The 139,569-nt window shown below is 52.9% G+C and overlaps 5 protein-coding genes across 6 annotated transcripts in view; all 5 read left to right on the top strand.

Annotated features, from left to right (window-relative positions):
• Positions 1 to 5,024, top strand: part of LOC100338830 (chymotrypsin-like elastase family member 3B) — a 6,426-nt gene extending 1,402 nt beyond the window's left edge. The window contains exons 3-8 of the mRNA XM_070077018.1: positions 1,420 to 1,517; positions 1,647 to 1,772; positions 3,134 to 3,270; positions 3,447 to 3,589; positions 4,147 to 4,299; positions 4,937 to 5,024. Coding sequence (XP_069933119.1) covers positions 1,420 to 1,517; positions 1,647 to 1,772; positions 3,134 to 3,270; positions 3,447 to 3,589; positions 4,147 to 4,299; positions 4,937 to 4,954 — 675 coding nt within the window. The 3' untranslated portion in view covers positions 4,955 to 5,024. The remainder of the gene's footprint in view (positions 1 to 1,419; positions 1,518 to 1,646; positions 1,773 to 3,133; positions 3,271 to 3,446; positions 3,590 to 4,146; positions 4,300 to 4,936) is intronic.
• Positions 5,025 to 44,073: 39,049 nt separating this feature from the next.
• LOC103350299 (chymotrypsin-like elastase family member 3B) lies at positions 44,074 to 69,760 on the top strand. Its single transcript, XM_070076804.1, has 9 exons — positions 44,074 to 44,113; positions 56,381 to 56,466; positions 57,048 to 57,145; positions 57,274 to 57,402; positions 58,798 to 58,934; positions 59,140 to 59,282; positions 59,836 to 59,988; positions 69,074 to 69,186; positions 69,562 to 69,760. Exons 1-9 carry the CDS (start codon positions 44,074 to 44,076, stop codon positions 69,758 to 69,760), a joined length of 1,098 nt encoding a protein of 365 aa, XP_069932905.1.
• On the top strand, positions 45,008 to 49,732 carry LOC108177618 (chymotrypsin-like elastase family member 3B). The gene is made up of 8 exons (XM_070079128.1): positions 45,008 to 45,154; positions 45,357 to 45,442; positions 46,025 to 46,122; positions 46,250 to 46,378; positions 47,738 to 47,874; positions 48,078 to 48,220; positions 48,818 to 48,936; positions 49,585 to 49,732. The coding sequence occupies exons 3-8, from the start codon at positions 46,028 to 46,030 to the stop codon at positions 49,715 to 49,717; spliced, it is 756 nt and encodes a 251-aa protein (XP_069935229.1). The 5' UTR covers positions 45,008 to 45,154; positions 45,357 to 45,442; positions 46,025 to 46,027; the 3' UTR covers positions 49,718 to 49,732.
• Positions 69,050 to 79,312, top strand: LOC100348662 (mitochondrial import inner membrane translocase subunit Tim8 A). 2 transcript variants are annotated; one of them, XM_051856716.2, is made up of 3 exons: positions 69,050 to 69,186; positions 77,575 to 77,638; positions 78,449 to 79,312. In XM_051856716.2, exon 3 carries the CDS (start codon positions 78,491 to 78,493, stop codon positions 78,863 to 78,865), a length of 375 nt encoding a protein of 124 aa, XP_051712676.2. In that variant the 5' UTR covers positions 69,050 to 69,186; positions 77,575 to 77,638; positions 78,449 to 78,490; the 3' UTR covers positions 78,866 to 79,312. The 2 variants fall into 2 exon arrangements, with proteins under 2 accessions (XP_051712676.2, XP_051712677.2); XM_051856717.2 differs by lacking the exon at positions 69,050 to 69,186 and adding an exon at positions 71,627 to 71,798.
• A 14,052-nt stretch (positions 79,313 to 93,364) lies between these two features.
• On the top strand, positions 93,365 to 108,357 carry LOC100348247 (proproteinase E). Its single transcript, XM_070079127.1, has 8 exons — positions 93,365 to 93,814; positions 103,986 to 104,068; positions 104,580 to 104,677; positions 104,804 to 104,938; positions 106,219 to 106,355; positions 106,589 to 106,731; positions 107,123 to 107,275; positions 108,270 to 108,357. Exons 1-8 carry the CDS (start codon positions 93,739 to 93,741, stop codon positions 108,285 to 108,287), a joined length of 843 nt encoding a protein of 280 aa, XP_069935228.1. The 5' UTR covers positions 93,365 to 93,738; the 3' UTR covers positions 108,288 to 108,357.
• Positions 108,358 to 139,569: the final 31,212 nt, after the last annotated feature.

Here is a 139,569-nt window from a genome sequence, read left to right as displayed (position 1 = left end):
GAGCGGCGCCAGCGGCTCTGATTCCCGCTGGATGCCGGGTTCTGACCCCGCGGCCCCCTTCCTGTCCCCACCGCAGCTGCCCAGGGCCAGGAGCCCTGGAACTGCCTGCTTCCCACGGAGGTTTTTTCTACTACCCTCACTGGGCTGCTTGCAAATTAAAAGCAGGATCTAGGGCTAGGGGAAGGCTTCACTGAGCTGCAGTGAGAGAGGAAGCCAGGCACTGCGTCAGGGAGGCATAGTCTGGGCAGTGATTTCCAGAGCCTTGGGTCACAGGACAGGGCCCTGAGGTCGGGAGCAGCAGGGAGTGAGGAGTCTCACCAGGGCCAAGGAGGCAGCACCAAGGGTGAGGGCGAAGGCGAGGGCGAGGGGGGCGGGGCCGGGGCCGGGGGCGGGGCCAGGGGGCCAGGGCGAGAGCCAGGGTGAAGCTAGCTGTGCTGGGCAGATAGAAATACAGAACGTTTCCAATTTTAAATTTTTTATTTATATGAAAATCCTAGGTAAACAGAGAGAGGAAGAGACACGGAGATCATCCTTCCTCTGTTCACTCCCCAAACGGCCGCAATGGCCAGGGCAGGGCCAGCAGATGCGAGGAGTCAGGAGTTTCTCCTGGATCTCCTATGTGGGTGCCGGGGCCCAAGCTCTTGGGATCAGAAGTGGAGCAGCCGGGACAGAAGCCAACGCCCATATGGGATGCTGGTGTGGCAGGGCAGCTGAACCCACAACAGCACAGCACAGACCCAGAGAGAGAACAGTTCCAGAACCTTCTGTGGGCAGGGTCAGCAGGCGTGTTCTGTGAGGGGGCAGAGAGCAGGTGCTGCAGTCTTGTGGGCCACGTGGTTTCTCCAGCAGGGACTCAGCCCCGCCATCGCAGCAGGAAAGCAGCCAGAGACCGCCCGTGTGTGTGCGAGCGGCCTGTGTGCGTGAATGCTTACGTCCAGCACAGACCATGGGCGCACTGGGCCGGGGGCCATAGCTGTCACCCTTGGTCTCCAGGGAGATCGGGAAACCCGGCATGTGCAGGAAAACCTGAATGTGAAGGGAGGAGAGGACTCGGGGGAGTGGAGCTTCAGGGGACCCGAGAGGCCTGCAGGGCTGGGGTGCAGAATGGGGGGTCTGAGAGGTCAGAGGGTCTTGGGGGCTCTCAGGGGACAGAAGGTTTGGGGAAGCCCTAGAGAGCAGAGAACGTTGGAGTCTCCAGGAGAACAAGGGCCTGGGGTGGGGGACTGCGCAGCCACAGTGACCCCAGTGGAGAAGTGACAGGGCCACCATGAGCAGTGGTGCAGGTCACACACTGCACATTTCAGAGCCAGCTCCTGTTTCCTGTGTGAATGGCACCCTCTTGATCGTGCAGGTCACAACCTACAGAGCTCACTCGCTGTGAGTCTGGCCCTCTCAGCGTGTTTCTTTCTGGGTCTGCAGGCCATGGTGCTGTTTGAGGAGGACGGGGCCCTGTACTTCATCTGTGGCGGGACCCTCATCGACCCTGACTGGGTTATGACTGCCGGCCACTGCTTCCCGTGAGTTCCCCTGCTGCCCCCTGCCCTGCCCTGGTCCCTGTCCCTGTGGGGGACCCAGGCAGCCTGGGCCACTTGCTGGCTATGGGAAGTGGGCGTCAGGCCCAGACTGACCTCCCCTCCCCCTGGCAGCTACACCGGGACCTACTGGGTGCTGCTGGGTGAGCACGACATTACTGTCTCCGAGGGACCTGAGCAGTTCATCCCCGGGGAGAAGATCATCGTGCACCCAGACTATGATGACGACGCGTCCAAGGGGTGAGTGAGCTCCCAGCTGGGGCCTGCTCGTCCCTCTGTGACCCCCCAGCTGCATCTGGGGTGCTCCTAGGGACAACTGGGTGGGGTGGGCAGCCTGGGCCCAGCCCCCACACACTGAGACCCTCAGCACCACCTCCCTCCCAGCAGAGGGGACACCAGGGCCAGGGAGAGGCAGGAAGCCCCCCACGGCTGCTGGGCTCCGTGGCTCTGCAGCCCAGGACCCCTCAGGCACCACCCCAAGTCCAAGGTTTTCTGTGGTCAGCAGAGGTCCATCCGACACAGCTGAGTTCCTGGCCCTGGGGATGAAGGAGGAGCACTGGGTGGAGAGTCAGGCCCCGGCAGTCACTCCCTGAGTGGCCTGGGCGTCACGGCCCTGTCTGGGCCTCAGTTTCCCCTTGGTCAGAGGGTGACCTGCAGCAGGGCTTCCTGGTGGTGGTGACGGGCGGGGAGGCCCCGCTCAGCCTCACCTGTGTGCTCACCTGTGTGTCCGCAAGGCTCAGCCTTTTCCGTGAGAGGAGCACAGGAGGGGGCGGAACCCTGGGAACCACAGTGCAGGAGGGAGGGGCCACTGTGATGGAGACCCCGGCCCGTCCTGGCGGGGCTCCTGGGGCCTAGGGAGACCAGGGAGACCCAGGCGAAATGTCCCGAGTGACAGCAGCAGAGCCGTGGTGCCCAAGGTGTGGTCTGAGGGGCAGCGGCACCAGCATTCCCTGGACCCTGTTAGAATGTCAGACCTCGGGCCTCAGAGAGAACATGGCCTCAGAAAGCCTGGAGTGCACTACAGAATTCTGTGTGATTTCAAGATTTTTATACTAATTTATTTTTATTTACTGAAAAGCAGGGAGGGGGAGAAGAGGGAGAGAGAGAGAATCTTGCATCTACTGGTACCTCCCCAGTGCCAGCAACAGTTAGGGCTGAGCCACGCAAACAGGAGGTGGGAACTCTGCCAGTCGCCCACGTGGCGGCTGAACTCCAAGCACCTGACCACTACCTGCTAACCCAGGGTGCGCGTGGGCAGGAGGCTGGAATGGAGCCGAGCCTGGATGGGAACCCAGGCACTGTGCGTGGGTGCAGCCGCTTAAGCCCTGTGCTGAGTGCCGCCCCACACTGTGCTCATGGCCCCCCAGGGCGTCCTGATGCAGCCAGTGTGAGGGGCACAGGTGGACACAGGACAACTATGAAGGCCAAGGGCTGGCGGGGCCAGGGGGCCGGGGCTGGGAAGTCTGCTCTGCCCTGAGAGTGGATTTTGGGGACAGTGGAGCCGTAGGGGAACCCCAGATGTGAACCCCAGGAGCAAAAGGCAAAGCAGGGACCTGGTGCAGTCAGAGCGCCAGGCTCTGCGTGACTCTTCCCTCCCACAGCAATGACATCGCCCTCATCAAGCTGTTACACAGCGCAGAGGTGACAGAGGAAGTCCAGCCCGCCTGCCTTGCCCCCCGTGACTACCTCCTGCCCCACGGGACGGAATGCTACATCACCGGCTGGGGCACCACCTCCAGTACGTGCTGACTGGGACAGGGGCAGAGAGGCAGGGCCTGGGGGCACAAAGGACCAAGGGTGGTGGAATGGAGGGAGGGATGTCCCCACCTGGCCAGGAGGGCTGTGTGTATCCGATGTCCCACCTCTCAGCGTAGCACTGCCCCAGCCCCCACTCATTGCTCTCTGTCCCCACAGCTGGAGGGTCAACCCCAAACATTCTACAGCAGGGGCTGCTGCCTGTGGTGGACTACGAACACTGCTCCAAGCCAGATTGGTGGGGCTCCACTGTGAAAGAGATCCATGTGTGTGCCGGTGGCGACGAAGTCGCTGGCTGTAATGTGAGTCAGCCCACACCTGTCCCAGCCCTGGGGCCCCTCTACCATCTCTGTGGAGGTGGGAGAAGGGTCTTTCCCGCTGCCTCCTGGTACCAACAGGACATGGGGGAATTCAGTGCCATGCAGACAGCCCTGACCCTGGACCCGGCCCCAGGCTCACCTGACCTGGGGCAGCCACCGTCCCTCCTGGTGCTAAGGCGGCCCCAGCAGCACAGCAGGGGGGCACTGGCCCAGGACCTCCCAAGTCACCCACGCTGTGTTCTGAAGGGACCCTGAGTCCCTGTTTTAGAGGCGCGCGTGAGCATCACATCCATGAGTGACTGCGCCACAGGCAGTGGGAGCCGGCGTCTCCCGGGGCTTCCTCTCTGCAGGTGTGGGGCTGAGGTCAGCTCTATCCCAGCTCATCCCCAGCAGCTCCTGTGGGACAGACCCTGCTCCCAGCACAGAGGAGCCCCTGAGGCTCAGAGGTCAACACTGAGGGTGTGATTGCAGTCCCTAAGTTCAGGATCCATTCCTGACCCTCAGACGCAGCTCAGCCCTGTCCCCTCTGACTGCTGCAGGGTGACTCCGGGGGACCCCTCAACTGCCCCACAGAAGATAGCTCCTGGCAGGTGCACGGCTTGGCCAGTTTCGTCTCCTCCCGAGGCTGTGACACCCTCCAGAAGCCCACGGTGTTCACCCGAGTGTCGGCCTTCATTCCCTGGATCGAGGAGGTGAGGACAGGGCAGCCTGAGGGCTGCAGGGCGGGGGCTGTCCTGAGAGGGGCTGGGGCACAGGGAGGAGGGGCACATCCTGGGAGGGGCTGCAGGGGTCCTGGGAGGGCAGGGGGGAGGGGCCTTGGGGAAATTGCAGAGGGCAGGGGGATGAGCTCTGCTCTGCGTGGCCCCAGGAATTCGCAGGCTCTGGGTGGAGTTTGCACCTCCTGACTCAGGAGGGCTTCTCAGGGGTGTGCTCTGGTCAGGTCCTTACTTGTCACAGAGCACAGAGGGCCACGGCGCCCCCTGCTGGGGGAGACGGGAAATGAGCCATAATGGTGAAGGCTGGGAGAGCCAGGGGAAGCTGAGCCCCTTGGTGTCATCTGGGGACAGCTGTTCAGAGAGGGTCGGTGTTGTCCATGGTGACCGCAGTGAGCACCGTATAGACTGGGTAGATGAGCACCAGGACTGGGCTGGGGCCTTGGTTATGGTTGAATCAGGACCCCACAGGCTGAGTGCTGGGATCACCACTCCCATTAGAGAGGGCAAGTCACTCCCCCAGGGCCACACGGAGCGTGAGTGGGGGCTGGGAACTGCCCCAGTTCCACGGACTCCACAACCTGTCATCCTCACTCCACTGTTCTGTCTTTTCCAGACCATTGCAAACAACTAGGACCAAGGCCTGGCTGCCCATGCTGACCCCACGTCCTGTGTAAAGAATAAAGAGCTCTCTCAAGTCCCGAGTGGATCTGTGTCTGTCAGTGACTTCCCCTTTCCGGGTCCTAAACCTGAGAGCTGATTTGTGGACGAGACCAGAGCCCCCTCTCCTGGGAGGACCAGGACCACACGAGGCCCTGGGAGAAGAAGGAGTCATGATATTGGGAGACTGACCCTCTTGGTGTGCCTGGGGCCAGGGGTTCTCAGACCCAGGACTTCCAGTGTGGAAACCGAGGCAGTCCCAGGACACAGGGCCGCGTGGGTCACCCCAGGAAAGAGCCCCACTAAGCAGTGGCTTCTCCACGCAGGAGAGAGACAGTCAGACCTGCGAGCACCTGAGCCTGTGCCCTCTCGGGAGGCTCGCGGTGGAGAGGAAACCAGGGGTTTCTGCCTCCGCTGTCTGGCAGGAGGAGGAGGGCTTGGTCATTCATTCATTTGGTATCATTCATTCCTGGTTTCCAAGCACGGCTGAAGCGGGGGGGGGGGGGGCAGGCGGATGCTCCTCTGAAGTGTGTGCTCATTAAAGAGAAGCGGGAGAGTCGGAGGCATCCACGAAGCTCTGGCTTGAGTCTGCTGTGCAGGAGGAGCAACTCCGACACAGCCCAGCGCCTGAGGCTTCGCTCCTCTGGACCTCCGCAGCCGGAGGCTTGGCCCAGCTGGTCCCGGAGGGGTCCCTGCACTGTGGGCGTGTTCCCTTGTTCCCTGTTTACAACAAGGTCCCAGAGGGATCCCTGCATGGTGGGTGTGTTCCCTTGTTCCCTGTTTACAACAAGGTCTGGTAGGGATCCCTGCATGGTGGGTGTGTTCCCTGTTCCGGTCCTCTAAAACGACACTCCCTGTTTCTTCTCTCTGCACAGCAGAGCTCATTCTGACCCCAGGACCACTTGCAAGCTCCGGCCTGTGGGCAGCCCTGCACGCGTCCCGGTACTGCGTGTGGTCTCCCCGCCCTCCAGCCAGGGCTGTCCTCAGGTGTCCCACTCCCCTGTGGACAACCAGCCCTGAGCCTACAGGTTTTACTGTGCTTTGTGCCTGCATGGAAAAGCCCCTGCTTTCCTGGGGCTCTGCCCTGGGTGACCTACTTGTCGCAGAAGCAGAATTGAGGAGTTGATTAGGGCAGTGTACCTGCGGCTTCCGCACCTGGAGGGGTAGGCGTTCCAGGCATAGCCGCAGCAAGGCCTTCTTCACAGAGCCTGGCCGAAGACGGAGGCTTTAAATCACCATCAAGTGCTGAGGAGCGGGGGGCTGGCGTCTGCTAACAGCCGCCCTGTGTTGTTCTCTGGGAAGAGCCCATGGGGCCACTTGCTGATCGGGCTGACCGTCAGCCAGGCTTGCTGACGCCTCAGCGTCATGGCCGTGTGGACCCTGTCTCTAACGGACCAGACAGAAAATGACCAGGTGTAGCCCCAAGTCTCTTAACTGCAGGTGTGTTCTGAGAGATGGCACCAGTGAGGCCCGTGGGTGGCTTTTATCAGTTACAACGTGAAAAGAAGGGGAGGGAACGTGAATGTACTGTGGGGGGAGTGCGCCGTGGGTTGAGTTGCTGCCTGCAGTGCCGACACCAAAAAGACTGACCCCTCCCCGGCTGTCCCTGGGCTTTTGCTGGTGTCTGGGCCGGGCACGGCTTCCAGTTCCCAGTGAGCGCCCGGGGGTGCCATTCCTCTCCTGGATTCTCCCGAGGCGCTGAGCACCGTGCCCCAGCCCTCCTCCCACCTCCTGTGTACCTGCCCGCCCACGTGCTCCAGCGCTGGCCCTGTGGCCGAGTGAGGACTGAACCAGATTTATTATTGACTTATTTGAAAGAGTGGCAAGCAAATAAGATAATGACAGGTTACAACCGTTCTGTCGAGGAAACACACAGGCGAACATCAGAGGGTGTGATGGGCGGGTGGGGAGCTGTTATTTTGGATCTTTTGGTGAGAGGAGCACTTTCTGAGGAGATGAGATCTGCAGGGTGAGAGACCAACAGCTCTAAGAGCAAGGGCAGGCAGGCCCGGTGCTGTGGCGCAGTAGGCTATGACTCTGCCTACAGTGCTGGAATCGCGTATGAGCACCAGTTCAAGTCCCGCTGCTCCACTTCCAATCCAGCTCTCTGCTATGATCTGAGAAAGCAGTAGAAGATGGCCCAAGTCCGTGGGCCCCTGCACCCATGTGGGAGACCTAGAAGAAGCTCCTGGCTCCTGGCTCCTGATCAGCACAGCTCTGGCCGTTGCAGCCATCTGGGGAGTGAACCAGTGGATGGAAGACCTCTCTCTTTCTCTGCCTTTGCCTCTGCCTCTCTGTAACTCTTCTTTGCAAATAAATAAACAAATCTTTAAAAAAGCAAGGGGGAAAGAGTGTGAGAGTACTTCCAAAAATTAATGGAAAGTAGAATTAATTTTAAGTTTATATTGGTACAAAAATTTTGAAATCCATGCATTGTTTTTATAACACATTCCTTTGGCCATTTTGAAGCCCCCTCATATATACAATTTGAATTTTTGCAGCAAAATAAAATTTTCCTTTAATTCCACGTTCCATGAACTTTTGACATTTCCAAGCGTTGTGGGCAGAGGACCTGAAGGCAAGGCAGAGTATGGCATGGCTGAGGTTATAGGGAGACGCGTAGCTGCAGCCTGGGAGTGACGGGGAGAAGACAGGAGAGAGGCGATGGGACAGCTAGCCGGCTCTTGCCGGGGACTGGTCTCAGTCCGTCCTGTGGAAACAAAACACCAGGACTGGTGCCTCATCACCAACAAAGCTACTCCTTACAGTTCTTCGGGCTCGGACGTCCGAGAGCAAGGCACTGGCAGGTTTCATGTGTCATCGGTGCCTTCCCACTGCGTCCTCAGTGCCGGGGGCGAGGAGGCTCTTAGGATCCGCACTGCTGGGGCCTGACCCAGGTCAGCCCTCGTGTCCTACCCACCTTCCCAAAGTCCTGCTTCTGGGCTGAGATTTCTATATATGTATTTAGGGGAACAGTGTTGCTCAGACATGGCAGGAGACCATATCGTTGGCTGGTGATTGGTAGTTAGAAGAGCAAGGGAAGTTGACTCAGAAGGCGAGATTGGGGTAGGAAATCAGAGCAGAAATAGGGTCGTGGGGAAGGCCGGGCCTCCAGGGTTCAGGGCGAGTGTGTGGATAAAGATCCAGATTTTGCGCAGATACAGGTGTTTATGTTCCTAGGGCCCTTCATAAGTAAATTCCTACAGGCCCCATCTCCTGAAAACATACGGCGCATTCTTAGGTCTTCAATCTCTGAGACACGAGACCGTGAAAGGAGCCAAGCAGCTCTCCCCACAGAAGCTGGGTGCCTGTGAATGCAGTCCCTACGATGTGCGCCTGTGGGAAAAACTTGGAGCAGCTCACCAAACAACGAAATGCTGTTACTTTTTTTTTACCACTAAATAAAGGATTTTCTTTCCTTTAAAAACCACACATGTTTAGAAGAAGCATCAAGCAATTTTGGATAATTTGCACACTGTGAGTGATTAGTAGGTGACTGGACAGGTAAAATACGATGCATGGACCCGGCTGAGCAACGTCAGTCCTATTTACCCCACAGTGTCCTAACCTCCGAGAGCTGTGGTAAACCGAGACTTGAGACTTGGGATAAGCCAGATGCTCTTTTTTTTTTTTTATTTGACAGATAGAGTTAGACAGTGAGAGAGAGAGAGACAGAGACAAAGGTCTTCCTTCCCTTGGTTCACCCCCAAAATGGCCACTATGGCTGGCACTGTGCCAATCCGAAGCCAGGAGCCAGGTGCTTCTTCCTGGTCTCCCAGGTGCGTGCAGGGCACCAAGCACTTGGGCCATCTTCTACTGCTTTCCCAGGCCATAGCAGAGAGCTGGACTGGAAGAGGAGTAACCAGGACTAGAACCTGACGGCCAGATGGGATGCTGGCACTGCAGGCGGAGGATTAACCAAATGAGTAACGGTGCCAGCCCCGATATCTTAAGAGAAAAGTCTTAGCCTACTACACCCTGCAAAGCTCTCATTTATGACAAAGGTGAAATAAAGACCTACCATAACAAAGGAAATTGAAAGAATTTGTCACCACCCTTCTGGCCCTGCAGAAGATGCTTAAGGATGTGCATCACACAGAAACACAGAAACATGGTCATCACTATGAAAGAAGGTACAGGAAGAAAATCTCCCAGTAAAAGTACAAAGGAAATCCAAAGTGAAAAATAGGAATATTTTTGGGAAAATGGCAGGGCAAAGTCATTACTTGTCAATAGTCACCTTGAATGTAAATGACCTCAACTCTCCAGTGAAAAGACAAAGACTGGCTGAGTGGATTAAAAGGCAAAATATGTCTATTTGCTGCCTAAAAGAAACACATCTCACCAACAAAGATGCATGCAGACCGAAAGTGAAAGGATGGAAAAAGATAGTCCATGCTACCAGAAACCAAAAGAGAGCTGGTGCAGTGAAGAGGCCAAGGCAACTTGGCTGTCTGACAAGGGCACAACAGGAGGTCTGTCTCTGCAGGGTGTGAGAACCACAAGCTGCGGTCCTCCTGGTGGGTTTAGATTTATTGATAGAAAAAAGTTGGAGTTTCCTGGGGATCTCACTGATGATCACTATATTCTTGGAAATCTCTGAGGAATGACCTCTGCACAAAATGACCTCATGGATGGCTGAGCTGTTGGATGGACTGGAGCCCCCTGGAGTAACCCAACCCCTTCTGAGGCTCCAGTTCCTGCAATAAAAGCCTAGAGGGGACTCCACACTGTGGGGTATGTGGTAAGCAGTGAGACCTGATTTAGGGATGGGAGGGTCCTTGGGGAAGGTCTCAGTCTCCCGCTATAATCCACCTGCGAGGATGTCTTATTACAGACTACTGACTTGTAAATGAGAGTTAACAATTTAAGTGGCTGAGAGAAATACAAACAGTGGTAAATACCTTAGTTTGTGTGGCCTGGTGGAAAGAACATAAAGTAATTACCAAAATCAGGGAGCAAGTCTTAGATGATCTACTAGAGCTAAATAGTAATGAAGGGTTATGGGAAGGACATTTGTAATGAATGGGTTTGTTTGTGCAGGGTGTTAATGGTTACTAGTATAGTTAATCTAAAAGGTAAATGTTCTAATCTTCATAATCAATTGTTATAAGTAGATATTCTGATTCTTTGCAAATAACCATTATTTTTGTCATCGAATATTGTATAATTTAGCATCACTTTGAGTCTCTATTCTATTCTATATCAAATATCAAGTAAATATTTAAAATCAATGAAAATTTTTTTTGACAGGCAGAGTGGACAGTGAGAGAGAGAGACAGAGAGAAAGGTCTTACTTTTGCCATTGGTTCACCCTCCAATGGCCACCGCGGCCGGCATGCTGCGGCTGGCACACCGCTCTGATCCAATGGCAGGAGCCAGGTGCTTCTCCTGGTCTCCCATGGGGTGCAGGGCCCAAGCACTTGGGCCATCCTCCACTGTACTTCCTGGCCACAGCAGAAAGCTGGCCTGTAAGAGCGGCAACCGGGACAGAATCTGGTGCCCTGACCAGGACTAGAACCCAGTGTGCTGGTGCCGCAAGGCGGAGGATTAGCCTAGTGAGCCGCAGCGCCAGCCTAAAATCAAAGAAATTGTTACACAGCTATGGAAATCAGGATTAGGGAGGTGTTACCCATCATATGAGGTCAATGGTTTAAAGTGGATGGGAAACAGACTTTGTTATCATAAGGAAGAATCATTCACTCTTGTAAGGATCACTAATGAGTGGACATTTGCAGAATTTATGAGAACAGCAAAGAATGTGTAAAATGAACAGCGGCTGTAACTTAGGGTATAAAAATGAAGTCTGGTGTCTCACATCAGAGCCAGCAGCCTTGCTGTGAGCGTGTCTCTCATTCCTCCCCACACTGACACCTCCCACACCTTCAGGAACCCCTGGACCTTCTCGTGCTGACTCCGGCAGTGCAGCCAACCTAATATCAGACAAAATAGATTTTAACACAAAAACTGTTAAAAGAGACAAAGAAGGGCACTATGTAATGAATAAGGGATCAATTCAACAGGAAGACGTAACTATTATAAATGTAAATGTACCTATTAAAGGGCACCTGGTCATTTAAAAGAAAAGTAAAGAGAGACATACGTGTAAAGGAAGACATAGACTCCCACGCAATAGTAATGGGGGACTTCAAATACCCCACTTTCAGCAATGGGCAGATCAACCAGACAGAAACTCAGCAAGGAAACAGCAGAGTTAATCGACACTACAGACCAAATGGACCTAACACATATCTACAGAACTTATACTCCTACAGGTACAGAGCACACATTCTTCTCTGCAGTGCATGGAACTTTTTTTAGGACTGACCACAAACTAGGCCATAAAGCAAGTCTCAGCAATCTCAAAAAAAATGAGATCGTACCACACATCTTCTCAGAACACAATGCAGTGAGGCTGGAATCAGCAACTCAGGAATCTCTGGAGCATACGCAAACACATGGAGCCTGAACTACATGCTCCGGAATGAACACTGGGTCACAGAAGAAATCAAAAGAGAAATCAAAAGATTTCTGGAAACAAATGAAGACCACAGCACAACATATCAAAACGTATGGGATACAGCAAAAGCAGTGTTAAGAGGAAAGTTTATAGAAATTGTACCTACATTCAGAAATTGGAAAGGCACCAAATAAATGAGATTTCAATGCATCTCAAGGATCTAGAAAAACAACAGCAAACAAAACCTAAAACTGGTAGGAGAAAAGAAATAATTAAAATTAGAGAAGAAATCAACAAAATTGATTCACGAAACATACAAAATATCAGCAAAATGAAGAGTTGGTTTTTTGAAAAAAAAAAAAAAAACTGACACACCATTGGCCCAACTAACCAGAAAAAGGAGAGAGAAGACCCAAATCAATAAAATTAGAGAAAATACAGGAAATGTAACAACAGATGTAACAGAAATAAAAAGAATCATCAGAAATTACTACAAGAGCTGTATGCTAACAAACTGGAAACCTAGCAGAAATAAATAGATTACTGACACACACAACCTACCTAAATTGAGCTATGAAGGCATAGAAAACCTAAACAGATCATAACCAAGACAAAATTGAATCAAGATTGAATTGGCAAACTCTAGCTATTGTGATGAGTTCAGCCTTCTGAGTTGAAGTTCCTTGGCAATGCCTGAGCTGCTGTTACCGGGGTAAGATCTACGATGGCATTATCTGCCTTCCTGACTCCTTCCTTCACGTAACTACTGCCATCAGCAAGCCACCCAACATCTGGGTTCTCTAGAGATCCGTCTCTCAGGTCAGGTGTACTGAATACACTTTTTCTATGGTTTCCACAGAGTGAGTTAGCTCTTCAGTGCCCTCTGGTGGCAAAAGAGTAACTGGGTTAGGACTTGGCACACCTTGAGTTATTTCAGTCTAAAAATAGTAGTTATTAACAATATATAATATTATTATATATTATAATAATATATTATTATATATTATGTTTATTATAATTATATGTTATTATATATTATTACATATTATAATATATAATATTAGCTATATTTTATATATTGTATATATAATATATCTATAAACAATAGTAGTTATTAACTCAATAACAATAGTTATGGAGTCTAACAATAGTGCCTGATATTTTGTGAGACAGCCTCCTGTTAGCTATTGATGTCCTTTAATTAATAAATAAATCTTTAAAAAGAAAGAAAGCAAAAAAGAGGGCATTGCTGAGGCCGAAACCACTTGAGCTCCGTTAAGTACATGGTGGTTTCTGAACCGTGTGTTGTCAAGGCAGAAACCACATAAACTCCACTACCTACACTGTGGTTTTTGAATGAATTTTTCTCCTGCTGGCTCCTCCAATATGTTGCGAGCTAGGCTGGGCCTAAATTTCTATCCATGCTCTTGCCTTTGATGCAGAGAGGGATTCTGAGAACAGGCACAAACACGACGTGTGATGGGACTGTTCATTTACAAAGTGGAGAGAATGCACAAGCACGTGTGGGCTCTGTTTAGCGAGAGTGGACGGGGAAGGGCCAAGAGGGATTTTACTCCCTGCTCGCTCTGGGTCCACGAGAGAGCGAGCTTCTGCTCTACCTGGCTTCTTAGGAGCTAGGAAATGGAAGTGTTGGTACCACCCCCAGGTTCCGGGTAAGGGGACGTACTTCCTGGGGAAGGGGTCATCCGATGGACAGGAAGCTGAATGTGGTGACATGGAGCAGGCAATGTGTGGCTTCCAGCTTGTGAGCTTAAGCTATCGATCTGACTTAGCCCGTATCAGTTTGGGCCCCAGAGCCTGTGATATGTTGAGAGGCTGGGGGCACCTCCCAGTCCTACAGGACTGTGTATGCACTTCGTCCACTTTTTTTCTGCCTTTTCCCCTCACCTAAAGCAGTATGTCTTCCTAGTATTCAGACATCTCTGAACCCCAAGGATTCTTTCTTCTGCATCTCAAACCCCAAATCTAGAACGGGGATACAGAGTCCCTCCCCAGCCTCTGTCTCTGCAAGGCCTCCAGGGTTCTTGGGGGTCTAGGAGGCTTTCAGAGCAATCAGGAGTCTCCCATTTCCCGATAAGGAAAGCAGGTTTGTCCAAAGATCCTGGGCTCTCAGGGCCCAGCAGGAATTAGGCTAGACCAGCTGGTTTTCGGCTCATGAGGGGGACTCGGGGAAGCTTTCTGACTCACCTCCAGCCAAGGCCTCGCCCCAGAAACCTCACATCTGGAAAGCACCACCGTGTGCAGAGACTCTGACGTCCTGGCTGCCAGGGCCTTGGCACCCACTGTCTCATTCAACCCTCACGGCACACCTAACAGGCAGTATTTCACCTGCCGCTGAGGCTCAGAGAGCGCAAGAGACTTGCCCCGCCAGCGGGCCAGAACTGAAACCTTGCCTTCTGACCCAGAGTCGATATAAGTAATAATTGAAGAAGCAGGTGCTGCTTCCCCACCCTCAGCTCCAGCGCAGCTGCCTCTCCCTCCCTAGCAGTGCTCCCCCACACCTGCAGCCTCCGAGCTCCCTGGCTCCTGGCCAACCCAGCTGCCAATCACATGATGTCTAGCATGCTTTGCCCCTCCCATTCTCATTGGTCACTTGAATGTCCCTCCCCCCCCACCAGGGGACATGGTCTTACCATTGTCCTCCAGCCCTGCTGGTCCATACCCCAGGCACAAAGAGTTCAAAATGATCTCATTTCTCTGGATTCCCACAGAGTGGAAAGAACAAATCCCTGCTGCTTAGACCTTAGGATGCTGGCCCATTAGCCATCGGCTGCTCATTAGCCCCTTCCTCGCCCCTACTCTTGCCCTGAAACAGTGGGAAGAAGGTCCTCTTTTCCCCTCAGCAACATGGCTCTTGAAACCTCAGTGGGCCCGGTTCTCCGGCGCACCGCCTATTGATGCCGCCACTCCTGCCCGCGCAGTTGCTCTGCACGGCTCCGACCTGTAGACTCCCGCCCATGGCCCCTGGTCAGCCCTCAGATTCTGGCATGGAATTTCCTGTTTACCCTTCTTACGCCTCTCTCCTTTAATAAAGTCCTCACGTTCCTGTGTGTTTCTCTCACTTTTTTTTTTTAAGAAAACATTTATTTAATAAATATAATTTTCGAGAGTACAAGTTTTGCATTATAGTGGTTTTTCCCCCCATAACCTCCCTCCCACCCACAAACTATCCCAAATCCTACTACCTCTCCCATCCCATTCTTCATTAAGATTCATTTTTAATTATCTTTATATACAGAAGATCAACTTAGTATATACTATGTAAAGATTTCAACAGATTGCACCCACACAGACATACAAAGTATAGGGTACTGTTTGAATACTAGTTTTACCATTAATTCGCATAGTACAAACATTAAGGACAGAGATCCTCCATGGGGAGAACATGCACAGTGACTCCTGTTGTTGATTTAACAATTGACACTCTTAATTATGACATCAGTAATCAGCCGAGGCTCTTGTCATGAGCTGCCAAGGCTATGGAAGCCTCTTGAGTTCACAAACTCTGACCTTATTTAGACAAGGCCATAATCAAAGTGGACGTTCTCTCCTCCCTTCAGAGAAAGGTACCTCCTCCTTTGATGGCCTGTTCTTTCCACTGGGATCTCACTCACAGAGATCTTTCATTTAGGTCATTTTTTGCCAGTGTCTTGGCTTTCCATGCCTGCCTGAGAACCTCTCATGGGCTTTTTAGCCAGATCTGAATGCCTTAAGGGCTGATTCTGAGGCCAGAGTGCTATTTAGGGCATTTGCCATTTATGAATCTGCTGTGTATCCCACTTCTCATGTTGGGTCATTCTCTCCTTTTTAATTCGATCAATTATTACTAGCGGACACTGGTCTTATTTATGTGATCCCTTTGACACTTAATCCTATCTTTATGATCAACTATGAACTTAAACTCATCACTTTAACTAGTAAGGTGGCTTTGGTACATGCCAACTTGATGGAATTTGCAGTCCCGTGACATTTTTTTATTTATTTGACAGATAGAATTATAGGCAGTGAGAGAGAGACAGAGAGTAAGGAATTCCTTCCATTGGTTCACTCCTCAAATGGCCGCCACGGCCGGTACTGTGCCAATCCAAGCCAGGAGCCAGGTGTTTCTTCCTGGTCTCCCATGAGGGTGCAGGGACCCAAGCACTTGGGCCATCCTCTACTGCCCTCCCAGGCCACAGCAGAGACCTGGACAGGAAGAGGAGCAACCGGGACTAGAACCTGGCGCCCACACGGGATGCTGGCACAGCAGGCAGATGATTAACCAAGTGAGCCACGGCGCCGGCCCCCCCATGGCGTTTTTAGCCCTACCATTAGGGATAAGTCCGAGGGAGCATGTGCCAAACTGGATGTCTCCTCTCTCTCTTATTTCCACTCTTATTTTTAACAGGGATCAATTTTCAGTTAAATTTAAACACCAAAGAATAATTGTGTGTTAATTAAAGAGTTCAACCAATGGTATTAAGTAGAAAAAGAAAATAACAAAAAGAATAAAATAGTAAGCTGTTCCTCAACAGTCAGGACAAGGGCCGATCAAGTCATTGTTTCTCATAGTGTCAGTTACATTTCTATAATTTTCCTTTTAGGTGCTCAGTTAGTTGTCACAGATCGGGGAGAACATATGATATTTATCCCTTTGGGACTGGCTTATTTCACTCAGCATTCTTCCATTTTGTTGCAAATGACCAGATTTCATTTTTTTTAACCACTGTGTAGTATTCTATAGAATACATATCCCATAATTTCTTTATCCAGTCTTCTGTTGATGGGCATTTAGGTTGATTCCACGTCTTAGCTATTGTGAATTGAGCTGCAATAAACATCGAGGTGCAGACAGCTCTTATATTTCCCAGTTTAATTTCCCTTGGGTAGATTCCGAGGAGCAGGACAGCTGGGTCATGTGATATTCATGTTTCTGAGGAACCTCCAAACTGTCTTCCATAGTGGCTTCACCAGTTTGCATTCCCACCAACAGTGGGTTAGTGTCCCTTTTTCCCCCACATCCTCGCCAGCATCTGGGTAGATTTCTGTATGTGAGCCATTCTAACCAGGGTGAGATGAAACCTCATTGTGGTTTTGATTTGCATTTCCCTGATGGCTAGTGAACCTGAACATTTTTTCATGTGTCTGTTGGCCAGTTGGATTTCCTCTTTTAAAAAATGTCTATTTAGGTCCTTGGTCCTTCTCTTATGTGGGTTGTTTTGCTATTGTGGAGTTTCTTGATCACTTTGTAGATTCTGGTTGTTAATCCTTTATTAGTTGCATAATTTGCAACTATTTTCTTCCATTCTGTCAGTTGCCTCTTCAATTTCCTGTTTCTTTTGCAGTACAGAAACTTCTCAACTTCATGTAATCCCAATTGTTAATTTTGGCTTTGCCTGCCTGTGCCTCTGGGATATTTTCCAAGAAGTCTTTGCCTGTGCCTATATCTTGCAGGGTTTCTCTGGTGTTCTCTGATAATTTGATGGTGTCAGGTCATAGATTTGGATCTTTAATCCATGTTGAGTTGATTTTTGTGTAAGGTAGGGGTCTTGCTTCATATTCTGCATGTGGAAATCCAATTTTCCCAGCACCATTTGTTGAATAGACTGTCCTTGCTCCAGGAATTGGCTTTAGCTCCTTCATCAAATAGAAGTTGGCTGTAGATGCTTGGACTGATTTCTGGTGTTTCTATTCTGTTCCATGGGTCTATTCATCTGTTTCTGTACCACTACCATGCTGTCTTGTTTATCACTGCACTGTAGTATGTCTTGATTCTGGCATTGTGATGCCTCCTGCTCTGTTTTTGTTGTACAAGATTGCTTTAGCTATTCAAGGTCTGCTATGCCTCTATATGAATTTCAGCATCATTTTTGCCAGATCTGAGAAGAATGTCTTTGGTATTTTGATTGGTATCACATTGAATCTATAAATTGCTTTTGGGAGAATGGGCATTTTGATGATATTGATTCTTCCAATCCATGAGCATGGAAGATTTTTCCATTTTTTGGTATCCTCTTCTATTTCTTTCTTTCAAGTTTTGTAATTCTTATCATGTCATCTTTGACATCTTTGGTTAAGTTTATTCCAAGGTATTTGTGTGTGTGTGTGTTTTTTTTTTGTAGCTATTGTGAAAGGGATGATCTTAGAACTTCTTTCTCAGCCATGGCAATGTTTGTGTATACAAAAACTGTTTATTTTTTGCATTGATTTTATATCCTGCTACTTTGCCAAACTCTTCTATGAGTTCCAATAGTCTCTTAGTGGAGTTCTTTGGATCCCCTAAATAAAGAATTATATCATCTGCAAAGAGGGATAGTCTGACTTCTTCCTTCCCAATCTGTATACCTTTACTTTCTTTTTCTTGCCCAATGGCTCTGGCTAAAACTTCCAGAACTATATTGAATTGCAGTGGTGAGAATGGGAATCCCTTTCTGACACTAGATCTCAGTAGAAATGCTTCCAACTTTGCCCCACTCAGTATGATGCTGGCCATGGGTTTTTCATAAATTGTCTTGATTTTGTTGAGGAATGTTCCTTCTATACCCAATATGCTTAGAGTTTTCATCATGAAAGGGTGTTGTATTTTATCAAATGCTTTCTCTGCATCTATTGAAATAATCATATGGTTTTTCTTCTGCAGTTTGTTTATGTGGTGTATCACATTGACTGATATGTGAACATTGAACCATCCCTGCACACCAGGGATAAATCCCACTTGGTCTGGTTGGATGATCTTTCTGATGTGTTGTTGAATTCTATTGGCCAGAATCTTATTGAGGATTTTTGCGTCTATGTTCATAAGAGAAATTGGTCTGTAATTCTCCTTCTCTGCTGCATCTTTTTCAGGTTTAGGAATTAATGTGATGCTGGCTTCGTGGAAAGAATTTGGGGGCCGGCGCCGCTGCTCACTAGGCTAGTCCTCTGCCTTGTGGCGCCGGCATACTGGGTTCTAGTCCCAGTCGGGGCGCCAGATTCTGTCCCAGTTGCCCCTCTTCCAGACCAGCTCTCTGCTGTGGCCAGGGAGTGCAGTGGAGGATGGCCCAAGGGCTTGGGCCCTGTACCCCATGGGAGACCAGGAGAAGCACCTGGCTCCTGCCTTTGGATCAGCGCGGTGTGCTGGCTGCAGCGCGCCGGCCACGGCGGCCATTGGAGGGTGAACCAACGGCAAAAGGAAGACCTTTCTCTCTGTCTCTCTTTCTCACCATCCACTCTGCCTGTCAAAAAATTAAAAAGAAAAAAAAAAAGAAAGAATTTGGGAGGATCCCCTCTCTTTCAATTGTTCTGAAAAGTTTGAGAAGAATTGGAGTTAGTTCTTTAAATTTCTGGTAGAAGTCTGCTCTGACTCATTGGACATCCTCTGAGAGCAATCTGGCATTTCTCTCTTGCACATTTTAGAATCTTGTAATTATGTTTGACTGTGGTGAGTTTGATTACAAGGTGTCATGGCGAGGATCTTTTCTGGTCATGTCTATTGGGAGTTCTGTGTGCTTCCTGTACTTGGAGGTCTCTTTCTTTCTCCAAACCCGGAAAGTTTTCTGCTAGTATCTCACTAAAAAGGCCTTCTAATCCTTTCTCTCTCTCCATGCCTTCAGGAACTGCTAGAACCCGAATGTTGGGTTTTTAAAAGGTATCCTGTAGATTCCCAACAATATTTTTTAGATTTCTAATTTCCTCTTCTTGTCTTTGGTTTGACTGTATACTTTCCTGTGCTCTGTCTTCTAAGTCCAATATTCTCTCTTCTGCCTCACTGCTTCTGTTTTTAAGGCTCTCCACTGTGTTTTTTATTTGTTCTATTAAATTCTTCATTTCATTTTGATTCTTCCTTAAGATTTCATTTTGGGCCAGTGCTGTGGCTCACTAAGCTAATCCTCCGCCTGCGGCGCTGGCACCCCAGGTTCTACTCCTGGTCGAGGCACTGGATTCTGTCCAGGTTGCTCCTCTTCCAGTCCAGCTCTCTGCTGTGGCCTGGGAAGGCAGTGGAGGATGGCCCAGGTGCTTGGGCCCTGCACCCACATGGGAGACCAGGAGGAAGCACCTGGCTCCTGGCTCTGGATGAGGATCTTTCTAACTGCCTGTCCAAAAAAAATTTCATTTTCATGAGAGAGATCTTCTTTCATGTCCTGCATGGATTTCAGTAGTTTGAACATTTGTTTTTGATTACTTCCAAGTATTCTTACCATCAATATTTTGAGTTCCATTTCTTGCATTTCTTCTATCTCATTGTCTTCATAATCTTTGCATTGAAGTGTCATGTTTTTTGGGAGCATCAAGTTGTCTTCCTTATTCTTGTTTCTTGGGTTGTTGTGTTTGTTGTTCGGCATTTGTGGAGAATCTCGTTGGTTTCTTTTTTTTTCTGCTGTGGTGGTTTTTTCATGGTACTATGACTCTGTAGATAAGTGGACCTTCAGCTTTCAGAGGATATTTAGAGACTTGTGGTGGGTGTGGCCAGCGAGCTCTGTTCAGTTCTTCAGTGTTAAGGCCAAGGCCGTGCCTAAAGTGACACCCAGGGTTGGTGTGGTAAATCTCTCTCTCTCTCTCTCTCTCTCTCTCTCTCTCTCTCTCTCTCTCTCTTAATCAGAAGGGAAGTAATTCCACTCAGCTGAGTTCTGCTCTATGGTGATCAGTGCCTGAGCACTAGCCCCAGTGGGTATAATATTCGTCTGCTCTGTCCCAAGGACCACACAAAGGATCTGTGCACTCCTCGGTGTAAGCTCAGATTCCCCTGAGTGTCTCTTACCGGGTAGCCAGGGCCGCCTGAGCTTGTGGTGCCTCCCCCAAGACTACTCAAAGTCTCAGCCACACACCCTCAGTTTTGTTTTGTTTTGTTTTTTTCTCACGGTCCTGGTTCAGAAGCTCCACACACTCACTAGGTCTTGGCCGCCTATTATTACTCCCCACCAGAGTCAGGTTTCTCTGCTCGGCTGATTGCCAGGTGCAGCCCCAAGATAGCACAGCTATTGTGTATGTCCAAAACGGTGCCCGCTCTATTGGCTCGTACACTTTTGTAAGGTGATTGGAGAGAGAGAATTGTGTCCCTACCATCCCTTTCATTTTTTTTCTCCTCTAGCTAGGTGGTGCACTTTCCCCCATGGGGCTTCAAGCCTCGTTCCCTCTAGGCTCCTCCTGCCACTTTTCCACCAGTGTCTCGGGCTACTGCAGTTTCGTCTCACCTCCCTTTCCAGCACTGGTGGGGAGACTCTCGGCAGCTGGGGTCCCGAGCCGCAGGCGCCCATGCCCTCCACGTAGATCCACCGTGTCCCTCTAATTACGGAAGAGTTTCCTCTAGTGTTTTACCCCTAACTCTTCCCTGAGACTACACTATCTCTACTTTTATCAAACTATCTTCTGGACTAGATCAGCAAGCTCCCTCTTTATGCTGCCATATTGGAACCATGCCTCGCACATTCTAAATCTTAAACAAGAAAGAATGAAGAGGCCAAGGCAAATTTGGCTGTCTGACAAGGGCACAACAGGAGGTCTTTCTCCGCAGGGCATGAGAACCACAAGCTGCGGTCCCCTTGGTGGGTTTAGATTTATTGATAGAAAAAAGTTGGAGTTTCCTGGGGATCTCACTGATGATCACTATATTCTTGGAAATCTCTGAGGAATGACCTCTGCACAAAATGACCTCATGGACGGCTGAGCTGTTGGATGGACTGGAGCCTCCTGGAGTAACCCAACCCCTTCTGAGGCTTCAGTTCCTGCAATAAAAGCCTAGAGGGGACTCCACACTGTGGGGTATGTGGTAAGCAGTGAGACCTGATTTAGGGATGGGAGGGTCCTTGGGGAAGGTCTTCAGTCTCCCGCTATAATCCACCTGCGAGGATGTCTTATTACAGACTACTGACTTGTAAATGAGAGTTAACAATTTAAGTGGCTGAGAGAAATACAAACAGTGGTAAATGCCTTAGCTTGTGTGGCCTGGTGGAAAGAACATAAAGTAATTACCAAAATCAGGGAGCAAGTCTTAGATGATCTACTAGAGCTAAATAGTAATGAAGGGTTATGGGAAGGACATTTGTAATGAATGGGTTTGTTTGTGCAGGGTGTTAATGGTTACTAGTAGAGTTAATCTAAAAGGTAAATGTTCTAATCTTCATAATCAATTGTTATAAATAGATATTCTGATTCTTTGCAAATAACCATTATTTTTGTCATCGAATATTGTATAATTTAGCATCACGTTGAGTCTCTATTCTATTCTATATCAAATATCAAGTAAATATTTAAAATCAATGAAAATTTTTTTTGACAGGCAGAGTGGACAGTGAGAGAGAGAGACAGAGAGAAAGGTCTTACTTTTGCCATTGGTTCACCCTCCAATGGCCACCGCGGCCGGCATGCTGCGGCTGGCACACCGCTCTGATCCAATGGCAGGAGCCAGGTGCTTCTCCTGGTCTCCCATGGGGTACAGGGCCCAAGCACTTGGGCCATCCTCCACTGTACTTCCTGGCCACAGCAGAGAGCTGGCCTGTAAGAGCGGCAACCGGGACAGAATCTGGTGCCCCGACCAGGACTAGAACCCAGTGTGCTGGTGCCGCAAGGCGGAGGATTAGCCTAGTGAGCCGCAGCGCCAGCCTAAAATCAAAGAAATTGTTACACAGCTATGGAAATCAGGATTAGGGAGGTGTTACCCATCATATGAGGTCAATGGTTTAAAGTGGATGGGAAACAGACTTTGTTATCATAAGGAAGAATCATTCACTCTTGTAAGGATCACTAATGAGTGGACATTTACAGAATTTATGAGAACAGCAAAGAATGTGTAAAATGAACAGAGGCTGTAACTTAGGGTATAAAAATGAAGTCTGGTGTCTCACATCAGAGCCAGCAGCCTTGCTGTGAGCGTGTCTCTCATTCCTCCCCACACTGACACCTCCCACACCTTCAGGAACCCCTGGACCTTCTTGTGCTGACTCCGGCGGTGCAGCCAACCTAATATCAGACAAAATAGATTTTAACACAAAAACTGTTAAAAGAGACAAAGAAGGGCACTATGTAATGAATAAGGGATCAATTCAACAGGAAGACATAACTATTATAAATGTAAATGTACCTATTAAAGGGCACCTGGTTATTTAAAAGAAAAGTAAAGAGAGACATACGTGTAAAGGAAGACATAGACTCCCACGCAATAGTAATGGGGGACTTCAAATACCCCACTTTCAGCAATGGGCAGATCAACCAGACAGAAACTCAGCAAGGAAACAGCAGAGTTAATCGACACTACAGACCAAATGGACCTAACACATATCTACAGAACTTATACTCCTACAGGTACAGAGCACACATTCTTCTCTGCAGTGCATGGAACTTTTTTTTAGGACTGACCACAAACTAGGCCATAAAGCAAGTCTCAGCAATCTCAAAAAAAATGAGATCGTACCACACATCTTCTCAGAACACAATGCAGTGAGGCTGGAATCAGCAACTCAGGAATCTCTGGAGCATACGCAAACACATGGAGCCTGAACTACATGCTCCGGAATGAACACTGGGTCACAGAAGAAATCAAAAGAGAAATCAAAAAATTTCTGGAAACAAATGAAGACCACAGCACAACATATCAAAACGTATGGGATACAGCAAAAGCAGTGTTAAGAGGAAAGTTTATAGAAATTGTACCTACATTCAGAAATTGGAAAGGCACCAAATAAATGAGATTTCATTGCACCTCAAGGATCTAGAAAAATAACAGCAAACGAAACCTAAAACTGGTAGGAGAAAAGAAATAATTAAAATTAGAGAAGAAGTCAACAAAATTGATTCACAAAAAATACAAAATATCAGCAAAATGAAGAGTTGGTTTTTAAAACAAACAAACAAACAAACAAAACTGACACACCATTGGCCCAACTAACCAGAAAAAGGAGAGAGAAGACCCAAATCAATAAAATTAGAGAAAATACAGGAAATGTAACAACAGATGCCACAGAAATAAAAAGAATCATAAGAAATTACTACAAGAGCTGTATGCCAACAAACTGGGAAGCCTAGCAGAAATGAATAGATTACTGACACACACAACCTACCTAAATTGAGCTATGAAGGCATAGAAAACCTAAACAGATCATAACCAAGACAAAATTGAATCAAGATTGAATTGGCAAACTCTAGCTATTGTGATGAGTTCAGCCTTCTGAGTTGAAGTTCCTTGGCAATGCCTGAGCTGCTGTTACCGGGGTAAGATCTACGATGGCATTATCTGCCTTCCTGACTCCTTCCTTCACGTAACTACTGCCATCAGCAAGCCACCCAATATCTGGGTTCTCTAGAGATCCGTCTCTCAGGTCAGGTGTACTGAATACACTTTTTCTATGGTTTCCACAGAGTGAGTTAGCTCTTCAGTGCCCTCTGGTGGCAAAAGAGTAACTGGGTTAGGACTTGGCACACTTTGAGTTATTTCAGTCTAACAATAGTAGTTATTAACAATATATAATATTATTATATATTATAATAATATATTATTATGTATTAGGTTTATTATAATTATATATTATTATATATTATAATGTATAATATTAGCTATATTTTATATATTGTATATATAATATATCTATCAACAATAATAGTTATTAACTCAATAACAATAGTTATTGAGTCTAACAATAGTGCCTGATATTTTGTGAGACAGCCTCCTGTTAGCTATTGATGTCCTTTAATTTTTTTTTTCATTTGACAGATAGAGTTAGACAGTGAGAGAGAGAGACAGAGACAAAGGTCGTCCTTCCCTTGGTTCACCCCCCAAATGGCCACTATGGCTTGCACTGTGCCAATCCGAAGCCAGGAGCCAGGTGCTTCTTCCTGGTCTCCCAGGTACGTGCAGGGCACCAAGCACTTGGGCAATCTTCTACTGCTTTCCCAGGCCATAGCAGAGAGCTGGACTGGAAGAGGAGTAACCAGGACTAGAACCTGGTGGCCATATGGGATGCTGGCACTGCATGCGGAGGATTAACCAAATGAGCCACGGTGCCAGCCCCGATATCCTTTATTTTTAAAGACAATTTGCACCTGGGATAGGTAGGAACTTCAAGTGGCTGGCCTAAATTCAATTTGGTGGCTTCTTCTACCAACTGCCCTTCACCATGCAGGCTGTCCTGTAGCCACGGAATCTAGCTGTTTAAAAAATAGGCCACTGGTCAGGGAAGTGGACCAGATTTCTGAGTCGGTGAACCTAGAGCAACCCCCTGCTTTTTGGCTACAAGCAAGCTGAACGGGTTACTCAGGTAGGGTTTCCTAATGCTGGCACATCGATTAAAATTTCTTTAGTTTGTTGGAATGCCTTTTGTAGTTCCCCTGTCCAGCAAAGTGGCTCTGTGTCAGGGACTTTTAAAACTTCATACAAAAGTTTGGTTATTAACCCAAATCCTGGAATCCATATTCTACAGAATCCTGCCACTTGCAGAAATGTCCTTAGCTGCTTTTTTGTCTGAGGTGGCCCTATACGTAGAACAGCTTCCTTTCTCTTGACTAAAAGAGTATACTTTCCTGGGGTCAGACTACACCCCTATACCTCTTTTTTGAAACCTGAGCTTTTGTTGGGTAAACTCTGTATCCTCCTTATGCTAGGTTCCTGGTTTGATGGGATACAGAATAAAGCATCCTTTAGGTAAAGATTTAGCAGAATTGGATGCATTGAAACAACTGTCTCATTAACAGCCCTGAGGTCTTGAACCATTTTATACTCTCCATTTGACTTTAAATCAGTCAAGATAGGGAGACTGACATGGAACCAAGAATCCATGTTTGAGAAACTTGATTACAAGGAAGTACCTAAGATGGTAACAAATCTCTTTCAAGCAAAGGAGTTGGGCACTCAGAAAAAACTAAAACTCTGGAGAGATCAGAATATTCTCTACATTACACACCAAAAGTAAATCTTTGAGAGCAAGTTTTACCCTTCACTCTAGTCATTCAGCTCTTGGAGGACAGAGGTCCGGCGTGGGAACTTAGTACACAGTGACTCCTGTTAATCTAAGAACACTTCTGTGTAGGATGTCAGTGACCACCCGAGGCTCTTGACGTGTGATGTCCAGACTGTGGAAGCCTCTGGAATCCACAAGCCCCATCAGTCTTTAGAAAGGCCAGGAGCAAAGTGGAAGTTCTCCCCGCCCTCTGAGAGTAGTACATCCTTCTTTGATGACCACTTCTTTCCACGGAGCCCTGGACCACAGAGGTCCTTCATGGAGGGCCTCTCCTTGTTCCAGTGGCCTGGATGTCCACACTGGGAATTTCTTGGTGTGCTTTCAGCCAGACCAGAATGCACTGTGGGCTGATCCTGAGGCTACCGAGTGTTACTTACAGCAACTGCCATTCTATGCGTCTGCTTCATGGACTGCTTTCCATGTTGGAGTGCTCTCTCTTCTTCAACCCTATCTGTATTATCTTTCTTCTGCATCTCAAACCCCAAATCTAGAACGGGGATACAGAGTCCCTCCCCAGCCTCTGTCTCTGCAAGGCCTCCAGGGTTCTTGGGGGCCTAGGAGGCTTTCAGAGCAATCAGGAGTCTCCCATTTCCCGATAAGGGAAGCAGGTTTGTCCAAAGATCCTGGGCTCTCAGGGCCCAGCAGGAATTAGGCTAGACCAGCTGGTTTTCAGCTCATGAGGAGGACTCGGGGAAGCTTTCTGACTCACCTCCAGCCAAGGCCTCTCCCCAGAAACCTCACATCTGGAAAGCACCCACCGTGTGCAGAGACTCTGACGTCCTGGCTGCCAGGCCCTTGGCACCCACTGTCTCATTCAACCCTCACGGCACACCTAACAGGCAGTATTTCACCTGCCGCTGAGGCTCAGAGAGCGCAAGAGACTTGCCCCGCCAGCGGGCCAGAACTGAAACCTTGCCTTCTGACCCAGAGTCGATTTGAGTAATAATTGAAGAAGCAGGTGCTGCTTCCCCACCCTCAGCTCCAGCGCAGCTGCCTCTCCCTCCCTAGCAGTGCTCCCCCACACCTGCAGCCTCCGAGCTCCCTGGCTCCTGGCCAACCCAGCTGCCAATCACATGATGTCTAGCATGCTTTGCCCCTCCCATTCTCATTGGTCACTTGAATGCCCCTCCCCCCAGGGGACATGGTCTTACCATTGTCCTCCAGCCCTGCTGGTCCATACCCCAGGCACAAAGAGTTCAAAATGATCTCATTTATCTGGATTCCCACAGAGTGGAAAGAACAAATCCCTGCTGCTTAGACCTTAGGATGCTGGCCCATTAGCCATCGGCTGCTCATTAGCCCCTTCCTCGCCCCTACTCTTGCCCTGAAATGGTAGGAAAAGGGTCCTCTTTTCCCCTCAGCAACATGGCTCTTGAAGCCTCAGTGGGCCCGGTTCTCTGGCGCACCGCCTATTGATGCCGCCACTCCTGCCCGCGCAGTTGCTCTGCACGGCTCCGACCTGTAGACTCCCGCCCATGGCCCCTGGTCAGCCCTCAGATTCTGGCATGGAATTTCCTGTTTACCCTTCTTACGCCTCTCTCCTTTAATAAAGTCCTCACGTTCCTGTGTGTTTCTCTCACTTTTTTTTTTTTTTAAGAAAACTTTTATTTAATAAATATAATTTTCGAAAGTACAATTTTTGGATTATAGCGGCTTTTCCCCCATAACCTCCCTCCCACCCACAAACTATCCCAAATCCTACTCCCTCTCCCACCCCATTCTTCATTAAGATTCATTTTTAATTATCTTTATATACAGAAGATCAACTTAGTATATACTATGTAAAGATTTCAACAGATTGCACCCACACAGACATACAAAGTATAGGGTACTGTTTGAATACTAGTTTTACCATTAATTCGCATAGTACAAACATTAAGGACAGAGATCCTCCATGGGGAGAACATGCACAGTGACTCCTGTTGTTGATTTAACAATTGACACTCTTAATTATGACATCAGTAATCAGCCGAGGCTCTTGTCATGAGCTGCCAAGGCTATGGAAGCCTCTTGAGTTCACAAACTCTGACCTTATTTAGACAAGGCCATAATCAAAGTGGACGTTCTCTCCTCCCTTCAGAGAAAGGTACCTCCTCCTTTGATGGCCTGTTCTTTCCACTGGGATCTCACTCACAGAGATCTTTCATTTAGGTCATTTTTTGCCAGTGTCTTGGCTTTCCATGCCTGCCTGAGAACCTCTCATGGGCTTTTTAGCCAGATCTGAATGCCTTAAGGGCTGATTCTGAGGCCAGAGTGCTATTTAGGGCATTTGCCATTTATGAATCTGCTGTGTATCCCACTTCCCATGTTGGGTCATTCTCTCCTTTTTAATTCGATCAATTATTACTAGCGGACACTGGTCTTATTTATGTGATCCCTTTGACACTTAATCCTATCTTTATGATCAACTATGAACTTAAACTCATCACTTTAACTAGTAAGGTGGCTTTGGTACATGCCAACTTGATGGAATTTGCAGTCCCGTGACATTTTTTTATTTATTTGACAGATAGAATTATAGGCAGTGAGAGAGAGACAGAGAGTAAGGAATTCCTTCCATTGGTTCACTCCTCAAATGGCCGCCACGGCCGGTACTGTGCCAATCCAAGCCAGGAGCCAGGTGTTTCTTCCTGGTCTCCCATGAGGGTGCAGGGACCCAAGCACTTGGGCCATCCTCTACTGCCCTCCCAGGCCACAGCAGAGACCTGGACAGGAAGAGGAGCAACCGGGACTAGAACCTGGCGCCCACACGGGATGCTGGCACAGCAGGCAGATGATTAACCAAGTGAGCCACGGCGCCGGCCCCCCCATGGCGTTTTTAGCCCTACCATTAGGGATAAGTCCGAGGGAGCATGTGCCAAACTGGATGTCTCCTCTCTCTCTTATTTCCACTCTTATTTTTAACAGGGATCAATTTTCAGTTAAATTTAAACACCAAAGAATAATTGTGTGTTAATTAAAGAGTTCAACCAATGGTATTAAGTAGAAAAAGAAAATAACAAAAAGAATAAAATAGTAAGCTGTTCCTCAACAGTCAGGACAAGGGCCGATCAAGTCATTGTTTCTCATAGTGTCAGTTACATTTCTATAATTTTCCTTTTAGGTGCTCAGTTAGTTGTCACAGATCGGGGAGAACATATGATATTTATCCCTTTGGGACTGGCTTATTTCACTCAGCATTCTTCCATTTTGTTGCAAATGACCAGATTTCATTTTTTTTAACCACTGTGTAGTATTCTATAGAATACATATCCCATAATTTCTTTATCCAGTCTTCTGTTGATGGGCATTTAGGTTGATTCCACGTCTTAGCTATTGTGAATTGAGCTGCAATAAACATCGAGGTGCAGACAGCTCTTATATTTCCCAGTTTAATTTCCCTTGGGTAGATTCCGAGGAGCAGGACAGCTGGGTCATGTGATATTCATGTTTCTGAGGAACCTCCAAACTGTCTTCCATAGTGGCTTCACCAGTTTGCATTCCCACCAACAGTGGGTTAGTGTCCCTTTTTCCCCCACATCCTCGCCAGCATCTGGGTAGATTTCTGTATGTGAGCCATTCTAACCAGGGTGAGATGAAACCTCATTGTGGTTTTGATTTGCATTTCCCTGATGGCTAGTGAACCTGAACATTTTTTCATGTGTCTGTTGGCCAGTTGGATTTCCTCTTTTAAAAAATGTCTATTTAGGTCCTTGGTCCTTCTCTTATGTGGGTTGTTTTGCTATTGTGGAGTTTCTTGATCACTTTGTAGATTCTGGTTGTTAATCCTTTATTAGTTGCATAATTTGCAACTATTTTCTTCCATTCTGTCAGTTGCCTCTTCAATTTTCTGTTTCTTTTGCAGTACAGAAACTTCTCAACTTCATGTAATCCCAATTGTTAATTTTGGCTTTGCCTGCCTGTGCCTCTGGGATATTTTCCAAGAAGTCTTTGCCTGTGCCTATATCTTGCAGGGTTTCTCTGGTGTTCTCTGATAATTTGATGGTGTCAGGTCATAGATTTGGATCTTTAATCCATGTTGAGTTGATTTTTGTGTAAGGTAGGGGTCTTGCTTCATATTCTGCATGTGGAAATCCAATTTTCCCAGCACCATTTGTTGAATAGACAGTCCTTGCTCCAGGAATTGGCTTTAGCTCCTTCATCAAATAGAAGTTGGCTGTAGATGCTTGGACTGATTTCTGGTGTTTCTATTCTGTTCCATGGGTCTATTCATCTGTTTCTGTACCACTACCATGCTGTCTTGTTTATCACTGCACTGTAGTATGTCTTGATTCTGGCATTGTGATGCCTCCTGCTCTGTTTTTGTTGTACAAGATTGCTTTAGCTATTCAAGGTCTGCTATGCCTCTATATGAATTTCAGCATCATTTTTGCCAGATCTGAGAAGAATGTCTTTGGTATTTTGATTGGTATCACATTGAATCTATAAATTGCTTTTGGGAGAATGGGCATTTTGATGATATTGATTCTTCCAATCCATGAGCATGGAAGATTTTTCCATTTTTTGGTATCCTCTTCTATTTCTTTCTTTCAAGTTTTGTAATTCTTATCATGTCATCTTTGACATCTTTGGTTAAGTTTATTCCAAGGTATTTGTGTTTTTTTTTTGTAGCTATTGTGAAAGGGATGATCTTAGAACTTCTTTCTCAGCCATGGCAATGTTTGTGTATACAAAAACTGTTTATTTTTTGCATTGATTTTATATCCTGCTACTTTGCCTAACTCTTCTATGAGTTCCAATAGTCTCTTAGTGGAATTCTTTGGATCCCCTAAATAAAGAATTATATCATCTGCAAAGAGGGATAGTTTGACTTCTTCCTTCCCAATCTGTATCCCTTTACTTTCTTTTTCTTGCCCAATGGCTCTGGCTAAAACTTCCAGAACTATATTGAATTGCAGTGGTGAGAATGGCATCCCTTTCTGACACTAGATCTCAGTAGAAATGCTTCCAACTTTGCCCCACTCAGTATGATGCTGGCCATGGGTTTTTCATAAATTGTCTTGATTGTGTTGAGGAATGTTCCTTCTATACCCAATATGCTTAGAGTTTTCATCATGAAAGGGTGTTGTATTTTATCAAATGCTTTCTCTGCATCTATTGAAATAATCATATGGTTTTTCTTCTGCAGTTTGTTTATGTGGTGTATCACATTGACTGATATGTGAACATTGAACCATCCCTGCACACCAGGGATAAATCCCACTTGGTCTGGTTGGATGATCTTTCTGATGTGTTGTTGAATTCTATTGGCCAGAATCTTATTGAGGATTTTTGCGTCTATGTTCATAAGAGAAATTGGTCTGTAATTCTCCTTCTCTGCTGCATCTTTTTCAGGTTTAGGAATTAATGTGATGCTGGCTTCGTGGAAAGAATTTGGGGGCCGGCGCCGCTGCTCACTAGGCTAGTCCTCTGCCTTGTGGCGCCGGCATACTGGGTTCTAGTCCCAGTCGGGGCGCCAGATTCTGTCCCAGTTGCCCCTCTTCCAGACCAGCTCTCTGCTGTGGCCAGGGAGTGCAGTGGAGGATGGCCCAAGGGCTTGGGCCCTGTACCCCATGGGAGACCAGGAGAAGCACCTGGCTCCTGCCTTTGGATCAGCGCGGTGTGCTGGCTGCAGCGCGCCGGCCACGGCGGCCATTGGAGGGTGAACCAACGGCAAAAGGAAGACCTTTCTCTCTGTCTCTCTTTCTCACCATCCACTCTGCCTGTCAAAAAATTAAAAAGAAAAAAAAAAAGAAAGAATTTGGGAGGATCCCCTCTCTTTCAATTGTTCTGAAAAGTTTGAGAAGAATTGGAGTTAGTTCTTTAAATTTCTGGTAGAAGTCTGCTCTGACTCATTGGACATCCTCTGAGAGCAATCTGGCATTTCTCTCTTGCACATTTTAGAATCTTGTAATTATGTTTGACTGTGGTGAGTTTGATTACAAGGTGTCATGGCGAGGATCTTTTCTGGTCATGTCTATTGGGAGTTCTGTGTGCTTCCTGTACTTGGAGGTCTCTTTCTTTCTCCAAACCCGGAAAGTTTTCTGCTAGTATCTCACTAAAAAGGCCTTCTAATCCTTTCTCTCTCTCCATGCCTTCAGGAACTGCTAGAACCCGAATGTTGGGTTTTTAAAAGGTATCCTGTAGATTCCCAACAATATTTTTTAGATTTCTAATTTCCTCTTCTTGTCTTTGGTTTGACTGTATACTTTCCTGTGCTCTGTCTTCTAAGTCCAATATTCTCTCTTCTGCCTCACTGCTTCTGTTTTTAAGGCTCTCCACTGTGTTTTTTATTTGTTCTATTAAATTCTTCATTTCATTTTGATTCTTCCTTAAGATTTCATTTTGGGCCAGTGCTGTGGCTCACTAAGCTAATCCTCCGCCTGCGGCGCTGGCACCCCAGGTTCTACTCCTGGTCGAGGCACTGGATTCTGTCCAGGTTGCTCCTCTTCCAGTCCAGCTCTCTGCTGTGGCCTGGGAAGGCAGTGGAGGATGGCCCAGGTGCTTGGGCCCTGCACCCACATGGGAGACCAGGAGGAAGCACCTGGCTCCTGGCTCTGGATGAGGATCTTTCTAACTGCCTGTCCAAAAAAAATTTCATTTTCATGAGAGAGATCTTCTTTCATGTCCTGCATGGATTTCAGTAGTTTGAACATTTGTTTTTGATTACTTCCAAGTATTCTTACCATCAATATTTTGAGTTCCATTTCTTGCATTTCTTCTATCTCATTGTCTTCATAATCTTTGCATTGAAGTGTCATGTTTTTTGGGAGCATCAAGTTGTCTTCCTTATTCTTGTTTCTTGGGTTGTTGTGTTTGTTGTTCGGCATTTGTGGAGAATCTCGTTGGTTTCTTTTTTTTTCTGCTGTGGTGGTTTTTTCATGGTACTATGACTCTGTAGATAAGTGGACCTTCAGCTTTCAGAGGATATTTAGAGACTTGTGGTGGGTGTGGCCAGCGAGCTCTGTTCAGTTCTTCAGTGTTAAGGCCAAGGCCGTGCCTAAAGTGACACCCAGGGTTGGTGTGGTAAATCTCTCTCTCTCTCTCTCTCTCTCTCTCTCTCTCTTAATCAGAAGGGAAGTAATTCCACTCAGCTGAGTTCTGCTCTATGGTGATCAGTGCCTGAGCACTAGCCCCAGTGGGTATAATATTCGTCTGCTCTGTCCCAAGGACCACACAAAGGATCTGTGCACTCCTCGGTGTAAGCTCAGATTCCCCTGAGTGTCTCTTACCGGGTAGCCAGGGCCGCCTGAGCTTGTGGTGCCTCCCCCAAGACTACTCAAAGTCTCAGCCACACACCCTCAGTTTTGTTTTGTTTTGTTTTTTCTCACGGTCCTGGTTCAGAAGCTCCACACACTCACTAGGTCTTGGCCGCCTATTATTACTCCCCACCAGAGTCAGGTTTCTCTGCTCGGCTGATTGCCAGGTGCAGCCCCAAGATAGCACAGCTATTGTGTATGTCCAAAACGGTGCCTGCTCTATTGGCTCGTACACTTTTGTAAGGTGATTGGAGAGAGAGAATTGTGTCCCTACCATCCTTTTATTTTTTTTCTCCTCTAGCTAGGTGGTGCACTTTCCCCCATGGGGCTTCAAGCCTCGTTCCCTCTAGGCTCCTCCTGCCACTTGTCCGCCAGTGTCTCGGGCTACTGCAGTTTCGTCTCACCTCCCTTTCCAGCACTGGTGGGGAGACTCTCGGCAGCTGGGGTCCCGAGCCGCAGGCGCCCATGCCCTCCACGTAGATCCACCGTGTCCCTCTAATTACGGAAGAGTTTCCTCTGCTGTTTTACCCCTAACTCTTCCCTGAGACTACACTATCTCCACTTTTATCAAACTATCTCCTGGGCTAGATCAGCAAGCTCCCTCTTTATGCTGCCATATTGGAACCATGTCTCTCACTTTCTAAATCTTAAACAAGAAAGAATGAAGAGGCCAAGGCAACTTCGGCTGTCTGACAAGGGCACAACAGGAGGTCTTTCTCCGCAGGGCATGAGAACCACAAGCTGCGGTCCCCTTGGTGGGTTTAGATTTATTGATAGAAAAAAGTTGGAGTTTCCTGGGGATCTCACTGATGATCACTATATTCTTGGAAATCTCTGAGGAATGACCTCTGCACAAAATGACCTCATGGACGGCTGAGCTGTTGGATGGACTGGAGCCCCCTGGAGTAACCCAACCCCTTCTGAGGCTCCAGTTCCTGCAATAAAAGCCTAGAGGGGACTCCACACTGTGGGGTATGTGGTAAGCAGTGAGACCTGATTTAGGGATGGGAGGGTCCTTGGGGAAGGTCTCAGTCTCCCGCTATAATCCACCTGCGAGGATGTCTTATTACAGACTACTGACTTGTAAATGAGAGTTAACAATTTAAGTGGCTGAGAGAAATACAAACAGTGGTAAATGCCTTAGCTTGTGTGGCCTGGTGGAAAGAACATAAAGTAATTACCAAACTCAGGGAGCAAGTCTTAGATGAGCTACTAGAGCTAAATAGTAATGAAGGGTTATGGGAAGGACATGTGTAATGAATGGGTTGTTTGTGCAGGGTGTTAATGGTTACTAGTAGAGTTAAATTAAAATGAAGGTAAATGCTCCAATCTTCGTAACTGATTTTTATAAGTAGATATTCTGATTCTTTGCAAAATAACCGCCATGTTTTTTTGTAATCGAATATTTTATAATTTAGCATCACTTTGAGTCTCTGTTCTATTCTATCTAAAATATCAAGTAAATATTTAAAATCAAAGAAATTGTTACACAGCTATGGAAATCAGGATTAGGGAGGTCAATAGTTTAAAGAGGATGGGAAACAGACTTTGTTATCATAAGGAAGAATCATTAACTCTGTAAGGATCACTAATGAGTGGACATTTGCAGAATTTATGAGAACAGCAAAGAATGTGTAAAATGAACAGTGGCTGTAACTTAGGGTATAAAAATGAAGTCTGGTGTCTCTCATCAGAGCCAGCAGCCTTGCTGTGAGCATGTCTCTTATTCCTCCCCACAATGACACCTCCCACACCTTCAGGAACCCCTAGATCTGCTGGAGCTGGACTCCAGCAAAAAGAAAGAAGAAAGAGAGAGAAAGAAAGAGGGAGAGGGAGAGAGAGAGGGAGGAAGAGAGAGGGAGAGAGGAAAAGAGGAAGAGAGGGAGAAGGAAGGAAGGAAGGAAGGAAGGAAGGAAGGAAGGAAGGAGAGAGAGAGAGAGAGAGAGAGACCTCATGTGGAAGCAAGCTCAGCTCAGCAGTCATACGGCAGTGACACCCGCATCAGTCAGGGAACAGCTAGGACCAAGAGCCATGAAACCTCCCGAGCTCTCCCACCCCACCTGAAGGGCTTCCGTGCCCAGGCTGAGGCCCCTGTGGCAACGCCACTCTCCTGGGTCCGTACCTGGCCTTGAACCGCTTGCATGCAGGGCTGAAAATCTCCCCTGAGGCCAGAATGCTGGCCACTAAACCCATGCTGCTTTTCCCCTGCTCCCCCATGGAGCACAATGTGCCACACCCGCATCCTCACACCTTCACCCACTCCTACGAGCAGGCTTCCCAAGCCCACATGCGGCAGGCACAACCCAGGTCTGATCTGAGCTCAGGAGCAGTGGGCAGGTGTTGCCTGGCAGGAGTCCCAGACACCAGGAGCTTCCCTGCCGCCCAGAAACCTTGGAGCCTTTAGATAGAGCACAATCCTGGTGGAGACAGGAATCCCATCCTTATGGGGGCCTAAGTGAGGGTCATCTGTAGGCCAAGTCCAGCCATGCTGAGAGAGACAGGACTCAAGGGTAGTGGGAGAGCTCGTGACTGGCCGTGCTGTGACCTGGGCTACATAGCTGAACTGCTCTCAGCCTCAGTCTCCTGTCCTGGGAGACATGGTTAGGAAAGGCTGCTGCTATGACTGCCCTGCATCAGTAGGGAACGTCTGCATAGTGCTCCCTGGGTTCCAGGTGTGGCCCTAACTGCTCCACCCACATGCACCTGCTGTGGCGATGTGATGGAGCCAGCCGCTGCCCACTGTTGAGTACTCTGGAATGTGGCAGGCTGGTTGTTAGCCAGGGGCAGCTTATAATCAGCTGTGGTGTGTTTACAGCACGGGAACTGACCTAGGTGACAAATCCAGACTTCTTTTGTTTACTTTAAGACCTGGTTCCCAGAACACCAGAGAAGCTGAGTGATTGATGACGAATGTTAACATGTTTAACCTGGATCCTCTCCTAGAAGGCGTCATAACAGCTGGGTGCCGAGGACGGTCTCATGTACTCCTAAGTACTACCACAGGAGATGGTAACAGCATCCCCGTTTATCCAACGAGAACCTGAATGGTGGGAGGAAGCAAGCTGCCTAACATGTAGGGCTCAAATATAATCTTTAGCAACTTGACACACGACTTCCAGCTGCACTCTACAGCCTCAGTAGCGATCAACACAAGTGACAACTGTTTAGCATTTACTGAGTGGTGACACTGTCTTAAAGATTTCACCACCTAACAGGTGCACCCCAAACCCTCCAGCCCCCTGGGGCCATTTCTCCTTGAAAGGCTCCATCCTGATACCATGGGAAGTTCCAAGTGTCACCTGCTAGCTCCAGGGAATCCCAGGGGACTGCTGCTGCCTCTTGTCACCCCTCAGTGTGAGTCCCAGCTCTGTCCAGCACAGTGTGTCTTGCTGGCTGACCTCTAGCAGGTGTCACAGTAAGATCAGCATAATCCACCACCTGGAACAGGTGTAACTTCTTTGTGTTGGGAACATACAAAGTCCTTTCTCTTAGCGCTTTTGAACTATTGAGTGCATAACTGCCAACCATCATCCTACAGGGACCTATAAAACATTGGTAGTGACTCCTCCCATCCAGCTGCACCCTGCACTCACCAAGTGACCAACCCCCCCGCCTCAATCCTTCCCAGCCGCTACTCTCCCTTTATAGAATAAGCGATTTTAACTTCGTATAGCAGGGAGAGGGAGCAATGCTGGTCTGTGTGTGTCTGGCTTATTTCACTTCACAAAGGGACCTCCGGGTGGACGTGTGTCAGGGCAGTGACAGGACCTCATTCTCGGGAGAGGCTCCTGAAAGCTCGGAGCAACCACGTGGGCCCAGCACTGCGGAGTCACAGCGGTGCCAACTCACTTCCCAGTGTCTCTTGGTCTCCTCCCCTCAGCCCCAGGCCTCCCACCATGTAGGGCATGGGAGACCCTTCTCTGTCATACCTGCCTCCCTGGGACCCCCACACCCACAGCCCCCACAGACTGCTGACCCTGACAAATTGAGCAGCTTCAGGTTGTGGACCAGAGAGGCCAACATTGCTGGTTCTCTCTTGTACTCAGCTAAGCAGCTCCTAATTGCCCAGAGTGGGGGTGAGCTCGTTCTCACTCGTTACCTCTCTCTCTGTCACCCTAACTTTCAAATAAATAAATAAGTTAATCTTTTACAAATAAAGAAAGGCAGGAGTGGGATGCAGCAGGAAGGGCCCTGGGCTGAATCTGGGGTGCCGTGTCCTGAACAGCTCTGGGCCCTTGAGCGAGCACTAGCCCTTCTCCCGGCCACACGAGCAGGTCTCTAGCAGGCTTCCTCTGATAGAATTCTATGGAATTCTATCACTTTAACCCACACGTGCACTTAGCATCTGTTTGGTACCTGCTTATGTTTGTGTCTAATCTTCCCCGGCAGGAGCCCCAGAAGCCCTGGCTTGGAGGAGCCGCCTCCTCACCCCTGCCTTCCAGGATCCAGCCCAGCCCTGGCACTTAGCAGGCTCACTGCATGAGTCTGTGCTTGAGGTTCAAGGTCAGGACGTCTGGCATCTGCCTGGGGCTGGAGGCTCGGCAGCCTCCCCTTCCTGTAACAGAGGCCCTGTCCAAGACTGCCATCGCCCTGACCACTGACTCCACGAGGAGAATGCCAGGGAACAGAACCAAAGGCAGAGGCCTCCCTCACCCTGGCCTGGACCCGGGCTTCTCCCACGCAGAGGCTGAGCCTTGGGCCCAGCGGGGAAAGCCCTCTCTTGCTGAGTGTGGCAGAGCTTAGCTGCTCTAAGCCAGCAATTCGGGCACCTGTTTGCTTCTGAAAGCACCAGCCACAGCCCAGAGACGCATGGGCAGGGAGGGCAGCTGGGGTGGGGAGCCCTGGCCATTCCCACCTCTTCTTCTCAAGGTCTGGATGATGGTAGCTCCTTCCTCCCCACCCCAGGCCTCTGCATTTTCAGCCTAGGTCATTGCTAGTTTGCTCTGGGGATTAACGAGAAGATCTCCTGTTCCGTGCCCACACGGTATTCAGGGAACTCAAAGACAGGCTCAGGTGCAGACACAGTCGGAGCTGCCTGAAGCCACGGCCAGCTCCATCCTATGCCTTCATCAAGGGTGGCACCTGCATCTCTGACCACTTTGCCGTGCAGGTTGGTCTGAACCCTCCCCATGACCACACCTGGCACAGCATCCACAGGCATTCGTTCAAATGTCACCCCTATTATGGCTGCACACTGAAATAATCTTTCGTCTTGCTTTTCGACTCCGTGCTGATCCATGTACCTCAGGCTCCATCGTGTCGCTGGTGTTTCATTCTACAGGCGCACCACGATCCACTCACTCTCCTGTGATACACGTGTTAACTTAGGGCTTCTGCGTCGTTATTTCGAGCAGTGTTGATGTTGCGTCCACGTCAGGGCATGAGTGAAACATTGAGGAGCATTCCAGGGAGAGGCCGTGCAGAGCAGTGGCGCTCACTGTTCCCTGTGATCCACAAGTTCTGATTCCTATTTGGGGTGAGCAACTTGACCATGGGCTAGACCAGGTGAGCGTGGGAGTTTCTGGATCCCATTGTCCCCCTGGGCTCTGTGCTCCCCGTGGCCAAGTCCTGTGCTGACTGCTTACTCTGCTTGAATTCTCACACAACCTGTGCAAGGGAGGGCCTGGTGCTGTCCCCCTTGTGTTAACTGAGGCAGAGAGAGGTTAGGTCACCTGCCAGGGCCTCAAATGTTCTGTGGAGCCAGAATTCAAACAAACCCGGCTCTGATCCCATCACCCGCATTGAACTCAGAGCAGAGGGGCCCCGGTACCCTCTACTGAGATGTGGGAGCAAGAAGGCAAGAAGGACTGGTCCCAGCGAGGACTCCTGATGGAGGTGCCGGGCCCAGGGGCCCAGGAATGTTGGGAGCCGTCATCAGGCAGCAGGGAGGCCTGGCAGGAGGAGGCCTGTGGAGTTGGGCAACGAGGCTGGCGGACGCGGCTCTGTCCCTGCTTCACCTGCCCACCGCTTCCCTGCCCCACCCCGGGGCTGCCTGGCCTCCTCTTCTTACTCCCTTCCCCCCCATCAGTCTGCTGCCCACCTTTCTCCCTACCTCCCCTCTTTTTTCCTTCATCTTTTTTTTTTCTTTTTTTGACCGGCAGAGTGGACAGTGAGAGAGAGAGACAGAAAGAAAGGTCTTCCTTTGCCTTTGGTTCACCCTCCAATGGCCACCGTGGCCGGCGCGCTGCGGCCAGTGCACCACACTGATCCAAAGCCAGATGCCAGGTGTTTCTCCTGGTCTCCCATGAAGGTGCAGGGCACAAGCACTTGGGCCATCCTCCACTGCACTCCCTGGCCACAGCAGAGAGCTGGCCTGGAAGAAAGGCAAGCGGGACAGAATCCGGCGCCCTGACCAGGACTAGAACAAGGTGTGCCGGCGCCGCAAGGCGGAGGATTAGCCTAGTGAGCAACGGCACTGGCTCCTTCATCTTTCAAAAGTTGTAAAATTTATTTTCATTTACCTGAAGGCAGAGAGAGCTTCACTCTGCTGGCTCACTCACCAAATACCCACGACAGCCAGGGCAGGGCCAGGCTGCAGCCAGGAGCCCAGAATTTCATCCCATGTGGTGACAGGGACCCAAAGACGGGGCCGTCTGCATCTCCCAGACGCATGGCCACAGGAAGGGGGTCTGGAGCAGAGGAGGCAGGACGTGAACTAGGAACTCCGCTACTAAGCTGGTGTCCTGGGTGGCATCGTAACTGATGTCCCAATGCCTGCCCTACTGTCTTTATATCAGGGTCTCCACTCTTTGTGTTCCCCCAGTTCCTCATCCATGCATGCATGCATCCATCCATTCACTTACTGATCAACTCATCAGTCCATCATCCATTCATATATCATTCATTCATCTAACAAGAACCAAGATCCACCTCCCTGCCAGGACACTGGAGTCTCAGAGATGCATTGCCTGCAATTGGCGGTGAGTGCATCCGCCCCACTGAGCTCCCCCCCTATGGAGGGGGTAGAGCCTCTGACACTTGTCCTCCCACCCAGAGAGAGCCTGGAGTGACCACCGTGGAGACCACATCAGGGCTGAGAGTCCCGGGACTGTGGGAGGGGCCGCGGGGACTGCCCTCACCTCCTGCCTGCAAATTAGGTTGTCAATTCCATTTAGGATCTTCCAGTTTGGGGTTCTCGTCAGACACGTTTAACGTCCTGGCCTCTTCCAGGCCCCAGTCACAAGGCTGCGGTAGGCAGCAGGGAGAGAGAAATTTGCTTTATGGTGGGAGGGGGGAGGATGGACAGTGGGGTAATGTGGATGTGGCTCATGTGGGGGAGGGATGTGTGGAGTGTGTACAGGCAGGTGCCAGGGTGTGAGTTCTGGGTGTGAGCTCATGCCCTGTGTTCTGGGCGTGGGGAGAGGAGCAAGGCACGAGCCTCATCTGGACACAGCAGGTGCTCGGGGGAAAGTGTGGGAAGGTGAGCAGCAGCCTCTCACACTGGGACGGGGCATCTCTGAGACGGGTGGGTGGGGCCCTCTGTCCGTGACCCACCCTGCCTTGCTGCCTTTCCCTCCTGGTCTAACTCCCTGCTGTCCTTCTTCCTGGTCACCAAGCAGTTAAACACAGTCCAGTCCCAGGTCAGTGAAGGCAACCGCCCGGGAGCAGAGGCCAGCACACCAAGGCCAACAGAACCCAGGGGTGGCAAGAGGCCGGGTTGGTGGCAAAAGCTCTGAGCAGCTGAACTAACCAACCAGTGGCTGCTCCTCCTTCCAGCTCGCAAAGAAAAGCTTTGGCGCATGTGGCTGTGTGAACGTGGTCATCTGTTTGTGGCCAAAGCTCTACCCATACAGCCCTCTCCAAGGACAGGTTCCTTGGGAAGGACAGATGGAGAGCCAGATGTGGCCAAGCCATGTAGTGCACAGTGCTGGTGTGTGAGAGTGTGTGTGTGTGTGACAGAGAGACAGTGAGAGAGAGAGAGAGAGAGAGAGAGAGAGAGAGAGAGAGAGAGGCGGTGTGCATTGAGCCCACCAGGTGCCAGCCACAGGTGCCAGCCATGCAGAGCTGCCTTGTGTCAGGTTTGTGAGCTTGCACGTTTCTCACGTCCCACTTGGTCCCTCCATCAGGTCCTGCATTGACAGAACCAAACCAGTGAGCAGGGAGAGCACCAGGCAGAGGGGTCAGACAGGTGGAGGATGCCCTGTGACACTGCTGCTGCGCCCGCGGGCTGTGAGCTCCCAGGGGAGAGGGCCTCGCCTGTCTTCTCCGTGCAATCTCGCAGGGACCAGGAGTGTGCCCGGGATCTCGGAGGTGTTCAGTAACTCTTGGCTGAGTGTGTGTGTGTTGGCAGGGCCACAGACTATGAGCAAGGAAGAGGGGGCTTCCACCAGCAGCGCCCCCATAGGGTTGCACAGTGGCACAGCTGAGTGTCTGCCCACAAGGCCTTGAAGAGGAGGCCAACGAGAGGGACTGAGATGGCACGGTGGCTTCCGAAGGTCCTTCTGCCTGAGCCCAAGCAGTGGGCCAGGACCCACTGGGACTACACAAGGGTAAGGGTGGGAGACATCTTATTCAGTTTTGTTTGGAGTTGGGGGGTTGAGTCCCCTGTGATCATGGGTGACCCCCGTCAGCCCTGGGTTTTCTGGGCAGGAGCTTCCCACAGTCCCCGTGGGACCCTGTCTGACCCAGATGCGCCACAGTGGGCTCAGGCGATGTCTGACCCGCCCCTCTCCTCGGGAGCCCCATCCTGGGCCCCGCCCCCTCCTTGCTCAGTGCAGGGCCTGGGGAAGGTCTCTGGGTGCAAAGCTGAGCAAATAAACACGCCCAGGCCCAGAGGGAGTGCAGCCAGGGAGGGCAGGGCTGTGCTATCACCGTGTGGAGGTTTCCCCACACTGTGCCTGTGAGCACACGCTGTCCTCAGCCCGCGTAGATTGTGTCTTGAGGGGTAGACATAGCTGTCCACCCCATGCATGATCTAAAACAGCAAAAGCACCTGCTACATTACCCTTCTTTGCAAGAATCTCCCCCAGGGCTTGATTTCATTGGCAACTGGTGCTGAGGACTCTGCCGTGGCCCTGCGGGTGAAAACACAGCTCCTGCCCTCACTCCCCAGCCACACTGCCGTCTCCCACCTTCGTGGGGTTTGCAGAACCCGGAGCAAGGAGGCCTCGGAGTTTCCCTGCAGGCGGCCGCAGCTGTCTGCGCTCCATCAGGACGGTGTGTGCGGGCCAGGGGGAGAGTTCCCGGGGGCTGTACCGGCCATGCTGATGGCGACCGCTGGGCGATCTTAGCCCAGCAGCCCCAGGGCTGGGCGCCGCAGGGCCTCCCTCCCTGTCACCCTTCACACTGCGCTGCCCACCAGTCAGTGGTCCAGAAAATACATCTCCACGTTGTATTGTTTGAACACACTGGAGTGTGCTTCATTTGGGGCTTCCTTTGGCTGGCATAATTTTTTTTTTTTGACAGGCAGAGTGGACAGTGAGAGAGAGAGACAGAGAGAAAGGTCTTCCTTTGCCGTTGGTTCACCCTCCAATGGCCGCCGCGGCCGGCGTGCTGCGGCCGGCGCACCGCGCTGATCCGATGGCAGGAGCCAGGAGCCAGGTGCTTTTCCTGGTCTCCCATGGGGTGCAGGGCCCAAGCACCTGGGCCATCCTCCACTGCACTCCCTGGCCACAGCAGAGAGCTGGCCTGGAAGAGGGGCAACAGGGACAGAATCCGGCGCCCCGACCGGGACTAGAACCCGGTGTGCCAGCGCCGCTAGGCGGAGGATTAGCCTAGTGAGCCGCGGCACCGGCCCTGGCATAATTTTTTAAAGATTTTATTTATTTATTTGACAGAGTTACATACAGTGAGAGAGAGACAGAGAGAAAGGTCTTCTTCCTTCCACTGGTTCACTCCCCAAATGGCCGCAACGGTTGGCGCTGTGCTGATCTGAAGCCAGGAGCCAGGTGCTTATTCCTGGTCTTCCATGTGGTTACAGGGGCCCAAAGCCTTGGGCCATCCTCTACTTCCCTCCCAGGCCACAGCTGAGAGCTGAACTGGAAGAGGAGCAGCCGGGATTAGAACCCAGTGCCCATATGGGATGCCGGCGCCACAGCAGAGGATTAACCAAGTGAGACACAGAGTCGGCCCTGCTGACATTTTTTAAACATTTATTTTCAGGCCAGGTTTGTGGCAAGGCAAATTAAGCCACCGACTGAAATCCCAGCATCCAATATTTGAGTGCCAGTACCAGACTGACTGATCAGTTTCCAATCCAGCCGCCTACTAATGTGCTTGGGAATGCAGTAGAAGATGTCCCAAGTGCTTGGGTCCCTGGCCAGGAGACCTGGATGGAATTCTTGGTTCCAGCCATTGTAATGGACCAGCCCTGGCCATGAAGCCATTTTTGGAATGAGCCATCATGGAAGCCGAGAGCTGGGCCTGAAACCAGTACCCATATGCGATGCCGCATTGCTGGCTGCAACTTAAACCACTGCATCACAACAAATAAATCTTTTGAACACTTTTAATTTCAATTTATTGGAAAATCAGAGAGAGAAGGGACTCTCCCTTTGACTGGTTCATTCCCCAAATGGCAGCTACAGCTGGGACTCAGCCAGACCAAAAGCCCAAGCCAGGAACTCAGTAGCAGTCTGTGGGTAGCAGGGACCCAAGTCCTCCAGCCGTCCTCTGCTGGCTGCTAAGGTGTGCGTTAGCAGGAAGCTGGATCAGCAGCAGAGTTGGGGCCCACACCCAGGCACTCACGTTTGGAGCAGGGTTGTTGCAAGTGGCACCTTTACTTTGCCAAATACCTGCCCCTCCCACAGCTGGCTTTGCCTTTCCTTTAGGACTCAACCAAATCCTGAACCCCCAGCCCCAAGGGCACTTTCCCTCCCCTCCCCTCTGAATGACCACCCACTCCCACCTGGGCTCCCACACTTCCTCTGCTCCACGGCCCCACCCTCGGGGTGCCCACAGCCTTTGCTGATCTCGGTTGATCTGAGGTTGTCTCCCCCGTGGCACTCGGCCAGCAGAAGGAGGAGGACGGCGCTGTGTCAGCCGAAACCCTGGAGCAGGGCCTGCTCTGCGTACAGCAGGTGCTCCACCAGATCTCGTCCTTGAGGTGGACACGAATACCGACCCTGGGTTAGAGTGGGAAAACTGAGCTGCAGAAAAGAGAAGCCAGGTGCCAAGGTCTCGGAGCTGGGAGGTGGCACGGGCAGGGTGGGAATCCAGGAAGAGGGGTTCCAATGGCCGTGTTCCTTCCGGAAAGAGGTGGCTTGTCTGACGCCAACTTTCCATCCTGGTCCTGTTATCAATCAGCTACCTGGTGTCACCTGTGGAGCCACCTGGTTCAGGAAACCCTGGGTCTATCTGTTGACTCTCAACTCCTCCATCTGCGGGGGGTGGGGGGCTGTGACCTTGGACATGGGAGAGACCTGGTGTTCCACCACCTGTGCTGGGAATGGGCCCAGTCCAGCCCCGCTGCCCACCTCTGCCCTATATTAGAGCCCAGGCTCTGTGTCCGCTCCTGTCAAGACGAGACGAAATGCTCCGGCTGCTGAGCGCCCTCCTGCTGGTGGCCCTTGGTAAGAACCCAGCCCGCGTCTGTGCCCTGCGCTGCCTGGGCCAGGAGCCCTGAGATCTGCTCCCCACCCTGGTCCCGGGGTCCCAGCCCCTGCTCCACAGGAGGGGTCTCAGCTCGTCCCTGGGGCACAGCAGTGGGGGCTTTAGCTTGGTGCTGGGGAGCTGGGGGAGGGGAAGCAGGGGATGGAGCAGCTCAGGAGGACTGGGAGCAGCACCCAGGGCTGGGGCGGGCGTCCCTGGTGGGGGCAGTGAACACAGCCGGGTGGTAAAGAGTCTGGCTCTGTGCTCAGAGTGCGTGGGATAGGATTCCCACTCCTCTGATGAACGGTCCAATTCTCCATCCATCACTCTCCCCCACCCAGCTCCATGGCCTGTGCCCAGCCTTGTCCTGTTCTCTCTGCCTTGTTACACTGCAGCTCAGGGCTACTGTTTCCGAGCCTCCTCCCCTAACTGACAGGCATGCAAACAGATCACATTTATGGAGCACTTTCTAAATGCCAGGCAGAATTCTTAGACATTTGCCTTATATGATATCATGTAATGTTCATCCCAGCTCTGTGAGGTCAGTACTGTTATTGGCCCCATTTTACTGACCAGCAAAATGACTCAAAAAAATTGAAGCAGCTCATCCCAGAACAAGGGACCATGCTGTGTTCTGAACCCAGGAAGTTCTATTTCAAAGCCTCCACTCTGTTAAAAAAAAAAAAGTTATTACTCATGTGTTTTATTGCAGGTAGAGACAGACCAACAATGATCCCCCTTCCTCTGGTTCACTCTCAAATTCCTAAGTGAAACCAGTAGGCAGTAGCCAGTGGGTGGCAGGGACCCGAGTCCTTGGGCTCTCACCTCTGCCTGCTGGGTGCCCATGAGCAGGGAGTTGGAACTGGCAACGGAGCCAAAACACAAACCCAGGCCATGGGTGTTCCATGGAGTTCATTACACAGCACGAGACCAGCCTCCACTCTCACAGCAGCCATCACCTTGGTGAGGCTCGTGGTCACCAGGCTCTGTTAGAGTCACACCCCGTCCTCCCGTGGACGGAGGTGCGTTTTCATCTCCATCCTGGGGCTCCTGGGGCTCTGGAAGCCCCTGCTCTAGTCCCCGTGCTCGCTGTTCCCAGTGGCTGCTGAGTTCAGAGAGGCACAGTGACTCGCATGGGTCACACAGCCTGTCAGTGGCACAGCCTATTCCCTTGGTGTCCATCTGGCTCAGTGATTGATGCCTGTCCTCTCCTCTCCTCTCCAGCCTCAGCCTCTGGCCAACCTTCCTTCCGCCTGTCCATCCAGGTTGTCAATTGCTCTGAGGCAGACCCCCACAGCTGGCCCTGGCAGGTGAGAGCAACACGCACTGCACAGACCCCCGCCCTGGGCTCTGGACGCCGAGTCTGACTGCAAGGCCTCCAGTCCTGACCCCAGGGCTCCCTCTCCAGCCCCCACTTCAGCGTCCCAAGGCCGGGAACCCTGGAACAGTCTGCGTCATGTACAGGTCTTCAGGTCCTACCTACAGCCCTCACTGGGCTAAGAATGAAACTCAATCTGGGGCCAGGGGAGGGCTTCACTCGGGGGGTGGTGCAGCCTGCAGGGCTGAGGTGCAGAACAGGGGGGGGGTCTGAGAGGCCAGAGGGTCTTGGGGGCTCTCGGGGGACAGAGGTTCAGGGAGGCCCTAGAGAGAAGAGAACTTTGGAGTCTCCAGGAGTTCACAGGGCCTGAGGTGGGGGACTGCAGAGCCACAGTGACCCCAGTGGAGAAGTGACAGGGCCACCAGGAGCAGTGGTGCAGGTCGCACACTGCACATTGCAGAGCCAGCTCCTGTTTCCTGTGTGAATGGCGCCCTCTTGATTGTGCAGGGCACAACATACACAGCTCACTCGCTGTGGCCTGGCCCTCTCAGCGTGTTTCTCTCTGGGTCTGCAGGCCATGGTGCTGTATGAGGAGGACGGGAACCTGTACTTCATTTGTGGCGGGACCCTCATCGACCCTGACTGGGTTATGACTGCCGGCCACTGCTTCCCGTGAGTTCCCCTGCTGCCCCCGCCCTGCCCTGGTCCTCGTCCCTGTGGGAGACCCAGGCACCCTGCACCACCTTCTGGCTATGGGAAGTGGGCGTCAGGCCCAGACTGACCTCCCCTCCTCTGACAGCTACACCGGGACCTACTGGGTGCTGCTGGGCACGCATGACATAACTAACCTAGGGGACAAGGAGCAGATCATCCCCGGGGAGAAGATCATTGTGCACCCAGACTATGATGACAACGATGTATCCAAGGGGTGAGTGAGCTCCCAGCAGTGGCCTGGGCTCCTGTGCTCGTCCCTCCGTGACCCCCAACTGCATCTAGGTGACTCCAGGTACAGCGGGGAGGGTGGGCAGCCCAGGCACAGACACCATACACTGAGCAGAGCCTCAGAGATCTCAGTACCACCTCCCTCCCTGCAGAGGGGACACCAGGGCCAGGGAGAGGCAGGAAGCCCCCCACGGCTGCTGGGTTCTGCGGCTCTGCAGCCCAGGACCCCTCGGGCACCACCCCAAGTCCAAGGTTTCCTGTGGTCAGCAGAGGTCCATCCGGCACAGCTGGATTCCTGGCCCTGGGGACGAAGGAGGAGCACTGGGCAGAGAGTCAGGCCCCGGCAGTCACTCCCTGCATGGCCTGGGCCTCAGTTTCCCCTTGGTCAGAGGGTGACCTGCAGCAGGGCTTCCTGGTGGTGGTGACGGGCGGGGAGGCCCCGCTCAGCCTCACCTGTGTGCTCACCTGTGTGTCCGGGTGGCTCCGCCTTTTCTGTGAGAGGAGCACAGGAGGGGGCGGAACCCTGGGAACCACAGTGCAGGAGGGAGGGGCCACCATGATGGAAACCCAGGCCGTTCTGGGGGGCACCTGAGGCCTAGGGACACCAGTGAGATCCAGGCAAAATGTCCCGAGTGACAGCAAGAGAGCCGTGGTGCCCAAGGTGTGGTCTGAGGGGCAGCGGCACCAGCATCCCCTGGGACCCTGATAGAATGTCAGACCTCGGGCCTCAGAGAGAGCACGGCCTTAGAAAGCCTCAGGTGGGCCCTGAAATATGTGTGGTTTTAAATTTTTTTACTAATTTATTTACTGAAAATCGGGAGTGGGAGGCGAGAGGGGAAGAGGGTGAAAGAGAAAGATCTTCCATCTATCTACTGGTTCCCTTCGCAAATGTCTGCTACAGCTGTGGCTGGGTTAAGCAAACACAGGAGGCGGGAACTCTATTCGTCTCTCCCACGTGGTCGCTGAACTCCAAGCACCTGACCACCACCTGCTAAGCCAGGGTGCACATGGGCAGGAGGCTGGAATGGAGCCGAGCCTGGATGGGAACCCAGGCACTGTGTGTGGGTGCAGCCGCTTAAGCCCTGTGCCGAGTGCCCGCCCCCCACTGTGCTCATGGCCCCCCAGGGCGTCCTGATGCACCTGCAGTGTGAGGGGCACAGGTGGACACAGGACAACTATGAAGGTCAAGGGCTCGCGGGGGCCAGGAGGCCTGGGCTGGGAAGTCTACTCTGCCTTGAGTAGACAAAGGGGGGGACAAAGGAGCCTCGAACCCCTGGAGCAAATGCCAAGGAGGGACCTGGTCCAATTGGAGCGCCAGGCTCTGCGTGACTCTTCCCTCCCACAGCAATGACATTGCCCTCATCAAGCTGTCACGCAGCGCCGAGGTGACAGAGGAAGTCCAGCCCGCCTGCCTTGCCCCCCGTGACTACATCCTGCCCAACGGGACGGAATGCTACATCACTGGCTGGGGCACCACCTCCAGTACGTGCTGACCGGGACAGGGGCAGAAAGACAGGGTCTGGGTCAAGGCCAGGGCAGGGCTGTAGAGGTTCCCAAATAATGCAGGGCCCTGGAATTGGTGGGAGGACAGTGCCCTTCTGGTCAGGAGAGCAGTGTGCCTCATATGTCCCACCTCTGGGAAAGTAACACTGCCCCCAGCCCCCACTCATTGCTCTCTGTCCCAGCAGCTAGAGGGTCAGTCTCAAACGTTCTACACCAGTGTCTTATGAAGGTGGTGGACTACGCACACTGCTCCCAGCCGGACTGGTGGGGCTCCACTGTGAAGGAGACCATGATGTGCTCCTGCTGTGACATCGCTGGTTGCATCGTGAGTCAGCCCACACCTGTCCCAGCCCTGGGCCCCTCTACCATCTCTGTGGAGGTGGGGGAGTCGTCTTTCCCGCTGCCTCCTGGGAGGGTCCAGGCCAGGCAGGATGCAGAGGAAGTCAGCCCCGAGCAGACAGCCCTGACCATGTGCCCGGCTCCAAGCGCACCTGACCTGGGGCGGCCTCCGTCCTTCCTGGTGCTCAGGCGGCCCCACAGCAAAGCAGGGGGCGCTGGCACCAGGACCTCCCAAGTCACCCACGCCGTGTTCTGAAGGGACCCTGAGCCCCTGTGTCAGAGGTGCCCGTGAGCATCACGTCCATGAGTGACTGCGCCACGGGCAGTGGGAGCCGGCGTCTCCCGGGGCTTCCTCTCTGCAGCTGTGGGGCTGAGGTCAGCTCTGTCCCAGCTCATCCCAGCAGCTCCTGTGGGACAGACCCTGCTCCCGGCTCAGAGGAGCCCCTGAGGCTCAGAGGTCAACACTGAGGGTGTGATTGCAGTCCCCAAGTTCAGAATCCATTCCTGACCTCGGACGTGGCTCAGCCCTGTCCCCTCTGACTGCTGCAGTGTGACTCTGGGGCACCCCTCGTCTGCCGCATAGGAAAAGGCGTTTGGAAAGTCTATGGCGTGGCCAGCTTTGTCTCCGCCAATGGCTGTGTCACCCCCCAGAAACCCACGGTGTTCACCCGAGTGTCGGCCTTCATTCCCTGGATTATTGGGGTGAGGATGGGGCAGCAGGGAGGGCTGCAGGGTGGGGGCTATCCTGAGAGGGGCTGGGGCACAGGAAAGAGGGGCAGATCCTGGGAGGGGCTGCAGGGGTCCCGGGAGGGCAGGGGTGGAGGGGCCTTGGGGACATGGCAGAGGGCAGGGGGATGAGCTCTGCCCTGCATGGCCCCAGGAATTCGCAGGCTCTGGGTGGAGTTTGCACCTCCTGACTCAGGAGGGCTTTTCAGGGGTGTGCTCTGGTCAGGTCCTTACTTGTCACAGAGCACAGAGGGCCACGGCGCCCCCTGCTGGGGGAGACTGAAGTGAGCCATAATGGTGAAGGCTGGGAGAGCCAGGGGAAGCTGAGCCCCTTAGTGTCATCTGGGGACAGCTGGTCAGAGGGGGTCAGTTTTGTCCATGGTGACCGCAGTGAGCACCGTATAGACTGGGTAGATGAGCACCAGGACTGGGATGGGGCCTTGTTGATGGTTTAATCAGGACCCCAAGGATGAGTGCTGGGATCACCACTCCCATTAGAGAGGGCAAGTCACTCCCCAGGGCCACACGGAGAGTGAGTGGGGGCTGGGAGCTGCTCCAGTTCCACGGACTCCAGAACCTGTGACCCTCACTCCACTGTTCTGTCCCCTCCCTGTCTTTTTTCAGACCATTTGTAGCAGCCTCAAGTGCCCATGCTGACCCCACGTCCTGTGTAAAGAATAAAGAGCTCTCTCAAGTCCCAAGTGGATCTGTGTCCATCAGTGACTTCCCCCTTCCAGGTCCTAAACCTGAGAGCTGATTTGCAGACGAGGCCAGAGCCCCCTCTCCTGGGAAGACCAGGACCGCAGGAGAGAATTTGGAATCCCGGTAGGAGAACAACCCTCTTGTTTGTCTAGGGCTGGGGGTTCTCAGTGTGGAAACTGAGGCAGTTCCAGGAAATTGGGACAAGTAGGTCACCCCAGGACAGAGCCCCCAGAGAGCAGTGGCTTCTCCATGCAGACCTAACACAGTGACACCTGCCGGAGACTGAGCCTGCGCCCTCTTGCCTTGTGGTAGACTGGAAGGACCGGGGGTTTTCTGCTTTCATTGACTGGGAGGAGAATGAGGCTGTGGTCATTCACTCATTCAGTATCATTCATTCCTTACTTCAGAGGCGGGTTCTGAGAGGGAGGGGCATGTGGATGTTTCTCTAAAGTTGTTGATTATTAATCAGAAGCGAGTGGTCAGGGGCATTCAGTGAACACTGACTGGCTGCCTGCCAATGACAGGCTCAGGGCTGGGTGCCCACGGGGGAGGGGGACTATCCTAGTGAGAGCCCTGGCTGCAGGGCGAGGAGGCACCCACACAGGCACGGGGATGCAGGCGCAGCAAGCAGTCCTGGAGGTCAGAGCGCCCTCTGCTGTGCAGGCGGAAGAAACACACACGGGCCGGCGCCGCGGCTCACTAGGCTAATCCTCCGCCTAGCGGCGCCGGCACACCGGGTTCTAGTCCCGGTCGGGGCGCCGGATTCTGTCCCAGTTGCCCCTCTTCCAGGCCAGCTCTCTGCTGTGGCCAGGGAGTGCAGTGGAGGATGGCCCAGGTGCTTGGGCCCTGCACCCCATGGGAGACCAGGAAAAGCACCTGGCTCCTGGCTCCTGCCATCGGATCAGCGCGGTGCGCCGGCCGCAGCGCAGCGGCCGCGGCGGCCATTGGAGGGTGAACCAACGGCAAAGGAAGACCTTCCTCTCTTTCTCTCTCTCTCACTGTCCACTCTGCCTGTCAAAAAAAAAAAAAAAAAAAAAAAAAAAGAAACACACACGGCCCAGTCCCTGCAGCTCCTGTTCCTCCTGTGCTCCCAGAATGAAGAATGAAGCTCCCCAGCAAGGACACGGTCAGTCCCTGTCAGTGTGAGCATGTTCCCTTCCTCTAACGGGTACACTCTTGCATCCAGTGTTTGGTGAAGCAGGTTAAGCCACGGCTTGCAGCACTGAGCTCCCAAATAGGCACCAGTTTGAATCCTGGCTACTCCGCGTCAGATCCATTTCCCTTTTAAGGGGCCTGGGAAACAGGGGTAAATGGCACAGGTTCACGGCCCTGTCAGCCATGTGAGAGACCAGTGTGGAGTGCGAGTCTCCTGGCTTCTGCGCTGGACAGCCCTGGCTGTTGTGGTCTTATGGGGAGGCACTAATGGATGGAATATCCTCTCTCTCTCTCTCTCTCTCTTTCTCTCCCCCCCTCCTCCCCTCTTCTGTCACTGTTTTGCAAGTCAATAAATTAATCTTTAACAAGAACAACTGTCTATCACTCTGTAGCTGTATCTATATCTATCTGTATGTGTATATATACTATTTTCAGAGGAGCTGGTGTTTGATCTGGTGAGTAATACACCCGTGTCCTACACTATAGTTAGTGCCTGCGTTCAGCATCATGGGGAGAACGTGTGGGGCTTCTGGAACCACACAGACACTGCTCTCTCCGACCGAGGGAGACACACAGGACTGGTGACCAGTAACCGGCAAGCGTGGCCAACCAGAGCAGGGCTGTGAAGGCTCAGGGTCCCCTTCCTCCTGAGGGTTGGTAAAGGGCCCTTGGAGGATTTTCCAAAACAGCTTCAGGATGAAGGGCAGGGAGCTGTGGTGGGCAGGGGCGGGCCCTCCATGGGACCTGGGTGCAGACTCAGGGGAGGGCGGGGAACTGCTGTGACCCCTTCTCACCACACATGGGCAGCAGAGAGTCAGGAAACCTTGGCCAAAAACTGCCAAGGATTTGACACACATCACTTTTCCTTTTAAAAATTCTTCAAGGGGCTGGCATTGTGGCATAACGGGTAAAGCCACTGCCTGCGATGCCTGCATCCTGTATGGGCGCTGGTTCAACTCCTGGCTGCTCCACTTCCAATCCAGCTCCCTGGAAGCTGGATAGGAAGCAGCAGAGGGTGGCCCAGGTCCTTAGTACCTTGCACCCACATGGGAGAACTGGATGAAGCTCCTGGCCCCTAGCTTCCATGTGGCCTGTACCTAGCCATTGTGGCCATTTGGAAGTGAAGCAGCAGATAAAAGATTGCTCACTTTCTTTTTCCTCCCTCTTTCTGTAAATCTTTCAAATAAATCAAATGATTTCAATAAAAAATCTTCAAGTGTCATGAATTCAAATCTTTTAAATAACATCTAGTTAATAACTTAGTTTTCTGGGTACAGCATTTGGGCACAGTGAATTAAGCCACCTGCTGTGGATCAAGTATCCATTGTTCAAGGTCTCCACTCAGCAGCTGCAGACTCCCTAGGAAAACCAAGCCGGATCTTGTTCTCTGGTTGAAAACACTACCAGGGCTCCCTGTGGGCCTGGGCGCCTGCCCTGCAGGGGTCTCTGCCCCGTCTCTGCCCCACCTCCACAGAAGCCCCCAGCGCTAGGAGTGCCCCTCACTGTGTTGTGCTTGGGCTGGAGCAGGTTGGATTTCCAGGTGCCCAGATCAGCAGGTTTGCGGGGGGGGGGGGGGGGGTGAAAGAGGAAGAGGTGAGCCAGAGCGGAGCCGCAGGCCCACCGTGGGGTTGGGATTGAAGGGGAACAAACTTCTCTCTACGGATGCACTGTGATTGGGTGTCTGCGACCTCAGCCATACCTGTGTCATCAGGACCGGAGGGAACAGATGTCAGCCTGGAGTGGGAACTGGGGAATATCTGATAAAATGGGGGCACAGCTGGAGAAACACACAGGGGTTGGGGACCTCTGGGTCCAGCAGCAGCAGAGCTGAGGCTGCCCTCGGCCTGGAGGGACCTCGGAGGAAGCAGTCACGGGAGCCCTGGGAAGGGCGCTGGGTAGCAGTGAGGGCCTGTGGGGGAGGATGCACCTGCTGCACACCTAGGGCCTGCAGGGAGGCAGCCGGGGATCAGGGACCCCGTGAGTGATACCCACTGAACTCTGGTTTCTTAAAGGATCTGAGAAGTCCTGCGGGCAGGAACGATTTGACCTTTGTTGCCCTTGTGTTTCCCTCTCCCTTCTAACCATTGGTTGTATATTGGGTCTCCCTGGGTCTTCTTCTGAGTGCGAGGCCCCAGCACGAACAGAGCAGATAGAAACCTGCTCAGTGGGCTACCCCCAGGGGGGCATTCATCCCGGGACGCCCTCTCCTGGGGAACCCAGCTATCCTGGCCCCACCCCAGGCAGTGCCGCTTATCACCATGAAATAGTATCCACCCAGGCCAGCGCCATGGCTCAGTAGGTTAATCCTCCAGCTTGCGATGCCAGCACACTGGGTTCTAGTCCTGGTCGGGGAGCTGGATTCTGTCCTGGTTGCCCCTCTTCCAGGCCAGCTCTCTGCTATGGCCTGGGAGTGCAGTGGAGGATGGCCCAGGGCCCTGCACCCCATGGGAGACCAGAGGAGGCACCTGGCTCCTGGCTTTGGATCAGCACAGTGCGCCGGCCGCGGTGGCCATTGGAGGGTGAACCAACGGCAAAGGAAGACCTTTCTCTCTATCTCTCTCTCACTGTCCACTCTGCCTGTCAAACATAAAAAAATAAAAAACAAAATAGTATCCACCCACGTAGTCAACCAGTTGTCGTCCAGATTCAATCATGACAACACAGTGAAACACAATCTCTCCTAAACAATCTGAATTTATTTAATTTTTTAATTCATTTTTTATTTAAGAGTTAGAGTTACAGACAGTGAGAGGGAGAGACAGAGAAAAAGGTCTTCCTTCCGTTGTTTCACTCCCCAAATGGCCGCCACAGCCAGTGCTGCACTAATCTGAAGCCAGGAGCCAGGGGCTTCTGAATCCCCATGCAGGGGCAGGGCCCAGACACTTGGGCCATCTCCACTGCCTTCCCAGGCCACCGCAGACAGCTAGATTGGAAGAGGTGCAGCCAGAACTAGAACCGGTGCCCATATGGGATGCTGGCGTCGCAGGCAGAGGATTAACCAAGTAGGCTACGACACTAGCCCGAGGGCCGGCCTTGAATTTAATTTATAGAGTCCAATCTAGACAGAAATCAGCCTGGAAGCACAATTTTAGAAGCGGGAGAGGTTTTAGATCTTTGTATAAACACAACAGGAACTCAACCCAAAGAGTTATTATTGTTCTCAATTGAGAATCTCATCTGTTGGGAGTTCCACGGATCCAACTGGAAGCCCCAAGGCCCAAGACTCAATTTAGAACTGTATCAGATGACCAACACAGAACATTAGCCTATTTAACCTATTCTTTTGATTTACTCAGAGTTAAAATAGTCATTTTGTAGGGCAACTCGCTGAAGGTTCCATTCTCTCTCTCTCTCTCTCTCTCTCTCTCTCTCTCTCTCTCTGCATTGAATCCTTTTATCTCAAGAAGGAGGAACTAGGGAAGAGGAAGGGGCTGTTCTGCCAGCCTGGCCTCAGCGCAGGTTAAGGCTGAGGTTTGTGTGACGAGGGAAGTGTTCTAATGGGTCCCAAATGACCTGAGAGCCTAACCCGCCTTATGAGTCCCACTGCTGCAGGAGGCACTTCCTGGCGCTTCCTGGCAGGCTGGGACTCCACAGTGGGTCACCTTGTGGAATGAAAGGATGCAGAGACCAGGGTGCACCCCACGAGTCTCCACCTCTGCTTGGCTTGGCACACTTCAAGCCCTCAGGCTGGGTCGTCACCTGCTCACAGTTTACCAAGTGTGTTCACAACACAAGACTTCTTTGTCTCTTCCCCAGCTCCTCACCTCTGCCTAGAATGAGAGATGCTGAGACAAGGGTGTGCGTGAACCCAGTGCACAGTGTGGGATGTACCCAAATGTCCCTGCTGCCACTCCAATCTAAGTCCCAGATGGCACCTCTGCTTGCACAAATCAGGTTAGTAAAATGAAGGCATCCATGGGGAGTGGTCTGAGATAGCAACATATCATGACGTTAAGTAGAGAAAGAGGCTGGGTCGATTACCCAGTTAAGGTTAGGCTTTCCTGAGAGAAGAGAGGAATTTCAGATTGGAGAAGAAGACAAAAAGCAAGCCATGGCGGTGCACAGGGGCAGGCACCTGAGGTCAGCAGCAGGGGACACCCGGTTGGGTGCCTGAGGGAGTGGGAGGGGCGGGAAGGGAGCAGAGACGTGGGCGGTCCAGGGCAGAGCCTGTACGCCTCCGGCCCTGCCCACGCCTTGCGCACGCGCAGTCCTGCGTGCCCCCCAGCTCAGGGCTGTGCTCTGCACGCGGCTTTCCCGTGGTTTCCCTGGCGGTGATGCCATGAGCAGCAGTGAGCAGAGTGCTTCCGCTAGGATTCCTTGGGTCTCCCTGTTTTCGCAGAGAACACAGAAGCTTTTTCACCAGGGGCCTGCGCGAGGGCACCCTGCCAGCCTGGGTCAAGGAGCTGCAGGCTGCTTTACTCTGTCTACACTGCGGTGTCCCTGCTGCAGCTTCTTGGGCCTCCCCGTGCCTCCGAGATTCCCTCCACACCACGGGCCTTGTGTCTCCTGCTTGCCCCTCTCGCCCAGACCTGTGGGTGGCTCGCAGCCCTCAGGTGTTGCCGCTGCCCTGGGCCATCCTGCTGTCACCGCACCTGCTCCTCTGCTCCCTTCTGGTGCGCGAGCCTCGGGAGAACAGGGCGCTCCTCGGTTATTCTCAGATGTCCCCCAGTGCTGGAGAAACATCGCTGATCTCAGGAAGGATTCCCTTACTGACCCACCAGGAAAACGCGTGATTTAGTAGCTCCATAGGCGTACTTTTTTTGCGTTTTTACGCATGAAGACGACAGTCATGGGAACAGATCACATTTATGGAATCCTTACTAAACGCCAGGCAGAATTCTTAGACATTTCTCTTATACGACATCATGCAATGTTCCTCCCAGCTCCATGAGATCAGTACTATTATTGGCCCCATTTTACTGACCAGCAAAATGACCTAAAAACATTAAAGCAGCTCATCCCAGAACAAGGGACCATGCTGTGTTCTGAACCCAGGAAGTTCTATTTCAAAGCCTCCACTCTGTTAAAAAAAAAAAAAAGTTATTACTCATGTGTTTTATTGCAGGTAGAGACAGACCAACAATGATCCCCCTTCCTCTGGTTCACTCTCCAAATTCCTAAGTGAAACCAGTAGGCAGTAACCAGTGGGTGGCAGGGACCCGAGTCCTTGGGCTGTCACTGCTGCCTGCTGGGTGCCCATGAGCAGGGAGTTGGAACTGGCAACGGAGCCAAAACACAAACCCAGGCCATGGGTGTTCCGTGGAGTTCATTACACAGCACCAAGCCAGCCTCCACTCTCACAGCAGCCATCACCTTGGTGAGGCTCGTGGTCACCAGGCTCTGTTAGAGTCACACCCCGTCCTCCCATCGTTTTCATCTCCATCCTGGGGCTCCTGGGGCTCTGGAAGCCCCTGCTCTAGTCCCAGTGCTCGCTGTTCCCAGTGGCTGCTGAGGTCAGAGAGGCACAGTGACTCGCATGGGTCACACAGCCTGTCAGTGGCACAGCCTATTCCCTTGGGATCCATCTGGCTAAGTGATGCCTGTCCTCTCCTCTCCTCTCCAGCCTCAGCCTCTGGCCAACCTTCCTTCCGCCTGTCCATCCGGGTTGTCAATGGCACCGAGGTAGAACCCCATAGCTGGCCCTGGCAGGTAAGAACAACACGAGCTGCACGGACCCCCGCCCTGGGCTCTGGACGCCAAGTCTGACTGCAAGGCCTCCAGTCCTGACCCCAGGGCTCCCTCTCCAGCCCCCACTTCAGCGTCCCAAGGCCGGGAACCCTGGAACAGTCTGCGTCATGTACAGGTCTTCAGGTCCTACCTACAGCCCTCACTGGGCTAAGAATGAAACTCAATCTGGGGCCAGGGAAGGCTTACTTGAGGGGTGGTGCAGCCTGCAGGGCTGAGGTGCAGAACAGGGAGGGGTCAGAGAGGCCAGAGGGTCTTGGGGGCTCTTGGGGGACAGAAGGATTGGGGAGGCCCTAGAGAGCAGAGAACGTTGGGGTCTCCAGGAGTTCACAGGGCCTGAGGTGGGGGACTGCAGAGCCACAGTGACCCCAGTGGAGAAGTGACAGGGCCACCAGGAGCAGTGGTGCAGGTCGCACACTGCACATTGCAGAGCCAGCTCCTGTTTCCTGTGTGAATGGCACCCTCTTGATTGTGCAGTGCACAACCTACACAGCTCACTCGCTGTGGGTCTGGCCCTCTCAGCGTGTTTCTTTCTGGGTCTGCAGGCCATGGTGCTGTATGAGGAGGACGGGAACCTGTACTTCATCTGTGGCGGGACCCTCATCGACCCTGACTGGGTTATGACTGCCGGCCACTGCTTCCCGTGAGTTCCCCTTCTGCCCCCTGCCCTGCCCTGGTCCTCGTCCCTGTGGGAGACCCAGGCAGCCTGCGCCACTTGCTGGCTATGGGAAGTGGGCGTCAGGCACACACTGACCTCCCCTCCCCTGGCAGCTACACCGGGAACTACTGGGTGCTGCTGGGCGCGCACAACATAACTGCCATAGGGGACAAGGAGCAGATCATCCCCGGGGAGGAGATCATCGTGCACCCAGACTATGATGACAACGACGCGTCCAAGGGGTGAGTGAGCTCCCAGCCGGGGCCTGGGCTCCTGTGCTCATCCCTCCCTGACACCCAGCTGCATCTAGGGGACTCCAGGGACAGCGGAGAGGGTGCGCAGCCCGGGCCCAGCCCCAACACTGAGCAGAGCCTCGGAGACCCTCAGCACAAACCTCCTTCCATGCAGAGGGGGACACCAGGGCCAGGGAGAGGCAGGAAGCCCCCCACCGCTGCTGGGCTCCATGGCTCTGCAGCCCAGAACCCTCAGGCACCACCCCAAGTCCAAGGTTTCCTGTGGTCAGCAGAGGTCCATCCGGCACAGCTGGGTTCCTGGCCCTGGGGATGAAGGAGGAGCACTGGGTGGAGAGTCAGGCCCCGGCAGTCACTCCCTGAGTGGCCTGGGTGTCACGGCTCTGCCTGGGCCTCAGTTTCCCCTTGGTCAGAGGGTGACCTGCAGCAGGGCTTCCTGGTGGTGGTGACGGGCGGGGAGGCCCTGCTCAGCCTCACCTGTGTGCTCACCTGTGTGTCTGGGAGGCTCCGCCTTTTCTGTGAGAGGAGCACAGGAGGGGGCAGAACCCTGGGGAACGGTGCAGGAGGGAGGGGCCACCGTGATGGAGACCCCGGCCCGTCCTGGCAGGGCTCTCGGGGCCCAGGGAGACCAGGGAGACCCAGGCGAAATGTCCCGAGTGACAGCAGCAGAGCCGTGGTGCCCAAGGTGTGGTCTGAGGGGCAGCGGCACCAGCATCCGCTGGGACCCTGATAGAATGTCAGACCTCAGGCCTCAGACAGACCATGGACTCAGAAAGCCTCGGGCGGGCCCCGAAACTTGTGTGGTTTTAAAATTTTTTTACTAATTTATTTACTGAAAAGCGAAAGTGGGGGGCGAGAGGGGAAGAGGGAAAAGAAAGAGAGAGATCTTCCATCTATCTACTGGTTCCCTTCCCAAATGCCTGCTACAGCCGTGGCTGGGTTAAGCAAACACAGGAGGCTGGAACTCTATTCGTCTCTCCCACGTGGTCGCTGAAATCCAAGCTCCTGACCACCACCTGCTAACCCAGGGTGCACATGGGCAGGAGGCTGGAATGGAGCCGAGCCTGGATGGGAACCCAGGCACTGTGTGTGGGTGCAGCCGCTTAAGCCCTGTGCCGAGTGCCCGCCCCACACTGTGCTCATGGCCCCCCAGGGCGTCCTGATGCACCTGCAGTGTGAGGGGCACAGGTGGACACAAGGACAACTATGAAGGCCAAGGGCTGGCGGGGGCCAGGAGGCCTGGGCTGGGAAGTCTACTCTGCCTTGAGATTGGATCTGGGGACAAAGGAGCCTCGGGACCCCAGAGGTGAACCCCTGGAGCAAATGCCAAGGAGGGACTTGGTCCAACTGGAGCGCCAGGCTGTGTGTGACTCCTCCCTCCCACAGCAATGACATCGCCCTCATCAAGCTGTCACGCAGCGCCGAGGTGACAGAGGAAGTCCAGCCCGCCTGCCTTGCCCCCCGTGACTACATCCTGCCCAACGGGACGGAATGCTACATCACTGGCTGGGGCACCACCTCCAGTACGTGCTGACTGGGACAGGGGCAGAAAGACAGGGTCTGGGTCAAGGCCAGGCCAGGGCTTAGAGGTGCCCAAATAATGCAGGGCCTTGGAATTGGTGGGAGGACAGTGCCCTTCTGGTCAGGAGAGCAGTGTGCCTCATATGTCCCACCTCTGGGAAAGTAACACTGCCCCCAGCCCCCACTCATTGCTCTCTGTCCCCACAGCTGGAGGGTCAGTCTCAAATGTTCTACTGGAGGGGCTGCTGCCCGTGGTGGTGTACGAAAACTGCTCCCAGCCGGACTGGTGGGGCTCGGCTGTGAAGGAGATCCATGTGTGTGCCGGTGGTGGCAACGTCGCTGGCTGCAACGTGAGTCAGCCCACACCTGTCCCAGCCCTGGGGCCCCTCTACCATCTCTGTGGAGGTTGGGGGGGAGACTTATTCCCTGCCTCCAGGCAGGCTCCTGCCCAGGAAGGACATTGGGGAAGTCTGTGCCCCGCAGACAGCCCTGACCCTGGCCCTGGCCCCTGGCTCACCTGACCTGGGGCGGCCACCGTCCCTCATGGTGCTCAGGCGGCCCTGGCAGCACAGCAGGGGGCACTCCCAAGCCACCCACGCTGTGTTCTGAAGGGACCCTGAGCCCCTGTGTCAGAGGCCCGCGTGAGCATCACGTCCATGAGTGACTGCGCCACCGGCAGTGGGAGCCGGCGTCTCCCGGGGCTTCCTCTCTGCAGGTGTGGGGCTGAGGTCAGCTCTGTCCCAGCTCATCCCAGCAGCTCCTGTGGGACAGACCCTGCTCCCGGCTCAGAGGAGCCCCTGAGGCTCAGAGGTCAACACTGAGGGTGTGATTGCAGTCCCCAAGTTCAGGATCCATTCCTGACCCTCAGACACGGCTCAGCCCCGCCCCCTCTGACTGCTGCAGGGTGACTCTGGGGGACCCCTCAACTGCCGCATAGGAAAAGGCGTTTGGAAAGTCTATGGCGTGGCCAGCTTTGTCTCCGCCGATGGCTGTGACACCCCCAAGAAACCCACAGTGTTCACCCGCGTGTCGGCCTTCATTCCCTGGATTTGTGGGGTGAGGACAGGGCAGCAGGGAGGGCTGCAGGGTGGGGGCTGTCCTGAGAGGAGTTGGGGCACAGGGAGGAGGGGCACATCCTGGGAGGAGCTGCAGGGGTCCTGGGAGGGCAGTGGGGGAGGGACCTTGGGGACATTGCAGAGAACAGGGGGATGAGCTCTGCCCTGCGTGGCCCCAGGAATCCGCAGGCTCTGGGTGGAGTTTGCACCTCCTGACTCAGGAGGGCTTCTCAGGGGTGTGCTCTGGTCAGGTCCTTACTTGTCACAGAGCACAGAGGGCCACGGCGCCCCCTGCTGGGGGAGACGGGAGTGAGCCATAATGGTGAAGGGTGGGAGAGCCAGGGGAAGCTGAGCCCCTTGGTGTCATCTGGGGACAGCTGGTCAGAGAGGGTCAGGGTTGTCCATGGTGACCGCAGTGAGCACCATATAGACTGGGTAGATGAGCACCAGGACTGGGCTGGGGCCTTGGTTATGGTTGAATCAGGACCCTACAGGGTGAGTGCTGGGATCACCATTCCCATTAGAGAGGGCAAGTCACTCCCCCACGGCCACATGGAGCGTGAGTGGGGGCTGGGAGCTGTTCCAGTTCCACTGACTCCAGAACCTGTCACCCTCACTCCACTGTTCTGTCCCCTCCCTGTCTTTTTTCAGACCGTTTGTAGCAACCTCAAGTGCCTGTGCTGACCCTCGTCCTGTGTAAAGAATAAAGAGCTCTCTCAAGTCCCGAGTGGATCTGTGTCCATCAGTGACTTCCCCCTTCCAGGTCCTAAACCTGAGAGCTGATTTGCAGACGAGGCCAGAGCCCCCTCTCCTGGGAGGACCAGGACCGCAGGAGAGATTTTGGAATCCCGGTGGGAGAACAACCCTCTTGTTTGTCTAGGGCTGGGGGTTCTCAGTGTGGAAACTGAGGCAGTTCCAGGAAATTGGGACAAGTAGGTCACCCCAGGACAGAGCCCCCAGAGAGCAGTGGCTTCTCCATGCAGACCTAACACAGTGACACCTGCGGGAGACTGAGCGTGCACCCTCTGCCTTGTGGTAGACTGGAAGGACCGGGGGTTTTCTGCTTCCATTGACTGGGAGGAGAATGAGGCTGTGGTCATTCACTCATTCAGTATCATTCATTCCTTACTTCAGAGGCGGGCTCTGAGAGGGAGGGGCATGTGGATGTTTCTCTAAAGTTGTTGATTATTAATCAGAAGCGAGCAGTCAGGGGCATTCAGTGAACACTGACTGGCTGCCTGGCAATGACAGGCTCAGGGCTGGGTGTCCACGGGGGAGGGGGACTATCCTAGTGAGAGCCCTGGCTGCAGGGCGGGGAGGCACCCACACAGGCACAGGGACGTGGCCCGACAAGCAGTCCTGGAGGTCAGAGCGCCCTCTGCTGAGCAGGCGGAAGAAACACACACGGCCCAGTCCCTGCAGCTCCTGTTCCTCCTGAGCTCCCAGAATGAAGAATGAAGCTCCCCAGCAAGGACACGGTCAGTCCCTGTCAGTGTGAGCGTGTTCCCTTCCTCTAACGGGTACACTCTTGCATCCAGTGTTTGGTGAAGCAGGTTACGCCACGGCTTGCAGCACTGAGCTCCCAAATAGGCACCAGTTTGAATCCTGGCTACTCCGCGTCAGATCCATTTCCCTTTTAATGGGCCTGGGAAACAGGGGTAAATGGCACAGGTTCACGGCCCTGTCAGCCATGTGAGAGACCAGTGTGGAGTGCGAGTCTCCTGGCTTCTGCGCTGGACAGCCCTGGCTGTTGTGGTCTTATGGGGAGGCACTAATGGATGGAATATCCTCTCTCTCTCTCTCTCTCTCTCTCTCTCTCTCTCTCTCTCTCGTCTTTTACCCCTCTTCTGTCACTGTTTTGCAAATCAATAAATTAATCTTTGACAAGAACAACTGTCTATCACTCTGTAGCTGTATCTATATCTATCTATATGTGTTTATATACTATTTTCAGAGGAACTGGTGTTTGATCTGGTAATACACCCGTGTCCTACACTGTAGTTAGTGCCTGGGTTCCGCATCCTGGGGAGAACGTGTGGGGCTTCTGGAACCACAAGACACTGGTCTCTCCGACCGAGGCAGACACACAGGACTGGTGACCAGTAACCGGCAAGCGTGGCCAACCAGAGCAGGGCTGTGAAGGCTCAGGGTCCCCTTCCTCCTGAGGGTCGGAGAAGGGCCCTTGGAGGATTTTCCAAAACAGCTTCAGGATGAAGGGCACGGAGCTGTGGTGGGCAGGGGCGGGCCCTGCAGGGGACCTGGGTGCAGCCTCAGGGGAGGGCGGGGAACTGCTGTGACCCCTTCTCACCACACATGGGCAGCAGAGAGTCAGGAAACCTTGGCCAAAAACTGCCAAGGATTTGACACACATAAGTTTTCCTTTTAAAAATTCTTCAAGGGGCCAGCATTGTGGCATAACAGGTAAAGCTGCTGCCTGCGATGCCTGCATCCTGTATGGGCGCCGGTTCAAGTCCTGGCTGCTCCACTTCCGATCCAGCTCCCTGGAAGCTAGATAGGAAGCAGCAGAAGATGGCCCAGGTCCTTAGTACCTTGCACACACGTGGGAGAACTGGATGAAGCTCCTGGCCCCTAGCTTCCATGTGGCCTGGACCTAGCCATTGTGGCCATTTGGAAGTGAAGCAGCAGATAAAAGATTTCTCACTTTCTTTTTCCTCCCTCTTTCTGTAAGTCTCTCTCTCAAATAAATAAAATAATTTCAATAAAAAAATCTTCAAGTCTCATGAATTCAAATCTTTTAAATAACATCTAGTTAATAACTTAGTTTTCTGGGAAGGGCATTTGGGCACAGTGACTTAAGCCACCTGCTGTGGATCAAGTATCCATTGTTCAAGGTCTCCACTCAGCAGCTGCAGACTCGCTAGGAAAACCAAGCCGGATCTTGTTCTCTGGTTGAAAACACTACCAGGGCTCCCTGTGGGCCTGGGCGCCTGCCCTTCAGGGTTCTCTGCCCCGTCTCTGCCCCACCTCCACAGAAGCCCCAGCCCTAGGAGTGCCCCTCACTGTGTTGTGCTTGGGCTGGAGCAGGTTGGATTTCCAGGTGCCCAGATCAGCAGGTGTGGGGGGCGGTGAAAGAGGAAGAGGTGAGCCAGAGCGGAGCCACAGGCCCAGCGTGGGGTTGGGATTGAAGGGGAACAAGCTTCTCTCTATGGATGCACTGTGATTGGGTGTCTGCGACCTCAGCCACACCTGTGTCATCAGTCAGGACCTGGAGGGAACAGACGTCAGCGTGGAGGGGAACTGAGGAATATCTGATAAAATGGGGGCACACTGGAGAAACTCACAGGGATGGGGACCTCTGGGTCCAGCAGCAGCAGAGCTGAGGCCGCCCTCGGCCTGGAGGGACCTCGGAGGAAGCAGTCACAGGAGCCCGGGGGAAGGGCGCTGGGTAGCAGTGAGGCCTGTGGGGGAGGAGCGCACCTGCTGCACACCTGGGGCCTGCAGGGAGGCAGCTGGGGAGCAGGGACCCCGTGTGTGATCCGCAGTGAACGTTGGCTTGTTAAAGCCTCTGAGAAGTCCTGTGGGCAGAAACGATTTGAACTATGTTTGAATTAATGTTTCCCAGTTTCTTCTGACCTTTGATTCTTTTTCTCTTTATAAGATTTTATTTATTTATTTGAGAGGTAGAGCTACAGTGAGAGGGAGAGATAGAGAAGAAGGTCCTCCGTCTGCCGGCCCACTCCCCAAATGGCCGCAATGGCTGGAGCCAAGCTGATCCAAAGCCAGGAGCCAGGAGTCTGGATCCAGGAGCCAGGAGCCAGGAGCCAGGAGCCAGGAGCCAGGAGCCCCTCCAGGTCCCCCACGCGGGTGCAAGCGGCCCAAGGACCTGGCCCATCCTCCACCACTTTCCCAGGCCACAGCAGAGAGCCAGATGGGAAGAGGAGCAGCCAGGTCTACAACTGGCATCCATATGGGATGCCGGCGCCGCAGGCAGAGGATTAACCTACTGGGCCACAACGCCGGGCCCCTGACCTTTGATTCTGTACTGAGAGTCCCCAGTGTCCTGTTCTGGGAGAGGAGGCCCCTGCAGCGGACAGAGCAGACAGAACCCAGCTCAATGGGACGCCCCCTCCTGGGGAACGCTGCTGTCCAGGCCCCACCACAGGCAGTGCTCCTGCTGCTGAGCCTGTCGGGGACACACGGGGCCTCCAGAGTAGGACAGGGAACAGATTTTGAATTCTAGTCGAGTGATCTTACATGTAAACGACTAAACCCATACCTGTAAGATTGGAGCTGCTCCGGAGCCGAAGCGCTGACTCCCTACCCCAGAAGTTTTCTCTGTATTCCCAATCGGGAGAGATGGTTGGTCTGTGATTAGCGAGAGCCTCATTGTACAGAGAGGGAAACCGTGGCTGAGGAAGAGGTGCAGGCCAGAACACAGGTGCAGGAGTGAGGAGGGTGTGCAGGTGGCTCTGGTAGGTAGGGAGAGGGCCAGGGCAAGCAGCCCAGGTTCCGGAACCAACAGGTGAGGATCCTGTAGGAGGATACGGCCCAGCAGTCCAGCAGTGGCACTGTGGACACAAGGCACATCTTCCCTTCCCCAAGGACATCAGCTCTGGGGTAATCACCCAGCAATGGGGCTCTGCAATGTATCCCCTAATCCTGAGACCCACCTCACCTGAGAGGCTGGGAGTGAGGACCGGGGGAGGAGCCATAAAGTGCCTCTCCCTAAGGGCCCCTTCCCCTTCAGGGTGAAGAGGACGTGGGTGTAACATCATAGTGGGCTTCTCTTTGCTTCCTCCCCTGGCTGTGCCATTTAACCTTGTGCCCAGCTCCACCGTACAGTGTGTCTTACAGCTTCCGTTCTTCGCCACCAGGCTCCAGTGCCCAGTCACAGTCCAGGGAACTCCTGGGAAGAGGCATACAGGGCTAAGATTTCACCCCCTAGACGAGTAGTGTCGAATCCCCATGGACTGTGACCACTGCTGCCTGGGCCACGAGGCGGGCACTACCTAACAGACCAAGCCCACTGCTTCATCTGGAGACTGCAGAGGGCACCATACAGGTCTGGCCCCTCCAGACAGAAGCCAGCCAGCCCTCTCTTTTTCTGCCTTCCAGGGTAGAAAACAGTGCAACCTCAGGGTGGGTGCTGACTCAGCTGCAGGCTCCCAAAGAATCCCAGTGCTCGCTTCATCTCTGCCCTGGTTGTGGTGGTGCAAACTGCAGCTCAGAAATGAAAAAGCCCAGGCCATCCCCAAAGCTCTGAACAGTCAGAAGGACCGAAGACTGGGATAGCCGAAGCACCATCAGGCTGAGACTCTGCGGCTCACCTGGTCACCCTGCAGTGTGTGAGGTACAGCCTGGAGTCTGACAACCGGAACAGAGAGAAGCTTTGATCTTCACACCTGGCGTGGGTGCTGCCACCTCTTAGGGTCATCTGCAGGAACAAAGAAAGCACTAGGTGCACAGAGAGGGTCCCAGGGTGGGTGGGCTCCCTCCCAGCACACCACTGCACGTCCCATCCTCTGCTCAGGACCACTAATGAATGCTTAGCCGAGGGTGTGCACCAAAATCAAGACAAGTCCTGTGCCCCACGGTTCTCCTCTTTTTATTATCTATGTAGCACTCATGCAAAAAAAAAAAAATTCTCCCTGAAGCAGCACTGTCAAATCTGAGCAGCAATCCACACCTCCACGTGCCTCTCTCTGAGGAAAACCCCAACTCCAAGGAGGCAACATCCTGTCGACAGTCCAACACAACAGCATTCCACAAGCAGCTGCCTCACTGTCAAACCACTACCTGACCTCAATGCAACAAACTGTACATGAATATTAAAAAAAAAAAGCTATCAGAAAACCGGTATCCAACAACCATTTTTGGAGTCTGTTTGTAATCTGATTGTAAGTGTCTTTAGAGAGGAGTGTAAAATGATGGGTGTCAGAAGACCTTACATCGCCATGGTTACAATTGTAACCCCTTTCCTAGAATATTTCTTAACTTAGAGTTTAGCCTCATTTTGCATCCTGACAATATATAATATAATACAATATAATAGCCCAGTTAGTTATTATCTCTAGAAAATGAGACACATGTCCTTTGACATTTCCAAGGTGCCAGCAGGAAAGATCAAGGTCTGAAAAATTTAGGGCACTGGTTTTCAAAAAGCCTGTCAAGGGCCAGCACTGTGGTATAGCAGGTAAAGCTGCCGCCTGTGGAGCTGGCATCCCATATGGGTGCTGGATCAAGTCCTGGCTAATCCACTTCCTATCCAGATCATTGCTAATGTGCTTGGGAAAGTAGCAGAAGATGGCCCAAGTCCTTGCACCCTTGAACCCACATTGGAGACCCGGAGTTAGCTCCTGGCTCCTGGCTTCAGATCAGCGCAGCTCTGGCCATTGCAGCTAATTGCGGAGTGAACCAGTAAATGGAAGACATCTCTCTCTCTTTCATGCCTCTCTTTCTCTCTGTGTAACTTTGCCTTTCAAATAAATAAACAAATCTCATGAGCACAGGTCATCCCGAGGTCACGAGTGGTCACCCTGGCTGGAAGAGGAGCAACAGTGGCGTGGGCAGTCCGGGGCGGAGCCTTGTGCATGGGCTTTCTGGCGTACCTGCCCGCTCAGGGCTGTGCTCCTCACGCAGCTTTCCCATGGTTTCACTAGGCTAATCCTCCTCCTGCAGCGCCGGCACACCGGGTTCTAGTCTCAGTCAGGGCACCGGATTCTGTCCCGGTTGTCCCTCTTCCAGGCCAGCTCTCTGCTGTGGTCCGGGAGTGCAGTGGAGGGTGGCCCAAGTCCTTGGGCCCTGCACCCACATGGGAGACCAGGAGAAGCACCTGGCTCCTGGCTTCGGATCGGCCGCAGCGCGCCGGCCATAGGGGCCATTTTGGGGGTGAACCAACGGAAAAAAGGAAGACGTTTCTCTCTCTCTCTCTCTGTCTAACTCTGCCTGTCAAAAAAATTTTAAGAAAAACAGATCATCTTGGGCGTCTTCAGGGACCACCATGAATTTTTGGAGTTTTCTCCTGATGTCTGGAGTGCACTGGTTCAGCAATATCTCCTTTAAGATTGCCTGTCCCTCTGTGGAATCCGGGTCTAATGGGGTGTATCTCGTGAAATACCTAGTTGAAAAATCACATTATAATTAATACCGCCCACTAGAGGCCAACTTTCTCCATCCTCTGCCTTGCGTCCAGGCCAGGCAGCGGTGCAGAACAAGACCCTGTGTTTTCTCTTTAAGCTCTGGGAGCCGAAGGAGCCCAGTGGAGGCAGAGAGTCTGAGTTCCGGCAGTTCAGCTCAGCACTGGCTGAGAGCCCCGCCCGGACGACTGCAGTCAAGCCACTCTGTGTGTTGGTCACTGGCCCGGTAATAATGCGCAGGATGGAGCACAGCGCGGCGCTTCAGCACGTGCGTACGGTGTGTGATGACCAGGCCAGGGCGCGTGGCATATCTGTTACCTCAAATATCTCCCTTTGTTGGGAACATTAAAATTAAAATTTAAAAGTGTTACCTATTTTGAAATACACTCAGGTCTTGTGGCCCAGCCCTTCCTCTGTGATGAAAGCTCTGGTCTCTTCTCTTCTCTCTCCCCAGCCTCTCGGGACCACGGCATCCCGAGGCTGCTTGGGGGCTGTTGCTTCTTCTTCGTTGCCTTACACAGTGGCTCTTCTTCTCAGCATTCTCTTGGTCCACTTTCCCTGCGCTGTTGCTTGTTAAGGCACAGGCCTTTGTGACTTAAAACTTGGCCAATGAACTGCTCATAAACAATCTTGGTTGTCCTGTATATCGTAGCCCGCCGAAGAAATGTCACACTGATGAAGTCTTTTAAAAAATTATTCATTCATTCATTTGAAAGGCAAACAAAGAGATGCAGAGAAGGACACAAGATTTTATTATTCATTTAAGAGGTAGAGTGAGACAGTGAGAGCGAGAGACAGAGAGAGAAGTCTTCCATCCACTGGTTCACTCCCCAAATGGCCGCAATGACCGGAGCTGTGCCGATCCGATGCCAGGAGCCTGGAGAGCTGGATCGGAAGAGTAGCAGCCGGGACACGAACCAGTGTCCATATGGGATGCCGGGCCACAGGCAGACTCTTAGCCTACAGCACCACAGCGCCGGCACTACACAGATTCTATTTTTCATCTGTTGGTTCACTCCCCCAACTGACCACAATGTCCTGGAGGCTGGATCCAAACCATTGTGTGCCTCTCTGATGATCTCGATAACAAGCCTGCTGGACCGAGTGAAATCTTAGTGGTCAACTACAGCCGGCCTCCTGAGTTGAAGTCCCAGCCCTGCTATTGCCAGATACCGCGACCATGGGCAATTTGAACTTCAGGCATCAACAAACGAGGAACGGGTGAGTAATAGTCCTTAACTCATAGGGTGGCTGAGCATTAAGTCAGATACTACTGCATGCAAAGCTTCAGCACCAGGCCTACAGCAGACCCTCTAAGTGTCGTCTTCATGCATAAACAACGCAAAAGAAAGCATGCCTATCGATCTACCAGAATCACGCCTCTGCCTTGGTGGGTCAGTAAGGGAATCCTTCCTGAGATCAGCGATGTTTCTCCAGCACTGGGGGACATCTGAGAATAACCGAGGGAGCACCCTGTTCTCCCGAGGCTCGCGCACCAGAAGGGAGCAGAGGAGCAGGTGCGGTGACAGCAGGATGGCCCAGGGCAGCGGCAACACTTGAGGGCTGCGAGCCACCCACAGGTCTGGGCGAGAGGGGCAAGCAGGAGACACAAGGCCCGTGGTGGGGAGGGAGTCTCGGAGGCACGGGGAGGCCCAGGAAGCTGCAGCAGGGACACCGCGGTGTAGACAGAGTAAAGGAGCCTACAGCTCCCTGACCCAGGCTGGCAGGGTGACCTCGCGCAGGCCCTCGTGGAGAAGCTTCCGTGTTCGCGAAACAGGGAGACCCAAGAAATCCTAGCGGAAGCGCTCTGCTCACTGCAGCTCGCGTCATCACCGCCAGAGAAACCACTGGAAAGCCGCGTGCAGAGCACAGCCCTGAGCTGGCGGGCACGCAGGACTGCGCGTGTGCAAGGCGTGGGCGGGGCCGGAGGCAAACAGGCTCCGCCCCGGACCGCCCACGCCTCTGCTCCCGCCCCTCCCACTCCCTCAGGGGCCCAACCGGGCGTCCCTGCGCGCTGACGTCAGGTGCGTGCCCCTGTGGACCGCCGTGGGAGTCCGCGCGGTGATGGCGCGCGCTTGCCCGGTCCCGGTGGGAGAGCTGAGGTGAGTGAGGCGCCCGGGACGGTGCGTTCCCGCCTCTCTCAGCCCCCGGGAACGGCCCGTTCTGGTGTCGGGGCAGCCTCGGCGCGTGGGGTTAGTGGCGCCCCGGGCCGGGTTCTGTGAGGGGCCGCGGGAAGGGGGTCGCGGCGGGGAGAGCAGGGGTCGCGCGGCCCGGGGCGGGTCTGAGCCGACCTCTGCCGCCCTCCCGGTGCCCCCGAGCCGCCGTCGCCCTCTCCCCCGCCGTCGCGCCCTCCCTTGCGGGCCGGTCCCGGAGCGCCGCGCGGAGCCGTCCTGGGGCCGCCTGCGGGGTCCTCTGACCGGGGCGGGGGGGGGGGGGGGGGCGTTTCTTGTTCGTTTGTTTTTTTCCTCCCCTTGAAGTCCGGGGGAACGCGGTGTGGACGATGACGTCATCGCCGTCGGAGGGGCGAGCGCTTTCACTCCTCCAAGCCGGGGCCCCGCGGAGGGCGGCGGCGCGCGGGGCCTCGGGCGGTCCCGGGTGGGTGCCCCCGGCCGCCCTGCCACGCTCCCGCGCGGAGGTGCTGGTGAGCTCCTGCCGCCGCCCGAAAGGGAGGTTTAAGGTCTCGGGAGCACCTGCCCCGCCGCGCGGACCGCGCTGTGCTGGAGCGGGCCAGGCCCCGGGGGATCCTTTGCCCCAGGCTCTGTGACCCCCCACCGCCCCCCATGACGGACTTCCTGGGGGCGGAGGACCCGCCCACCTGGACAGAGTGTGGTTCGTTGGGTTGTTGTTTTTTATTTTTTGTGGCAAAGGTGTGTTGAGAAGACAGTCGTCTATTTTACAGTCTGTTTTTGCTTGCCGGACACTTCCGTTTTGTCTATGAAAACGAATTTTGGATTTTTAACAACAACAACAACAAAAACCCAGTGTTTCCCGACTTTGTGGTTGACAGCGTTGTTCCCTGAGAATGTTAAGTTCGTCCTAAATTTTATCTTTCCTTGACCCCAGAGCACAGTAGCACCGGAAAAGGTTCACTTTCTATAGCAAAAGCGATCCAGTGTGTAGTGCACTGCTTTGAGGGTACTTCCTGTTCTACAAGTGCTTTCCCATTGTCTCATGTGTTGAGAGGGCGGATTGCTTGTTAAGGACCCCCTAAAGGGAATGGTAGGGGGCTGGCGTGGTCGGGCAGCAGGGTAAGCCGCCCCTCATAGGCACTCGTTTGAGTCCTGGCTGCTTGCTCCAATCCAGCTCCCTGCTAGTGCACTTGGAAGGTAGCAGAAGACGATCAGATCAGGTACCTGGGCCCCTGCCACGCGGGAGCAAGAACTGGGTTGCATTCCTGCTTTGGCCCTAGCTCTGCACTGGCCATTGGCAGCCGGGGAGTGAACCAGCAGTGGGAGCTCTCTCTGTCTGTCTCCTTCTGCCTCTCAAATAAATAAATAATTTGAAAAACCCATAGACTCTGGAAGGAGACTGGGCTCAAATCTTGGCTCTGCCACTTATTCGCCATGGGTAGTCTGGATGTTGTCACTATGGTTTACCTCTTGTAAGATTAAGGTAGTAATAGTGCTCACCTCAGTGTTGTTACAAGGCGAAATCAGTTAATACTCTTAGATGGCTTCAAATTTTATTTTGTAGCCAAAAATAATAATTATAATTAAAAATGACAGTGGGGTGTAGAGGAAGATAACTTATACCTGCTGGTTCACTCCCCAAATGCCCACAGCAACCCACACATGAACATGTTAAAAACCATTGTTTCCCGGCGCCATGGCTAATTAGGCTAATCCGCCACCTTGTGGCGCTGGCACACTGGGTTCTAGTCCCTGTTGGGGCGCCGGATTCTGTCCCGGTTGCCCCTCTTCCAGGCCAGCTCTCTGCTGTGGCCAGGGAGTGCAGTGGAGGATGGCCCAAGTGCTTGCGCCCTGCACCCCATGGGAGACCAGGAGAAACACCTGGCTCCTGGCTTCGGATCAGCGCGATGCACCAGCCGCGGCGGCCATTGGAGGGTAAATCAATGGCAAAAGGAAGACCTTTCTCTCTGTCTCTCTCTCACTGTCCACTCTGCCTGTCAAAAAAAACAAACAAACAAAAAAAAAACCATTGTTTCCCAGACCAATCTCATGAATCTGTAAATTAAGTCTTTCACTTCTTTTTATTTTTTTGAATGATGTTTATTTTCATCTACTTGACAAGCAGAGCAATAGAGAGAGAGCTTCCATTGCTGGCTGACTCCCCAGCTGGCTTCAACAACCAAGGCTGGACTGGGCCAAAGCCAGGAGTCCTGAACTCCATCAGAGTGTCCCACATGGTGGGCAGGGGCCTAAGCCCTTGAGCCATTGTCCGCTGCCGCTGGAGCACTAGCAGGAAGTTGGATTGGAAGCAGAGTAGCAGGGCTACCAGCCAGCACTCGCATACAGGATGCTGGAGCCCCAGGTGGCAGCTGGACCTGCTACAAGGCCTGCCTCTGGGATGGTCATATGAAAATGAATCTGAAATATCTTTGTCTTTTAAAGGGGCAGGGCAGGGGTATCTGTGGCACAGCAAGCTGAACTGCCTGTGATGCTGACATCCCACATCTGAGCGCCAGTTCCAGCCCCCACTGTTCTGATCTAGCTCCCTGCGAACATGCCTGGGAAAGCAGCAGAATATGGTCCAGGTAGTTGGACCCCTCCCACCCATGTGGGAGACCCAGGTGAAGTTCCAGACTGCTGGTTCTGGCCCGGCCCAGCCCTGGCCTTTGCAGCCATTTGGGGCTGAACCAGCAGTGGATGATCTCTCCTCCCTCTCCCCTCCCCAGCCTGTCTCTCCCTTCTCTGTAACTCTCCACTTCAAATAAGTAAATAAATCTTTTTTTAATAAAAGGAATTAGGGTTTCTTGCCTATTGTGAGCAATTACCTCAAGTCTATGCATTTTATCAGGACCTACTGTAGTTATTAAAGTGCCATTGCTCATTTAGTAATTAAATAATCTTAAAGGCTAGTGTAGTGGCTGAATAATACATTCTAACTTAAATAATAATGTATTGGCTGGCACCGTGGCTCACTAGGCTAATCCTCCGCCTTGCGGCGCCAGCACACCAGGTTCTAGTCCTGGTCGGGGTGCTGGATTCTGTCCTGGTTGCCCCTCTTCCAGGCCAGCTCTCTGCTGAAGCCCGGGAGTGCAGTGGAGGATGGCCCAAGTGCTTGGGCCCTGTACCCCATGGGAGACCAGGAGAAGCACCTGGCTCCTGCCTTCGGATCAGCGCGATGCACCGGCCGCGGCGGCCATTGGAGGGTGAACCAACGGCAAAAGGAAGACCTGCTTCTCTCTCTCACTGTCCACTCTGCCTGTCAAAAAAAAAAAAAAAAAAGTATTGTCAGCTAATTGCCATGAGGAGGTCTGGGCCAGCCTGAAGGAAAGCCAGGAGCACCATCCTGGTTTCCCACATAGGTGGCAGGGGCTCAAGTACCTGGGCCATCTTCTGAACATAAGATGAGGCTAATTCATATTTGTTATGAAAACTTAATGAAATGCAGAGTTGTCATTTAGGGGGTCAGGTATAAAATTTTCTGCTTTCTTTACTAAAATAAACTGTTATCTCCAGTCTCAAGACGAAAGTGTCGCTCACCTAAAGTCCTTTTTAGCTGCCATCCTGAAAACATCATTGCTATGTATCAAGGACAAGATGGAATTTATTTCTCCAAACGTGTTTCCTTTTTCCCAAGTTCTTTGATGTAGAAGTTCAGTGGCTGTGTCCTGTGCAGTACATCATCCCGAGATGCTTCCAGCCCTTCTGCGTCAGCGCACCTGTAGAAAAGTATTTATGTCACCTGGGACAAGGGACAGATGGCTGCTGGTTATAGAGCTGCTGCAGCCCCCAGCTGCGAGAAGAGCTGGGGAGCAATGTGCCGGGCACACCTGTGTCCATTCTCTTAAGTGGCGCTCTGAAGCCATCTGCTGCTGGATGCAAAGCCACAGTCATCACTAAAATGTGTGTGTGTGTATTTAAGAAAGAGATACATGGAGATAGACATGTCTCACCTGCTGGTTTACTTTCCAGAAGCCTGCACCAGCTGAAGGTGGGCCAGGCTGAATCCAGAGCAGGAACCTAATCCAGGTCTCACATAGGGTGCTAGGGACTCAGCCACTGAAGCCATCCCCAGTGCATGTGAGCAGGACACTGAAATTAGGAGTGGAGCTGGACTTGAACCCAGGCACTCTGATAACAGGATTTGAGCAACCGAAGTGATGTCTTAACTGGGGGGTCTAAATGCTTCTTGCCTTATTTTTAAGTTTTGCTTTATTACATTTGGAAGCAGGGATGAGGTGAGGCTGGGAAACAGAGACATAGACAAAAATCTCCCATCTTCTGTTTCGCTTCCCAAATGCATGCTTCAGCCAGGGCTTGACCAGGTTGAAGGCAGGAACGTGGGAGTGACTTTGGTTCTTCCGTGTGGATGGGAGAGACCCAGGTCACGTGCTGTCTCCCAAGGTGCACGTTAGCAGAAGCTGGATTTGGAAGCAGAGCTGAGTCTGAAATTCAGGCAGTTCATTATTGGGTGCAGAATCGTGGGTGTTCCAAGTGGCTTCCTAACTGCTGCACCAAAGTGACTGTATGTGTTTTTTAGTTGACACACAGTACATAGTGATGGAGTACACTGGAGTGTGGCATTTCAGTACATGTGTGTAGCATGTGATGTTCAGATCAGGGTATATGGCATATCTGTTACCTCAAATATTTCCTTTTTTGGCGGGGGGGGGACATTAAAAATTCTGTTCGCTATTTTGGAATACTCAGTTAAATACTGTCAGCCATAGTTATCCTACTGTGCTGTAGAACACTAGCAGTGACTCTTCTCATAGAGCTGAACCCCCGAACCATTCTGTCTGCTTCCTCCGTCATCCTTTCAGTTGAGGGATTATCATTCCCGGAAAGAGATGCGCTGAGAACAGTTTTGAACAAGGAACCGATGAACCCAGAGGGAGAGGTGGGATGAAGGAAGTGCTGAGAAGTGTTAAGGAGCGTGGAAGGGGGTAAATTTAGTAGGAGAAAACATAAGCAAAATTCCGGGTACAGACTATTTGCATTGTTGGCTGGTAGTTTAGGAATATTTGTAATACTGGGTTTGTTTTTCAGTCTATTTAAGAGGATATAGAGTGGGAATTAAATGAAGTTTCTTAAAGAATTATTAGCTCTGGTTTGAGAGAGTCATAATACAGTCTTTTTTAGCTACTAATATTTGTTTCACAAGCTGATGTGAGATGAGCTCAATTTTAGATCTCTTCTAAAATTGGAATTAGGAGACAGCACTGTGGCGTAGCGGGTAAAGCTGCTGCCTGTAGTGCCGGCATCCCATATGGGCACCAGTTGGAGTACTGGCTGCTTCTCTTCTGATCCAGCTCTCTGCTATATCTTGAGAAAGCAGTAGAAGATGGCCCAAGGCCTTGGGCCCCTGCACCCAGTGGGAGGCCTGGAAGAAGCTCCTGGCTCCTGGCTTTGGGTCGGCCCAGCTCTGGCCTTTGAGCCATGTGGGGAGTGAACTAGCAGATGGAAGACTTTCTCTCTGCCTCTGCCTCTGCCTCTTTCTAACTCTGTCTTTCAAATAAATAAATAAATCTTTAAAATAAAATAAAATTGGAATTAAATATGGAATTAAACCACTCATAAGTAATTTCCCTGAAAACCATGTTTTTATTGTAGGTTTAAGATTGACAATAGGCCGGCACTGCGGCTCAATAGGCTAATCCTCCACCTGCGGCGCCAGCATTCTGGGTTCTAGTCCCCATCGGGGCACCCGATTCTGTCCCAGTTGCTCCTCTTCCAGTCCAGCTCTCTGCTGTGGCCAGGGAGTGCAGTGGAGGATGGCCCAAGTGCTTGGGCCCTGCACCCGCATGGGAGACCAGGAGAAGTACCTGGCTCCTGGCTTCGGATCAGTGCGGTTCGCCAGCCGCAGCGGCCGTTGGGGGGTGAACCAATGGTAAAAAGGAAGACCTTTCTCTCTGTCTCTCTCTCTTTCACTGTCCACTCTGCCTGTCAAAAAGAAAATCTAAAAAAAAAAAAAAAGATTGACAATAAATTTTTAAAAATTTGTTTTTTTTAAAGGTTTATATATTTATTTGAAAGGCAGAGATACAGAGGGAAAAGAAGAGAGAGAGATATGTGACATCCACTGATTCACTCCCCAAATGGCTGCAACAGCCAGGACTGGGGCGAGCCAGGAGCCAGGAACTTCTTCTGGGTCTCTCACATGAGTGTAAGGCCTCAAGTACTTGGTTCATCTTCTGCTGCTTTCCCATGCACTTTAGGGAGGTGGATTGGAAGTGGAGCACCTGTGTCTTGCAGTAACGCCTGTGCCCCAAATGGCTACTTAACCCCTATGCCACAACACTGGCCCCAGCAATAAATTGTAATTAAAATATTTACATTAAAAAATATAAATTTTAACTTATCAGATAACTTGTAAAAATAATTCCTATGACTGTGAGTTCAGTGCTGAGTTTTAAATCACCGTATGATCTCATTTGTTTCAGAAAGTATAAGTACAAGTGTTTCTAAAATATAGACTAAATGCTTGAATTACTTTAGGTCATTTTATTTCGTTGCTTTGCTTACCATAGCACAAAGGAAATGTTAGAGCATTATAATAACTGATAAACCAGTCCAGGTGGTACAAGAGATAATTTTAGTTTTTAGAATAATGCCTATGTTTCAGAATCCCTGAAAGATGTTTCCATGGGGTTCGGTGTCACATAAATTATATCCCCATCTTAGAAATTCATGATGTGTATAAGTTTATTCAAAGATCAGAGAAATTAGGTCATTATAAAACAAGTTGGTATTTTCTTTAACTTGTTTGGTGGAGTTCTCCCCTACCCATGAAATACCCTTTAAGTTTTTGCAAAATGGACTGAAAGACACTGGTGTTTGCTGACCTAGTAATCTCTGTTTGGCTCATGGGCTGTTGGTGTGGCCAAATCATGTTTGCTGTGGTAAGAAATGGGAAAGATTCCCTTAGATTCCTGAGGCAGGTGAATGGCGGAGACTTCAGCAGAGGTGCCGATTTGATTCATTCCTGCTGAAGACCTGTGGCACAGCTGCCCTAGTTTGCACTTTCCTGGGGTGGGGCTGATCATGATGTATACAAAAGACATCTTTGGGGTATCCACGGGCCAGTAGTTCCATCTCCATTTAAAATTGGGCAAGGTTTTGGAAGGGGCAAGCAGGCCAGCATGAGGACTGAAGAAGTGACTGTCCCTGGCTGCAGGGGAAGCCTCTGAGATGGAGTCACTCTGGGAATTCCTAGGAACTCTGTACCAGGAGCAGGGGACAGGGACCAAGTGTTTATTACTAATACAGCAAATTACCAAAAATTGACTTGCCTTTTATTCACATTGTTTATACTTTTTTAAGAAAAATTATTCATTTTTATTTGAAAGGCAGAGTTAGAGGGAGAGGCAGAGAGATCTTCTATCCCCTGGTTCACTCCCCCAAACAACTGCAACAGCCAGGGCTGGGCCAGTCCAAAGCCAGAAAAGCCAGGCGCTTCATCCAGACCTCGCACATGGGTGCAGGGGCCCAAGCACTCTGGCCATTTTCTGCTGCTTTCGCATGCGTATTAGCAGGGAGCTGGATTGGTAGTGGAGCAGCTGGGACTCAAACCAGCTGCCATATGGGATGCCAACACTGCAGGCAGCAGCTTAACCCACTGCACCACAGCACTGGCCCCCTGCTTAGTACTCTTTAGAAGGATTGATTTATTTATTTGAAAAACAGAGCAAAATACAGAGAAGAGAGAAAAGAGCTAGAGTTAGGGAGAAAGACACCTTCTGATTCATTCCCCAAATGCCAGCAACAGCCAGGGCTGAGCCAGGCTGAAGCCAGGAGCCAGGAACTCCATCCGGGTCTCTCATATGGATGGCAGGAATCCACATATTTGAGCCTTTGCCTCTCAGAGTCTGCATTAGCAGGAAGCTGGAGTCAGGAGCTGAAGCCAGAGCCAGGGACTCCAATATGGGACTTGGTGGTGAGGGTTCATGTACTGGATTAGAAAAACAGTTGCTAGGAAGCGCATTAGAGGAACACTTAGTAAAATCTGAAGGTGGAATGTATAATAAATAATAGCACTGGACTGACTTTAAACTTTTGGATTTGGCATTCAGTGCAGCAATTAAATGGCTGCTAGGGATGCCCGTGCCCCGTGTCTGAGGGCCTGGTTTGAGGCCCAGCTCATCCATTTCTGACTAGGTTTCCAGCTAATGGACAGTCAGCATACACCTGTGGTGATGTGACGTGCCCTTTGTTAACTCGTCTGGAATGTGGAGAGCGGATTGTTAGCCAGTGGCAGCTTGTAATCATCTGTGGTGTATTTACACCACAAGAACTGGTGTGTGAGACAAATCAAGAGTTCTTTTTGTCTTGTGTGTTTTATTTTATCTTGCTTTTTTTCCCCAGCACACCACGGGAGCTGAATGATGCCAGATGTTGACCTTTTGAACCTGTTTGCTCTTCCATGAAGGTATCATAATGCATGTAGAGTGCTAAGTGTATCCTAGGTGCTGTGCATGAACTCATTTACTGATTCCAACCTTAGTAGATGTTATTAGCAGCCCCATTTTTCAGATCAGACACTAAAAGGCACAGGTGAAGTCACTTGCCTGTCGTACAAGTTTCAGCATCTAACAGGTGCACCCCTAAACCCTCCAGCCTTCTGGGGTCACTGTTTAAGTCTTCATCCTGTATACTGTGAGATGTTCCAGATTTCCTGATGTTTCTTAAAAAAAAAAAAAACTTATTTGAAAAGATACGGGGGGGTGGGGATGAAGAGAAAGAGTTACCTTCCATCCGCTAGGTCACTCTTCAAATGGCCGCAACAGATGGGACTGTGCCAGGCTGAAGCCTGGTGCTTTTTCCAGGTCTCCCACATGGGTACAAAGGCGCAAGCACCTGGGCCATCTTTACTGCTTTCCCAGACACATTAGCAGATAGCTGGATCAGAAGTGGAGCAGCTGGGGCTCAAACCAACACCTGTATGGGATGCTGGCCTCACAGGCAGTAGCTTTGCCCACTACACCACAACATTGGCCTCTTCCTCTGTTATTTCTAAGCCCTGAGGACTGCTGTGTCCTCTGGCCACTCCTCACTCTGAATCCCTGCTTCTGGGCTAGTTCTCGGCCCATCTTGTTCCTCCTCCAGTGATTTCCCTTTCTCAGCATAGTTGTGTCCCTACTGTGGCCACTCGTTACTCGTCCATGCGCCAAAACATCACAGAAATGCAAATATTCTGACAGTTTGTGGGTTTCTCTTTTTTCTCTTTTTTTGCTGTTAGACACAGTCATTGTATATACAATGAGTCTTCCTCAAGAAGTTCATGGGACATGGTTCTGGTTCTGTCGCTGAGACATGTGAAGGTCGGAGACTTGGCGTGGAGGCTGGCTCAGTGCTGGTGGACGCTGGGATGGATTCGTCCTCGTCCACGGCGGGCTTGGGCGCGGTGGACCCGCAGTTGCAGCACTTCATCCAGGTGGAGACCCAGAAGCAGCGCTTCCAGCAGCTGGTGCACCAGATGACCGAGCTCTGTTGGGAGAAGTGTGTGGACAAGCCTGGGCCGAGGTTGGACAGTCGGGCTGAGGCCTGTTTTGTGAACTGCGTCGAGCGCTTCATTGATACAAGCCAGTTTATCTTGAATCGACTGGAGCAGACTCAGAAATCCAAGCCAGTCTTCTCCGAAAGCCTTTCTGACTGACCACAGCATTATGTCTTTGGAAAAGGAAGGTATTGAGGACATGGAGAGTGATTGGTGGGATGGTGGCAGAAACACCCAGGGGAGATGGTTTTCCTGTTTTGTCACACTTGCAACAAAGTCCTGTGATCGAAAATGAACAATCATTTTGTGTGCGGGGTCTGTGGGTCATGTGGATCTAGTTGCTGGGTATTTGTGTGCCAGGTGTGTAGGTCGTGTGTGGATTTGGTTGCTGGGTATTTGTGTGCTGGGTCTGTAGGTCGTGTGGATCTGGTTGTGTTTGACTCTAGTTGGGTGAACATAATGCACGGGTGTGTGGGAGGCTCAGTTAGATGTGTGTCTGTATTGGGACTATGCTTTTCTCAGTGCCCCCTTTAAGTACTCCTTATAATTTGACAATGGAACTGCTTTCTATAATTTGATAGTAAAGTGAAATCTCGTTTGTGTGGATTCATTTCATATTTCTGGGGAGATATTTGTGTCCAAAAGGGCAGCAGTGAGGGGGAGAGTAACCTGGCCCAGAGCTGCAGGCCTCCTTACGGAGCATCTGACTGCTAGTGCTGGGAAAACATGAGTGCAGTGTGCAGGACGCTGGCATTTCTAGATTACCTCCCTGCCCTGCACTGTGATTTGCCCAAATATCTATATTAAAATATGGTCTCAGGACAGTACAGGCAGCCCGAGTCTGGAGGCCTCTAGTTAGTCAGGACTTAAGCCAAGAACAGAATTCATCCACTGGTTCACTCCCCAATTGGCCGCAACGGCTGGAGCTGAGCCCATCAGGATCCAGGAGCTTCTTCCAGGTCTCCCACACGGGTGCAGGGGCCCAAGGCCTTGGGCCATCTTCTGCTGCTTTCTCAGGCCACAGCAGGGAGCTGGATCAGAAGTAGAGTAGCCGGGACTCGAATTGGCACCCATGTGGGATGCTGGTGCTGCAGGCGGTGGCTTTACCCACTATGCCAGCCCCATGCTTCATTCTTTTGATCATTTAAATAAAAGCTTCTACAAGATTGAAAAATGTTCATGGGAAAAGCCCATTAACTTTAAATTCTATTTTTCCATGAGTTTTTTTTTGAAGCCACCTCATATTTACAAGGGATTAAGTGGCATTGCAATACATGTATACAATGCATAGTGATAAGATCATGAGAAGCATATCTCAGACATTTACAGTATCTCTGTGTTGGGAACAAAGTCCTGTCTTAATTGAATAATTGTTAAGCATGGTTCCCCTACAGCTCTGTAGAACGTTAGTAGTTACGCCTCTTACCCATCTGCACCCCTGCACTCACCTGTTAGCCATCCTCTCTCGCTTGCAAACCTTCCCAGCCTCTTGAGGCCAGTAGTCTACTCTGCTCCTACATTCAACTCGTTTAACTCCCACATGTAAGGGAGGACGTGCGTCTGTGTGTCTGACTCCACTGAGCAGTGTCCTCCAGGCTCTGCTGTGTTGCTGCAAGTGGCAGGCTTTCCTGAAGACTGGCGTGACGAGAGTTGATGACACCACAGCACAGGAAAGAGCGCGGAAGTGCCGACTCAGTTCTTCCTGTCTTGGCCTCTCCTCAGACCAAGGCCGCCCCCCATTCAGGCTGTGGGAGACTCTTCCCCGTGGTACCTGCCTCCCCGTTCTGGGGCTTCTACACCCGCAGCCAATAGGTTGCTGAGCCTGGAAAATTGAGCAGCTTCAGGCTGGTGACCAGAAAGGCCAGCATTTCTGGGTCTTGTGCTCAGCCAGGTAGCTCCTCACTCTTGATTATCCCCTGGGGTGGGATAATCTTTCTCTCCCTCTGTGTCATTCTTCTTTCAAATAAATGAATAATAAACAGAAAAGGTAGGAGTGGGATGCAGTAGAAAGGTTCCTGGGTTGACTCAAGTTCCAGGTTCTACTTTCAGTTGTGCCCTTGAACTACTCAGTGCCCTGGAACAAGCCACAGCCCTTCTCAGGGCTGTGTGGGTTAGATGGCCGCCTTCCAGTGCTAGAGTGTTTTTTTTTAACAGGCAGAGTGGACAGTGAGAGAGAGAGAGGGAGAGAAAGGTCTTCCTTTTGCCATTGGTTCACCCTCCAATGGCCGCCACTGCCCGCACGCACGCTGCGGCTGGCGCACCGCGCTGATCTGATGGCAGGAGCCAGGTGCTTCTCCTGGTCTCCCATGGGGTGCAGAGCCCAAGTGCTTGGGCCATCCTCCACTGCACTCCCTGGCCACAGCAGAGAGCTGGCCTGGAAGAGGGGCAACCGGGACAGAATCCGGTGCCCCGACGGGGACTAGAACCCGGTGTACTGGCGCCGCAAGGCGGAGGATTAGCCTATTGAGCCGGGGCGCCGGCCAAAAACTGGATTGGAAGAGGAGCAGCTGGGACTAGAACCAGCGCCCATATGGGATACCAGCACCTTAGGCCAGGGTTTTAACCGGCTGTGCCACAGCAAGAGTTTTGTTGAATAATTTTAATCTACTTCAACCTATGCGTGTACTGAACATGGGTTAGGCCCCTGTTTATTTTTGTGACCAATTTCCCCACCAGAAGTTTTGGAGGGGAGGCACTGTCTCCCAGGACCCAGCACAGCCCTGGCACATCGTGGGCTCAGTGATTGAAGCCCAAGGGGTTGGGAGTACTTGAGGGTCCTGCTCAGGAGTCTGGCGTCTCCCCAGGGCTGGAGTCTCAGTGGCTCAGAGGCCTCCACTTTGTGCCCCAGAGACTCCGTCCAAGCCTGCCCACAGCCTTGACCACTGACTACCAGGAGGACACCCAGGAGCAGACCAGAAGGCAGGAGGCCTCCCTGGGCCTGGGCCCTGGATTCTCGCAGTCCTGGCTGAGTGTTGGACCAGGGTGCCAAAGTCCACCCCTCTTGCCCAGTGTGCCAGAGCTCAGCTGCGCTTTCCCCCAGAAAGCACCAGCTACAGCGCCACGAATGCAGAGCAACCTGCTTGGGCCGGGAGGGCAGCTGGGGTCAGGAGACCTGGGCCACTCCCATCTCTGCTTCCCAAAGGCTGGATGATGGGGGACTCTCTCTGCCCCTGTGCTGCTTCCTCCTGTTTCATACTTAGATTGCTGTGGGGTTTAAAACCGAGAAGGTCTAGGAATGCCCTTCCTCCACCATACTCAAGGAACTCAAAAACAAGTTCAGCTCCCCCCCCCCCCAACTCCCTCCCTTCCTGGAGGGTGGCAGCATCTGATCACTGATTATCTTTGCTGTGTTTATCCTAACCCTTCCCCAGGCTTTACACAGCATAGCACTGATTTGCATGCATTCAAATATCATTATGGTCTTAAACTGTATGCATCATTCTGTTGTTTGCTTTTTTAATCTTTCTCTGACACTTTCATATCCGTCCTCCCCTCTCCCCACCAGGGATCTCTGTGATTTTATTTATTTACATTTTTAAGTTTTGATTAAGGAATACAACTCCATGCATTTAACATACTCAAGGATATACTTTCAAGATCTCTTTATGGATGCATGTAGCCCTAGTTGTACTATTATCACTATTTAGTGTTTCATTCTACAAGTACACCATGATTGACACGTTCTGTCAATATCCATTTTAAGTTTCTGATTATGTTTCATATTCCAGGAAGCACTGAGATACTCCTGTACATGTCAGTGTATGCATTAATGGAAGATGAGTGATGGAGAGTACTCCACTTCCCAGTGGTGGTCGCCATTGCCTGTAATGCCACATGTTCTGATCCAAAACTGGGGCCAACAGCTAGACAATGGGGTAGACTGTATAAGATTGGGATTTTCTGAAACAAGAGCAGTCATTCTCCCCCTCTGCTCAGTGCCTCCTAGGCCATGTCCTGTGCTCAGTGCTCAATCTGCTTGAATTCTCACAAAAACCCTGCAAAGGAGGGGCTGCTGTTACCTGAGTTGAGGAACTGAGGCCCAGAGAGAGAAGGTAGGCTTTTTTTTTTTTTTTTTTTTTTTTTTTTGACAGGCAGAGTGGACAGTGAAAGAGAGAGAGAGAGACAGAGAGAAAGGTCTTCCTTTACCGTTGGTTCACCCTCCAATGGCCACTGCAGCCGGCACACCACACTGATCCGAAGCCAGGAGCCAGGTACTTCTGCTGGTCTCCCATATGGGTTCAGGGCCCAAGTACTTGGGCCATCCTCCAGTGCACTCCCGGGCCGCAGTAGAGAGCTGGACTGGAAGAGGGGCAAGTGGGACTAGAACTCAGTGTGCCGGTGCCGCAGGCGGAGGATTAGCATATTGAGCCGCGGCACCGGCCAAGGTAGGCTTTTAAGGCCACAACAGTTCTGCTGGAGCCCCAATTCAAGGCAAATCTGGGTCCCATAGTTTACCCAGAGCATTGGGGTCCTGGTAGCATCTCCCAGAGATGTGAGAACAAAATTGCGGCAAGAACTGATCCCACTGAGGCCTTCCTGAAGGAGGTGCCAGTCTCAATAGCCTAGGAATGCTGGCACCCACCGTGGGCAGTAGTGATGGGCTCGAGAGGAGGAGGCCCTTGGGCAGAGGCACCAGGGCTGGCGGGTGGAGCTCTCACTGCCTCACCTGCTAGTCCCTGCACTCCTGTCACAGGCCTTCTGCCGTTTCTCTTTTCAACTCCTCCCCACCCCACATCTCTCTATTGGCCATGCTGCTTCTTAATTCTTCTCTTTGCCTTCATGTTTCAAAAATTTTAAGTGTATTTTCACTTCACTTGCATGGAGAGTGAAATCTGTCAATTCAGCCTCAAATGTCCACAACAGCCAAGGCTGGGCCAGGATTAATCAGTTAGTCCAGAACTCCATCCTGGTCTCCCATGTGGCTGGCAGGGACCCAACAGTGAGGGTACTTGAGCCATCACCTGCTGCCTCCCAGGTGCTTGTCCGTGGAAGGTAGATCTGGAGGTAGAGGAGCCAGGAAACACCAGGTACTCTGATACGGGACACAGAGTCCCAGGAGGCATCTTAACTGCCGTGCCAGACACCTGCCCTGACCTTTCCTTACGTTGCCTCTCCTCTTTTTATCCCCCCCGTCCTCCATCCATCCACTCATTTACCATCCATTCATCTAAGTGACTCAAGCTCCAGCTCGGTGCTAGGGCACTGAAGTCAGAGTGATTCATTCCCTGGAATTAGCAGTGAGTGCATCAGCCACACTCAGCTCCACCCCTAGGGGGAGCCTCTGACACTTGTCTTCCCACACAGAAACCAATGAGGGAATTCAAAGATGGCTGAATAGGGAAAACACGTGCTGATTTAGACCAGAAGATAGCAGAAGAAAAGCGGAGGGGGACTGGTGCTATGGCCTAGCAGATGAAGCCTCTGCCTGTATCCCATGAGGGCGCTGGTTCGAGTCCGGCTGCTCCACTTCTGATCCAGCTCTCTGCAATGGCCTGGGAAAGCAGTGGAAGATGGTGCAAGTCTTTGGGCCCCTGCACCTGCATGGGAGACCCAGAAGAAGCTCCTGGCTCCTGGCTTCGGATCAACCCAGCTCCAGCCATTGTGGCCATTTGGGGAGTGAACCAACGGAGGAAAGACCTCTCTCTCTCTCTCTCTGCCTCTGCCTCTGCCTCTTTTTAACTGCCTTTCAAATAAATAAATAAATCTTAGAAACAAACAAACAAACAAAGAGGGCCGAATAGGAGAGAAGTTGTGGACATTCTGGAAGAAGAGGGATGCCATGGAGCAGCATGGTAAGTGCGACACATGGCGGCAAGCGGCGACAGCACCCATGACATCGGCAGCCAGGGGGTTGGCGGACACCAGTTTCTGAGAGCGTGATGAGAGCTGGCGGCAGCAGCCTCTGCCACTGATGACATTGCCTGGGGGAGAACCCTGTGGGACACACATCCATACAGGATAGGAGACTTTGTCTCTGGCCTGGAGCCCTGGCAAGGGGCAGGATACCCACCTGCTCCAGGGAGGAGAGAGCACATTTCCTTCTCCCAGTCCCCACAAGGGCGCCCAGTGACTGGCGGGGAGAAGGTAGTAGAGGCTGGCGGCAAGAGCATGTGCAACAGGGGATTTGCCCGAGGGAGACATCCGTGTTCTCTACTGACTGAGTTTGCTGGGAGGGTTGGCAGGGAGCTGGGCACCGCCTTAGGACTGTGAGGTGCTGCCATCCCCTCAACCTATCACAAGCTCGAGCACTCAGACTGCCAAGGCAGCGCTCACAAAGGCAGCTGGTTCTGGGGATGCCTCTGCTCTCTCTGTGGATGGGGCGGGCTCAGGGGACTGCGAGTGTACCTTCTGCACCCCATGACTGTGGGGGCCTTGCACGCTGTGACTGTGAGAATTCTGTGACTGCATGATAGGGCATGGGGTGGGTCATTGCAGACGGTTCCATGCTCACACTGAGGACCACAAGATCCTTTGTTTCATGCACCTACATGGGTGGGGTTGTACCCAAAGTGGACTAACCCAGGGCATTGATGACCTTGGAAGAGAAGAGGTGAGGTTGTGATTACTCCAGGAGGCATGATCATGCCCTCTTGCCTGCTGTTAGAGATCTACTAAGCCGAACAGCGTCAGGCTGAATTCATGCCCCAGCCCTGAACACTGACCAGAGCTCCCTGGCCCCACCAAGCACACGCTCTGGATATCCACTGAAGGAGCACACTTGGCTCAGCCACAGAGGAGAAAGCCAACAAGTGTTGCCACAAATGCCTGAAGATAGACACAGAAATACAAGAAAAAGGAACAGGCAGACAGCATGACTTCCCAAAAGGAACACAACACTTCAATATTAGAATGTGAACACAAAGAATTTGATAAAATGCCCGAAAATGAATGCAAAAGAATGATCATAAAATTGCTCAGAAACACAGAGAAACAAATTCACAACATAAAGAAATCCATACACAAATGAAGGAAACGTTTTGCCAGAGATTGAGCTATTGAAGAGAAATCAAGCTGAAATATTAGGAATGAAGAATTCAATATGTCAAATAGAAAATGCAGTGGAAAACCTCAACAACAGACCTGGTGAGGCAGAAGAAGGAATATGCGAACTAGAAGACAAATCCTTGGAAACTGCCAGATATAAAAAGAAAAGAATCTCTAGAAAATATGCTCCTGAATGAACAGTGGGTCACAGAAGAAATCAAAGGGGAAATCGAAATATTCCAGGAGACAAATGAAGATGGCAACACAACATGTAAAAGCCTGTGGGATGCAACAAAAGCAGTGTTGAGAGAAGTTTATAGCGATTGGTGCCTACCTGAAGAAGCTGGAAAGGCATAAAATCATGATCTTCCAGTGCATCACAAGGATCTAGAAAAATAAACCAAACACAAAACTAGTAGGAGGAAAGAAATAATTAAAACTGGAGAAGAAATAAACAGAATTGAAACAAAAAAGTGACTATTGGGACTCAAAAAAGAGTTTAGTAAAGTTGCAGGATATAAAAGTAACACAAAAATCAATAGCCTGTGTATACACAGACAACGCAATGGCTGAGAAAAAAAACTTATAAGTTCAGTCCCATTCACAGTAGCTACAAACTAAATTAAATACCTTAGAATAAATTTAACCAAGGAGGTGAAAGATCTCTACAATGAAAATTACAAGACATTAAAGAAAGATACAGAAGAAAATATGGAAAAATCTTCCAAGTTCGTGGATTGGAAAAATTAATATCATCAAAATGTCTATACTACTGAAGCAATCTTATACAATAGAAACAAAGGTGAAGGCATCACAATATCATATTTTAAATCATACTACAAGGCAGTTATAATGAAAACAGCCTAGTACTGGCACAAAAATAGATGTCAAAGTACATAAGTCACATAGAAATCCTTATAGATATGATCAGGAAAGATCATAACCATGACACATTGTAGTTAAATTTTCAACAATAAAACATAAAGAATGGGTTGGCCCTGTGGCATAGTGAATTAAGCCTCCACCTGCAGTGCCAGCATCCCATATAAGCATCGGTTTGAATCCCAGCTGCTCCACTTCTTATCAGCTCTCTGCTAATATGCCTGGGAAAGCAGTGGAAGATGGCCAAGTGCTTATGCCCCTGCACTCATGTGGGAGACCCGGGACAAGTTCCTGTCTCTTGGCTTCGGGTCAGATCAACTCCTGCAATGCAGCCATTTGGGAAATGAACCAGTGGATGAAAGACCTCTCTCTGTGTTCTCTCCCTTGCTCTATTACTCTGCCTCTCAAATCAATCAATAATTATTTTTAAAAAATACTCTAAAAAGAGAATGAGAGAAACACCCGATTATTCTCAAAGGATCTTCAACTAGACTCAGCCGATTTCTCACCAGAAACCATGCAGGATAAGAGAGAACAGAGAGCAAGTCCAAGTCTTACAAGAAAAAAACCTGTCAACCCAGAATACTGTATCCTGAAAAGCTGTCATTTGTGAATGAAGGTGAAATAAAAGCCTTCCACAACAAACAGAGATTGAAAGACTTTTTTAGCACTCGTCCAGCGTTATGGAAGATGCTTACGGATGTGTTACACTCAGAAACACAGAAAGATAGGCTCCATCACTGAAAGAATGTGAAGGCAGTAAATCTGCCAGTAAAAGTACAAAGGAAATCAAAGCAGGAATATTTATGGGAAAACGGGAGGGCCATATCATTACTTATCAACAGTAATCTTGAATATAAATGGCCTACATTCTCCAATTAAAAGATACTGGTAGGGGCCAGCGCCACAGCTCACTAGGCTAATCCTCCGCCTTGCGGCGCCAGCACACCAGGTTCTAGTCCCTGTCGGGGCACCGGATTCTGTCCCGGTTGCCCCTCTTCCAGGCCAGCTCTCTGCTGTGGCCAGGGAGTGCAGTGGAGGATGGCCCAAGTGCTTGGGCTCTGCACCCCATGGGAGACCAGGATAAGCACCTGGCTCCTGCCATCAGATCAGCGCGGTGCGCCGGCCACGTGAACCAACGTGAAAGGAGCGTGAACCAACGGCAAAGGAAGACCTTTCTCTCTCTCTCTCTCTCACTGTCCACTCTGCCTGTCAAAAAAAAAAAAAAAAAAAAAAGATACTGGTACGGCCGGTGCTGTGGTATAGCAGGTCAAGCTGCCACCTGCAGTGCTGGCATCCCATATGGGCACCGGTTCAAGTCCTGACTGCTCCACTTCCCATCCAGCTCTCTGCTATGGCTTGGGAAAGTGGTAGAAGGTGGCCCAAGTCTTTGGGCCCCTGTAACGGTGTGGGAAGACCCAGAGGAAGCTCCTGGTTCCTGACTTTGGATTGGCACAACTCTGGTCATTGTGGCCATCTGGGGAGTGAACCAGTGGATGGAAGACCTCTCTCTCTCTCTCTCTCTCTCTCTCTCTCTCTCTCTCTCTCTTTCTCTGGCTTTCCTTCTCTCTCTGTGTAACTGACTTTCAAATAAATAAATCTTTAAAAAATACACTGGCTGGCTGCATGGATTAAAAAACAAGACCCATCTCTTTGCTCCCTACAAGAAACACCTCAACAAAATTACATGCAGAGTGAAAGTGACAGGATGGAAAAAGATATTCCATGTTGACAGAAAGCAAAAAGAAGTAGGTATGGCTATCCTAATATCAGATAAAATATACTTTAACACAAAAATTGTTAAAAGAAACAAAGAAGGGCATGATGTAAGGATTAAGGGATCAATTAACTGGCAGATTTGACTATAATAAATGTGTATGTGCCCAATGCCAGGGTGCCTAGTTATTTAAAGCGAATGTTAATGGTCCTAAAGGAAGGCATAGACCCCAGTACAATAGTAATGGGGGATTTCAACAACCCCACTTTCATCAATGGACAGATGAACTAGACAGAAAACAAAGAACGCACAGAGCTCATTGACACTATGGACCAAAGGGACCTAACCGATATCTGCAGACCCTTTCGTCCCACAGTGGCAGAATACACAATCTTTCCATCAGTGCATGCAACTTGCTCTAGGACAGACCATATGCTAAGCCAAAAAAAAAAGTCTCATCAATTAAAAATCTAAATCATGCCATGCATCTTTTCTGACCATAATGGAGTGAATGAAGCTGGAAACTAACAACTCAAGGATCTCTAGAATATCTGCGAACACATGGAGACTGAACTACATGCTCCTGAATCAACAGTGGGTCATAGAATAAATCAAAAATTTCTGGAAATGAATTAAGAGGACAATAAAACATATAAAAACTTACGGGATACAGCAAAAGCAGTGTTAAGGGGCCGGCACTGTGGCATAGCGGGTTAAGCCACCATCTGCAGTGCTGGCATCCCATATGGGCGCTTGTTTGAGTCCCAGAGGCTCCACTTCTGATCCAGCTCTCTGCTATGGCCTGGGAAAGAAGTAGAAGATGGTCCAGGTCCTTGGACCACTGCACCCACGTGGGAGAACTAGAAGTTGTTCCTGGCTCCTGGCTTTGGATCAACACAACTCTGTCCGTTGCAGCCAACTGGCAAGTGAACCAGCAGGTGGAAGACCCCTCTCTCTCTCTCCCTCTCTCTCTCTCTCTCTCTCTCTCTCTCTGCTTCTCCTTCTCTCTGTGTGTAACTCTGACTTTCAAGTAAATGAATAAATCTTTTAAAAAAAAAAAAGCAGTGTTAAGAGGGAAGTTTGAAGCAAGAAATTGGAAAGGTACCAAATGAATGATTTATCAGTGCATCTCGAAGACCTAGAAAGACAATAAGTCAAACACAAAATTAGTAGGAGAAAAGAAATAATTAAAATTAGAGAAAACATAAAATTGAAACAAAAAAATATTAAAGATCAATGAAATAAAGAGCTGGTTTTTTGAAAAAATAAAATTGATACACCATTGACCCAACCAACCAAAAAGGAGGGGGAAGAGCCAAATCAACAGAATCAGAGATGTAAAAGGCAATGTAACAACAGATACCACAGAAATAAAAAGAATCATCAGGAATTGCTACAAAGAGCTACATGCCAACAAATTGGCAAATCTAGAAGGAATAAATTCCTGGACACATAAAATTTACTAAAATTGAGTCATGAAGGCATAGAATACCTAGACAGACCAATAAACAAGACAGAGATTGAATCAATAATAAAGACCCTCCCAACAAAGAAAAGCCCAGGACTGGATTACTTCACTGCTGAATTCTATCAGACATTTAAAGAAGAATTAACTCCACTTCTCAAATTATACAAAACAATTTAAAGGATAGAATCCCCCCAAACTCCATCTGTGAATCCAGTATCACCTTAGTTCCTAAGCCAGAAAAAGAAACAACAGAGAAAGAGAATTATAGACCAATATCCCTGATGAACATAGATGCAAAAATCTTCAATAAGATACTAGCTAATCGAATCCAACAAAACCTCAGAAAGATCATTCACCCGGACCAAGTGGGGTTTATCCCTGATATGCAGGTATGGTTCAATATTAGCAAATCAATAAATGTGACACATCACATTAACCAAATGATTATCTCAATAGATGCAGAGAAAGTATTTGATAAAACAAAACATCCTTTCATTATTAAAAAAAAAAAAACTTAAACAAATTGGGCATAGGAGGAACATTCCTCAACACAAACAAAGTCAGTTTATGACAAATCTGTGGCCAGCATCTTACTGAATGGGGAAAAATTGGAAGCTTTTCCACTACAATCAAACAATATTTGATAAATGAGCTAAAATCAATCCCTGGAAAAAGGACAGTCTCTTCAACAAATGGTGCTGGGAAAATTGGATTTCTGAATGCAGAAATATGAAACAAGACCTTTGCCTTACACCTTACACAACAAGCAACTCAAAATGGATCAAAGATCTTAATCTGTGACCTGATACCATCAAATTTCTAGAGGAGAACATTGAGGAACTCTGCAAGACCTTGGCATAGGAAAAACTTCTTGAAAAAGATGCCAGAAGCACAGGCGGTCAAAGCCAAAATAGACAGATGGGATTGCATCAAGCTGAGAAGCTTCTACACTTCACAGGAAACACTCAGCACAGTGAAAAGGCAACTGACAAAATTGCAGAGAATATTCAAAAACGATGAAACTGATTAAGGATTAATATCCAGAATCTATAAAGAGCTCAAGAAACTCAACAGCCACAAAACAAACAATCCAGTTGAGAAATGGGTTAAGGACTGTGGAAGACACCATGGAGATACCTGAGAACTCTGAATATAGAGCTACCATATGACCCAGCCATCCCACTCCTGGGAATTTACCCAAAGGAAATGAAATCAGCATATGAAAGAGTTACCTGTACCCACATGTCGTTCCCCGTCTTGGTGGAGGAATGACACAGGACCCTGCGCTGTTCTTTCGTCTGCTCAGCCCTCCCCGGGTTTGCTGCTGGTTCTTCCCGGGTTGGCTACCATCCCTCCACCTCCGTGGAGGGGCGGGCCCCCTGCCACTTTCCCCACTTCCGCAGGGGAGCGGCACACCGCCGGCCGGCTCTCTCGGGGGCTGCACAGGTGTTCCTTCAGATAGATGTTCCCCTTAGATGTTCCTGGTGCATGTTGTCTCTCTCCTCCTTTATAGTCCTCTTCCACCAATCCCAACTCTGCTGCCCACACGCCGAGTACGCTGCTCTCCTCCAATCAGGAGCAGCTCCTGCAGCTTGTCAAGTTGGTGAGAGGCATCTGTGTAGAAGCTGTTTCCTCCTCTCCCAGCGCCATATTGTGGGAGAGCAGATGCATAGAATAAGTCTTAATTCCAGTAACTTAGTCTAGTCCGAGTTGCTCCCCACACCCACATGTTTATTACAGCTCAATTCACAATAGCTAAGAAATGGAATTAACCCAGATGTAGAGTTATGGTATCTGCACACCATGGAATACTACACAGTGAAAAAAAGAAATCCTTCCATTTGCAACTAAATGGATGCAACTGAAAAACTTTATGCATAGTGAAATAAGCCAGTCCCAAAAAGACAAATACTATATGTTCTCCCTGATCTGTGTTAACTAATAGAGTACCAAAAGGTAATCTATAGAAAAGGTAATTCATAATACCTAAAAAGTAAATATCTTTTTTCAAAAGAAGAAATTCAATGGCCAACAGATACATGAGAAAATGCATAGGATCATTAGCCATCAGAGAAATGCAAATCAAAACCACAATGATTTTTCATCTCACCCTAGTTAGAATGGCTCTCTTACAGAAATCAACAAACAATAAATGCTGGTGAAGATATGGGGGGAAAGGCACCCTAATCTACTGTTAGTGAGAATGTAAACCAGCACAGCCATTTGGAAGACAGTATGGAGATACCTTAGAAAGTTGAAAATAGATATACCATATGACCCAGCAATCCCACTCCTGAGAATTTACCCAAACAAGATGAAATCAGCATATGAAAGAGTTATCTGTACCTCATGCTTATTGTAGCTCAACTCACAATAGCTAAGATATAAAATCAACCCAGATGTCCATCAACTGATGACCAGATAAAGAAATTGTGCCATACACACACACACACACACACACACACACACACATATATATTCACACACACACAATGGAATTCTACTCAGCTGTAAAAAAGAATCAGATCCTCTTTTGCAACAAAATGGATGTAACTGGAAACCAATATACTTAGTGAAATAAGCCAGTCCCAAAAAGACAAATATCATTTGTTTTCCCTGACCTGTGGTGACTAATAGAGTGAAAAATGTATAGGAGTGAAATTCACACTTTGAGACTCATTGATTTTTTTTTTTATTTTTTTGACAGGTAGAGTGGACAGTGAGAGAGAGAGACAGAGAGAAAGGTCTTCCTTTTTGCCGTTGGTTCACCCTCCAATGGCCGCTGCGGCCGGCGCACCGCGCTGATCCGATGGCAGGAGCCAGGAGCCAGGTGCTTTTCCTGGTCTCCCATGGGGTGCAGGGCCCAAGCACCTGGGCCATCCTCCACTGCACTCCCTGGCCACAGCAGAGAGCTGGCCTGGAAGAGGGGCAACCGGGACAGAATCTGGCGCCCTGACCGGGACTAGAACCCGGTGTGCCGGCGCCGCAAGGCGGAGGATTAGCCTAGTGAGCCGCGGCGCCGGCCGAGACTCATTGATTTTTACAGCCCTTATATGTACTGTTGAAGAATAGTGTTTTTTTCTTCTTACTATTTGTTGAAGTCTTTACTTACTGTAGGGTTAATCTTATGAGTACAAAGTAAACAAAGTAGATCATTGTAGGAATTAAGAGAGGGAATAAGAATAAGAAGGGAGGGTGGGCAGGAGGAATGGTAGGGTGGGAAACATCACTATGTTCCTAAATCTGTATGTATTACATGAAAAATTATGAATTACATGAAAAAGAATAAAGTATTTCTTGAAAAAAAAAAAAACCGTTGAGGATCATGGTGACTCTCCTGCGCCGCCTGCTGGTAGCTTGGGAAAGTGTATCAGGGGCTTGAGAATCCCAGAGATGCTATGGGAAGGGGCTGTTGGGGCTGTCTTCTTCACTCCTGCACTGCATCTTAGGCTGGCAATCCCACTTGGGGGCCTTTGGTCAAAGATACGTTATGTCCTGACATTTGCCAGGCCTTGGTCACAGGCTGCAGTCAGAAGCAATGACAGGAGTTTATGGCATGGGGTTGGGAGGGTCGCTGCTCTGTGATGTGGGTGTGCAGCGTGTGTGTGTGCGCCCTGGGGTTGCAGGTGTGAGGAATGTGTGCTGGGGCATCAGCGCGTGAGTTCCGGGTGTGTACTTGTGCTTGGTGCTCTGGGCGTGGGAGAGAGGACGAAGGCAGTGAGCCTCACCTGGACCCACCAGGTGTTCACAGGGGAGTGACAGGGGATGGGGTGGCTCGGAGGCTCCCAGAGTGTCCTGGTGAGATGGCCCACTGTCCATGACGCACCCTGTCTTGGCTGCCTTTCCCTACGATCTCACTTCCACTCTCCCCGTCTCAGTTTCTCAGGGTCACCGTCCAGACACCCTGCCTGCACTCAACGCCAGCAGCTCCTGGGACAACGAGAGGAAACCCCAGCACGCTGAGGCCAGCAGAGCACAAACATGGCGAGAGCCCGCATCGGTGGTGCCAGTGCCGCGCGGCTGAACCAAGCAAGCAGGGGCTCTGCCTTCCAGCTCGGTGAGAAAACCCATAGCGGTTAGGGCTGTTGGAATGGGGTTACCTATTCCTGTGGCTGAAAACTTTCTAAAAATACAACACTGTACAAGGACAGAGTCCATGGGAAGGGCAGGGTGGCAGCCACATGTGTAAGTGTGTGCACAGGCGCTGCCACGTGCCAGCCCTGCACTGTGGATCTGCAGTGTGTCTTTGTGCCCATCCCACTCAGCTCCCTTGTCCAACCCCTCCTCCCAGCCTGCCTACCTGATGCCCACCTCCCCTCCCCTGGCCAACTGGCCATCTTTGTAGACTCCCCCCTGGGCAGCCCCCTTGAGTGCTCGCTCAGGAAGCCGCACGTGGAGGCTTAGCTCACTATGCCATAGTGCCGGCCCTCTCTTCTCCTTTCCTTCCATGGTGAGAGGATTTCCGCTGTGCACAGGGCTGTGTAGACTGGAAACCACATCTCCCTGCCTCCCAGGCAGCCCAGTGAGGCCAGGTGCGGAAGAGGTGGTGCAGATCCCATGTCCCACCTGAGGGGTCGGGAGCTGGCGGGCCACGGGGAAGTCCCACAGGCAGGACTCGTTTGAACCATGTTTTACTTGTATCTCCCACTCCTGCCTGATCTCACATTACTGAGGGCTCCAGGCTCTGTCCAGAACACTGAGGCCCTCGCAGGGGGCGGAGCGGACAGACGTCTGCTGGGGGGCTCCCTTCCAGCGGTCATTCATCCCAGGACGCCCTGTCCTAGAGAACGCTGCTGTCCAGGCCCCACCCTCAGCAGCAGGGACACACGAGGCCTCCAGAGCAGCCTGTGTGAGCGCCAAGGCCAAGTGCACCCCCTGGGCAGCTTCATTCATTCATGGTCGCCTCTTTTTTACGTATGGTTGTTGACCCCTGCTGTGTGCCAGGCTCCCTTCTGGACTCTGGGAATTTGAACATGAATGAGAAAGGTTGGGGCTCCCTGGTAGGAGTTAAAACTGATGGCAACTCCCTCCCTCCCCAAGAAGTCTCCGAACTTCCTACACTCCCCTTGCTGACCCCGGCACTCTCTCCTGATCCCTCACTGAACTCCCGCCTTCCATCCGGGAAGCCGCTTGCTTTGCTTCAGACTGAGACTTGTGGAGGTCTAATCCCTCCATCTTCCCAGCCAGACCGTCCAGGGCGGGGCTCCTCCTCAGGGATTTTGCTCACGCGGTGTCGCTCCCCCGTTCGTGGAGGAACGACACTGGACCCTGCGCTGTTCTCTTTGCCCGGCTCTTCCCGGGTTAGCTGCCGTTCCCTCACTCGCCGAGGAACGACGCCGTCCCAGGTTAGCTGCCGGCCCCCCGGCCTCCGCGGAGGGACGGCACCCCTGCCGCTTTCCCCGCTTCTGCGGAGGAGCGGCACACCGCCAGCCGGCTCTCTCGGGGGCTGCTCAGATGTTCCTCAGATGTTGCTCGGTGCATAGTGTCTCTCTCCTCCTTTATAGTCCTCCTCCGCCAATCCTAACTCGGCTGCCCACACGCCGAGCACGCTGCTCTCCTCCAATCAGGAGCAGGATCAGCTCCTGCAGTTTATAAGTCGAATTGGCGAGGCAGCTGCGTAGAAGTTGTTTGCGGTCTCTCAGTGCCATATTGTGGGAGAGCAGATGCATAGAATTAGTCCTAGTTCCAGTAATTCAGTCTAGTCTCAGTTGCTCCCCACAACGCTGCTCCTGGACAAGAAAACTCCTAGAGGGTGTGGTTGTGGTGCAGCGGGTTCAGCTCTCGAGCGGGATGCCAGCCTCCTATATCGGGGCATCGCTTTGAGCCCCGCTGCTCCTCTCCTGTCCCAGCTTCCTGCTAATGCACCTGGGAAGTCAACGGTTGATTGCCAGGTCCTGGGCCTCTGAAGCCCATGTCAGAAATCAGAATGGAGTTTCCGGCTCTGGCTTCAGCTTTGCTCAGACCTGACTATTGTGAGCATTTGTGCAGTGAACCAGCACATGGAAGATTCATTCATTCTTTTTTTTTTTAAGGACATTTTCTTTATTTTTTATTTATTTATTTATTTTTATTTTTGACAGGTAGAGTGGACAGTGAGAGAGAGACAGAGAGAAAGGTCTTCCTTTGCCGTTGGTTCACCCTCCAATGGCCGCCGTGGCCAGCGCGCTGCGGCCGGCGCACCGCGCTGATCCGATGGCAGGAGCCAGGTGCTTCTCCTGGTCTCCCATGGAGTGCAGGGCCCAAGCACTTGGGCCATCCTCCACTGCACTCCCTGGCCACAGCAGAGAGCTGGCCTGGAAGAGGGGCAACCGGGACAGAATCCGGCGCCCCGACCGGGACTAGAATCCGGTGTGCCGGCGCCGCAAGGCGGAGGATTAGCCTAGTGAGCCGCGGCGCCGGCCCATTCATTCTTATTATCTCTCTTTCTCTCCTCCCTCCACTATGCCCTTCATAGAAAGACATAAATCCTTAAAGATAAGAAAAAACTCCCAGAAGGTCAGTCAGCAGCACAGTTGTCTGTCTCTCCCTCTTTCACTCTATGGCTCTGACTTTCAAAAATAAATGACTAAATCTCAATAAAAGAAAAGAAAATGCATTTGTTTTAAGAGAAAAGAAAGGCCCAACCTCACATCATTATGACCTGCCCAGGGGTCTTCTAGGGCCCAGCCCTCTCCTCTCTCCCATTGGAGCTCTCTTTATTTTTTAAAAGAGTTTATTTATTTATTTGAAAGTTTATTTACTTAACAGTTACAGAGAGAGGGGGAAAGAAATCTTCCATCTGCTGGTTCACTAGAAATGATTGCAGTGACCAGGGCTGGGCCAGGCCAAAGCCAGGAGCCAGGGGCTTCATTGGGGTCTCCCACAGGGTGGCAGGGGCCCAAGGACTTGGGCCTCTGCTGCTGCTTTCCCCAGGCCATTAGCAGGGAGCTGGATTGGCACAGGAGCAGCCTGGGATGAAAGCGGCCCTCTTACAGGATGCCAGCATCCCCGCAGTAGCTTTACCTGCTACACCACAACGCCGGCCCTTTTGCTGCCTTTAAATTCTCATTTCAGGTAGCAGGACTGCGTTAGCCACAGTCTTCATCCGCTGACCCCGTCTCATCCTCAGCACCTGAACTGGTATCATTTAGTTTACTCCTGGCCAATGCTACCGAAAATCATAGTGGTTTTCAGTAATGCCATCGGAACCTTCCAGACCACGTGTCATACAAGGACAGGGATGGATCTCAGAAGCGTTGTCCTCAATGAGAAATGCCCCAAAACAAAAAGTTCCTACTGTGTGGTTCCAGCCTGGGAGAGGCAGGACCCTCCCTGGAGCTGGCCAGGGCCAGGAGTGGGGATCAGACGGAGACAAGGCAGGAGGGGGAGTCTGGAGAATGCTGATGTCTGTAGCCTGGTTATGGTGGTGGTGAATTTTAAAACTTATCTGAGTTTTTAACTGAATGCAGCTCAATTTTTGTTCTATGTAAGTTAACCTTCAAAAAAGACAAGCAGGGGCCAGCACTGTGGTGTAGCGGGTAAAGCTGCTGCTTGCAGTGCCGGCATCCCATATGTGTCGCTCCCCCTCTTCGTGGAGGAGCAACACAGGACCCTGCGCTGTTCTTTGGTCTGCTCGGCCCTCCCCGGGTTTGCTGCTGGTTCTTCCCGGGTTGGCTACTATCCCTTCCACCTCCGTGGAAGGGCAGTTCCCCCTGGCCACATTCCCCACTTCCGCAGGGGAGCGGCACACCGCCGGCCGGCTTTCTCGGGGGCTGCACAGGTGTTGCTTCAGCTAGATGTTCCCCTTAGATGTTCCTGGTGCACGCCGTCTCTCTCCTCCTTTATAGTCCTCCTCCGCCAATCCTAACTCGGCTGCCCACACGCCGAGTACTCTGCTCTCCAATCAGGAGCAAGTCCTACAGTTTATTGGTTGAACTGGAGGCAGCTGTGCGGAAGCTGTTTACTTCTCTCCCAACGCCATATTGTGGGAGAGCAGATGCACAGAATAAGTCTTAATTCCAGTAACTTAGTCCAGACCGGGCTGCTCCCCACAGATCCCCCTTTCTTTTTATTTTTGGCGTTGATACGTGCCTGTCTTCGGTGTCCCGCAGCACACACTCTGCTCTACTTGCTAGAGTTGCCACAGGTTCTTAAAAGTCCTATCAATCAGGCAAACCGAATCCGGGTCCTCTCTTCGCCATGTTGTGAGGAGGTTTTTAGGCGCTGATGCGTGCCTGTGTTCGGTGACCTGCGGCGCATAAGCTGCTAGCTGCCCGCAGGTGCTCATCGCCTCACTTAATCAGGCAGACCGAATCCAAGCTTTCTCATTGCCATGTTGAGGGGAGGCCTTATTTTTCTCTATTTCTCTATCTCCGGGCATTCCTATTTCTCCCATTTTACTTCTATCTTCCAGCATTCCTATTTCTCTCACTTTACTTCTAAACTTCTGTTTCTCTTATCCCCGCGGCTTCCCGGCGCCTCGCCCTGCCGGCAGCTTCACGGCTCCGCGCAGCTTCCCGGCGCCTCGCCCCGCCCCGAGGCTGCTTCTCGGCGCCTCGCCGGCTCTGAGCCGCTTCAGCCTCTCTCATCTGCGCGGCTCGGCTTTGCGCGGCTTGGCTTCGCGCGCTCCGCGGTCTCCACGCCCTTCGCGTCTGCACCACAGCCTCGCGCCAGCCCCGTTCCCTATCTACTTGTGCCCCGCACGCTCTCTCTGCGCACGGCAGCCTCCGCGAGTCACACAGCGTAGCTTACGTGTCCACCACTAGCATTCAATCTAAGTTCCCCGGGCTAGCCTGGCGAATTCAACCCAGCATACGTCTCCGCCCCACGGTTTGGCTTCCCGTCCTTTGCTCCCCGGGCTAATCAGACGGATCCCAACCTGGCTTACGTTTCAGCTTCTGGTTTCAACTTTTCGCCCCCCATTCCCGGGCTAACTTGAGAATCCCAAAGTGGCTTTCGTTTCCGCCTTGGCCTGCCCCCTGCGGCTTCAATTTCCCTAACATTTTTCTCTACCCGGTATGTTTCCCCAAACTTTCCTCCAGCGATATTCCTCCCTCATTTCTCCTGGCCTCTCCCCACAGTCCGCATCCGAGTCTGTTTGTTCTAGCTTTCACTTTCGCTTTCGACCTTAGAGATTTCTCCCAGCTTCCCCCCGTAGTCCGTATCCGAGTCTATGCCTAGGCTTTCAATAGCTTCTTCCGGCACCTTTTTCGTCCGGCTTTTCCCTAGGCTATTTGCTAGTCTCTCTCTCCGGTATTTTCCCAGTTCTTCCCGTTTCTTCCCTCCTAAGTTTCCTATCCGTCCTAAGTTTCCTATCCGAGTCACGGCACCATTATGTCGCTCCCCCTCTTTGTGGAGGAGCAACACAGGACCCTGCGCTGTTCTTTGGTCTGCTCGGCCCTCCCCGGGTTTGCTGCTGGTTCTTCCCGGGTTGGCTACTATCCCTTCCACCTCCGTGGAAGGGCAGTTCCCCCTGGCCACATTCCCCACTTCCGCGGGGGAGCGGCACACCGCCGGCCGGCTTTCTCGGGGGCTGCACAGGTGTTCCTTCAGCTAGATGTTCCCCTTAGATGTTCCTGGTGCATGCCGTCTCTCTCCTCCTTTATAGTCCTCCTCCGCCAATCCTAACTCGGCTGCCCACACGCCGAGTACTCTGCTCTCCAATCAGGAGCAAGTCCTACAGTTTATTGGTTGAACTGGAGGCAGCTGTGCGGAAGCTGTTTACTTCTCTCCCAACGCCATATTGTGGGAGAGCAGATGCACAGAATAAGTCTTAATTCCAGTAACTTAGTCCAGACCGGGCTGCTCCCCACAATATGGGCACTGGTTCGAGTCCTTGGCTTCTCCACTTGCAATCTAGCTCTCTGCTGATGGCCTGCAAAAGCAGTAGAAGTTGGTGCAAGTCCTTGGGCCCCTGCACCCGTGTGGGAGACCCAGAAGAAGCTCCTGGCTCCTGGTTTCGGATCAGCACAGTTCCAGCCATTACGGCCAAATGGGGAGTCAACCAATGGATAGAAGACCTCTCTCTCTCTCTCTCTCTCTCTCTGCATCTCCTTCTCTCTCTGTGTAACTCTGACTTTCAAATAAATAAATAAATCTTTAAAAAAAAAAAAAAAAGAGCAAAGCGAGAGCCTCTGGCAACACGTAATCTACCCCGTCCCAGACTTGCACCAACCATCATCCGGGTCATATGCTAATCAGGGTAATCTACCCCGTCCCAGACTTGCGCCAACTCCACCTGCGTCATATGCTAATCAGGCCTTTGCGTTCCTTTTCATGCAGTGCTGTCTGCCCATGTATAGTCCTTAACAAGTAAACCTTAACATTTCCATCATTTTAAATTCTTAAAAATGACGTTATGACAGCGGATGGCGGCTGTCTGACCCAATCACCATACACCCGAACGCCTGGATCTCGTCCTCAGATCAGGTCCCCGATGCCAGCTCCCAGCCAATGCGGAGCCTGGGAGGCTGTGTGGACGGCTCAGGTGATGGGGTCCCTGCAGCCCATGCAGGAGACCTGAGTGGATTCCGGGCTGCAGTCCCCCCCACCAGCCTCAGTCCTACGGGCGTCTGGGGATCAAACAGTGGACGGAAGCTTTCTCTGTCCCCCTCTGCCCTCTGCCCTCAAGTTAAACAGGGCGAGTGTGTGAACACTGGCCACAGCAGCCGCCTCTGGGGACGCCTGCAGCCCGCATCAGAGTGCCAGAGCCCAAGTCCCAGCTTCGCTTCCAGTCGCAGACTCCTGCCTCTGGGAGGCGGCGAGTGACGGCTCGGGAACTTGAGTCCCTCCAACCCGCATGGGAGACCCCAGTCAAGTCCAGGCTCCAAGCTTCCTCCTCACTCAGCATCAGCACTTAACTGGCATTCGGGGAGTTCTTTGTGTCTGTGTCTCTCGGCCTTTCAAATAAATAACCCCATTTTTTCTAAGGTATTAAATTGCATATACTCTTCTGGACCCTACCTTTTCTCTGTTTCCGTCCTAGGAAGTGACTCCAGAGGGCACAGCAGCTGAGTCACCTCCTACCGTGTGAGTGTCCTGCACATGCGCATCCACTCACTGCGGTGGGTGTCTGGGTTGATTCCTGCTCCTGGCTAGTCCGGACTTGGGGGCGGGGGGGGGGTGTGTGTGTGTGCTCTGAACGGTCCTCCGTGTTCCTTCAGGCGCAGGTACAAGAGCTGTGACCGAGGAGGGGCCTGTGGCGTCAGCCTGAGTCCAGCTCCAGGAGTGACCTCTGCTTTGGCCTCAGCCCCCTCCTAAGCCCCGAGCGCCCTGGGCTCCTTCTCTTGAGCAGACCAAGCGCATCCCAGCCTCCGGAGCTTTGCCCTTGCCTCCCCTTCCCCCTGGAGGGCTTCCGGCACGGCTTCCCTTGGCTGGCATTTCTCAAACACTTTTTTCCATTTTATTTGAAAGGCAAAGAGAACGGGATAGAGCGAGAGAGAACTCTTCCATGCACTGGTTCAGTTGCCCAACTGCATGCAACAGACCCAAGTATATGAGCCATCATCTGCTCTCTCTCGAGGTGCCCATTAGCAGGAAAGAGGACTCAGGAGCCAAGCGAGAACTTGACCCCAGGCCTTCCAGTCTGGGGTGCAGGTGTCACAAGTGGTGTCTTAGCCACTGTGCGAACCCTGCCCCCCACCCCCGCTGACTTTTATCTTTAACTTTTGGACTCAGTCAAGTGCTGCTGCCCCTTCAGTCCAACAAGAGTCCCTCCCATCCCCACCAGTCACCCCAGACCGAACACAGCCTTGTTGACTTGGTTGATTTTTCATTATCTCCCCACTAGACTGAAACTCCGAGAGGGTGGGGGCCACGTATTGTGCTTAGCTGTGGCCCCTGGAGCAGTGCCTGGGGCTCCATGGAGCAGGTGCTCAATAAGATCTCTGGATGGAGGTGGATACGGATATATATATATATATTTATGTATATGTATAGATATATACACACATATGTATATATAGGCACATTGCTCAAGACATATGACCTATTTATGCTTTTTCTTTTTTACTTTAATATTTTATTATTTTTGAGGTGACATTTTTAATTTGTATTCTATTCAAAGGCAAATGCTCAACTCAATAAAGAATTAAGCAAATAAAAAGTTAAAAACATCTTATTTCAGCAGGAAACTAAATAAGGGCTAATAATAATAATAATATAATAATAATAATTAAACAAAATGATGCTCAATGAGTATGAATATTCGTCCCACATCAGCCATGGGGAGCCTGAGACTCAGAGGTGACTGCACGCGCTCAAGGCCTGGAGGCGGCCCGGGCAGGGTGGGAATCCAGGGCTGATGGCTCCCGTGCCCGTGTTCTTTCCTGAAGGAGGTGGCGAGTTCTGACGCCAACTTTCCATCCTGCAGTGGGCGGGGCTGCGGCCTTGGGCCCTGGGAGGCCTGGTGTTCCACCACCTGTGCCGGGCCTGGGGCCCAGTCCAGCCCCCGCTGCCCACCTCTGCCCTATATTAGAGCCCAGGCTCTGTGTCCGCTCCTGTCAAGACGAGACGAAATGCTCCGGCTGCTGAGCGCCCTCCTGCTGGTGGCCCTTGGTAAGAACGCAGCCCGCGTCTGTGCCCTGCGCTGCCTGGGCCAGGAGCCCTGAGATCTGCTCCCCACCCTGGTCCCGTGGTCCCAGCCCCTGCCCCCATAGGAGGGGGTCTCAGCTCGTCCCTGGGGCATGACAGCGCTGGTTTTCAGCTGGTGCTGGGAAGCAGAGAGGAGGGAAGCAGGAGAGAGACCAGCTCAGGAGAAGGGCCAGGAGCGGCACCAAGGGACAAGGAGGGCATCCATGGTGGGGCAGCAGACACAGCTGAGTGGTGAGGAGTCTGGCTCTGCACTTAGCCCGCGTGGGGTGGGATTTCCACTCCCTGCTGAACACTCCGGTTCCCCACTCACACTCCCCCCACCCAGCTCCCGTAGCCTGTGGCCCAGCCTTGTCCTGGCCTCTCTGGCACTTTACCTTGCAGCTCAGGGCCACCTCCTCTGAGCAGCCTCCCCTGACTGACAGTGATGGGAACAAACAACATTTACCCAGTGCTTACTGTATACCAGGCAGAATGTCAACGTTTTTGTTTTTGTTTTTGTTTTAATTTTTTTTTTTTTTTGACAGGCAAAGTGGACAGTGAGAGAGAGAGAGAGAAAGGTCTTCCTTTTCTGTTGGTTCACCCCGCAATGGCCGCTGCGGCCAGCGCACCGCGCTGATCTGAAGCCAGGAGCCAGGTGCTTTTCCTGGTCTCCCATGCAGGTGCAGGGCCCAAGGACTTGGGCCACAGCAGAGAGCTGGACTGGAAGAGGAGCAACCGGGACAGAATCTGGCACCCTGACCGGGACTAGAACCCGGGGTGCCAGTGCCAAGGCGGAGGATTAGCCTAGTGAGCCACGGCGCCGGCCAATGTTTTTTTCCTTATATGATCTCATGTAATTCTCATGACGGCTCGTGATGTCAGCTCTGTTATTATTCAATTTTACTCATGGGGAAACTGAGCCTCAGAGAAGTACAGTGGCTCATCCCAGAACAAGGGGTCCAAACGGTCTTACTCCAAAGCCTCCTCTCCTTTCAAAAACCTTTATTCACATCTTTTCCTTAAAAGGTAGAGACAGACATGGACCGACTGATACGGATGTCTCCCATCCTCCCATCCCATCCCCAAATGCCTCCAGCAGCCAGGAGCCATTGGATGGAGGGACCCAGGAACTTGGGCCATCCCCATAGCCTCCTGGGGTGCACATTAACAGGAAGTTGGAATCCGGAATGGAGCCTCAACTCAAGCCCAGGGACCTCAGTGTGGGGTGTGGGTATCGGCGTCCTACAGGGCACCCATGCCCACCATGAGCCTCTGCTCTGTGACAGCAGCCCACAGCCCAGGAGGGCTCAGTGTGGGGTGTGGGTATCGGTGTCCTACGGGGCACCCATGCCCACCGCGAGCCTCCGCTCGGCGACAGCAGCCCGCAGCCCAGGAGGGCTCACTGGGGTCAGGCACTGTTTAGGCATCTGCCTCCTTGGTCCTCCCACTGATGGACGTGGCTTTGTCTTCTCCGTCTGTGGACTCCTGGGGCTCCAGAAACCCCTGCGGTAGTCCCAGTGCTCACTGTTCATAGGCGGCTACCGAGGGTCAGGGAGGGAAAGGGGCTTGCACCGCTCACACAGCCCGTTTGTGGCAGAGCCAGGGCTGGGACCTGCCCCCCTTTCCTGCTGGGGACCCTGGGTGACTGATGCCCCTCCTCTCCTCTCTCTCCTCTCCAGCCTTGGGCTCTGGCCAACCTTCCCCCCCCTCCAGCCGCGTGGTCAACGGTGAGGACGCGGTCCCCTACAGCTGGCCCTGGCAGGTGAGAGTGGTGCCAGCAGCTCTGATTCCCACGCTGGGCGCTGGACGCCAGGTTCTGACCGCGAAGCCTCTGGCCCTGACCCTGTCCCCACTGCAGCTGCCCAGGGCCAGGAGCCCTGGAACTTCCCACTTCCCACGGAGGTTTTTCCGGTCCCAACTACAAAATGCCAAAGAGAAGCAGGCGCTGGGGACATGGAAGGGCGGAACTCAAGGGGCTGGTGCATTTAGAAATTCAGGTGCTGTGTTTAGGAAGGCAGAGTTTGAGGGCCTCATTTTTGCATTCAGTGGGTTACACAACAGGACCTAGGATGGGGAGACAGGGTAACCACGTGTGATTCCATAGGAAAAGTAGTGCAGCGCCATGAACAGTGGTCTAGGTCGTGCACTGCCCGATTGAGAAGGGGCTGTCCTTTTCTGTGTGAATGGCGCCCTCTCAAGTTGTGCAGCGCACAGTCTACACCACAACCTCACTGTGGGCTGGACCTCTCAACCTGTTTCTTTCTGGGCACCAGGTCTCCCTGCAGTACGAGGTGAGTGGGGCCTGGTACCACACCTGTGGCGGGACCCTCATCAGCCCTGACTGGGTTATCACTGCCGGCCACTGCATCTCGTGAGTCCTCTACTGCCCCCATCCCTGCCCCGGTCACTGTCCCCGTGTGAGACCCGGGCAGCTCAGGCCAGCCGGAGGCTACGGAGGTTGAAGTCAGGCCCCGAGTGACCTCTCGTCTGCTGGCAGGAGCTCCCAGACGTACCGGGTGGTGCTGGGCGAGTACGACCGGGCAGTCACAGAGGGACCGGAGCAGGTGATCCCCATCAATGCTGGGGACATCTTCGTGCACCCGCGATGGAAGTCCTACTGTGTACCCTGCGGGTGAGTGAGCCCCCAGCCAGGCCCGGGCTCCTGTGCTCATCCCTCCATGAATCCCAGGGGACTCCCAGGGACAGCGGGGAGGGTGAGCAGCCTGAGCCCAGCCCCCACACACTTGTCAGAGCCTCAGAGACCCTCAGCACCAACCTCCCTCCCTGCAGAGGGGACAGCAGCACCAGGGAGAGCCCCCACAGCTGCTGGGCTCCGTGGCTCTGCAGCCCAGGACCCCTCGGGCACCTGCCCCAAGTCCAAGGTTTCCTGTGGTCAGCAGAGGTCCATCCCGCACAGCTGGGTTCCCGGCCATGGGGATGAAGGAGGAGCACGGGGCGGAGAAGTCAGCCCCAGCAGTCACTCCCTGAGTGGCCTGGGCCTCAGTTTCCCCTTGGTCAGAGGGTGACCTGCAGCAGGGCTTCCTGGTGGTGGTGACGGGCAGGGAGGCCCCCCGCTCAGCCTCACTGTGTGCTCACCTGTGTGTCCGCGAGGCTCCGCCTTTTCTGAGAGAGGAGCACAGGAGGGGGTGGAACCCTGGGAACCACAGTGCAGGAGGGAGGGGCCACCGTGATGGAGACCCCGGCCCGTCCTGGCAGGGCTCCTGGGGCCTTAGGGAGACCAGGGAGACCCAGGCGAAATGTCCCGGGTGACAGCAGCAGAGCCGTGGTGCCCAAGGTGTGGTCTGAGGGGCAGCGGCAGCAGCATCCCCTGGGACCCTGTTAGAACGTCAGACCTCGGGCCTCAGACAGAACACGGCCTTAGAAAGCCTCAGCAAGCTCTCTACTCTGTGTTTGTTTCAAACATTTTTTTACTTACCTGTTTTTATTGACTAAAGAAAGAGAGAGGGAGAGATCACTCATCTGGTTCCCTCCCCAAAAGCCTTCATCCAGCCAAAGCCAGGGGGCCAGAGCTCAGTCTGGATCTCCCAAGTCAGGGGCTGACCCTGGCACTTGACCCCGTCACTGTCACTCAATACCCCAGCAGGCACGGGGGCAGGAGCCAGGATGGGCCGTGATGCCCTGCCTGGGTGTGGGATGCAGCCCTAAGCATGGTGCCAAACGCCCGCCCTCCTACTGCGGTCACAGCCCCCCAGGGAGCTGCAGTGCGAGGGCCACAGGGGACACAGGACAACCAGGAAGGTCAAGGGCTGGCAGGGTTGAACGGGACAGGAAGCACCTCAGGGTGCAGAGGAGCAGTGGGGGTCTCCCAGAGAGAAACTCCCGGACAGAGGACTGGCGTGGCACCTGGTGCACCTGGAGGCCCAGGCTCGCGTGACTCCTCCCTCCCCACAGCAATGACATCACCCTCATCAAGCTGTCGCGCAGCGCACAGCTGACAGCCAAAGTGCAGCCCGCCCAGCTCCCTCCTGCTGGGGACATCCTGGCCCATGGGACGGAATGCTACGTCACCGGCTGGGGCACCACCTCCAGTATGTACTGAGGGGCGAGGGAGCAGGTCCTGGGGGCCGGGGACACATGGCCACGCCAGGCCTGGGCTTTGGTCCTTTCTCCTTGCCAGCCTCTCAAGCGCGGTGTGTCCGAGTGAGCGTCGTGCAGGGGCCTGGGATGTAGAGGTGCACAGGGTATGAGGGCGGGGGAACTGCTGGGAGCAGAGACCCCACCAGGCCGGGAGCGCCCCAGCTCCCCCTCTCCATCGCTGCAGCCGGCGGGTCACTCCCGAACAAGCTACAGCAGGCGCCTCTGCCCGTGGTGGACCACGCACACTGCGCACGGCTGACCTGGTGGGGTTTACTCGTGAGGAGGAGCATGGTGTGCGCCGGCGGAGGCGACGTCTCTGCCTGCAACGTGAGTAGGCTCTCACCTGCCCCGGGTGGGCGAGGCCATGGGACCCCCACAGCCGGCACGTGGAGGTGGAGGGGCTGTCTCCATCCAGGCAGGGCATGGGGGAAGTCAGCACCATGCAGACAGCCCTGACCATGACCCCGGCTCCAGGCTCACCTGACCTGGGGCAGCCGCCATCCCTCCTGAGGCCCCAGCAGCACAGCAGGGGGCACTGGTACCAGGACCTCCCACGTCACCCACACTGTGTTCTGAAGGGACCCTGAGCCCCTGTGTCAGAGGCACGCATGAGCGTCACATCCATGAGTGACTGCGCCACCGGCAGTGGGAGCCGGCGTCTCCCGGGGCTTCCTCCCAACTAGGTTCGCCCTCCCCACAGTTTCTTTGTTATTCACAGGGTGACTCTGGAGGACCCCTCAACTGCCCCGCGGCAGATGGCTCCTGGCAGGTGCACGGCGTGACCAGCTTCGCCTCCTCCCGCGGCTGCAACACTGAGAGGAAGCCCACGGTGTTCACCCGAGTGTCGGCCTTCATTGACTGGATCGAGGAGGTGAGGACAGGGCAGCCAGGAGGGCTGCAGGGTGGGGGATGTCCTGAGAGGGCTGGGGCACAGGGAGGAGGGGCACATCCTGGGAGGGGCTGCAGGGGTCCTGGGAGGGCAGGGGGTGGGGCCTTGGGGACATGGCAGAGGACAGGGGGATGCCCTCTGCTCTGCGTGGCCCCAGGAATCCGCAGGCTCTGGGTGGAGTTTGCACCTCCTGACTCAGGAGGGCTTCTCAGGGGTGTGCTCTGGTCGGGTCCTTACTTGTCACAGAGCACAGAGGGCCACGGCGCCCCCTGCTGGGGGAGACGGGAAGTGAGCAATAATGGTGAAGGCGAGCCGGCGCCGTGGCTCAATAGGCTAATCCTCCACCTTGCGGCGCCGGCACACCGGGTTCTAGTCCCGGTTGGGGCGCCGGATTCTGTCCCGGTTGCCCCTCTTCCAGGCCAGCTCTCTGCTATGGCCAGGGAGTGCAGTGGAGGATGGCCCAGGTGCTTGGGCCCTGCACCCCATGGGAGACCAGGAAAAGCACCTGGCTCCTGGCTCCTGCCAGGATCAGCGCGGTGCGCCGGCTGCAGCGGCGGCCATTGGAGGGTGAACCAACGGCAAAGGAAGACCTTTCTCTCTCTCTCTCTCTCACTGTCCACTCTGCCTGTCACAAAAAAAAAAAAAAAAAAAAATAATGGTGAAGGCTGGGAGAGCCAGGGGAAGCTGAGCCCCTTAGTGTCATCTGGGGACAGCTGGTCAGAGAGGGTCAGGGTTGTCCATGGTGACCGCAGTGAGCACCGTATAGACTGGGCAGATGAGCACCAGGACTGGGATGGGGCCTTGGTTATGGTTTAATCAGGACCCTACAGGCTGAGTGCTGGGATCACCACTCCCATTGGAGAGGGCAAGTGACTCCCCCAGGGCCACATGGAGAGTGAGTGGGGGCTGGGAGCTGCCCCAGTTCCACTGACTCCAGAACCTGTGACCCTCACTCCACTGTTCTGTCTTTTCCCAGACCATTGCAAGCCACTAGAACCAAGGCCCGGCTACCCGTGCTGACCCCACGTCCTGTGTAAAGAATAAAGAGCTCTCTCAAGTCTCAAGTGGATCTGTGTCCATCAGTGACTTCCCCCCGGCCAGGTCCTGGTGAGAGCTGATTTGCAGACGAGACCAGAGCCCCCTCTCCTGGGAGCACCAGGACAACACGCGGCCCTAGGAGAAGAAGGAGTGTGATGGGGAGACCGACCCTCTTGGTGTGCCTGGGGCTGGGGGTTCAGGCCCTGGACTTCCAGTGTGGAAACTGAGGCAGAACCAGGAAATCTGGGACAAGTAGGTCACCCTGGGGTAGAGCCCCACAGAGAGCAGCGGCATCTCCATGCAGACCTAACACAGTGAGTGACACCTGCAGTGGCTGAGCCTCTCTCGGAGGCTCACGGGACAGTGGGAAGGATCAGGTGTTCCTGCCTCCACTGACTGGCAGGAGGAGGGCTGTGGTCATTTGTTCACTCAGTATCATTCATTCCTTACTTCAGAGGGGGCTCTGAGAGAGAGGGCAGGTGGGTCTGGCTCGGAAGTGGTTCATTGTTTAGAGAGAAGTGAGCATGGTGGAGGCATCCAGCGAACACGGACGGGTGCCTCCCCATGGCAGGCTCCAGGCTGGGAGTCCAGAGGTGAGAGGTGACAGGGAGACCCTGGGCTGCAGGGCGTGGGGCCACGCACAGGAACAGGGACGCGGGCAGGGCTGCACACAGCCCGGCCTGGCCAGCGCTCATGGAGGCCAGAGCGCCCTCTGCTGTGCGGGCGGAAGAAACACACACGGCCCCGTCCCTGGTGGGCGCATCAGTCACTGTCAGAATTAGTGGGTTCCACTGTTCCTTTAAACAGTGCAATGCTGGAGCCGGATTCTGGTGCAGTGGGTCGAGTCAGGGAGTGCGCCACCCGCATCCCATGTCTGAGTGCCAGCTTGTCCCAGCTGCACTGCTTTGAATCCCGCTCACTGCAAGACTGCCCAAGCACTCGGACCTCTGCAACTCCCAGGTGGAGTTTCTGGCTCCTGGCTTCGTCCTGGCCCAGCTGTGGCAGGCGTTTGGAGGTTTAGCCAGCAGATCGAAGATCTGTGTGTGCGTGTGTTTGTCTTTTCCTGTCATTCTACCTTTCATAAGTAAATAAATGCATAAAAATTTAAAAAGCAAGCTTTCAGGAGAGCAGGTGTTTAGTCTAGTGATTAATAAACCCGCGTCTACACCTGAGTACCTGGGTTTCAGTGCCAGCTCTGGCTCCTGACCCCAGTTTCCTGCAAATGCAGACCCTAGGAGTGACAACACTGGGGCAGAAATTGAGTTTCTGCCGCCTGCCTGGGAGACCTGGGTTGTACCCCTGGCTCCCGGCCGAGCCCCAGCCGCTGTGGGTATTTGAGGAGTGAACCAGTGGATAGGGGCTTTCCTCTGTCTCTCGCCCTTACAAGTAAACTTAATAAAAAATCGGAATGAAAATCACTCTGTTGAAAGAGACAACGTGGAAAATTATAGCATATACTTAGGTAGGCATCTGCCCTTCAAAATTAGCAAATTTTACACTTTGGTTTCATATTTTTAAAAGGCTAAAGATTTATTCCGTCTGAGGAGAAACTGGGGTAGAGGTTTCATATTTTTTATTTTATTTATTTATTTATTTATTTATTTTTGACAGGCAGAGTTAGACAGTGAGAGAGACAGAGAGATAGGTCTTCCTTCCGGTGGTTCAACCCCCAAATGGCTGCTACAGCTGGTGCTGCGCCGATCCGAAGCCAGGAGCCAGGTGCTTCCTCCTGGTCTCCCATGCGGGTGCAAGGCCCAAGCACTTGGGCCATCCTCCACTGCCTTCCTAGGCCACAGCAGAGAGCTGGACTGGAAGAGGAGCAACTGGGACTAGACTCGGCTCCCATATGGGATGCCAGCGCCGCAAGGTGGAGGATTAACCAAGTGAGCCACGGTGCCGGCCCAAGGTTTCATATTTGACAATAACAGTTACAGTGGAGTCTCCGTGTGCTCTTTCCAGGGGGCCTCACCACAGGGGACAGGACTGCACTTCTACTTGTAGGCGTCTATTGGCTAGCTCCTGCCCGCCCCCTACACATGGGTGTGGAGTTGGCTTGGAGAGACAGGCCAGTCTGCAAGCCCTCGTTCTCTCTGCCGTGGCATCTGCCGGCTGCTGAGCAGGCTGGCCCCAGTGAGGAGAGCAGAGCAGCCCAGCCAAGACACAGGACACAGACTCCGCTGTTACCACCGTGGAGACATTAGGAGCGGTGTGCCACGGTGGCGTGGACCTACGCTAGCCTCATGGGTGGGACGGGTTTGGAGTTGGTCCTTCCCCTCCACACCGCTGCCTGTTGACCACATGTGCAAACACCCACTAACGAAACACTGGGCTGTTCTAGTTTGAAAAACCGAGCCTGGCTTCACGCGGAGTGGGTTGTCCCGCAACCTGCGTCTTCCCTGTCTCTTAGGCATCCGGGGTCTCTCCCTGTCCCTGGCCCATGGCTGCAGGTTTGTGCCCCTTGTAGGACACTACCAGTTCTCTCTCCTCCCCCTGAGAGCAGGGCTCATCTCCTGTGGTTAGACAGTGCTTCCACCGTGTCCTTGGACGCGCGTCCAGTGCACCTGTGCGAGAGCCCCTCTAGGGAACAGTCCGAGAAGTGTGACGGCTCCCTCTCACCTGCACCAGTGGCCACATCGCTCTCCAAGGGGACTGCGAACAAACCCCATTTTCTCTTTTCTCACTCACTACCCCCGCATCTGACAGATCGCCCCCTGTTCTCCTATAGTCTCTCCCAGCATCTCAATGGCCCCCTACAAATCCCTCTTCCAGCCATCACCCCCAACTCCAAAAAACCCCAGGGCTGGTCGGGTGGGTCCAGCGTGAGGGCAGGGCAGGAACAGACGCAGCAGGGACAGAGCCCTGGGCATCGTGGGGAGGGTGGCAGGAGCCTGGAACTACACCGACATTGTCCTCTGACCCAGGCAGACACACGGGACTGGTGACAAGCAAGCCGCTGGGTGGCCATGGCACAGCAGGGTTGTAGAGGTTGTGTCTACTTCCTGCTGAGGGTCAGTGGAGGGCCCAGGAGAATTTTCTAAAAGTAGTTTCAGGTTGAAGGGTGGTGAGATGCGGTGGGCAGGCAGTGGGCCCCCAGGCAGGGGTCCTGCCCCCAACCCCAGCAGGGAGCCAGGAACTGCTGTGACCCCTTCTCACCACAGAAGGGCAGCTGAGGGTCAGGAAATCTTGGCAAAAGCCACCCCCAGTTTGATCAGCAATTCAATTTTATTTTATTTAAATCTTCAAGTCTCAACAATTGAAATCTTTTCAATAACATATAACCAATAAGTAGATTTTCAACTAATGTCACGGCCAGAAAGGTTTTTCATTTGCTTTCCAAACAGTGCATAACAATTGTCAAATTTATTTTTTTATATATTTATTCATGTGTTTGAAAGAGTTACAGAGAGAGGGCAAGATGCAGAGAGAAAGATCCACTGGTTTACTCCCCAAATGGCCTCAATGGCCAGGGCTCAGGCAGACGGAAGCCAGGATCCTGGAATTGTATCCAGGTTTCCTACCTGGGTGCAGGGGCCCAGGCACATTAGCAGGGAACTGGGTTAGAAGTGGAGCAGCCAGGACACAAACTGACACACAGAGGGGATGCCAGCGCCCCATGTGTGGCTGACCCACCGGCACACAACACTGGCCCCGACAGTTGGGTTTTGAAACAACATCGTGTGAGTCCTTCAATTCCCTTTGAAAAACGGTGTGTATCAGCCCCATGGTGCTCTTATTTTAATCACATAATGTCAACAAGAGAGAGAGATCTTCCAATATGCTGGTTCTGTCCCCAATGCCCACCATACACAATGTAAATATGGTGAAAAATAATCCTTCCACCAGACCAATCTCAAGAATTTATTAAAAATTTTACCAAAAAACACATCTTTTTTTTTAAAAAAAAGTATGTTTATTTTCATGTTCTTGAAAGGCCAAGCAATAGAGAATCAGAGATAAGAGGGGCATGGTTGGGCCACTGGTCACTCCCAGGAGAGCTCCCCCGTCCACTGGTCACTCCCGGGAGAGCTCCCCCATCCACTGGATCACCCCCAGGAGAGCTCCCCCGTACACTGGTCACTCCCAGGAGAGCTCCCCTGTCCACTGGTCACTCCCCAGATGACCACAGAAGCGAGGAGTCTCCCACGTGGGTAGCGGGGCCCAAGCACTGGAGCCATCGTCTGCGGCCTCCCAGGAACACTAGCAGGAAGCTGGACTGGAAGCCATGCAGCACGGACACAACCTGCACTCCCATGCGGGACTCGGAGGGCCCAGGGCAATGCCTGACTACCATGTCACACAGCCTGCTCCAGGGATGGCAGTCTGAAACCGAATCTGAAACTTACTTGTGTTTCAAGGAGTTGAGCTTCCTTGCCTGTTGTGAGGGGTTGCCCATGTCTGCACACAGAGCAAATCTACTGTTTAGAGTTACGAAAGTGCCATTGCCCATTTAGTAGTAATGAAATCATCTTAAATTCTAATTCAGCCTATGAATTATACATTTGCATTTAAATTTTTCTATTGAAAACTGATTTCTATGAAGAGGAGCGGTCTGAACATGTGATCGGGCTGAGTCAGACTGGTTCTGAGAACACACATCAAACGCAGGGGCGGCAGGTACTCTCCAGTCTTTTTTTTTTTTTTTTTTTTTTGAAGGCAGAGTGGACAGTGAGAGAGAGAGACAGAGAGAAAGGTCTTCCTTTGCCATTGGTTCACCCTCCAATGGCCGCCGCGGCTGGCGCGCTGCAGCCGGCGCACCGCGCTGATCCGATGGCAGGAGCCAGGTACTTATCCTGGTCTCCCATGAGGTGCAGGGCCCAAGCACTTGGGCCATCCTCCACTGCACTCCCTGGCCACAGCAGAGAGCTGGCCTGGAAGAGGGGCAACCGGGGCAGAATCCAGCGCCCTGACCGGGACTAGAACCCGGTGTGCCGGCGCCGCAAGGCGGAGGATTAGCCTATTGAGCCGTGGCGCCGGCTATCTCCAGTCTTAAGGCAAAAACGTTACTAACAAAAATGGAGTCCTTTTTAGCTGCCATCCTAAAAAAAAAAATGCTGTTTTTCAAAGACTACATTGAATTTATTTCTGTGATGTGTTTGGTTTTTCCCGAGCTCTTTGGTGCAGGAGTGGCTCAGCAGCTCCAGCCCTACACACTACGTGCTCGAGAGTGAGGCTTCCCAAGACATCCGTGGAAAAGTGCGTGTGTGGCACCCGTGGGCGACGGAGAGGTGCTCTGGGCTGGCAGAGCTGCTGCAACCCCAGATGCCAGGGGAGCGGGGGGGGCGCTGTGTCAGGCACACCTGTGTCCGACCTGCTACGTGGCGCTCAGAGGCCATCTGCTGCTGGATAGTAAACCAGTCGTTACTAAATGTATATACAGATATAGATATACAGATATATATATATATGCACACACACATGTGTACATTAAACATGGAAAGAGGGGAAGAGGTTGACAGAGGAATCTCTCACCTGCTGGTTCACTTCCCAAATGCCTGCAACTGCTGAGGCTTGGCCATGCTGAAGCCAGGAGCCACGAACGGCCCTGGGGTTTCTCACGTGGATGCCAGGGATACAGCGGCTTAACCCAGAGCCTGCTGCCTCCTGGGGCTCACATCAGCAGGACACTGGAACAGGAGCTGAGCCGGGACTTGACTCCAGGCTCGCAGATATGGGCTTGGGCATCCCAGAGTATCCTAAGCGCTAGTCTAAACACCTGCCTCATGCTTCTTTTTTAATTTTGTATATATTTTCATTCTATTTGAAAGAGGCAGGTCGGGGCAGAGACATAGACCGGAATCTTCCATCTCCTGGTTCATTTCCCAAATGCCTGCAACAGCCAGGACTCTGCCAGGTGGGAGCCAGGAGCTGGAAGCTGCCTGGGTCTCCAGCGTGAGTGATAGAGATCGGAGTACTGAGCCGCCACCTGCTGCCTCCCAGGGTGCACCTCAGCAAGAGGCTGGCATTGAAGGAGAGCCTGCACTGACGTTCGGGCACTGGGCGATCCGTGCAGGGATCTGGGTGTCTGACGCAGCACCCTGACTGCTCTGCCGAGGGCCGCCACTATATGGAATTTTAATTGATGCCCACTGATAGCACAGATTTAGGGAGTACGGGATGGCATTGCAGTACATGTATGTGGTGTATAAGGATCACATGGGGGGTTGGCGTACCTGTTTCCTCAGATACACCTCTTTGTGGGGAACACTGAAAATCCTCTCAGCTAATCTGAAGTACTCAGTTAAACACTGTCAGCCACGGTCATGCTCTGGTGCTACAGAATGTCAGCAGTCACCCCCCCCCACCTTCCCTCGCTCCCCCACGCCATCCTTTTGGTTGGAAGACCGGCACCGGCACCGGCACCGGCACCAATACCACCCCTGGAATTGGAAGAGCTGCCTGAAGGGGGGGTGGGCGAAGGGGAGGGGGGGGAGGGCGTGGGGGTGAGCGAAGGGGAGGGGAATGAAAGGGAGGGAGGGGGTGGGTGAGGGAGAGGGGGTGGGGTGGGCGAAGGGGAGGGAGGGGGGGTGAGTGAAGGGGAGGGGGTGGGTGGGCGAGGGAGGACTGTGCGGGGCAGTGTTCCGTCCGGACTTCGGAAGAGGTGGCTGGTTCCGTGGGAGAGGAGCGAGGTCCGGGCTGCAGCCGGCCGCTGTGGGCAGCGTGGGAACGTCTGTAGCGCTTCTGGTTGGCTTTCAGTGCGGCTGGAGCAGATGCAGAGCTGCGGGAAGCAGACGGATGACGGGTGACACTTCTGAAAGGGTCGTCGTGGTTCCTGGCTTCAGGGTCCTTACACCACAGCCCCTCTTAGCCGCTAGAATTTGTTTCGCCAACTGTTCTGAGAGGGGCTCCGATTCACATCTCTTTTAAAATGGAATTTAACACCCACATCACTTACTCATTTCCGGGCTGACCACATTTTTATTGTGGGATTTAAGATGAACATAACAATGTTTTTGAAGATTTTATTTGAGAGGCAGAGTTACACAGAGAGAGGAGAGGCAGAGAGAGAAAGAGAGAGAGAGAGAGAGAGAGAGAGAGGTCTTCCATCCACTGGTTCACTTCCCAATTGGCCGCAATGGCCGGAACTGCGCCTATCCAAAGCCAGGAGCCAGGAGCTTCTTCCGGGTCTCCCACGGGGGTGCAGGGGTCCAAAGACTTGACCTTCTACTGCTGTCCCAGGCCACAGCAGAGAGCTGGATGAGAAGTGAAACAGCCAGGACTCGATCTGGCGCCCATATAGGATGCCGGCACTGCAGGCCAGGGCTTTAACCCACTACACCACAGCGCCAGCCTCAGCATCATGATTTTAATGACATCATTAGTTTTAAAATACAAGCTTTCATTTATCAGATAGCTTGGAAAAAATCATTGCTATAAATGTCAGTTCAGTGCTGAGTTACACACTTACTTTCTGAACTCCTCATTTGTTTCAGAAACCATACAGATAGTATTCCAAGAATATAAGTTAGCCGTGTTTGAATTATGGTAGCTCATGTGACGTTTTTGCTTTGCTCCTCATAGGGCCAAATACGCAGAGCATTTGCGTAGCTCATAAACCATGAAAGGTAGTGCAGGGGATAACTGTAGTTTTCAGAATGATGCCCGTGTTTTGTGTGTTTCAGAGTATTTGAAAGATATGTCCACGGGCTTGAGTGTCAAATAAATTATGTCCCCATCTTGTAAGTTCATAATGTGTAGAAGTCTTGTTAAACACTTAGAGAAATTAAGTCATCAGAGAGTCTGATTAATCTTTGATGGAGTTCTGCCCCGCCCCAAGTCCCCACCATGAAATACCTATTAAGTTTTTGCAAAACACGAACTGGGAGACACTAGTGTTTGGTGAGTCAGTAATCTCCATACAGCTCGTAGCTGTTGGTGTGGCCAAATGTTTGCTGTGGGTACAAAAATGGGAAAAGTTTCCTTTAGGTTTCTGAGGCAGGTGAGTGGTGGAGACTCCAGGAGAGGCGTGGATTTGATTTATTCCTGCTGTGGCCTAAACTCCACTGGAGAACGGTGGTCCAGCTATGCTCATTTGGACCCTCCTAGGGGTGGGACTGCCCATGATGTATACGAGAGGCATCTTTGGGGTATCTGTGGGCAGTAGTTCCATCTCCACTTAAAATCAGGCACAGGTTTTGGGGGGGAAGCAGGCCAGCATGAGGACAGAAGTGACTGTCCCTGGCTGCAGGGGAAGCCTGTGAGATGGAGCCACAGTGTCCAGTTTCCTCTGTTCTTGGGTCGGTGACACCAGTGTGAGTATTTGACTCTTGTCAGGTCTTCTGAAAAGCTCGCAGTCATTTCAAAGCCAAGATTCTGCTACTCTGCAGCTCACGTCATTACCCGTTCTGTTTCTGATCCAGAGACTTTCAGGTAGCTTTATGTGACTGCTATGAGAGTTTGTCTTAATCTGTGTTCACATGGACCAAAACTGGGGAGGGAGGGAGCTTGTGATAGTGATCTGTGCAGGCTTTGTGTCTGATAATTTAGCATAGAATTTTGCACACATACTGCGCCAGCTGCCCTCACTCCACCCGGAGAACTCACATCTTATCTTTTAGATCGATCCCGCCCCCCCGCCAGCCCCTGCACGTCTTACGTGGAGGTGAAGGTCACTGTCCTTACAGCTTGTCCCTGGTTCTAGATAAGTCAGAGGCAAGAACAGAACAATCATTCCACAAACGCGGGCTCTCCGGGAGTTCCCCGAGAATGTGTATTATGCAAGAGCTATACCTGGATTTCAGTTTTTATGCCAAGATGTGAACTTTCCCATGAACTTTCTGAAGGACCTTTGGATACGAACATTCGTAGCCTAACAGTTCTGAGTCTGTCTTCTTCTCTCTGCCCCAGCGTGCCTTCTGATTTCGGAAACTGTCAGAGGTCCTCGTAATTGGCTCCTCCTGCGGCACAGCCTCCCCCTAGAACTGGTGCTGAGTGTGTCAGTACCCTTCTTGGACCCCTAGGGGACGCTCCTGATGCTTATCTTCCCCTTCAGAGAGAGCCTGCAGTGAGATCCATGGCCCTCGCCCGCCCCCTGCTGGTCATTTGGGACATGACACTTTGGGCTGGAGCGTACTGGTACCACTGCAGGAAGGGTTCCCCCCGGGGCTGTCCCCGTGGCTCCTGCTCTACAATGTAGGCTGGAAATTCCATGTGGGGGCCTCTAGGTTGGGGTATTGTCAGAAACGTTAATGTCCGGGCATTTTCCAGGCCCTGGTCACAGGCTGGAGTAAGAAGCAAGTAGAGAGGTTTTGTTTTTGGCAGTGGGGGAGTCACGTGCCCCGTAACGTGGTCCTGCATCCTGTTTGTGTGTGCCCCTGGGTTCCAGGTGTGAGGAGTCTGTGCAAGGGTGCGGATTCTAGGTGTGTGCTTGTGCGTGGTGCTCTGGGCTTGGGGACAGGAGCAAAGCATAAGCCTCGCCTGGACCCAGCAGGTGTACCCAGCTGGAGGTGCGGGAAGGTGAGCAGCAGCCTACTCCCACTTGGACAGGGTAGCTCTGCAGCTCCCAGAGTGCCCTGGCAGGACGGGGCCCTCGTCTCGACAGCTTTTCCTTCCCAGTCTCGCTTCACTAGTCCCAGTCTCGTTTCTCAGGGTCACCTTTCAGACAGACTGCCTGCACTTGACTCCTGCCGCCCTCTGCTCCTTGGACAGTGGAGGATGCAAGAAGAGAGGCAGCTCACCGAGGCCAACGGAACACAAAGAAGGCGGGAGCCTGGGTCTGCAGCGGCGGCGCGGTGCAGCGGAACTAGCCCACCAGGGGCTGCCAACCTTCCAGCTCATCGAGAGCCCCTAGCGTTCAGGGCTGTTGATTGGGGCCATCTGTTCCTTGTGGCCGAAAGCTTTCTAAGAATATAGCGCTCTCTAAGGATGGATTCCGTGGGAAGGGCAGGTGGGTGGCCAAGTGTGGCTGAGCTGTGGTGGACACAACACTGCCGAGTGTGTGTGAGTGTGCATGTGTGCACGCGGGCATGGACGCCCGCTCTGGGCCAGCCCTGCTGAGTGGCTGTGTATCCAGGACATGAGTTGGTCGTATCCTACTCAGCGCCTCTGTCAGTCCCAGGCTTTGTCTGCCACCCCTCCCACATCGCAGCCCACCAGTTGCTCACTGCCCTGTCTGAGCGCCCGGCTCGTCTCTGCAGAACCCCACCACCCCACCTGGGCTGCTCCGGGGGGTTCTCACTCCTCTTCAGCCTCTTCTCCACTGAGCAGCCAGAGAGCCGCTAGGAAAACCCAAGTTGAATCTGTTGTTCTCTTGTTGGAAACCCTTCCAGGTCTCCCTGTGGGCCTGGGGCGCCTGCCCTGCAGGGGTCTCTGCCCCACCCCCAGAAGCCCCAGCCCTAGGTGTGCCCCTCACTGTGTTACGGTTGGGCAGGAGCAGGTTGGATTTGCAGGTACCTGGAACAGCAGGTGTGGGTGAGATGGGAGGGCGGGGGAGGATGACCAGGGCAATTCTCTGTCTACACCTCCCTCTGGTCCTCACCAGAAAGGCCGGGGCTGGCCTCGCTTCCGCTGGCGGCAGCTCTTGGACTCCGGCTACTGGCGTCTGCCCGTCTCTGTCCTCTCCGTCCTTCCTGGGAGGCGGCTTCTTAGCATTGCGTTCACCTGGGTTTCCAGTTGGGTTTGGAATTGCATTCACAGGCCACCGTGGGGTTGGGGTTGAAGGGGAACAAGCTTCTCTCTATGGATGCACTGTGATTGGGTGTCTGCGACCTCAGCCACACCTGCGTCATCAGTCAGGGCCTGGAGGGAACAGATGTCAGCGCGGAGGTGACTGAGGAATATCTGATAAAATGGGGACACAGCTGGAGAACTCACAAAGGGTGGTGACCTCTGGGTCCAGCAGCAGCAGAGCTGGGGCTGCCCCTCGGCCTGGAGGGACCTCAGAGGGAGCAGTCACGGGAGCCCAGGGGAAGGGCGCTGGGTGGCAGTGAGGGCCTGTGGGGGAGGGATGCACCTGCTGCACACCTGGGGCCTGGGGGGAGGCAGCCGGGGAACAGGGGCCCTGACTGCACCCCCTTCCTGTCCTGAGTCTCTGGCTGGCACCTGCCACTGACAGAACCAAGATTGTCCACGGTGTCCTCCTGTCAGCCAGGAGGGACTCGAGCAGCGGCGGGGAGCGGGGGTGGGGAGGGACAGGCAGGTGGGGAATGCGTGCCCTCTGCACTGTGCCTGCGCCCCTCCCCCACCCCGAGATGTGAGCCCCCGGGGGCTCAGGGGACTAGGAGAGTGCCCAGGGTTGGGTCAGTGTTCAACCAATGTTTGTTGCAAGTGTCTTGGTCCTGACGGCTGTAAAATAAGGTGATTAAGGTGGGACTCCCGCAGCCACCACCCACCACACCGCACAGTGGGCTGGAGGGCTTCTCCCACCCCAGCCAGCGCAGCCCCGGCCCCAGGGCCTGGGCAGAAAGGCACTTGTCCCCTTCCCCCGGGGCCATTGCCCAACGCCCCACTCAGGAGCCCACTGAAGCGCTGTTTTCCTGGGAACAAGAGTGGTCTGCACACAGCCCAGCCCTGGGTCCCTTCTGGGGCATCCTCCTGCCACACCCAGGGCACCCTCACACCCCTGGGTCTCCTCCCCTCCCTGAGGCTGGGCTGCACCGCCTGGGGAAGGGGCCGGTAGCAGGGGCGCTGGAGGCCCCTGGGGCATCAGAGAGTCCTGGCCGTGAGACCACCATGTGTGACCCCCAGTGAATGCTGGCTCCTTAAAGCCTCTGAGAGCCTGCACCTGAGAATCTGAGATGCCCCCAGTGCTCTGTCCAGGCCCCACCACAGGCAGTGCCACTGCCGCTGAGCCTGTCGGGGACACACGGGGCCTCCAGAGCGGCAGTGTGGGCGCCAAGGCCGACCGCACCTCCAGGGTGGAGGACAAGGACGTCAGGTCCTGCAGCTTCATCATTCACTCATTCACTCATTCATTCATTGCCTTTTTAATAAATGTTGTTGTCAACCCTCTGCTCTGTGCTCCTTCTAGACCCTGGGAATTTGACCGTGAATGAACGTTTGGGCCTCCCTGGAGCTTCCCACCCAGTAGGAGCTAAACATTACGGAACCCGCTCCCTCCCCAAGAATTAGGTCCCCCAGCTCCCCCACACACCCTGCTCCTGCTCAGACCTGGCTGCTAACCCCCCATCTTTAGGTTTTTGTTTGTGTGTTTTTAAGTCTTACTTGTTTGTGAGGCAAAGCCCCAAAGAGAGCAATTTTCCATCAGCTGGTTTACTTCCTACATGACTGCGTGAGCCAGGGCTGGGCTTGGTCGAAGCCAGGAGCCTGGAGCTCTGTCTCCATCTCCCATGGGGGTGGCAGGGGCCCGAGCTCCCCAGCTGTCCTCTGCTTCCCCAGGAGCATCCGCAGGGTGATGCAAATCCCCCGCCTGAACCTTGACCTCCCTTCCAGAAGCAGTTTGCTTTGCTTCAGGCTGAGGCCGCAACAGACCCAACACCTTGACCTTCCCTGGCCTGCTCCTTATCTCCAGGGAAGGGAAGCAGAATGGGTGAATTGCAATCTTCATGCCGTGTGCTACTGTCATCACCAACACTTGACACGGAATAGCTTAGTCCACTCACGGCCGCTGTTAGTTAGGACCGGAGAGATTTTCAGTACCGTGGTTAGCACCTGCCAGACCACATGGACTGCAAGCATGGGGATGGGTCTCAGAAGCGCTGTGCTCAGCGAGAGGTGTCCAGAAACAGAGGTTCCCGCGTGTGGTTCCGTCTGTGCACAGATTCTGGGAAGGCAGGGCTCTCACAGCAGAAGCAGATGGCTGGGTACCAGGGGCCAGGTGTGGGGGACAGGAGAGAGCGCCACGTACAGTAGTGGGATGTATGATGATTGTGTGGTGGTGGCAGATGTTTGTCAAATCTCTCTAACTTCTGAAACCCACCTAAGTTTTTAAGTGAAGTCAGGTTGATTTTATCACATGTCAAGCAACCTTCAATAAAGGCGGAACAAAGCCAGAACCTCCAGCAGTACCTAATCTATCCCCTGTTGCAGACCTGAGCCAACCATCACGCAGGTCCTGTGTTCATCAGGCCTTTGCCTGCCTTGTTATACAGTGTTGTCCACCTATTTGTAGTCCTTAAAAAATGCATCTTAGGGGCTAGCACTGTGGCATGGTGGGTAAAGCTGCCACCTGCAGTGCTCCACTTCCTATCCAGCTCTCTGCTATGGCCTGAGAAAGCAGTGGAAGATGGCCCAAGTGCTTGGGCCCCTGCACCCATGTGGGAGACTCAGAAGAAGCTCCTGGCTCCTGGCTTCGGATCGGCGCAGCTCCGGCCATTGCAGCCATCTGGAGAGTGAACCAGCAGATGGAAGACCTCTCTCTGTCTACCTCTCACTGTAACTCTTTCAAATAAATAAAATAAATCTTTTTTTAAAAAGGGGGGGTGTGTGGAGCCGGCACTGTGGCATAGTGGGTAAAGCTGCCACCAGCAGTGCTGGCATCCCATATGGGTGCTGCTTCGAGTCCTGACTGCTCCACTTCCGATCCAGCTCTCTGCTATGGCCTGAGAAAGCAGTAGAAGACGGCCCAAGTGCTTGGGCCCCTGCACCCATGTGGGAGACTCAGAAGAAGCTCCTGGCTCCTGGCTTCAGATCCGCCCAGCTCTGGCCAATGCAGCCATTTGGGGAGTGAACCAGCAGATGGAAGATTCTCTCTCTCTCTCTCTCTCTCTCTCTCTCTCTGCCTCTGCCTCTCTGTAACTCTGCCTTTCAAATAAATAAATCTTTTAAGTGCATTTTAATACTTCAGTTGTTTTTTAATTCTTTAAACATGATGTTATGAGAGTGGGCGTTTAGCCCAATGGGTAAGACATTCGTTCTTGGCTGCTGTTCCTGGCCTAACTGCCAGCTAGCACGGATGCTAGGAGGCTGTGATGATGGCTCAGACAACTGAGTTCCTGCTTCCTATGTAGGGGACCTGAATTACGATCCTGGTTCCTGGCTCCAGCCTCAGTTCTGTCTGCACTTGGGGAGCAAACCAGTGGATGGGAGCACTTTCACTTTCTTGCTCTCTGCCTCTCAAACAAACAAAAAACTTGTGCATGTGAGTATTTGGCACAGCACTGACACCTCTTGGGATACCTGCATCTCACTTAAGAGTGCCTGGGTTCAAGTCCCAGCTGTGCTGACTCCGGCTTCCTGCTAATGTACCTCCTGGGAGGCAGCGGGGATGGCTCAAGTACCCGGGTCCCTGCCACCCACATGGGAGACGGGAGTTCCAGGCTTCTACCTGGTTCACAGCAGCTGTTGTAGGCATTTGGCTTTTTCTCTGAGTCTGCCTATCTGGCCTAGTATCCGCCCTTCTAATAAACAGCCACATTTTTAAAAAGCGTATTTAGCTGCATGTAATCCCTGGAACCTACTTTTCCTTCTCCTTTGTTTATATCCCTAGCAGGTGTCCACATGTGGTCTGTCACCACGATTCACTTTCTGTCTGGTGATTCGTGTGCCAGACCTCCACACGTGCATCCACTCACCTCAGCCGAGGAAGCTGGACTTGGGAGCAGAGCCAGCCACAGAGCCCAGGCAATGCACTGTGCAATGTGGGAATCCTAGGTGATGACCAATGTGCCCAACTCCCACACGGCCTTAGCTGCTTTCTGTTTTTCCTTTAGTACTCGACCAAACACTGTCCCCTCGGCTCAGATGTCACTCCCCAGCCTCCCCTAAGTGAGTCATTGCCACTCCCACCCCAGCGTTCTCACTCTCCGGGGCACCTGCCCCCGTGGGCGGGTGCTGCCTTTGCTGATTTCTGTTGGTTTGTCGTCATCTCCCCCACTGGACTCAATTTCCTGGATGGTGGGGACCACATATGATGCCCAGCGGCAGCCCCTAGAGCAGTGCCCGCTACACCAAGAGCAGGCGCTCTGCAGCCCTCTTGATTGAGATGGATGTGAATAGTGATCCCCTGTTAGTGACGGGAAACCTGAGACCAGGAGGAGTCGAGCCTCGTGCCCAGGTTCTCAGGGCTGGGCAGCGGCGGGTGGCGGCACAGGCAGGGTGTGACTCCAGGTGACACAGGGCTCCAGCACCTGTGTTCTTCCTGGCAGGAGGTGGTGGGTTCTGACACCAGCTTTCCACCCTGGTCCCCTGTTACACAGGTGGCACCAGGTAGACACATGGTGCAGGGAACCCTGGGTACTTCCATTGGCTGGCGCTCCTCCACTTGCAGTGGGTGGGGGCTGTGGCCTTGGACATGGGAGAGACCTGGTGTCCCACCACCTGTGCTGGGAATGGGCCCAGTCCAGCCCCCTGCCTGCTTGCCCTATATTAGAACGTGGGCTCTGTCGCTCGTCCTCTCTCTCCAAACTCGCGATGCTCCGGCTGCTGAGCGCCCTCCTGCTGGTGGCCCTTGGTAAGAACCCAGCCCGCGTCTGTGCCCTGCGCTGCCTGGGCCAGGAGCCCTGAGATCTGCTCCCCACACTGGGCCCGTGGTCCCAGACCCTGCCCCCACAGGAGGGGTCTCAGCTCACACCTGGGGCACAGCAGTGGGGGCTTTAGCTTGGTGCTGGGGAGGAGGGGAGGGCGGATCAGGGGATGGAGCAGCTCAGGAGGACTGGGAGCAGCACCCAGGGCTGGGGCGGGCGACATGGTGGGGGCAGTGAACGCAGCCGGGTGGTGAAGAGTCGGGCTCTGTGCTCAGACTGCGTGGGGTGGGATTTCCACTCCCTGCTGGACGCTTCAGTTCTCCAATTCCCCACTCACACACCCCCACCCGCCCCATGGCCTGTGGCCCAGCCTTTCCTGGTCTCTCTGCTGCATGACATTGGAGCTCAGGGCCACCTCCTCTAGCAGCCTCCCTGACTGGCAGTCATGGGAACAGACATCTGCTGGGTGCTTACTGTATGCCAGGCAGAAGGCTCAGCATAGTTTCTTATGTGATCTCATGTAATTCTCATCCCAGCTCCACGGGGTCAGTACCATTGTCCCCATTTTACAGATGGTGAGACTGACCCTCAGAGAAGGAAAGCAGCTGATCCTGGAACGAGGAGTCACCTGGCAGTCCTACTTCCCACGCCCACTCCACGTTAAACATTGCTTTTGTTTATTTTTTGAAGGTAGAGAGACACAGACTGACAGAGACAGGTCTCCCATCTTCCCTTCTACTCCACAAAGGCCTCCAACAGCCAGGGCTGGGCCAGGCTGAAACAAAGATCCAGTGGAAGCCAACGACCCAAGTACTTGGCCACACCCCTGCCTCCTAGCAAGTGCACCATCAGGAAGTTGGCTCCGGAGCAGGGCCGGAACTCAAGCCCAGGCACGCTGACATGGGAAGTAGGGGTTCCACGGGTGTCTCAACCACAGCACCAAACGCGCACCCAGGGCCTCCACTCTCGGTGACAACAGCCATCACCCAGAGGACGCGCTGGGTGGGGGGCACTGGTTTAAGTCACAGCCTCTTCCGTCCGCCCATTGACGGAGCTGCATTTTCATGTCCATTATTGGGCTTCTGGGACTCCGGAAAGTCCTGCTGCAGCCCCAGGGCTCTCTGGGCATGGGTGGCTGCTGAGCCAGAGGGAGGGTGGTTGGCACTGGCTCAAGCAGTCCGTTTGTGGCACAGCTAGGACTGGAGCCATGCACGTCTGGCTGATGGACACCTCTCCTGTCCTCTCTCATCTCGGGCTGTGGACACCCTGGAGCAAGAGAGTGGAGAGTTTTACCAGGGCAGTCGTGAGGCCGAGGCCTGCTGTGCTGTGGGGCAGATAGCCATCGGCCACACGGGGCTGTTTAAGTGAATTAAATAATGCCAAGCACTCAGTTTCCCCATGCCTGCCACATTCCAAGTGTTCCGGAGCCACCTGGGGCCAGTGGTTCCGACCGTGGACAGCAGAGAGGAGAACCGCTCCATAGCCCAGAATGTTCCGTGGGCAGGATCAGCAGGCGTGTTCTGTGAGGGGGCAGAGAGCAGGTGCTGCAGCCGCGTTGGCCACGTGGTTTCTCCAGCAGGGACTCAGCCCCGCCATCGCAGCAGGAAAGCAGCCAGAGATGGTCTGTGTGTGCGCTACGGCCTGTGTGCGTGAACGCTTACGTCCAGCACAGACCATGGGCGCCCTGGGCTGGGGGCCATAGCTGTCAACCTCGGTCTCCAGGGAGATTGTGAAACCCTGAATGTGCAGCGGGGCCGGCACCGTGGCTCACTTTGTTAATCCTCCACCTTCGGCGCCGGAATTGCATATGGGCCCCGGGTTCTAGTCCCGGTTGCTCCTCTTCTGGTCCAGCTCTCTGCTGTGGCCCGGGAGTGCAGTGGAGGATGGCCCATGTGCTTGGGCCCTGCACCCGCATGGGAGACCAGGAGGAAGCACCTGGCTCCTGCCTTCGGATCGGCATAGCTCCGCCGTAGCAGCCATCTTGGGAGTGAACCAACGGAAGGAAGACCTTTCTCTCTGTGTCTCCCTCTCACTGTCTGTAACTCTACCTGTCAAATAAATAAATAAATAATCTTAAAAAAAAAAAAAAACCTGAATGTGCAGGAGACGGGAAGGGAGAGGACTCGGGGGAGTGGAGCCCCAGGGGACCCGAGAGGCCTGCAGGGCTGAGGTGCAGGACGGGGGTCTGAGAGGCCAGAGGGTCTTGGGGGCTCCCGGGAGACAGAGGTTCAGGGAGGCCCCAGAGGGCAGAGAACCTTGGAGGCCTGGAGTGAGGAGACTGGAGAGAGTGTGATGCCAGTGGGAAAGTGACAGGGACACGGCACATTTCAGAGGGACTATTTTCTAAATGAATGGCGCCCTCTGGAGTTGTGCAGTGCACACCCTACACAGCAACCCTCACTGTGGGCCTGGACCTCTGAGACTTCTTCCTGGACCACCAGGTCTCCCTGCACCGGGGGCCGAGTGGGCCTGGAGCGCACCTGGCAGGGGGCCCTTCGCCCTGGACTGGGTTCTGACTCCCACCTTCCTCCTCTTGTGAGTTCTGTTCCCATCCAGCTCTCTGCTGTGGCCTGGGAGGGTAGCAGGGGATGGCTTAGGTGCTTGGGCCCCTGCACCTGCGTGCAAGACCTGGAGGAAGCTCCTGGCTCCTGGCTTTGGATCGGCTCAGCTCCAGCCTGGCACAAGTCTCCTGTGTGCCAGGGCTGGGGATGCGGAGGTTCACAGAGCACGCAGGATGATGGAACTGATGGGAGGGGAGACCCAGTCATGGCAATGAGCCATGTCCCGCAGGCCCTGCCCCTCCCTGCCACCCCTCTGATCCCCACAGCCAGTGCGGGAGCCTAACTCGACTGTTCTCTCCCCTCCCTGTCCTTTTCCACACCGTCGCAAGCCACAGGACAAGGCCCAGCGGGCGGCGCCCAGTCGACATCTCAGAAAGCCCCGAGCTGGATCCTTCTCAGTGACGTCCCTTCTGGCCTGGTCCTAAACCTGAGAGCCAATTTGCAGAGATGAGACGAGAGTCACTCTCTCACATAAGGCCAAGGGAGAAGAAGGAGTCGCAATGGGGTGAACAACCCTCTCGATTGGGGCTGGGGGACTTTCACTGTGGAAACTGAGGCAGTGCCCAGAAAACTGGGACAAGTAGGTCACCCCAGGGTAGAGTCCCACAGACCGCAATGGCTTTTCCATGCAGACATAAAATAGTAAAACTGGGGCTGGTGCTGTGGCGTAGCGGGTAAAGCCACCGCCTACAGTGCTGCTGGCATCCCACATGGGTGCCAGTTCTAGTCCTGGCTGCTCCACTTCCAATCCAGCTCTCTGCTGTGGTCTGAGAAAGTAGTGGAAGATGGCCCAAGTCCTTGGGCCCCTGCCCCTACGTAGGCAACCTGGAAGAAGCTCCTGTCTCCTGGCTTCTCCTGGCTTCCAATTGGCCCAGCTCTGACCATTGTGGCCATGTGGGGAGTGAATCAGCAGATGGAAGACCTCTCTCTCTCTCTCTCTCTCTTTCTCTCTCTCTCTCTCTCCGCCTCTGTAACTCTGCCTTTGAAATAAATAAATAAATCTTAAAAAAAAAAAAAAAAAAAACACAGTAAAACCTTCAGAGAAACTGAGCCTGCCGCCTCCTGGGAAGGACCAGGGGCTTCCCACTTCCACTGGCTGTCAGGAGAAGGAGGACTGTGTCATTCATTCATTCCGTATCATTCATTCCTTATTTCAGAGGAGGGCTCCAAGAGGGAGGGACACGGGGTCCTGCTCTGAAGTGGGTCATCACCGCATTCAGGAAACACTGACCGGCTGCCTGCCCATGGGAGGCTCTGGGATGGGAGTCCAGAAGTGAATCGGACAACCGAGGGGGACCCTGGGCGCTGGGCGAGGAGCCATTCACAGGTACAGGGACACCAGCGGTGCTGCACACAGGCCTGAGCCCTGCAGGAAGTCCCGGAGGTCAGAGCGCCCTCTGCTGTGCAGGTGGAAGAAACACACACGGCCCAGTCCCGGCAGCTGTGTTCCTCCTGAACAGAACGAAACGTGGCCCGCAAGGACACACATCAATCACTGTCAGTATTGGTGTGCTCCATTGTTCTCTTCCTTTAGAAGCTATACTTTTGGGGGCCAGAGTTTGGCACAGTGGGTTAAGCTGCCAATTATTTTTTAAGACTTTATTTATTTATTTATTTGAGAGGTAGAGTTACAGACAGTGAGAGGAAGAGACAGAGGAAGGTCTTCCTTCCATTGGTCCACTCCTCAATGGCCGCAACGGCCGGAGCTGCGCCAATCCGAAGCCAGGAGCCAGGAGCCTCTTCTGGTTCTCCCACACAGGTGCGGGGGCCCAAGGACCAGGGCCATATTCTACTGCTTTCCCAGGCCATAGCAGAGAGCTGGATCGGAAGAGGAGCAGCTGGGTCTCAAACCAGCACCCATTTGGGATGCCAGCACTGCAGATTAATCTACTGCATCACGGCGCCGGCCCCTAAGCTCCCAATTATGATGCTGGCATCCAACATCAGAGCCAGATGCTCCACTTCTGATCCAGCTCCCTGCTAATGCACCTGGGAAAGTAGCAGAAGATGGCCAAGTGCTTGGGCTCCTGAACCCATATGGGAGTCAGGCTTCTGGCTTTGGCCTGGTCCAGCCCTGGCCGTTGTGGCCATTTGAGTGTGAATGAATGGATGGAAAGGCTCTCTTCCCTCCGTCTCCCTTTCCCCCTCTCTCTGCAAGTGTTTCAAAAAATAAACAAATCTGTAATCTAGAAAAAAATTAGACTTGTAGGGAAGCAGGTGTTGGCCGAGTTAAAAGAGACAACATGGAAAATAAAATATCATCACTAAAACCTAGGTATCTGCCCTTAGGAAGTGACATATTTCACATTTCCTCACATTTTAAAAAAGATTAGCCATAGGAGCCTCTCTGTGCTTTCCCAGAGGCCCTAACCACGATGGGTGCAGAACTGTGCACCAAGCATTGTCGCTTCTCCTGTGGGGAGCTGTGGCAGGGGGCTTGCTTTGGCCAAGGCGAGGCTTGGAGACAATGGTTTGCAAGCTCTGGTTCCCTCTGCCATGACGTCTGCTGGCTGCTGACCAGCCTGGTCCCAGAGTGAGGAGATGTGGATTGGAGCCTCCCTCACAGCCAAGACACCATGCTGCTCCCCCCAATGCCCAGGATTTTTCTGAGTATTCCCTCCCAAGTTGGGAAAGATGGCCGGAGTCCTCGGTCAGTGGGGCCCTCTCATGTTACAGAAAGGGAAACTTGGGCTGGTGCCGTGGCTCACTTGGTTAATCCTGCGCTTGCGGCACCGGCAAACCATATGGGCGCCGGGTTCTAGTCCCGGTTGCTCCTCTTCCAATCCAGCTCTCTGCTGTGGCCCGGGAGGGCAGCGGAGGATGGCCCAAGTGCTTGGGCCCCTGCACCCATGTGGGAGACCAGGAAGAAGCACCTGGCTCCTGGCTTCAGATGGGCACAGCGCCAGCCGTTGTGGCCATTTGGGGAGTGAACCAACAGAAGGAAGACCTTTCTCTCTGTCTCTCACACTATCTATAACTCTACCTGTCAAATAAATAAATAAAATTAAAAAAAAAAGGGGGGGAAACCAAGGCTAAGAGAGGAGGTGCAAGGTGGGAGCACAGGTGTAGAAGGCGCAGGCTGCTCTGGCAGGTAGGGGTAGGGCCAGGGCAAGGGGCCCTCTTTCCTGGACCGTGGGGTGGAGGTCACCCAGGAGGCCACAGCCCAGCAACAGTAGTGCAGACAGCCCACCTTCCCCTGCCCAAGGAGGTCAGCTCCGGGATTTTCATCCAGCCAAAGGGCTCTGGGGTGTCTCCCTTAATCCATTAGCCCCCTCCATCCCGAGAGACCTGTTGGAAAGACCCGGGCCAGAGCTGGCGAGCCTCTCCCCGACGGCCCCTTCTCCCAGAGGGTTCCCAGGAGGTGGGCAGGATGCCTTGGTGACCATTTCTTCCTCCTGGCTGTGCCACAGGCACGGTGCCCGGACTCAAACCACGTGGGTGTGACCTGCAGCTTCCCTCCTTAACCACAGGCTCAGTGCCCAGTCTTGGTAAAGAAGCACACAGGGCTAAGGCTGGGCCTCCTGGACAGACGGTGTCAACCCCCCCACACACGTCAGGTCACCTGCTCACTACGCGGTGCCCACTGCCCCGCCGGGAGGGTCAGCACGGGGCGCCACGCGGGACCACCGTCCCCAGACGGCGGCCAGCCCTCGCTCTCACTGGTCCCTCGGAGAGGTGCCAAGGCCGAGGGGCGCAAGGGCAGGGTGGGCGCAGACGCAGCTGCGCTGAGCCCCTAGGGAACTTCAGTGCCCGCTTCATCTCTGTCCAGTTTGCAGCTCAGAAGCGAAGAAGCTGCGTACGCCGCCCCCAAAGCTCAGCTCGGTACGAAAGCACCGGAGACCAGGACGGCCAAAGACCACCGAGATGGGACCACGGAGTTGCGGGGCGCCGCCGGGGCCTAGAGAGACCCGGCCTGGCCTGCACGGCTCCTTCCTGCTTCCGGGCGGGGGCGACTTCCGCTTCCGGGAAGCGGTCAGGCGCTTGTCGCCCAAGGCGGTGTCCCGTTTCCGGACTCCGTGGAGGGGGTGAGGGTCGCGGCCCCCGGCCGCTGCCTCCCGCGCCCGCCCGGCGTCCTCCGCCCTCCGACCCGGCCCGTTGCCAGCGGGCGGCCCGGGGTCCGCGGGCCCTGCCCGCGGGATCCGCAGCCTCCTCGGGCTGCCTTGCTGGGGGTCGGGGGAGTCTCGCTTCAGCTCGGAGGTGGGGGGCGCCGATCTGCAGCCCCGCCTGTCCGCGGTGGCGTCTGGTGCCCGTCTGGCCCCGGGGCCGTGGGTTGTCGGAGGGCTGGGTGGGGGAAGCCCCGAGGAGTTTGGCCCGTGGAATCCCACAAAGAGCTGAATGGCCGCGGCCGCCCGTGGAGACCGTGGGGCGCTGGTTGTGTGGGGAGTTCACCGCGAGGGGCCGAGGGCATCACCCACCCCTGGGAGAGAGGAGTCGGGGCGCAGTAATCCGGGTCAGTGGCTGCTGCGGAAGCGTTGTGATTGGCAGGTGCTCCCGCAGCGCGGGTGGGGTCCGGGGGCGGGGTCGGTTGTGCAGCCGGCCGTGAAGACGTCGCAGGAGCTCAGGTTGGAAAGACCTTGGGCGCTGGGAATTGGAAGTATTAACGAAAGGGTGTTTTCCTGGGTGGTTTAGGGATGTTACAAGGAGGTTTTGGGGCAGGAGGAGAAAGCGGGAACATTTTTCTTCCTCTTGAGTTGTTGGGAAACGAGACACACATTCCCAGTTAAAAGGAAAGCCGCGCGGGTGCCGGGTGAAAATGCCTCTCCCGATGCTGCCCACGACGGTTTCCTTCCTGACCCTGCAGATGCCGCTGTGGACCCAGCAGGGTGCCTGTTTGCTCGGAAGGGAGCATCCTGGTGTGTTGGTCTGCGTGCTGGCCGTGTGCTGTGTTAGGGACAGGCCGTGTGCTGTGTTAGGGACAGGCCGACCGGTGCTCACAGACCTTCCTCACTACAGGGCTGCGCAGGAGCCCCCGAATGTCTGAGAGTCGTTGCCCTGTTGAGGGCCCCTTGGGCTGTGCCCAAGGTTTTGCTTCCCGACAATATTTCGAGAAGACGAAGTGACCTGGTCAGTGCAGGGCAGCTGGGCAGCCTTGGCCTCCGGTAGCTGTTGCCTGGGAAACAGGCTTGAGAGGCCCAGGACTGGGAGGGGGGCAGTGTGCGCGCGACAGTGGCCCTTGGAAAGTGACTGCGTCACAGTGCACTACCCTTTGATCGGATATACACTAATGTGAGGGTTACCCCATATTCTCATTCTCTCTCTCTAAATAGCGTGGGATGTGGTTTTCCTGTCAGTAGCTTCTCTTTTGGACTGCATTCCTAACCTAAGTGAAGCCAAGGCTTTTTTCCTGGCATTTTATGGCCATTTATCTCCCAACCCTGTTCACCGCACTATGGCAGGTTCAATAATCGTGGCGCTCCACTCATCCCAGGGTTGGACATCTACACGACTAGGGTTCTGAGGAGTTCCCATACGCTGAGTGGGGGGCTTAGGATAGGGTTGTTAACATAAAGGCTTTTCCGGGGGTGGGGGAGCTTAGGCCCCACCCTGATGATGTGATGATAGCTCCTCAAGTGAGACTTTTTAAACACTTCTGCATTTCATCATCACAGTCACCGAAGACCTGGAGAGGTAGAGAAAAGACAGAAGGATAATTGTAGGTGCACACACGGTTTTTTTTGCCTTTTTTTTTTTTTTTCTCTTCATAAACTACTTTGTGCACCTGTAAGTATTCCATACAAATGGCTGGAGGAAGCTGAGAGCATGATTTTAAAGCCTGGTTCCTAAATGTGTGTGTGAATGTCTTTAGTCTTAGCATTATGTGAGTGGTTCATGCTGGGGAGAAAGATGGGCGCAGGAGTCTAGTGGAGCCGACGCTGTGGCATAGCGGGAAAAGCCGCCACCTGCAGTGCCAGCATCCCATATGGGCACCTGTTCGAGTCCCAGCTGCTCCACTTCCAACCGAGCTCTCTGCTATGGCCTGGGAAAGCAGTAGAGGATGGCCCAAGTCCTTGGGACCCTGCACCCACGTGGGAGACCCGGAGGAAGCTCCTGGGTCCTGGCTTTGGATTGGTGCAGCTCCAGCCATTGCAGCATCTGGGGAGTGAACCAGTGAATGGAAGAGCTCTCTCTCTCTCTCCCTCCCTCCCTCCCTCCCTCCCTCCCTCCCTCCCTCCCTCCCTCCCTCCTTCCCTCTCCTTTCTCTGTGTAACTCTGATTTTCAAATAAATAAATGAATCTTTTAAAAAAAAAGTCTCTCGCGAGCAAACTGTTGAAATCCTTACTTAATGTATACTAAGCTGATCTGTATATTAAGATAATCGAAAATGAATCTTGATGTGAATGGAAGGGGAGAGGGAGTGGGAAAGGGGAGGGTTGTGGGTGGGAGGAACGGTATGGGGGGGAAGCCATTGTAATCCATAAGTCGTACTTTGGAAATTTATATTCATTAAATAAAAGATAAAAAAAATAAAGAAAGAAAACCTTCCCTGCCAAAAAAAAAAAAGTCTCTCGCAACCCCAGCATTCTCATTCTTTGTGCTTTGCTCAGTTTGGTTAGCCTTTGGCACATGTCTTCAGTTGTACCAACTGGTCCAGCAAGAAGAAAACAAAAATGGAACTTCTAAGTGTTTTATGTGCTGAAGGGCAGGTATTGTGGTGCCGTAGACTGAGCCGCCACTTGCAGTGCCAGAGCCCACATGGGAAGTGCTCCTTTCAATCCTGGACACTCTGCTGCTGACCCTGCTCCTACTAATGAAGCCGAGAAAGCAGTAAATGGGGGCTCGAGTACTTGGGTCCCTGATAGCCGGGCAGGAAACCCAGAGGGAGTTCCTGGCCCCACCCTGGCTGTTGTGAGCATCTGGGGAGTAAACCAGGGCATGGAAGATGTCTACCCTCTGCCGTGACACTCTGCCTTTTGAATAAATAAATAGATCTTAAAAACAACAACAACTTGTGATTGGAAAGTGGATGGAACCTGGGTCTGAGAGGAGGGTGACCTTCTGACCTCTGTGTTCCGTTTGTTGACCTGCCTTTCCTCTTCGTGCCCAGGCATCTGAAACTTGTCTCCCAGTGTTCAGAATGGAGGATGAGGGTACCCAGAGAGGCAAAGAAAGAGAAAAGCCCAGAATGATGATAGCCTGCCCTCCCCACACCCCGCCCCCCATCCCAGGAGTAAGGTGACGGCCGAGGAGCAGAAGTCCTAATATCAGTTTCCCAGGTCCGGGTTCAGGAACCTTCTGAGCTCCCCCCAGAGACCCTGGAGATGATGGTGAGCACCTTGACTCCATGCCACAGAATCTCCCATCCTGTCCTGCAGCCTCTGGGCAGATCCACTGTGGGTGTTGGCTGGGTCTGGGGGAGTGCTGGGCGGTGACGGAGCCCCGACACTCTCACAGAGGGGCAGCCTGGGGGCGCGGGCCCAGGAGCAGCTCCAGTGGTTCTTCCCCAGTGCCCTGGTGTCACCCTGGAGTCCGAATCTGGTTCTCTCACTGCTTCGCGGCCAGCCTCTGTGAGAGCAGTGGACCGAGGGTCCTCTTGGACACGGGTCCAGCAGCCGCTGTGGGGAATCTGAACCTTCGCTGCCTTCGCGCTTACCTTTGACATCCTGAGAATCCTGCAGAACCTGTGCCTGGAGCTGAGAGCTTTATTTCCTGGGATTATGAATTCCAGGAGTTCCTCTGCCTTCTTATAAAGATAGGCAACCTGCTGCTTCAGGTGCTCCCGAGGGCTTGTTTGTCTTCTGCCGGTTTTGTTGTTGTTGTTTACGATTTACTTATTTGTTTGAAAGGCAGAGTTAGAGAAAGGGAGAGAGAAGAGACAGAGATTGTCCATCTGCTGGTTCACTCACCAGATTGTTGCAACGGCTCGGGCTGGGCCAGACCAGAGCCAGGAGCCAGGAGCTTCTTCTGAGTCTCCCATGTGGGTGGCAGGGGCCCAAATACTTGGGCTGTCTTCCACTGTTTTTCCCAGGTCATTAGTAGGATCAGAAGTGGAGCGGCTGAGACATGAAATAGCGCCCGTGTGGGATGTGGGTGTCGCAGGCAGTGGCCTTACCTGCTCCACCACAGTGCCGGCCCCACCTCTGTTTTTGAACTTTATGACCTGCTTTAATATAGTGCTCTCCAGGTCGGCCTTGTGGCACAGCAGGTTAAGCCGTAGCCTACGATGCCAGCGTCCCTTATCAGAGCGAGTGTTCAAATCCTTCCCCGGGTGAAGGTCTGAGTACTGGGCAGACCCACATCGAGCTCCAGGGGCCTGGCTCCAGCCTTCCCCAGCCCGGGCCATCGCAGCCATTTGTGCTGGAAGATTCTCTCTCCCTCTCTACTCTCTCATTCTCTCACCCTCTCCTTCTCCCTCTCTCCCTCTCTCCCCCTCTTTCTCTCTCTCTCTCCTTCTCCCTCTCTCCCCAACCTCGCCCTCTGCCACTCCTACTCTCACACTCTGTGACTCCGTTTTTCAAATAAATAAATCTTTTAAAAAAAAGATGAATTTTTAAAAATATTGCTCCTGTGTATACAGAGACATCATCAGTTGTAAGTTTCAGAATTCGTGCTTCTTGCCTTGGTGGCATGAATGCAAGTTCTAGTGACCCCGCCAGTAACATGGGGAGGCCCTTGAAACCCTTTTTTTTTTTTTTTAGGATTTATTTTAATTATTTGAAAGGTAAAATTAGAGAGAGAGATGGAGACACACATACACAGATCTTCCATTCCCCGATTCACTCCTCAAATGACCTCAGTGGCCAGGACTGGGCTAGACCAAAGCTGAGACTGGAACTCCATCTGGGTTTCCCATGCGGGTACATGGACCAAAATGCTGAGCTAGCTTCTGCTGCTTTCCCAGGCCCACGAGGAAAGCTCGGAGGCGCAGCAGCAGGGACTGGAACCTGTGCTCCCAGGGGAGGCCAGCGGCACAGGTGGTGGCTTACACAGGAAGCCCTTGAAATGTTGACGTTCGATCCTTCACAGGCCCCATGGGACTGGCTGAGCTGTTGTAATTCAGAACTGGAGCAAGGTGGAATCATTAGGAGAGGTGTGAGGCAGAGGTAAGACCTGTGGCTGTGTGTGAGCTGAGCTGGGAAGCTGGACCGGTCCTGGCCTTGCTTTGCAGACTCGGGATTTAAATTGGAGGAGAATGGAGAAAGGGGTAAAACGGAGGCGGGAGGTCAGGAGCTCGCACCCCTGCTGTGGCGTTTGCACTTTCTCCAGTCCTGCGGGGACTCCAGGCCAAGGGGGCTGACTGCTCCGCTCTGTTCTGCCTGCTTTCCTGTGGGTGGGGACCTGTGCTGCGGCTGACGGCTGACACGGAGCGAAGCTGGGGCTGTGCCAGGCGGAGAGAAAACACCCGACCTTGCCTGTCCGCAGGAGCCTTTCTCCCCTGCAGCCTGCTCTCAGGCTTCCGGGGCTGCTGCTATGACTCAGGACCAACTCAGAAGGTGCTTCCGGGGTGGGGGCTGGCTGGTTCCACACTGGGACTCATGTTTACCCTGATGGTGTTTGCTTACTGCTTCCTGTGCCTCTGGGACTGTTGTAATGGAACACAAATACAACACCCAGTTCTAAAGAAATGCGTAGGGTGTGAGGAGAGTGGAATAAGCACTCAGAAACACTCTATGAGCAGCCAGCATTGTGGTATAGTAGGTTACTATGCCACTTACAATGCCAACATCCCATTTAAGTGCTGGTTCCAGTCTTGGCTGTTCCGCTTCTGATCCAGCTCCTTGCCAGTACACCTGGGAAAGCAGCGGAAGATGGCCAAAGTACCTGGACCCCTGCTACCCTCTTGGGACACCAGGATGGAGTTTCAGGCTCCCTGTCTTTGGCCTGGCAGTTGCAGCCATTTGGGGAGAGAACCAGCAGACGGAAGGTATGTCTCTCCTTCTCTCCCTGTCACTCTACCTTTCAAATAAATCATTATAAAGTGTTCTGTGAGAAATTCTAGAGTAAAATCTTTGTTTTCTGGTTTGGAAGTAGCGCAAAGAAAAAACATCTCCCATTCTTACAGAGTTAAAAGCAGAAAAGGGAACAGACAAGTTGGGGAAGTGACATTTCAGTTGAACTTCAGAAGAGAAGGAAGAGGTCCCTGGACAGAAAGCACAGCTTGGGGGAGAGCGTGGGCAAAGACGGAGAGCAGCTAGGGGCAGCAGGCGTGGAGGTGAGTGTGTGAGGCCCTTGCCAGCTCTCGGGTGAGATTGTTTTACGCCTGATTTAAGAAGTGAGATTTGCCGTTGGCAAAGGGGTCGGTGACTTGGGTGGCTTTACGGCATCTCCAGTCCTGAAGTTTGTCCTAAGCGTTGTGAAGACACTTCCTTTCGTTAAGGGGTTGGGAATCCCTGGCGGCGAGGAATCTCCCAACCCTCGGCGGTGTCTCAGAGGCGGGGAACATCCAGCCCGCAGGTCGGGTCAGGCCCACGACCTCATTCGTGCTGGCCCAGCAACCGCAGGCGAGACTCAAAACTCAATTTTACAGCAGGAGAATGTTTTTAGGTTGACAATTGATGTGTTATAAATATCCTGCAAGTGGTGGTATAAATGTCCAAGCGGTCTGCAGAAAAACTGCTGGGGCTGACCGACTGTGGGAGTGAGGGACCGGAATTTAGAAGTGGGGCCAGGATACATTCTGGGATTTATAGCAGGACAGCTGAGGTTCATGACTCCGGTGAACCTAGAACAGGGTTCCTCAGTGTTGACAATTGACATCTTGGGCCAGAGAGTTCTTTGCTGTCTGGCTGCCCTGTGCATTGGAGGATGCCGGGCTGTGCCCCTGGCCTGTATCCTGTAGATGCTAATAACGCCACCCCCACCCGCCCAGGATGTGAAGCTGAAAATGACACAGACAGTGCCACATGTGTGCTGAGTGCAGAAATGTCTCCATCTGAGAACCGCTGGGCTAGCAGCTGCGGCCCCCCGGGGGTCGGGACACGGAGCTGTGCTGACGCGGGACCCTCGGCTCTCTGGCCTCAGGCTGGCTGCGGGACTGAGAATGCTGCAGAAGAGTGGGCTCTGTATTCCTTTGACGTGTGTGGGTCTATTCTGGTGAGTTTTCAGAAGGTCTCTACTGTGAAGGTTAAGACTAAACCATGGCCGGCGCCGCGGCTCACTAATCCTCCGCCTGTGGTGCCGGTACTCCAGGTTCTAGTCCCAGTTGGGGCACCAGATTCTGTCCCGGTTGCTCCTCTTCAAGTCCAGCTCTCTGCTGTGGCCCAGGAAGGCAGTGGAGGATGGCCCAAGTGCTTGGGCCCTGCACCTGCTTGGGAGACCAGAAGGAAGCACCTGGCTCCTGGCTTCAGATCGGCGCAGCTCGCCAGCCGTAGCGGCCATTTGTGGGGGTGAACCAACGGAAGGAAGACCTTTCTCTTTGTCTCTCTCTCACACTGTCTAACTCTGCCTGTCCAAAAAAAAAAAAAAAAAAAAAAAAATGACTAAACCATCGGGGCTGGCGCTGTGGCACAGCAGGTTAAAGCCCTGGCCTGTAGCACCAGCATCCCATGTGGGTGCCAGTTCAAGTCCCAGCTGCTCCACTTCCGATCCAGCTCTCTGCTATGGCCTGGGAAAGCAGTAGAATATGGTCCAAGTGGTTGGGCCCCTGCACCTACGTGGGAGACCTGGAAGAAGCTCCTGGCTTCAGCTCAGCTCAGCTCTGGCCATTGCAGCCATTTGGGGAGTGAACCAGTGGATGGAAGACCTCTCTCTCTCTGGCTCTCTGGCTCTACTTCTCTATGTAACTCTTTCAAATAAATAAAATAAATAGTTGAAAAAAGACTAAATCACCAGCCTTCAGGATGTTCTAGGGGCATGGGCACGGGCACTGTGCAGTGGGTTAAGCGCCACTGGAGAGAACCACATCTCGTATTAAAGTGTGGGTTCAAGTCGCAGCTCCTCCACTTCCAATGCAGCTCCCTGCTAATGCACCCGTGAAGGCAGCAGAGGATGACCTCAGCCCTTGGGTCTCTGAAACCACCATGGGCAACACAAACGCAGAGACAAAGAGAGATCTTCCTTTTACTGATTTACTCCCCAAGTGGCTGTATTAGCTAGGGCTGGACCAGCTGAAGCCAGGAGCCATGAACGCCTCCCAGATCTCATTACATGGGAGCCATGGACCCAAGCACTTGGGCCACACCTGCTATCCCCCATGTGCATTAGCAGGGAGGATACAGGATGCTGCTATTGCAAGTAGAGGCTTAACCCAGTGCTCCACGATGGTGCCCTGGCCCAGGAAATTCTTGTAACATTTTGTGAAGGTTAAAGAAATCCATGTGGAAAGAAAAATCCAACAGCATGGAAGGGGTAAAAGGAAAAACCCAAGGTGCTCATTATTGATATTTTCTTGTGGGTGCTTCCCGAAAATATGAATTATACACAAGTGAGCAGATACATGTATTCCTTTTTTATTTACACACAATATGTATTATGCATTTTTAGTACACATTTTTCATTGCCCAGTAAATCTCAGAGGTCTTTTGCTAGCAATGTACAGGGTTTTGTTTTATGAAAGAAGTGTTTTTTAGCAGCCTCTCGTGTAGCCCACCTTACACCATGCAGGCAGGGGTGTGAGGTAGGGGACATGAGTGTGGCATCAAACCTCTGATGGCTGAATGAGGCGGAGAGAGGTGAGTAACGGAGCCACAGCTCAGCCTCCACGCCCTGAAGCCAGCGCTGTCTCCCCACTGAGGTTCCCTGCCCCCAACAACCCTCAGAAGTGGAGAAGTTCGTCTCCATCCCTTCTGGCCTAGCCACGAGGCCACACTGCGTGGTCGCCAGGAGCAGACCAGCTGCAGGGTTTTCAGGGTTCTGTGAAGATGTGGAACAGAGAGCTCCTGGCTCTGCTGTCCCACTCCCCTTCCCTGAGATGGCGTCAGTGGGCGAGGCAGTCGGCCTGCCGGGTTACCATGGTGAGTGAGCTAGACCCCATTCGAAGGAACCCTGAGAACGTTCAGTCCTGTGAGTGATGGGGAGAGGGAGAAGGGCAACGTAGAACCACCCCTGCCCCGGATTTCTAAGACGTCTCATGTTGAAAGAGGCTCCTGCCAGACGGCTGCTGGTGGGGACCGGTGCCGGGACCACAGAGTAATCCGGGATTGCTAGCAGCTGGCTGTGGCCGTGGAAAAAGATGTCATGTGTTGGGCGGCTACGCCCCGAGCAGTGGGTGGGTGCCAGGCCCTGGCTGCTGGAGAGGAGGCAGCTCCAGGAGCCGTGGGGGCCCGGGGAGTCCACCACGGTGGAGGCGATGGCTGCAGAGCCGAGTGCAGCTGGCCCTCCCCAGCTTCCGCAGACAGCTCAGGACAAGGCACGTGGCAGGGACTCGGCCGTTTCTCTGGC

The sequence above is a fragment of the Oryctolagus cuniculus genome, chromosome 7 (genome assembly GCF_964237555.1).
Source record: "Oryctolagus cuniculus chromosome 7, mOryCun1.1, whole genome shotgun sequence".
NCBI classification, from domain to species: Eukaryota; Metazoa; Chordata; class Mammalia; order Lagomorpha; family Leporidae; genus Oryctolagus; species Oryctolagus cuniculus.
This window is presented reverse-complemented; position numbering and strand designations above follow the sequence as displayed.

Bases quoted from the DNA above. Each gene is read 5' to 3' on its own strand.
- LOC103350299 (XM_070076804.1), top strand. From the start codon at position 44,074: ATGCTCCGGCTGCTGAGCGCCCTCCTGCTGGTGGCCCTTG. The intron at 56,467-57,047 runs GTAAGAACAACA...CTGGGTCTGCAG, and splicing joins CCCATAGCTGGCCCTGGCAG to GCCATGGTGCTGTATGAGGA. The intron at 59,283-59,835 runs GTGAGTCAGCCC...TGACTGCTGCAG, and splicing joins GCAACGTCGCTGGCTGCAAC to GGTGACTCTGGGGGACCCCT.
- LOC108177618 (XM_070079128.1), top strand. From the start codon at position 46,028: ATGGTGCTGTATGAGGAGGACGGGAACCTGTACTTCATTTGTGGCGGG. The intron at 48,221-48,817 runs GTGAGTCAGCCC...TCTGCCGCATAG, and splicing joins GTGACATCGCTGGTTGCATC to GAAAAGGCGTTTGGAAAGTC. The intron at 48,937-49,584 runs GTGAGGATGGGG...GTCTTTTTTCAG, and splicing joins TCATTCCCTGGATTATTGGG to ACCATTTGTAGCAGCCTCAA.
- LOC100348247 (XM_070079127.1), top strand. From the start codon at position 93,739: ATGGCGAGAGCCCGCATCGGTGGTGCCAGTGCCGCGCGGCTGAACCAA. The intron at 106,356-106,588 runs GTATGTACTGAG...CCATCGCTGCAG, and splicing joins CGGCTGGGGCACCACCTCCA to CCGGCGGGTCACTCCCGAAC. The intron at 106,732-107,122 runs GTGAGTAGGCTC...TGTTATTCACAG, and splicing joins GCGACGTCTCTGCCTGCAAC to GGTGACTCTGGAGGACCCCT.
- LOC100348662 (XM_051856716.2), top strand. From the start codon at position 78,491: ATGGGACATGGTTCTGGTTCTGTCGCTGAGACATGTGAAGGTCGGAGA.